Source organism: Anas acuta, chromosome 1, assembly GCF_963932015.1.
Source record: "Anas acuta chromosome 1, bAnaAcu1.1, whole genome shotgun sequence".
Classification (NCBI taxonomy): Eukaryota; Metazoa; Chordata; class Aves; order Anseriformes; family Anatidae; genus Anas; species Anas acuta.
This window is the reverse complement of record NC_088979.1, coordinates 182,308,121-182,452,299: the sequence shown is the minus strand read 5'-3', so window position 1 is coordinate 182,452,299 and position 144,179 is coordinate 182,308,121. Positions and strand designations below refer to the sequence as shown.

Here is a 144,179-nt window from a genome sequence, read left to right as displayed (position 1 = left end):
CAGAGCCAAGAAGTTCATTGTAAAGCTGGAAAGGAGAAATAAAAATAACATTGTACGTGGAATTTCAATCAACAAAGGTAAAAAACACCTCTGAATGAGCTATTTGGGTAATGTCTTGGGAACTGGCACTGCATAAATGTAAATTAAAAAGAAAAAGAAAAAAAAAAAAAACAACAATAGAAGGAGATTTTTTGATGAGTCTTCTTTGTACACTAGAGGTATAGAATCTAAGTCCAATGATGCTTTAAGCATCAAAGCTCAAATAGTTTTAATGATCAGGAGCCTCGATTACTTGTTTTTATTACCCTATTTTAATTCATAATAACTGTAACATTATTTGCATATAAAATATCAAAGGAAATAGGCCATTGTAAATTGACATGTATACTTTTTAGTAGGCAAAATTCTTCTGAACTGTGAGTTTAAAATGCAAGTAGAGCTATTTTTACATTACCTATTTTCTTATTTACTTATTTCTAGAATAGAGTGGAAAACCTCTAGAGTCAGTTATTTTAAGCAACAGTTTCTGACAGGTTGTGAATTAACTTGGATTGCAAAGTCACCTTCAAAAGCTCATCTCATGGTTTTAGGAAAGGAAATACTGAATGAAATACTCAGAAAAAAAGGAAAAAAGTGGGGGGGGGGGGGGGGGAAGTGCTTTCAGTAAGTTTTCTTCAATATGGCTGTTAGAAGCCTTTTGAGTTGATATAGCCTGTTGTATGGATATGCTGTTCCTCTACTCACCCCCTTCAAAACACTACAGAACAGTGTGTATTAATTGGCTGGGATTCGCTTGTCTAAACATCAGTGTCTAGGGAGACTTCAAATGCCCAAGAGAATCTCCATAGGGCTGGTAAATATAATATAATTCCTGCAAGACTCACATTCCACCAGTGAGCCATCTGGAACACAGGCAAGATGCTCTGGGCTGTCTAAAATGTTACTAGATACTGTGTTCAGACATCTGACTCCTGCCCATTATCTTTGTTAAATAAGTCTCTGATCCTGCATGTCTCTCACTACCTTCCAGATGTAGACTTTGGCAACATTAGCTGCTATGATTGTGACATATAGAAGATGATGTAAAACTTCTGCAGCAGTTTCCTGAGCAGATGGGAGTGTCTAGACATAACTTCCCTGCATGAAATCTTGGAGAATGGGAGAGGCAACAAAAAGACTAAAGGGTAATGAACTGAAAAAAAAAAAAAAAAGCATTTATATATACGCATATATAAATATAAATAAAATGTAATTTCCAAGTCACTTGCATAGATCATATCTTACTTGATGCATTCGGTCAATATGTAATTCCAATGAGTTATTTCTCTGTGTTCAGTACATGGAAATAAATACAACAGTGTAATATCCACTGCTTTTTAGAATACTATCTAACAGAATTAGTCTAATATGGCTGTGAAAATATTAAATCAACAGAATATTTAAGTCAAAACAAATTGAGGGATAAATGATTTGAGTTTTTAAAAATCACATTTGAAAAAAAAATCATTTATATATCAATTCAATATAAATATTAAAAAGCTGTCTCTAATGATGTATGTATTTAGAGAATGTAACGGGAATCTAGAGACTGAGATAATGAAACTAAGAATTCTGCATCTAGAGTCTCTTAAACCATGCCACCCTTGTTCTGAGAAGTACTGTTGCAACATACTTTTGGTAAAGCTTAACTATATTGCCTATTTTGTTTATAAATAAATATGCTATGTCAGCACATACTTCTTGCATTATTATTATTATTATTGTTATTGTTATTGTTATTGTTATTGTTATTGTTATTGTTATTGTTATTGTTATTGTTATTGTTATTATCAGTGTTGTTATAATTATAATTATATGTTATATGTTATATATTATTATATTATTAATTATAATCAGTGTTATTATTAACACTAGTACGACCTCAGTAGTTAAAATAATTAGATAGATTAGTAAGTTTGAATGTCTTATTAGCAATTTTTCACTGATTAAAAATTGGAGATTGATTATGAGAAAAATGAGAAAATTCAAAAATTGCAAATTTTTTTTAGAGTTTTAAAAAGAGTCACTCAACCTAGTTTTTGGGCTGAATACAGTCATATAACCAGTAGAAAAGTTTTTATTATTACTACATGCTTAATGCCACAGAAAATTTCTTTTAATAGCCTGGAATTACATGTTGCATTTTATAAAAGATCATACTCAAATGATCAAAATTGTTTGTAATAAACTGGTAAAACCATTTCAGATTTTCACAGAATAGCCCAGGAGGGTTTAAGATTTTTCTTCTGAAACTGTCCTTACCATCAACAATATAACTTTCTGAAGCTTATACTTACACAATTAATACCCACAAGTTATATTAGTCAACATCTGTGGTATGGCAATAATTCCCTATATTTAGGAAGGCAAAATAATTGCTCTCTCATACTTCTATAAGTTATAGCCCGGTATACATTGACTTTAACAGCTATTACATAATAACTGCACTTCACAATATAAGTATTTACCACAAAATGGTATATATTACCCAAATTAAACTGTCAAAAATTTTGTTGTAGGTGGTTTAGTTTTGTAACAGACAATGGCAAAGCTAATGTGAATAAACAGCTGTTGAAAACAACAGCCTTCTCAAGACAAAAATTACTTCATTATTACTATGTTCAATGGGAAAAAAAACGTAAGCTTGGACAATATGCCTTTGCTGAAATGTTGTTTCCTAGCATCGCCTTACCTTATTTTGCCACCTGTCATGAAAGACCTTATTTTAGCAAAGCAGGACATCATTACTCAGATTCTCTGTATCATGTAAATGAGATATGTTAAAACAGATGGGAAAATCCAGTTGAGGGTAACTTTTTTTGAAAATCATGTCTGTAGGGTGATTGCTTTATTTCTGGAAGTACCACCTTCAAAGCGAGAAGGACTGCCCAAAACATGCAGTGATTAGTCTAGAAACCTGCTGGCTCTAGTCTAGAAAACTCATCCTTTAAGAGGAAGACCAAAAGAGAATTCAGTGCAGACTTCCAGCTTTAATTGTTAACTCATGGATGAGTTCAGGATAAATATGCAATATATTCAGCACATCCTACAGTGATTTAAATGCTTCTGATATTATTAGGCTCATTCCAGCAAGGACAGCAATCAAATTTAACTTCAATGAGAGAAGTAGAATGCTTTTTTTTTTTTTTTTTTTTTTTGTCTTATTAATAACCATATGATATAATAAATATGAAGACTGTGTTTCTTGAATGTTCACCCAACTGAGGGGCAACACAAAGGGATCACTGTGGTTTTAACCAAGTCCTGGCAGAGGCTGTGATTCCCTTGGGCCAAAAGGAGTCCTACCTGATGGCAGAATGACAGAGCAGTGGTGTTTTCTGCTTTTGCTCAGTATGTAGATTTGTTCATTTGTGACTACGGACAGGTTGTTAAACCTCCTCCCATGGCTGTAACCCTTTGCACTCAAGGTCCTTCTGCATCTCTAGAACCACAGCTCAAAGTAGCTATGAGGTAGCTATGCTAGAGCCAGTTCAGATCTCACTTCTGATCAGGCAGGTGTTCAGAGGCTGGTGACTGCCATGTGGATAAAATGAGATTCTGAGTAGTTAAATTGCTTGTTCTACACCCTTATAGACAAGAACAGATATTCACACATCAAGGTTTTGTTCTGTTTGAGTGTTTTGTCTTTATTTTTATTATTGAAAAAGTGAATTCTTGAAAAGCAAATTCTTTGAGAGTAATCATCCAGCCCTTTGCTCGGTTTAGGATAGGATCCTAGCTTAGGTTAGGATCTTAGAAGTAAAAGCTGAGCATATGCTAACTTTGACAGAAGGAAAAATACAGATCAGTTAACAATTGATAGCAGAGTCTAGCTTTCTTCTGCATTTGAATCCTGTGAGGCATCATTCCCAGAAAGAACTCCTTGGTTTGCTTCTAAAACACCTCCTTCCCTGTGTTCCTCCTTTCTTTGAAGTAAATTTCTTTCTCCTGCCTTTACTGCTGTCACTGATAAATTACATATGTCCTTGTGTAAATCCAGTGATTTACAGTGAGTTTATTGCAATTAATGAAATTGTATAGAACAGCCCCATAGTCGTAGAAGTAGAAAAGTTATATTTTCCTGTAGTTGTGCACAGCCTAATGAAATCAATAAAATCATGAGAGTTGGAAAAATACAATGTCTGTCTATAATCATGCAAAGAAGGGGGAAGACCAAGATAAAGGAAATATATTTCCCTCTTCCTCAGGAAGATATTGAACTTAAGTCTTGTGTTGAAACCAAGTGGAACTTTTCTTTAGCAATTCTAGAAAAGATTTCTGTGTTTTTCTGCTCAAAGTTAAGCAACTAAATCTAAAGGAACCTGCACCTCACAATATAATGCAAGTCTGAAGTCTGTTAGAGGTGGATTATTGTAAACAGGGAAAGTCAAAGAGTAGTTCTTTGAAAAGAGGAGGTTAAATGAGTAGTGTCAATATCCATCTATATATCTGTTGCTAAGGACACAGAAAGCTTAGTAAGTGAGTTTTTTAGCAGATTCAAATTCCACCAAAGCCAGTAAGAGTTTTTGCATTGCCCAAAGTAGGCTCTATATCAAGTCCAAACTGAGGGAGAAGAATGCACTCAAATAGCCATCAGTACAAAATGTTTTAACTTTGGAATCAGTGTTGTTTTGGATATACAGACTATACAGTGTTAGTGTCCATGATACTGGCAAAATGGATGCTACCTTTTTCAAAATACAGCCCTAGTCTGGCTGAATAAAATGTCCTTTTTGCTGCTGACTTCCTAGAGGAAAAGAGAAGTATGTCTTTCTTTGCTTGCAAACTGTCAGTCATGCTGCAGTGAGCACAGACATCATGAATCACTCTTCTCTGAGCTCTAATCTCTGTTCATAGTGACAAATGAACCTTAAAAATCAGTACAGTCCTGACTCCTGAAATCTTTTGAGAGTTATTTTTTAGGAAAAAAAAAAAAAATAGTAGATGTTTAGGATACTAAATTAGGGGACGTAAAATTATAAGTATGTTTAAATGACATGTTAAAGAGTCTGCACGTGGAATGTTCTCACAGTCTTGTAGCAAATATGTAAGCTATTTTCAAAATGTTAGGACCATGTTTTAGGTTACCTTTGTAGTCTTATGGAAGTCTAGCTCTTGCCTTTTGTAGGCAACCACACGATGTGAAGCAACACAGTGCATATCTCTTCTGTGTGTTAACAGATGATGCCTTCTCTAGAAATGTCTTGAACTTTAATAAAAGGGTCAATAACTTAATGTGCTATACCTTCCCAAAAAGTCTGCTATCTCCTTACCTAGCTAAGTTCATATTTTGCCACTAGTTTTTGTGGTAATAACTAGCTATTTCATGATTTTTCCTGGTCTGCAGTCTTCTTCCAAAGAGTAATGAAAGGTCTACCAGAGCGACCTTCCAGAGCATACCAGAGGTAAACACTTGAGAGAAATTAGTAGTCTATTTATAGAAAATTTCCTTGCTTAATGTCAGAATAAATAATTACTCTATAACTATTTATCTCTGTCAGGGGATTCACCCTACTCTGCAACAATAATATGAATTTTGTTTTAGCTTGTATTTTCAACAGCACCTGAAAAAATCACCATGAACTTAAACAATCTCCTCTTGAAATTTTTCACTGATAACTTTAATGATGACACTGAACAATGCTGTAACAGAAGAATAGTAATACTAATTAACCTGCAGATTTGCTACTGTTGTAACCATTTTTGTTGGGGGAAAAAATGATTAAAAATAGAAATAACTAATCCACTAAAATGGCACAACTCTTGTTTGTGAACAGATAAATTGGAATAAAAACATCCCTAAAAAGTACTCCTCTTGCTGCCTTTTATAGTGATTTAACTGCATGCTCAGCAGATGGGTTACACAACTTTTGCCACTATAGTCACTGTTGTACAACTCAGGTATAGGTAAAGAAGGCATTAGAAAAATTGTTGTTTTTCTCTTCTCCTCCCAGCTTTGCTGCTTGAATTTGTTTATTTCATAGCATGTTGTCATTTCTCTTACCACATGGTCTTTCACAAAGGCAGTAAGAAAGAAAAACTAGTTCTAAAATAAGGTTAAATTGATGAATAAGCATCAGTTTCCAGCTAAAACTACCGCTGATACTAATACCAATAACAAAAAAGTGTTCTTATTTTTTTTTCTGGATTTGCCATCCATTGATTTTATAATACCTTTTCAAATAAACAAAGTGAATAAAGAATAAGCTAGTGAAATCTAGCAGATAAAATGAGTGCATGGGGGAGAGTGGATTTATTTTTATGAGATAACAGCAGTATTCATGAAGTGGGAGAGATGCATGAGAAGAATAACACGAACCTTTTAATTACAAGGCTTAATACTGGTAAACCCTGCCAAAATCTTATCTGTTAATCAACCTGCAAGATATCTCTAGATTGGACGAAGGGAAGAAAATGACTAGGAAAAATGGTAAGGTGCTGCACTGTGCTTGAATTTTAAGCATAGGACTTAAAATTCAAGAAATTGTAACTTTAACCTCCTCTGAGTAGGCTCTTGAGAAAATTACAGGAAAATTTAACTATCCAGCAGAATAAATTATATGGTTGTGCAATTGCAAGGAGATTGATATAACATTACTTAAGACACTACAAGAGGATGTGTCAGCACAAATATGAAAGCCATAAGTAATAAAAGCCTCAAATAATAATATACACACTCTCCCTGTCATCATTATGCACCATCATTTACGGATGGACAGCACCTGCTTTCCTGCTGAGTCCTCTGGCACATGTCCATTAGGCGCATTTACTGTCAAGTAACTATTCTCCTGTGTGGTAGATGTGATCCTTTCACTGCTACTCAAAGAAACCTATGGAGAAGATCCAAAGCTAATGGATGTTTCAGAAACTGACTGTAAAAATAATCCTAAAAAAGAAAGAAAATTAAAATGATGTCTTTTAAAAATTTCTCTTTACATTCATTTCAGAATTTGAAATGCAAATGTGGACTTTCTTTTCATGATATTGGAAAACAGTGACAATCAGAGCAGAGGTGAAACCCATAATAACAGTGCAGATTCACAGTGTATGGCAGAGGGTGCACCTGGAAAACACATGTGGGTGCAGGAGGGTTGTCCGAACTTCTGGCTCAAACTGAGGTGCATAACCTCCTCTAAACTCAATAGAGAGCAAGCAGTAGTTAAGCCTTTCTTTCAGTGCTCTAACTTTCTGAAAATGCCCAGCTTTAAATGTTAGGAGATATTTTTCTATTTCCAGTGACTTGAGAGGGAGCAAAGGTGCCAAAATAGCATATGTGAATCACCAGCCTTTACTCTGAGCGTATGCCAGAGCAGTGAAAAGCTTTTAAGTGCATACACGGGAACACAATACAAAGAGGAGAGGACAAAACTGGTATCACCTTCCGCTGCTAAAGGCTTTGCAAAGTGAATAATCCATGGAGTAAATAATATGGAGTAAATAAATGCTGTGTTGTGACTGTTGCCAGGCTAGAATGCAAAAGCATTTATTATCTTATTATTTTCCATTAGAAAATAAACATTTTTCTGCATCAGGAAGAATGTCAAAGACACACATGCACACACACACACACACACACACAAACACATGCACAGACTTTCAGTTTTGAAACTCAGGCAAAAAGTGACTCAGTACAATCCAGGTTGATTTACAAACTCTCTGAAAGATATTAACAGGATGATCACATAAGCAGATAATTTTTCACACAAACAAATCTTTTCTTAAAATAGAAGAAAAAGACAGTCATGTCACACCAAGCAACATGTGGAGGTCTCAATTTCTGCAAGCACTATATCAATGTAAGAATTCTTCAGTGTATTATTCATTCACTCTCAATAACACTCTATGATAAAAGATATAAAGTAACATAATCTGTATTTTATGATTCCTCCATCTAGACTTGACACTCATGGAAAGGTTACTTTAATTTTAAGTGGGAAACTGAGATACAGCATTGGATATAAAATAATAAAAATTTGTTTTTCACTTTCCAGGCTACATAGCTATTTCTCTAAAATTTGAATTTCATTCTTGTATTCTGTTCTGTTCAAAGCTTATACGAAGGAAGCATGAATCAATGCTATGAATAGAGATTCAGTCTATTTTTATTTTTTCATAAACTCTGCTTATAAGATTTCTGGATTCATTGTGACTAACTTTGTCTTAAAGTTAGATGTGTAGTCTCACCTCATTTGTCTTTTCTTCATGGCCAATACAGTAGGAGAGACAAAGGGATACCTTTTCAGGCCCGTTTATCCCATTTTCTACTGTCATCTGTCTTAGGTGGCTTATGTCAGGCAAACTGAAACCAACCCATTTTGCAGTTATTAGGGGAGTCAGTGAAATAAGTTTAGTCTGATAGCCATGTAGTTCCAGAGGGTCTAGCTAGTCTACTGAAACCCTGAGCATAGAAATAGGATTTTCGCCTTACTTTGCACATTTGCAATTCCATATATTCTATAGTAAAGGAAAAGTTCTGTCCTATTCAGGGATGTTAGAAAAAAAAATCAGAAGATGGAAGAAGAAGGTAGCTTAAAGTGTAAGATTAAAAATAATGAAATATGAAAATATAGTTAATTTAGTAAGCTGTTTTTTACTTGCTTTAAAATATATTCATTAAGTATTAGTGAAAAAAAGAAAAGAAAAGAAAAGAAAAGAAAAGAAAAGAAAAGAAAAGAAAAGAAAAGAAAAGAAAAGAAAAGAAAAGAAAAGAAAAGAAAAGAAAAGAAAAGAAAAGAAAAGAAAAGAAAAGAAAAGAAAAGAAAGAAAAGAAAAGAAGATAAAAGAAAGAAAAGAAAAGAAGATAAAAGAAAGAAGGAATAATTCCTTTTGTTTTTTTCTATGTAATCTCTTATGCTTTTTGTTTTCAAATGACAGCATCATGGTTTATTAAAAGAGCTCCATCTTCTGGCGACTGATCCTTCATAGGATCCTTCATAGATGCAGAAGAAAGGCTAAAATCATTTGCAGAATTTAATGAAAAATTGATCCTGAGAAACTCATGTCTGGAGTTGCACTCCACAGAGACTTTGTGACATTTTTATTTTAGAGTAATTTGTTACTTGTTAACTTTGATTTCTAACCTTCTGTCAGGAATCTTAGTGGTTATTGAATTAAAATAAAAGGGCAACATATTAGAACAATCCTGAAGAAAGGAACTAAATGCATAAGCTGACAGTAACAAAATCACAGAAAGAAAGACATCTTACTATCTCCCTTTGTGTCGGGTCTGGCTCCTAGTTTTGGTCCTCTTTAAAAAACAACAAGAAGAACAAAAAAAAAAAATAAATTAGTTTGCGTTTTCAGAATGAACAGACACACATCCCCAAAACAAACAAACAAACAACAACAACAAAACAGAGAGAAACATAAGAAATCATTCATATTTTGTCTGCCTGCCTTCCCAACTCTGTATTTAAAGAAGGTAGTCAATGTTACAGAAGGAAGATGGCATCTTGCATATCATTTTTTAGCACGCTTCTCACCCTTGATGTTATTACTAAGGGGCTTATTCTCACTTGTTTTGCCTTTTGTTAAAGGGGTATGTTGGAGAAAAAGTTGAATGTCAGGCTTTTCTCCTGTGTTCTGTGAATGATGGCATATCTACTTGATGTTACAGCATAAAAGATCTGAGGAGAAAGCAACTTAAGGAATTCATCACTCCTCTTCAGCACATTTCTAAACAGAATATTGAGGAGTTCATTGCATTAACAAAGTGAAATTTGGTACACTGAAAAGAAATGTCTTCACATGAAGAATAACCAAAACAGCCACTAAAATACTAATTTCCAAATTTCCATTTTTGTAATCAGCCCCAATTGAGAACAGATAACCTGAAAATGGAGAGAGGTCTGACTGTGGAATCAGTTCTTCAGAGACCTTTGAAACACTTGGAAACTACTCAAGAACTTGTAAAAGCAAGGCTAAATATGTTAAAGTTTTAAATGGAATATCTGGGATATTTCTATTTGCAGTAAAATGCAAAAACAAACAATGAAATAGGAATGTGACCTTGTTTTATAGCCATTTCATCATTAGTAATTAATTGCACATTCTGAAAAAATAGTATAAAAAATCTGTTTCAGTGAAATATTTATTGACTATTTACACTGTAATAGTATGAAAAATGAAGGGACAAAAGGTAGCTTACGTCCATCATATTTTCTTGATTCTATTTTTTTAAACTTTATATAAACTTTTCTCTGAAGCTATAATTGGTATATTCATTACAAAATAAATAAATAAAAATCATCCACTTCTCAGTGACACCTCTAAGATCATACTTAGACATATTACTTTATCAAAGATAAACTGGTCATAAACAAAACTAGTCTGGAATTCAGAGGAAGGTTTTTAAAATCAAAGCAGTAAAGTCTTTCAGCCAGTCCTGTGATTAAAGTATCTCACTGTTTCTAACTTCAGCATGATTACACTTGTAGACCCACATGCTGGTAATGAGGGTTATTTAAAATAGTCTTGCCAAAACTGCATTAGATTTGGTAAAAAGTGCACTCATTGCTACTGCTGAGAAATAGTCTAATTTACACTGATTGTAAAGGTCCATCCAAAGAATAGAAACATCTGAAACCCCATGTTCCTTCTGCAGATGTCGTCTGCTCATGGCTTGACCCAAAACACCAAAACATCAATGCAAAATTTGGTATGCTTTTACTCAAGCCTGAAGGGAACAATCATGGAAGATTACCTAAAATATAGTCTCTTGAATTATCAATAATCAGAATACATCCTTGTCACTCTTATTATCTGTAAAGAGCTTTCCTGGCTAAATATATAATATTCACGAAAAACCCTCTGAAAAAGCTCTCACCATCCTAAGTTTTACTTAGAAAACTTGAGAAATCAGAGGTAATGAAATTCTGATCTCAATTTGCTTTTTGATTGCAGCTGCCTTCAGAAGTCCCCATTTGTTCTGATCAGTTATTTTCATTTGGGGCTTCACTTAAGACCATTTCCAGAAATTGTGTGTATACTGCATAGTAGAAAAAAGTAAAAAACACTATTAAAGCTGCAAATTATTCATTGTAGCATTCTCTAGTATCTCATTATTTGTATGTTTTATAAGTTGTACTGGAAAATTTATTCTCTTTTGACCCAATGATAAGTTTCATGAAAATTTTGTGGAAAAATGATTTAGTTATTTCTAATTACATGACTGATGGAGAAAAAAAAAAAAAAAAGGGTTCTTCTATGCATTTACAGTCTTTCAGACAAGTGTGCTTAAAGAAAAAGAATATCATGTAGGGGTATTTCTGTTACATATTGGTCATGTTCATTTCCAAAAGAAATTTGTTTTTGTTTCATGAAGTTATGAAAGTCTCAAAACTGAATACTAGTGACATACATAATCATCTGGACAATATCGGTGTAATGAAGAAAAGACATATTGTTCTAATAAACCTTCACCCCAGAGTATATAAAGCATTCAAGAAAGATCACATTTAGGAAATTTAGATTCCAGTCTTGTCTCTGTTGGGTGATCACATGCCTGTATTTCATTTTCCCTAATTTAGTTTCTCACCCTGATAAATGGTGATAATGTAACTTCCCTGTTTAAAGAAAGTTCTGCTTAAAAAACATACCAGAATATATCAGTACTTCAATGGAAAACCAAGACTGCAGGAACCACATTGCAGAGTGGTAAGAACCAAATCTTAGTCTATAACTACAATATTTGACAGGTCCTCTGAAGTCTGATTATCATTCCTTAAGTGAGGCTGATCTGCAATAGGGTTTCTGTCTGCTGTCTTCTATCCTGTTTACACTGTCCTGGACATAGGCATTCTCTCTTGGAATTTGACTTCAGCCATGTCTACTACTGTGGAGCCACCTGGGTCTAGAGTGGGGTGCTCTAGATTAATTGTAATTTGAATAATGGATCATAATAAATACATCTACCATGAAGATTCAATCATATGGTTGTTTACACAGCCGGAAGAGTGGGTAGTTTAGTATTCACATGGCTGAAAATCAGGAAACATGACATCTTATAGCATACATAAAAAAGCCACATGCATTAGGAACCAAATTTCATGGAAAATGGTGTTGCCACTATACAGGCTTTTCATAAATCACATTTCATTGGTTGTGCTTTTAACTATATATACAAATATTTTCAGAGGCAGAGGGGACAGCAAGCTCTCAATTATTTTTTTTCACACAAATGGTCTCCATGAAAAATTGTGTGGTGTCCTAATACATCATATTGGTTCTAATCATCTTTGCTTCTAAATTTCAAAACTATTTTTGAAAGGTTTACCTTCCTCATTTTCTCATATTTTGCTTAATATATTTCATCTATTAATTCCTTTTTGTTGAACTCTCAAGGTGGCAGGGCAGAGCTCATGTAGAAGTCTCATGCAGGTGAAGCTCTACTACAGTGTTGTGCCCCAGCCAGAACCTGCAAACCACAGGAACGTCACACACACGTATTAAACAACCGGGATATTGTGAATTCTTCAGATATGATCAACAAGGAATAGTAAATGAAAATAATACACATGAAGTGAAAATAATACATGTGAATCCTCCTGTGACACTAAAAGTGCTTTCATAAGCCTGCTGTACCCAAGGTAAAGTGAATTTCCCTATAGAAAATATAGGTGGAATTAAAAAACAAAACAAAACAAACAAAAAAACAGTTTCACTTTTAATATTTACACACAACAGGCTTTCCCAGACTCTTCAGTGGTACTTAGGTGTAACTCATGCTTAAAACAAGCATATGATGGTTCTCTGCAGGCAGATGTGGTGTGAATGATTCAGGGAGTTTAAGAAACTGGAAAACCATTATATTTCGTTGGGCTGCAGTACTATTGCTTGCTACTAGAGACTGTGATAGATTTCTTCTAATTTGTATATCTTCATTTAAATGGGCACAAAGTCCTAGAAGGGGATTGTTTTGGATGTGTTTTACATTACTTTTTATTGTCATGGCTACCTTCTTTTCCAAAGTGCTGCCAAGAAGATGTTTAGAGATCTCGACATTAAGGATCAATGCCAGAATGTGATGAAAAAATGGTAAAAAGAATGTAAAAACTGTAAAGGGCATAATCGTCACACCAAATAAACAAATAGGATCCTCTCAGAGAAACCACACAATGTATAACACCTGCTCCAGGAAAATCATCCCAGACAAAAAGAGGAATAAACCTTTACCCTGCATAGCCTTAAAGGTCAACACCATGCCTAGCATCACACATATTCCTGCATGCACCAGAAACAATATAACAGGGCCACCTACTGAGATTCAGCATCTCTTTTCCATAATATTTATTTCATCTCTATTACTGAAGCAGCATAATAAGGGCAAATTAATCATAAAAGCTCCAGGGACTTATTTCACAGTGTATCAAGCAATTATATATTGAAGGTGATGAAATAATAGTATCTTTGATGTAACTTCCCACATAGGACATGCAAAAGAAACCACCAGAACCTAGATAATAACAAAGAGAAGAAAATTAAGGAGAAAAATAATTATAAAAGAACAGCCAAAACTACATTGCTCTAAAGTTCTTTCCTTTGCATTCTGAAAAGATTGAAACTATTTGGAAAACAAAACAAAACAAAAAAGAACAAAGACCAATCATAAAAGGAGGAATGAGGGGAAAGGCTTATCATTTTTATTAAATAGGAAAGCCATATAAAGGATTAACCCTACTATTCATTATCCCTATTATAATATACATGCATAATTTATTTCATTTTAGCTTTCTGTTCTCCTCCTATCCCCCCAAAAAGGAGCTATATAATGAAGATAAACTGATTAAAAATACTATTTGCTACTGCAAATAAAATATTGCATAACTGAACAAAATAAATGTAAAGCTGATGACAAGAGAAAATATGAATTTGTCAGTAAATGTGTAATTGTAATTGGCCACAGATTTGGCAAGGAGACAAAAAATATTCACATAGAGGAATTCTATGCCAGAAAATAAAGAAACTAAACTAAAGAAGATAAATTACACCCCATCAACAAGCTGGCCAGCTGTAGCATCGTCTTGTATTCTCTGGCTAGCAGGAACTCAGGACCAGCCTACTGATTTATTCTATTTTTGGCAATGGCACATCCCTCTGTTTTTTTCTAAAGACGAAAATGAAAGACCAGAAATTAAAGGTTTCTTTTTAAGTGTGATAAGTAATGTACCATATTAGAATATGAGATAATTTAGGTAAAGATACTGTGGAATTTTGTCTAGCAATGAAGAGTTTACATTTGTTACCATTGTATTAACAAAGCACTGCAGCAGACAGTAAAAGAGGGCTTAATTCTTGTGCTTGCTCTGTCTCCATGCAAAACTACTTTATTTTTGATTAATAGGAAGCTACAGTATTTGAGTCAGATAAGGAGTCCAACATGAAGCATCGATCCCCATGGTACTGTTTTATGTTAGCTGAGTAGGACATTGCAAATTACCACAAAGAGTAATCAGAAGCTCAATTATCAGCACTGTACCAGTAGAGAACACCTAGTTGATTTGTCTATAGGTTAAATCAAAACTGAACATATATATTTTCTCACACATTTTGCAGCTCCCTCAGACACAAGAAAAAGTAAATTTATGGTAAGTATAATATGGTGTATGACATATATTCAAGCTAAGTCAGGCTAGAGATTGAATTTGTCAGAAAAAAGTTTTTATTAAAGAAAAATATCCATAACTGAAGTTGTCGATCGCACAGTGAAACTACTGCAGCTTGCATATTTCTTTGTAGTACTGAGGCAAAGTAATAAAAAACTTTAAAGCTGTTCTAATTTTAAATTTAGGGAGTCATACACAGTTTAATTTTATCCTCATCACCAAGCTTTTAACTAGAATAATCAATTTAAAGTTACACGGCCTTCTGTAGTACCTGATAAGAAAAATGTGTCATGGTTGTTATAAGTCAAAGAATGGACCACTATTCTCCTCTATATGTTAGACTATGCTAACTTTAAATAAAGTTCTTATTAGCTTGTGAGTTAAGAGTAGGCTTTGATCTGCAGACTTCATAGTGGTTACTTTGGATCAGTTCTTTTATTTTTTTCCTCTTTAAATTACTACAGTACCTTTAGAAGGCTACAACAATATCTAACAAATAAATCAACCCAAGATGAGCAACTGTTTCTCAGATAAACTCCTTTCAGTACTAGGATGACAAAGAAAAATACAGTAAGTATAATAAAAGTATTTGTCATTTGCTAGGCTGGAAGTAGCAAACAACTTTAATGACCTCCCCCTCCACTATTAAGTCTTTATTATCTGTTACTGTGCTTCAGGTTTTTATTTTGAATAAAGATACTCTTGGAAATAATTATGCAAAATATATTTACACTGATGTTTGTGCATTAAGTGTTGTATTTGTTTCAGAACCTTCTAGCATTACCAGAGCTTCCCCTTTAACTCTGCAAGTATCAGGCAATTCTTGAGACACAGTCAAAACCAGGGATAAAAATATGGGTTAAATATGGTCTCTCTATCAATAAACATGAGATGTGGCAGTCTGCCCCACTAAAGATATTACAACAGCCTACCCGCCATACAAACTATGAAAGCAAGTTTTATACTTTGAGAGAAGCAAACTCCAGCATCCTTCTGGCCAGACACTAGCTTTCAGTTCTAACCCTGAGATGAAATGGGTGCTTAAGAGATGTGTTAAGCAAGGGTATCTTTGATCCTCTGCTAGACTGGCCCCCCTAATAGTGTGAAATATCCTCAGAACCCCTCGGCCAGTTGTTTCTTGTCACTATGTGCAATGCCCTTCTCTGTAGCACCTCTTCCTCTTCTTGCACCCACAGGGTGTCTTCTACTGTCATCAGCCTACCAGTATGTGAATCTGGGTTTCAGTTTTCTATGTTAATAATAGATGAAAATGTAACAGAACCAAGTTAAGGCCCTAAAGTATGTTGTTTTTTTTTACATAGACTTCTCATCTGCAGGTGGACAAATAGATAGAATATAGCCTTCCCTTCTAAGTGTCTCTGGTGTCCCTTGTCCTTCCCACATGATCCATCAATATTCCAGCCTACTCGTGTTTAACATTTTCATCCTGTCACGGTGAAATTTCTCTTCATATAAAATGCTTCCAGCCTTCATTCATTGGCCCACTGAATCTTGCACTGATCTTCTTTCATCCATTTAGCGTTCCCTTGTAGGACACTAATCATGTTTGTTGGTCTCAGGAGTAGTTTTTAAGCAGCCTCTGTTCTGCACTCCTCTGCTAACTGTATTGTTTGGTACTGCATTGTACAGATTGTACAGTGATCCTTTAAAATGTCACAAGTTAAACAGGGTCACCATGAAATGACAGAATCCTAGAATGGCTGAGCATTGGAGAAATACTGCTTGTATTCAGTTATTTATTGCTGAAAGTAACAACCAAGCCCTTGAGATAAAAATGGAACTGGTAGAGGAAAGGGCAGTGGTTTTGAACTGGAACAGGAAAGGGATTTTAGTGATTTGTAGTTAGCTGTAATCTACTCTTGTTTACGGTCTGTCTACCTAAATGTTTCAAACATAGATGCCATTATTCATTTCATAGTAGTCTGATTTCAGTTTTCATACTGTCTAGTCCCCCTGGTGACTGCTACTTGATATTAATTTAGAGCAAAATTACATGTCACTCTACTGCCTGTTCCTAGTTGCTCTATGTCAGTCTGAATATGGTTGTATTCCTGTGCAGGGTGAATAAATCCTATTTACCTACATCGCCATGGATTTGTGACACCTAGTTACTGCTTGAAAAGCTCCCTGAGATCACTGATTTAGGAAAAAGGAGCCCTTCAGCCATCCCAAGTATCATAAAGCAGTATCATCAATTTAAAAGTCCTATGGTACATTTTTCTGAACAGAGGTGCAAAAGCAAGATTATTATTTTTTTTTTTTTATCATCTAGATTGGTCAATTCAACTATCATAGTAACATACCAACACAAATCAGGCCAACTCAAAACACAAGGAAGGAAGAAAATAAAAAAGTTACCTTTTCACTTCCTGACGAAAAAATTACACTTGCTGGTGATTACATTATAATCAAATAATTATTAATAACAATAATCACGCTCTATATCTCTGGAACACCCTGCATGGGAAGAAGCTAATACACTGAGATGTAATTTTGTCAATATTGTCATTGTAACAGCTACAGACAACTTCACACTGAGGGAATCTTGAGCTGTTCTGTAAAAGGGTTTTCCAATATTTTTTTCTGAATCCATCAAGTCCTGAGCAGCTATTTCTTACACAATTATATAGCATACACAATTTCACTTTCTGCCTTTACAGCTCCGGCAGCAACGGATGTCTTTTATATATCTCCAGAATCATGAACAGTCATCAACCCTTCTTTATTAAAAAATCCTTTTGTTCCCATAACTTGCTGTACTGTGGTTTACTCTAGGTAATTATGATCTGTAGTTTAATGTCTCACATCAGCAGAAACAGAATGCAGATATTTGTTAGCACATCTGTCATTTGTTCCTGTATTTAACAGCACAGTCCATGAGTTATTAAAGAAATTGACTACTTACCTCCAAAAATTTTCCCTTGAAATATTCAAACAAAAAAAAATCCTTTGTCTTAAATGAAAGTTGACTTCAATCAATGGCAGCTGCAAAGAGGATATTGCTTTTTCAAAATCAATGCCCAAAACTAGTTCTTCTAACTATACAGAGTCGTAATCTCACAAATTCAATTACAAAAAAAAAAAAGTGAATTGGTTAACTGGTCTGTCACTTTACTTTCTGTTGCATTTCTTTATCAGAAGTATTAAGTAACCTTTTTTTCTCAATGACACCTCATGATGTTGGTTACTTGATTGCCACCCGTAGTTATTTCTAACACTGTCCTATTGTTCCAGCTTTTAAGGACTTTTCCTTAACATCTAACTTTAGCTTTTCCTTTCTTAGCCTCAGGCTATCACTTACTGTCATGACATCTTCTGAGACAGTATAATTCCCTTCATTCATTTTTATTGTTACCTTGATGGTATTTACAGACTGAGATTGTGTTCAGCAAGGGACAGGCCCAGCCCTGGGTATCGGCCACCTTCTGGGGATGGGTCTGGGCCCAGAAAGCTGTGTGCTTCTTACTTTCTTGCCCTAAAATTAACTCGTTTATAATTTTGACATTGAATTTCATACCACTTTTACTGTATTGATATGGTCGGGTCATTTTGTAATTAGCTTTATTTTCTTACCCAGCTGGTGATATTTTATAAATAATCTTTCAATTTTGCTGGTAACAAGGCAGGGGGTTGCCGTGGGGTCAGAAATAAAGTACTGAATTGTGCTGATCTGGGAACCCCAGTCTTTCAAAGCAAAAGAAGTATTTCCAAAAATATTAACATGAATTTTGCAAGCAGGAATGAAATATCAGATTAAAATGCATCATATTTTAATATAATTTTAAAAAATCATATAATTTTTAAAAATTGCATGCCTTTTTCAAAAGCTCCTCTTTTATCAAATTATCTTCTTCCATGGGAAAGCTGCTTCACTGAAAAAAAAATAATTTGTTCCACTTAAAAATGGTGAGTTAGTAGAAAAAAGATGCAAGGAGTGTTGTGTAACTATGAAATAAGCCCTTAACAATTATAGTTGGCTAGGTCTTCTGACTTCATTGTTGTCAGAGTCACAGCACACTACAGTAATCTAAACTAATTTGAGAAAAAAGTATCCGTATGAAGAAGCAAGCAAACACTGGAAAATTAATATCAAAGTTAAGTAAGAAGTGAGCATGATTCTAAACACTGTGCTATCTTTCCACATCACAATAGATGCTAGCTGCAAGCACAATCATGATTTAAATCACATTTATTTTACCAAAGTGAGATTCCTTTCACTTTAATAATCCTATTCCCATTTCTAATCCTGAGACATTCTTCAGTTTGTTTCTCTGATACAGAAATATATCATGCTACATATATCCATGGAAATATATCATGCTACAGTATTTATATAGTATTCATATATTACAGTATTTATATATTCATCAATATATCATACAATATGCTATTCTACAATTGATAGAATTTATTTACTGAACTCACTTTATTGGATAAATCAGATAAAACAATTAGATAAAGAGATTGAGGACAAGGGATTTCTTTCATTGGCAAAATCTCCTTAGTAAACCTACCAATCTCATTAGCTACCAAGGGCCATTTTCCAAAAGTGCTTTAGATAAGCAGTCAGTTGCAGGGCTTTAAGGCAGTGATGCAGTGTACACAGACCCGTATAGCCACATAGTGCCAGTGGCACATTCCCAGAACCTTCCCACCTCCTCACCACCTTTCCTTTTTTCTTATCCTCGTATAACCAGTTGGTAAGGGGTTAACATAGCTGACAGAGAACTTGTGGATTTGTGTAAATAAAACAGAAGATTAAGATGATCTTTCTGTATATTTCTGAGTGTGGGTGCCCTATCAATTGTGGATTTGCTGTGGGAAGGAGGAATATAGAGGTCAGCTTATACCGTGCAACCACATAACCATATTCAGAAGAGGATGAAATTCAGCAGTGTATGTGCACATTTGCTCACATCTATTTTCTTCTTAAAATTAGCCTACTGGAGTTGAATTATACTGTCCTTTCTCTATGTCCTTTCTGACTCTCCTCAGTACAAAATACATGTATATATGTAGACATATATTTCAATTAAAGTAAGAAAACTAGAAGAAAATGACTGCATTATAACTACTTAAATAATTCCATTCCATGCCTGTCATTTCAGCAATACAAACAGTACATGCCTTCCACCCCACCCTCCAACCCCACACTGGAATATGAAGCAGGATTGAGGAGAACAGATTTCCACATAGCCATCCACAGATTAGTTTGCTAGGACAGTTATTAGCCAGACCCCAGAGCTGATAGCCAGAGGCATCACAATAAGAAGTCAAATGCTGCTCTGCTACCCAAAGGAACCCTCATGATCACTGACTTTGACTTCAAAAAATAAAGGTGCTGCCACAAAATTCCAGCATACTGCTGGACAAAATGAAACCACTGAGCAGAGGATCTCTCTTTGGTAGATACATGCTTAATGTTTGTCTGGAAATGTTTGAGAAAACACTCTCGTTTTCCATCCCATTACATTGTCCCCAGTGCCTACTGAAGTCCATGATAACAGCCCTACTAGAAGCCAGCTTGGGCCCTTCCTTTTCTCTGTTATGTTACAAATAAAAGAAAGTGGTTCAGGTGAAGAAAGACACAGTCCAGTGTTCAGATCAGTCCAATGCATTGTTTTAAAACAGCAGCAAAAACAGCCTGCTATGTTATCTTGCATTTTTTTAGTGTTTGCTCTTTTACATTTATGTCCCATTTTCTTTCCATTCTGACATTTATCTACAGTAAATAGATAACTTGCACTCATTATTACATGCAAACAGCAACATCTCTGTGGGACAGTGTTGTAACAAATATCAAGTTATTATACTTAAAAGATTAGGAAGGAAGGGAAGGGGAGGCATTAACACCACATTTTATTTTTAAAGTTCCTCCTCTGTCACTCAAAGGAAATCAACCAATGTTGCTTTTTGTTCCAAAAGTGTATAATAAAAATTAACTGTAAGTAATTTTTTACAAAGGAATGCCCAATGGATTTAATTATGAGGAAAGACTGTGACACTTATGGAATAAATATGACACCATATTCATCCCTTTTATGTATCCTTCACCCACTAGAGATTGCTGAGTTGACCCCTCTGCAGCTGAGGAGTCAGCAGTTTGATTTTTAATGTCATAATCAGAGCAATTAGTACATAGTGTCTGCATTTTGACACATCAGGCAGAGCCAGAGGAGGCTGCAAAATATTGGTCCAGTGAGAGAAAACAAACAAATAAGCAAGTAAAACAAAACAAAATAAAATAAAAAACAAACAAACAAACAAAGAGAATTAGAGCAATGCAGCAGAACTGATTCTATATATGCAAATAGTTCTGTGCCTCCAAGTGGCTCATCTTCATGAACTCTATTGCAATCAGTAAACTCTGAGCATCATATCTGCACCGTTTCTTTGTGGGAGAACAATAATTAGAGCAAGCAACCAAGGGCACATCCACCAAGCACTCTTCCTTTGGATTTGAGGTGCTAATAGGGATTAAACAACTTTTTGCAGCCTCTTTTGTTTTATCCTTTCCTCTACCTGGTGAGGTCTATCTGTTTTTAGTTACAGGAAAAGGAAACTGCCCGACTGAATATGACATTTGTAATAGGATAAAAAACATTTGTAACAGGATAAAAAGACTAAAAAAGACCATCCCTTATTACCTCAGTAACTCTTAATATTCTGTGGTATATCAAGTGGGATTAGCCAATCCTACTCCATGTTGTTATTTTGAAAAAAGAAAAAACAAAAACAAAAACTTACAGAGCAAATGTGTATTGTAAATGCATTTAAAGTATTTCAGTTTATAGGAAGATGTAAAAAATGTGGATACAAAAGGCCATATTCTTCATTCTTTTTTCTCAGTATCATGCAGATACACAAATATAAAGCCATCTCCTACTTACTTTGCAGGCTACCTGCTTTATGTGTAAAGATGTTGGAAAGCTACAACAATAACATAATTCCTGTCTAGTTAACTGTCTATTGCCAACTAGAACAGGTTATTTCAGTCCCATGATTAAACAATGCTGTTTAGAGGAGAGGAAAAAAGATCCTTCAGTCTTCCATCTTTATCTCCTTCTGGATAAAAGGTTCAAGAGACCTGAAACCAAGGATTCATGATTTCTTCTCAGTTCTCATCTATTTCAAAGAACTGATCTGATGCTCTTTCATATGTTGCTTCTCACTGAGAAAGGACTGAGTATAATTTGACATCATTTAGGGACATTTCGACAGGCTTTTTTCTTCAATGGTGGAAAGTGGGGATAATGGCATGGTCTTCATGGTTAAAATGTTATCTGCTTTGAAGTTAATGGGACTGGATCTCATCATGTGGTTGTTGTAAGTGGAAGCATGCTACTCAACATGTGCTAGTGCAGAAGTTTTGCAGCCCTTCATTGCTAAGCATTTTCAGTCTTATGGATCCTGCTTTCTATTCGACAGAAAAACTGAATTTCAGTTTTTCAGTGGTCATTAAGCACATATTCATGAAATAATTTCGATAAGTGGTTGTGGTGAACTAGTATCTCAGGACAATATATATATATATTCAAAGTCATTTTGGAAGGTCAGTTAATTAAGCTAAAATTTCATCTTTACCTTTAGTTTGACCAAAAGTGAGTTTCACTCATTTGATAGCAGGATTTATTTCACTTAACTATGTGCCTAGTCTGGGCTTGTCATTGTTCTCTAACCTGTCGAGAGAAATGAGCACAGCTAGAGATAAATTAATCTCATTCTGTATTAAAAGTCTATTTCTGGCTACAGTGTCCCACACTCTGAAAATATGTCCACTGACTGGAAAGCCATCTAGACAAACACCTTAGGCTAGACATATAATTTTTAGATAAGTAAAGATAGATGAGACATATCTTATTAAAGCATCAATGAAGCTTGCTTCATACCATTTTCCATTCTAACAGCAAATACTTATCCACAAAATTCAAATGCACAAATCTGTGCTAGAAAAAATAACATGTTTTCAATTTATTTTTTCAACACTTGTCAAGGAAATATCAACCCATCTACTTGCAGGCAAGCATCCATTTTTGAAATTGCAGGACCCTCCATGAACACCATCGATTGTTTCGTGTTTATATCAAATGTAACATGTAGTAAGGAATGCTACTGAACAACATCTGGATCCTTGAGGGAGAGTAGGTGACATATTTTGTTGTTAAAAGTAGACCTTAATTACCTTATTGTATGTCCTTTTGTGCAGGTATTATCAACAAAGACTAAAATACTTGCTTTTAGAAATGTAATCCAGGCAAATTAAACTTTTAATTCTGCCTTTAGTTCACCTTAATATTTGCAGAAGTTCAAAGTGGAACACCAATCTGTTGGCTGTACATTAATCTACTTTATTCTGCCACTAAATCCTCAAAGTAACATGCAGTAATTTCTAGCTGGTAAGAAAACTGAGAGACATCTTTTTCAAGTGTCACGTATTTCTGTATGCAAGCAGTGTGGAGCGGTAGTTAAAGGTACTTTGTTCTCACTGCCAAATACAGAACAAGCTTCTTACATTTTCTCTAACCTGGTTTTATACAGAATATCCTCTTAAATGGGACTAACTACATTTATCCTGTGAGCTTAAAGATGGAGTTTATAAGCCAAAAGATTTTTTGAAATTATCTCAGTGTTTTCCAAAACCATCCCAGAGACATCATGATGCTATTTTTATGCCAGTTCCTCTGTCAAATCGTTTGTGTTGTCACTAAGATTTGCTGCCAAAAGTGAAGACAGCAGAATACAGTACTTTTTATTTCCTTTTTTTTTCTTTTTTTTTTTTTTTTAATGTACCAAACACATCACAAACCTAGCCCTTTACCTATGAAATGTGAAATGCTTGTTATGTTATTGACGTGAATGCACCAGTCAGCACAACTCAGCAATGATGATGACATGGGCTATGAATAATTTCTTTTTCTGTTATGTTTTCTTGTTACCCCATGGGCAATGTATGCTGGATATTGCTTTCTGTGCCTGATCTACATAGTATTTAGACTTGTTACAGCAGAAGTTAGGATGAAATTGTACTGATTCATGATCATGAGTCTGGAAATCCAGTTTAGCTTTTACTGCATCACATCCTGGCTCTGACAACACTGAGGGAGAAGACCAGCAACTGGGGCTCTGAAAAGCCTGGGATGATATTTTACAAAAAGAGGGTGGTGGGTTTTGTTTGTTTGTTTGTTTTATTTTTGTTTTGTTTTAAAAAGGAAATGTTTTGAAACTGCAAAAAGCACTGGTTAAAGTGTTATTGCCCCTTCTGTGCCTACATGCACACTACATGTAAGAGACCTGCTACTCTAATAGACTACAACAAGGGCTGAAAATCTTTTCTTACTCTTTTAACCTGATGTACCTGCAAAAATACTCATGATGTTCATTTGAGAAGTCTGAAGACTCTCAAAAAAGTGGTCATGCATATTTCAAGCCCAGTGCTGTCAAGAGGTGCTTCCTATCTTCTGAAATCTGCCCTAAGCTACAGTAGTGCAATTTCTGTTTAGTTCATCTGAGGTGAGTCAAAGCAGTATAATACTATATACAGTGAAACTGGCTTATACCATTTTTCATTTATTCTTCCATTTCATGGGAAAAAAAAAAAAAAAAAAAAAAAAAGTAAATGCTTCTGTGTTGACTTGGGATAGTGTGAGCAAACTAGACAGCTTAAAGACAAACAGCCTACACACTAAGCTGAAAGCAGCTTCTTTGATCAGTCATTTCTTTTTCCTTTTATTTCCTGCTCTTTATGCAAGGAGCACACATACCACAACAAAGAATGTACAAATGCTTATACTAATAGATTTTGGTTTAAAAATATATCCAAAAATATTAATTTACCAAAATTATCTGTGCAAAGAGTAAATCATTTTAACGAACTGAAATCCCAAAGAGTTTGACTTAAAATCTGATCATAGGTCAGATTCACAACAGTTTTAAAAGGAATACAGTTAACACAAGCAAAGAGATGAAAACTTCAGGTTATACCTGCTGAGTAATGAGAGGTCTTAATATTGTTCCTACTGATATCACATACCCATCTACAAACAAATAGACACCCCAATGGCAGTCCTCTATAACAGTCAAAAGAGGCTGAACAGAGTTAATGATTCCTTGTAATGGCTAAAAGGTCTTTCATTTAGAAGAAAGACACCATTTCTAACTGCTTTATCAGAGAGGACTCTACTTATTAAAATGTTCTGGCACTACTATTTTTTACATTATTGCATTGTTTATTTGCAACAATTTGATGCAGGCAACAGGGAGTTTCATACCATACAGATTATAATTTAAAGGACAGAAGCTTACTTTTTCACAGTGTTTACATGAATAAGCTTTAGTCTTCTAGACATGAGCATCTGAATATAAAAGATTTTTATCACTGTATTAGATCACATATATTTATAATGTGATGTACACTCCAGTCTTCTGTGCCTAAAAAAGAAGCTGATCATTATAATGCAACCTAAACAAAGGAGAAAGCTACTGCCTCTGGGGAAGACTGAGACATTGTCATTCTGTGCTTTAATGTTAAAACTGTTAAGTGTTAAAAAATATATTAAAAATAGATTTTTATTTTGTTTCAAGAAATTTCAATGAGCACAATCATAAATGATGATGTTAGTAATGTATGGAAAAGGTAAAATAAAAAAATAAAATTAAAAAAAAAAAAAAAAAGGTTAAAAGAAATCACTCAATAAGACAGACAAACTGAAAGTATTTACTGCTGGGTGGTCTGTAGCCAGAAAGAAATCTGGACAGGAGATCAGGAGGAACACTGACACATCACAGAAGCATATCTCTGTGAGTGAAATTTCATACTCAGAAATAACTGATCAGCTTGTCATTGCAATGTTTCTAAAATTGTTTCTTGCCTGCCATGACTGAGGACATGAGATGTAGATGAGTGGCTGGGAAGGTAACCACAGAAGCTATCCTGACTTCCCTTTACACTACCGCGAATGATTGCTAGTATCCCACTGGAAGAGTGAATGGAGGATTACAGAAATCTGCAGAAGATGGTTATGGATGTGCAGGCCAAGGAGTTTTTTTTCTTTTTTACTAGAGAAGTAAGGACAGGACAACACAAATGAAAAGATGGTTCAATCATGTGAAAAGCTGGGGATGGATTAGCATTGGGAGATTTTTTTTTTAAAGATTAATCCTCTCAGGTGATGAATTCTATGCAAGTAGCTGGGAAAATACAAGGGTAAGGCAAGCTTTCAATTACTGAATTACTGAAGAAATTAGTAAAAAATCATGTAGGGTCCCTTTCTCATTTCAGTACAAAGGAAAAGGAAAAACAGGCAATCAAAGACATGGTAAAGAGAAGGACCACAAGAGGAGGAAAATTGTAAGATTTATAGGAAAAAAGGCACCATGTAGGAACACAATCATTGATAGAAGGAAACCTAATCTATTCAGAAAATTTGGTGTGGGCAGTAAAAAGCTCAGAAAGCTTGTGCACTGTTCCAAGGAACAAAACAGGAGAATCTGAATTACTGCCATAGGACATAAAAGCTATATATTTTATATGTGGTGGACAGAAAAGAATAATAAAACAGTTTCTGAAAGATATCTATTATTAAAGATAGCTAGAAATAAAAGTGCTGAGGAAACACTAAGTAAATAATGCTACAGGGAGAAGTGATAGAGCAGATAAAACTGTCTGAGTCAAGCACTGGAAAACAGCATCGAGGAATTTGTATCAAGGTCTAGAATCTGCTTTAAATATGGAGACTGTCTCAAATCCTATGACTATTTATTTTCATTATGCAGAAGATTGAAATAGTCCTGAGAACTCAGGCTGGAATCTGGGCTTCTTATACAGCATTTGAGTGTTCATTTCTGTCTTACTCACTTTTTCTGTGGATTTGCTGTGCTCTGAGCCTTTCTGTTCACTGGTTAATCCAGGGGCTCCAGCTATGAGCTAGACACTTTTTTTCCCAGGCTGGAGTGCTTTTATGCATAAACGGGAGACTGAGCTCAAAACAACAACACCAAATTAAGTGACTAGTCCTAGGGGATAAGTTTGATGTCACATGTTCCAGCAACATATCTACATTCCATCAGAAAACAAGGTTTTTGGTTGCCAAAGAAAAGAATCTGAATCTTACTAAGCCTCAGCAAGATTTTTAAAAAATATAATTTTTGAGGACCTTCACTTTCACAAATCTCTTTTGGTGACAACACCAACATTTCTTATGGGTTTAGGTCATCTTCTCTTACTGGTAAGTACGAAGGAAGGATTTATTTTACTTTCATAAAATGTTCCCCTAAGCCAATCTGCACTGCTTGTGGAGGAAAAGTGTTTCAGGCAAAAAGAAGACAAAACAAATCAAATGAGTAGTAGCACATTTTATTATAAAAGTCAAAGACAGATTAAGAAAATGGGTCCTGTTCTCCAAATACCTTAGCTTTTTACCCCTGGCCAATTGCTAATGAAATTCTTTGATTATTTATTTTCCAAACCAGAGATAAGGAAGGTATGCATTTTTGAATGTGATGTTCATTTCTAAATTCATTTACAAGTGTGTCTATACAAATTTGCAGGTATGTAAACAACTGAATGTTTACCTGAGGTGAATCTAATAAATGCTTAATGTATTCTAAAGCAAAATAACCTTTTCAAGCCAGTGCCACAGCTGAATCTAATGCTTGCTGACAGACGCTATTTTGGCAATTATTTTTAAAGGTCTGTTTCTCTTCATTTTATTAGTGCATGATAAAGTCAAGCCCTAAGGCATCCAATTTCTGAGTTAAGTGATGAAATACAGTAGTTACTGAAGAGGACTAAATTAAAAAAATAGAAATGATATTATATTTGGAAAAAAAAAAAACTCTATGCAGAGTGAATTTTCAGGAACTTGGGATCTTACAAAGAGTAGATAAGATGACAGTATTTTATTGATAGCCCATGTGTTATAGTTAGGTTTGTATGCCTTTCACTTGTATTAGATGATAAGGTGCATGTTGTTACTAAATGCAAGAGAGAACATTAACCCCTCTGACTTTGTGCTGTTTAGAGACCATTGGTTGTTAACAGACTTTGTAGGAAAGGTATTGACAAAACCAGTGAGAAGGGCAGCAAGCTGGCAAACCACCAGCAACTATTCTGCAAGCTATTGATTAAAAACTACTTCATTTTGGAACTGCAATGACGGCAGTAAAGTGTGAACAGAAAACCTGTCTATCATTTCAAAACATGCCTCTTTGTTCAATAAAGAGACAGGTTTCACTAATTATCTAGATGTTTCTAACAGCAGGGCAAAGGGATTTAAAGTGAAACGCTGTTTCATCTTCCAAGGACAGCTTATTTACATTCTGTAGAGATGTATTAGGACTGAACAATGTTGTGAAATATATGGATGTAAAGAAAATTTGATCTATGTCTTTTTGGATATATGAAAAATATTAAAGTGTGCCTTGGCTTTGTCTGTGACAGAATTAATTTTCTTCCTAGTAGCTGGTATGTTGCTGTGTTTTGGATTTAGGATGAGAATAATACTGATAACTCAGTATTTCAGTTCTTGCAGAGCATTTCTTACACAGAACCAAGCTTCTCATGCTGCCCTGCCAGCAAGGAGGCTGGGAGTGCACAAGGAGCTGGAAGGGGACACAGCCAGGACAGCTGGCCCAGACCAGCCAAAGAGATATTCCATATCAGAAGGTGTCATGCTCAACAGTTAATATAAGGTGCTGTCCAGGGTGGAGAGGACTGCTGCTCAAGGATGAATTAGGTATTGGTCTGTGGGTGGTGAGCAACTGCATTGTGCATCACCTGCTTTGTACATTCTATCATCATCATCATTATTTCCCCTCCTTTTCTGTCCTATTAAATTGTTTCTATCTCAACCCATGAGCTTTCACTTTTTTTTTACCCGATTTTCTCCCCCATCCCACTGGGTATAGGTGGGGTGAATGAACGGCTGTGTGGTGCTTAGCTGTCTGCCGGGTTAAGCCACAGCATCTTCTAATTTCCCAGCAATTAAACTGTCCTCAGCAAAGACAGGCTGTGAATGTACTTACTCTAACAAACATTATATCTATTTGAAGAAGAAAGATGACTTGACTCACAAATCATGAAATCATAATTCACGTTTGAAAGGATTTTTGGAAGTCTTCTAGTCCAACCACCTCCTCCTAGTGGCAATTAAATGCACTAGTTGGCTTTAATTTCCCTGACCACTCCATTATTCTCTGTAACTTCTTTGCCAAGGATCTGCTGCCTTTTTCAAAGTTGGCTATGATATGGCATAGCTTTGAGACCCTGGTTCAGACTTCTGTGAAGACAACACAGAATCTTGTGAGAAAGATTGTAATGAGAAAGAGAAGTAAGAAGCTTGACCTGGCTTTTCTGACACCCTATACACATTGGCTCACAAGCTGCATTTACTTACCCACAGGCCATTGCTTTTCATCCTTGACTGAACTATAACACAGGTATGCTCTGGATGGCCTTGTACCTTGTTGATCCTGGCCTTGTTGACTTGGGCTTCTGTCTTGACCTCAAGCATGCCTTGTAACTATGGAGTTCTCTGGTGATCACTGGACTGTAGGAGTAGGCTAAGGGGTGGGGAATAAAATAAAGCCTATGCTGACATACAAAAATAAGAATTAAAACAATTTATTACTTCTCTCTGTCTTTCCTCAATTCTATAGGGCCAAGATGGGGCGGAAAGGGAAGTACATTTAAAGAACAACAGAAACAAGGAAACCAAGATTTGTTAATAAGGTTAAGGCAAAGCTGAGATGTTCCCTCTGCTCTCCTTGTTTAAATATTTGTTTTGTCTCCTCAGACTGTGAAATTCTTGTGCATCTGTTTTGTTTATTCTTTTGTTTGCAACAACCAAAAATAAAGAAATGGACATCAGTGATTTGATTTTTCAGGATGCTTTCAGTCAATGCTAGAAGGTTCTGAGTCAGAGCTTTTATTGCTTCCCAAAATAAATAAATAAATAAATAAATAAATAAATAAATAAATAAAAATATAACAGAACCTTCTTTTAACATGATCCACGTGAAAAGTTGGACTGAAAATTTTAGGCTGATTGTTCAAACTAATAGAAATGAATCAGGAACAAAATAAAGCAAAATAAAGCCAAAGGCAAACAAACAAACAAACAAACAAGAACACCTATGGCATTTAATTCTATAAAAATGAAGGATGGCATTATTGGTAATGTTCTAAAATATGACAATAAAAATCAAATGAAGTAATAAAAATCTATGTTTAAATAACATTTAAAACTTTAGCTAGCCCTCATAAGCCAGATGAAATAACATTTAAAACTTTAGCTAGCCCTCATAAGCCAGATGATGGAAGCTTTTACATGTTTTCTTTCTATGTGCTATATTTCCAAAGAGAAGCTGCAATATTTTAAGGTATAATAGATAGAGTCTATAATAAAATGGTTAAAGCAGGGATTTTAAAATGCTAATTTTGCATTCTCATGCTTTGTGTGAAGTGGGCCCCTATGTGCAATATACTTATGACAACAGAGTTTCCTGACAGCAAGAAAGATTTGCCTATTTTTTCAGAGGTAATTAAGAAACAAAACAATTGAAGAACATTAGCATCAAGTAACAATTCCAGCCCCTAGTCTGAGGAGACAAACTCTCAAAATTAAATTATTATTTATGATTAATCATTATCCTATACAATCTGGATAGGATCACTGATTTTCTATAGAACTTTTCAGCTTATTGTCTCAAAGGACAATGTTTAAGCTAATAGCAAATGAGACTGATGCTGTGAGGGAAGTGATGCTTAAGTACTTAAACAGAAAGGGCAGAAATACAAAAATAGAATCAAAGCAAAAGGACAACATGCAAAATTTACATATTTGTTCTTGCCTTTCAACAAAGAAATGCAATAAAACACCTGTCTTAAAGTCTGTTTGCTCCTTTCATTAGCTTTGCCCGTTTGATTTTATCTTTAAAAAATAGCTCTGTTGAAGGACGCTTAGCTTTCTTGCTGAACTCTTTTTTTTTTTTTTTTTTTTTTTTTTTTTTTTGTTAAAGAATACATGTGCACATTCACCCTCACACTAATTCCAACCAAATTAAGGTTCTCCTGCAGAACCAGGGCAGATTATTCAGAAAGCTCTCTGCTTCCACTGCCATTTGGTTAATCATTTAAACTAACAGATTACATGACTGCTCCAAAAGCATTAAAAATCAGCCTATGTTCCTGTTGAAACCACAGGGATTTGTCACTGATATTAGTGGGTGCTAACTTCCTCTAGATGCTTTTTTGAGGTATTTGATAATTAGGATAAATCATTTTTGAATGGTAAATCACAGGATTAATAGGCCAATGGAATAGAATTCACCAGGGTTTTCATCTTAGAATTCAGCAGGGTTTTCATCTTAAAATGAAATGACAGAAGTGGGATTTGAGAACTGTTCCAGTCCAGATCCCTAAACCCTGATGACATGGCTGAACTGTGCACTGGGAGCCCAGGTGCTCTGGGGATATGAGCAGACCTTCCAGGATGCTTCCAGGCCATGCAACCTATTAAGTTTAGATTTACGTGACAGGAACAGCCACTGGATTATCAAAGGTCTCCAAGACTAAGACTAACTAATTCGTTGCCAAAACTGCTGCCGGGGAGCAGCAAGTGGCATGCTGGTCCACGGGGAGGGCAATCCACAGCTGAGGTTAACCACAGTGAGGCATCACAGTGTCCCCACCATCGGGGCACAGACCCACAGTGTCTGAGCAGTGTGAGCAGAGCAGACAGGCACATTGAAAGAAGTCCCACCCACAGTCCATCGGACCAGACAAAGGCATAACATCAGTCCAGGAAATCTAATCAACAGCTCAGGAACAGCAGTGAACAGGAATGAATAGTCCAGCAGGGGTGAGAACTAGGGCCTGGGCCTGCGGTGAAGTGGGGCCATGGACAGGATGAGTGGGTAGGAGACCCAGGTGAGGACTGTCAGGGCAATAAGGCCTCAAAAGTGCCCTATGGGCCCTGGCAGCCATTTCACAAAGGAGTTCAGGAGCCTCAGCAGAAACGATTTTCACTGCTAGCAAGAGGAAAACACTCCCAGCAGGGCCTCTAAGTTGTCCTCCTACTTCTTTAGCAAAACATCTCAGTCTCATTAGAGTTAGAATTACTTTGGGTAACTGACTGTGAAGGAAAAGTAAATGACTGTAGATAGACCCATAAAACCAAAGAAATAATTAAATAGGTCCTTGTGGATTAGTAGCATTCCAGAAATCACAGCACTGGTTGAGCCTATTTATTATTTGGTAGATGGTGTTCTGACTTTATGGGAAGCTGCTTATTACTTCTCCCATTTTCAGTATTGATCCTGGTATTGTAAAATATAGTACTTGGATTACAATGCCAACCAGTTCCTGGAAGATATGAAGTACACAAACCATACATTTAGCGTTTCCCTCCTGATGCACCACCACTGCCGAACCTGCCTGTTTCACTCATGATTAGTGTTAGTTAAATTTAGAAAGCATAAAAACCTAGCAGTGTAGCTAAAAGAGATCTTTTTGCTTACTGATTCTAGCCCCTTGCTTTCTGTTCTATAATCCAATCCATAAATGATGAAGCTTGGCATTTGAAGTAATTGGTGGTTTTGTTATCACCGTGTCCTTTTTTTGTCTGTATGTTTCCTTGTCTGTTTTGAAGACAACTCCAGGCTATTTTTTGCATACCCTGCGTTTGGGATGTGCAATTATCAGGTCTTAGAATCAAATGTACCTGCTGGATTTTAAAAGAAAATGATTAATTTTATTGCTGGCAGTAACAAGTTATGCAATATAAATAAATAAATAAATGATAGATACTTATTCCTCACTGAATCCATGAATGGAGAATGTAAAAACATTACACAACTGTAATGTTCTGTCACTGTAAGTAAACAGTGTCACATCCCATGGGGCTGAGATGGATCATTGCAGTGTTCTCAGAAACATCATTGAGCCACTCTGAATGGTGTTAAACAAGCTAAATAAATGGCCTGATCAGGATTAACAGCTTCACTTGATATCCATATAGCACTGAAGTGTTGCAAATAGCTGTAGTAGAGCTTCAGCTGACAAAAATTCATGACAGTGAAAGCTACGTATTGAGATTTTTCTGTTTATCTGTTCTGCTTCCTTCTCTCTGCCTTCCCCCAACTTTTCTCCAGTCTGTGGCAGAAATATGCTAATCATAGAATCATAGAATATCCTGAGTTGGAAGGGAGCCATAAGGATCATCGAGTCCAAATGCTGGTACCACACAGGTCTACCCAAAAATTCACACCATATGACCAAGCACAGTCCAAACACTTCTTAAACTCCGACAGGCTTGGTGCCATGACTACATCCCTGGGGTGGCCGTTCCAGTGTGCGACAACCCTCTCAGTGAAAAGCCTCTTCCTGATACCAGCCTGAACCTCCCGTGTCATAGCTTGACACCATTCCCTTGGGTCCTATCACTGGTGACTACAGAGAACAGATCAGCGCCTGCCCCTCCACTCCCCCTCATGAGGAAGCTGTAGACTGTGATGAGGTCTCCCCTCAGCCTCCTCTTTTCCAGGAGGAACAGGCCAAGTGACCTCAGCCGCTCCTCATACATCTTCCCCTCCAGGCCCTTCACCATCTTAGTAGCAGCCCTATTAGCCCTATTTTATTAGGCTTTGTGAAAGGAATTTGATCGGAGAGTTTGGAAAAGCTCAAAGGCCATAGCCTAAAGAAACTCTAGTTTCCTGAGCTACCCAATAACAGATTAACATGTAAAATAATCCTCTTTCCTCCAACTCTACCAGTTATTTCAATCAGACAACCATTGCTACTCTGAATTTGTATTATATGTCGTTTACCTTTACAATACCACAGCTACAATAGTACCACCAACAGTGAAGCAAGGTCCCAAGAGCAATCATATTATTGTCAAAACAGGTTGAATGCTGGAGTAATGGATTTGCTGTGTAAATTTGGATAACCTCAAGCTACTCTTACTCATAAGAGAAGCTGAACTGGCTCCTGGCTTGTGAGGGTCATAGAAATATAAATTTGTCTTTGAGCATCGTTTGCCAGAACTAAAGGGAAGCTGTTTGGGTTCATATAGATACTCATTGATCTTAGTGTAGTGTCTATTTTTTAATATAGCTATATGGAGTTTTTTTTAAAAAAAACAAAACAAAAAAAAAAAAAAACAACAGTAAAATCCCAAGGATAAAGAATAGGTTCTTCCATTTCAATAGCTAGTTGTCACTCTGGATGTTTTGAGCTGGATCCATCTTTATGATGAACACCTACCAATTACTTTTTTGGGCAGGGGATCTGGTTTAGGATAAAAGAAAAAAAAAAAAAAAGAAAAAAAAAAGCTAGCCAGAAGGGTTTGTAATAATTTACTGCAGCTCCTTAATAAAATTGTGATGTTTTTCCTTGAGGAAAATCACAATTTTACAGCATGGAAGTCCATAAATTGCATTTTTTAAACCTGAGGTAAATTTGGAGGGGAAGGGTAGTTCTATTCTTTCTTAGTCCACTGGAACAGGGGAGCCCAACTCACAACTTCCTTTTAAGAGAATTGACCCTTACTTCAATTTTCATTTTCTGGTCATGATTAACTCATTGTAGTGATAGGCTGTACATTAGAATTAAGATGAACCACTCGAGAACAAACAGAGTTTGAGACTGTAATGTACACAGGAAACCACAAGAGCTGTTGCCACCTTATATGGCCATTACAGTATTTCTTTTTCATACGTTTATTTATTTTATATGTTTTATTTATATATAGTATTATATACATTTATAAATATATTTATATATTTATAAATGTATATTTCATGCAATCCTGATATTACAGACCCTGCTAACTCTTCATGCAACATGTAGTGCTTTTTCTCAGTGGTGGAACACAACTACCTATGCTAGCTAGCTTTTAGGGTGTTTTTCACATGATTTTGTCATGTGCCATCTGTAACTTACTGAAGACTTTCTGGGTATGTTTCTGGAATTAGGAAGTTCCAGTGAGGGCTGCCAATAGGTAGTTTGCATGCAGCTAGCCTATTTCCCAGGATACCACTGGTTAGGAGCAGGCTTTTCTGTGCCAGCTGGACTCAGGAACCAGGAATATTCTCAGCAAATGCAATTTACTAGCATAATTGTCAGGTATCTCATCTTCCTTTTCCCTTAGTTTTTACTTGATCTCAGTAAAACTCCCTCTGATCTCTTACGACCCAGTGGTACTAAAACAGAAAAAGAAAAAGTAAATTGGATCTTTCACACTACTCTTTCTTGGTAACAGAAAATAGAGAAGGAGAATGACATGACTCTTGTTGGCTAAAACTGGCAATGATTATTTCCTGTAGTATTTTTCAGGTGATTAACAGAGTGAACTTTGTCTCAAGGTACAAGAAATCGTTGACGGCTTTGTGAACAAACTGCTTCACAAATTGCAAGCTGGAACAAGTATCTAGGACCCAAAGAAAGTCAAAAATCATCCTCATATTTTGCAGCATTTTTCATCTCAAAGAACATCAGGCTTTGGGAATTTACAAGCCTGCCAGGTGAAACAGTCAAAATGATTTCCAGAAAAGTGTTTTGATCAAGAGTGGTTCGATTTGTCAAATTTGGTAGCTCTCTCTGCTGACAGAGAAAATGTCAGGTGTGGTAGCACAAATCAAACTACCTGCAGTAATGTTTGCATGCATGTAGCAAGAACAAAAGGATTTTGTTATTACCCTGGGCTCTCTGACATATAACTGCCGCAGCAGAGCCAAGCATGCTGGTTAGAGCCTAGGCTGTGATGCAGAAGCAATTCTATAAAAGATTGAAAGTCACATTTCTAGTCCTGTTTGTTCCATAAATCCTTCAAGGACTTTTGTGACTTTGTGAATATCAATTACACATTCCTGCCCACATGTCCAAGTAATCTAAAGCTCATACTTCTGCCAACAACTGAAAGAGTCCTGCTGCTTTGGCCAGCACTGAAAGACCACTTCTTGTTCTCTGAAGGGACACCATATATGTTGCTCTGCTAAGCAACAAATCTGCTTTGTCTTTGTTCAGTCTGTTATTGTTATTCAAAAAAAAAAAAAAAAAAAAAAGCCAATGCAATTTTCAAAAAGCTAAACTAATCTCTCCACTTCATGCAAGAGATTAAATTCATACAGAAAACAGAAAGAAAAAAAAAAAAAAAAAAGAAAAAGGAATCCCTCTAAATTTCTACATCTCATCATGCAGTGCTATTGTTAACAGGCTATATCATTTGATAAAGCTTAATTATGTCAATGAAACTTAATTCCACTTTGGAACTCCAAAATACAATCAGAATTGTTTTATGTGTTTCCATTTTTATTCTTCCTCTTCTTTTTGCCTAGTAATTTAGGTAGTTTTCTTCTTATAATTTGGCAACAGTTAAAACATTGCAAAAATCGATTTGACTAAAATAACGGATACCACATATGAATATAAAGCTGGAGAGAGAACTTTGAAGATCTAACCTACCTTTTCTTGTCTCACTGCTGTGTGTATTGCAACAGTTTAATATCGTGTTCACTGCTGTATGGAAAAAAACATAATGAAAGCTATTAAGTTGAAAACTTCTTTCACACACATCTGCAGAAGGATAACAATACTTGTGTAATGCAGGACTCAAATTGTTTATCCAGTCAGCAAAACAAGTGTTGGTGTGTATTTTGTTGTTGTTTGTTTTGTTTTGTTCTTGCATGTCCAAGTGTTTAAAGTTAAAGATTGTATTCTCTTAATTTTTCTAACACATACTCTAAGAGCTTACAAACATGGACCAAACACGTCCTCAAGGAAAGCTTCCTGAATCACTTTTCCTAGACCAGTGAGATTTTCTGAAATAAATCTTTGCTGCATGGTAACTGTTGTTAGATAATTATTAATGAAGCCCTCCTGCTACCTTCCAAGCTCCTTTCTTTTGTTAAGGCTTAAAAATAACTTGCACTATTTCTAAATTAGTCACACTTGAAGCAATCACCAGGGGTTTCCTTGAAGGTCTCTCAGAATTGGTTGCTTCACAGAAATGTTGACTTTATGAACTGTGAAAAGATGGGAGAAACTGACAAATTTGTCAAGCTTGAACTGGAACATAAAGACAGATTGTTTGATGAAGTAAATCATGTGAAAGCTATTTCCAAGGAGACATTTGACAAGCTGTCAGGACATTGGTTGGACAAGCACTGGCTAGTGCTACACAGAAAAGAAACAGCGACAATGGTGAGGAAACATGTCATTTCAGTTGTTTTCCATTTCTTGAGAACCAGTTGTCATAGGATCAACTCAAGAAATCATCCTTCCTGTCAGATTGATTTTATGTGCTAGGACTCTATAAGCTGACCACTTAAAAGATGCACATTCTTATGCCTGAAGTTGTACTTCAGGCATAAGAGCCTGAACTATGTAGGCTTCTTTCACATCCAGTGGTAAGGGACAGGCTCTCTCATGGACTAGTTCAGAGATCACAGGTGAAGCTCTTTTCGTGAATTCACTTGCTTGTCTCTTGGGTTCTTGTTGGCCCATTTCTCTAACCTGTGAAGGTGTCTCTGAAGGATAGGCAACACACAGCCACTCCTCCCAGTTTTTGTAGGATATTCAAACTTACTGAGGGTGTACTCTGTGTTGTTGTCCAAGCTATAAATGAAGGTGTTACACTGTACTGCACCCACTATCAATTCCTGGGGTACACTGCTAACAACTGTACTCCAGCAGGACTTTGTAAGATAACAATCCTTTTATTGTACTCAGGTACTCAGCTGTTCTTTAGTCCACTTACCTATCCTGTACTCAATCTATTGTCTCGGAAAATGTTATGAGAAATAGAGGTGATAGCTCTACTAAAGTCAAGATAAACTTCTCTCCACTCATTCAGCAAGCAAGCAGGTCATCCACAGCAAGTTATCAGGCTGGTTAAGTGCAATTTCCCCCTTTGGAAATCCACGCTGACTATTCTCAATGACCCTTTTGTCCTTTACCTGTATGGAAATGTTTTCCAGCAGGAGTTGGTAGGATCTCCATCCTACCTTAGTACTCATAGGTGCATCCCACCAGACACATGGAGCACATGACCAGCACTCCTCTTCCACTAAGGGCAAGTCTTCCTTGCTCCAGACTTTCTGATCTCACTGGTCTCAGGACCTGGAATTCCTAAAGGTGGTTCTCAACAATAAAGACAGGTAAAGGAGACACTGTGTACCTTAGCAATTTCTGTGTCTTTTGTCACCCCTGTCCCATGCAGCAACAGGCCTGCATTTTCCTTAGTCTTACTTTTGCTGCTCACATATCCATAGAAATCTTTCTTGATGCCCCACAAGAATCTTGCCAGGTTCAACTGCAAGTGGGCTTTAGCTTTCCCAGTTGGGCCTCTCTTTCAGTGGCCATTTTTATTTGGAGGGATTGATCACTCAATCTACACTCAATCTACACCAGATGTATGTCACCAGGGCTTCATTTTCCAGGAAATTTCCCAGGAAATACATCAGCCATTTTACTAGCTCAGCCAATAAGCCAATTCAGCTGATATTTCAGCATGGCAGGAGTAAAAGAACTGAGGTCAACATCTAAATTCATAACTCAAGTCTATATAATTCAAGTTCAAACCTAAAAGTACTTACAGCCTCCAAGTCTTCCTGGAAACAAATAAGAACAGTTAAGTATTGCTCAGCGTAATTATAAATCTCCTTAAGCACACACAGTTTAAAACCTCTGAGACAAATTTCACCTTTCTTTCCTTTCCATGTCTGCTTGGGGAAAAAAAAAAAAAGTTAGGATTCAGACCAGCATATGCAGACTTGGTAAGCTTTTCCACATGTTACATCTATGCACTTTAAAATCCTGAAGGAAAATCATGAACAGTTTTCAGCAGCATTAAAAAGAATATCATTATTTTTCCATTGATTTAAAGGAAAAACATTATGTTAGATTCATAGCCTCACTACACAAACTCTGATGTCTCACAAGACCCACCAATAGATGACATACTTTGGCTTTTATGTGAGCCTTATAAAATATTAACATCTACTGGGGGACACTTCTGCTTAAGTAATCAATAAACTTAAGACCTAATTGTTAGTCTCCCCTTTCTTCATGTTCTTAATCATCTTAGTTTATGCCCTTAGGGAGAGTAAAATGTTAAATGTCTCTTTTACTGTTTCTCATAGCCTTTTTTTTCCCCCATTCATTGTTCATATCATTTTCTATTTAATTTCTTCATATTACCTTTTCCTGGATTTCTATGTAGACTTGCATATGACAGTTAAGTAATTCATATAAGGACTGTTCATGACTTTCCATAAATATCCATTCATTTCTGAAATGTCACTTTATATAGAGGGCCTAAACCTGTTCTCAGATGCTTATGCTCAACACTGCAGCATCAGTGGAAGCTGTGCTCTGCCATAGGTCATCATCTTAGGTGGTACTGATAAAATAAACATTTCCAAAACAGTCTGATTTCTGACATCTATATGAAAGGAAGAATTTTAATATTCTGAACAGTGAGTGATACTTTGTTTTGCAAGCACATCATGTGTAAAATCACTCTATATTCTAGTGATTATTATGTTTAGAGTACAATTGTGGTAGAAAACAGACTACCAATTCATCAATGTCTGACTATCATCATGCCTATGATCTTCATGATTCTCATCTCTGCGTCTTCCCCCCCTGAGATGTGACAAAATGCAGAAAGCCCTCTCCATTGTGGCCATGGCACTGACCCACAGAATACAGAATCCCTTGTCTCAGAGTATTTTTCTTCTGATCCCAAAAGTTTCTTGAAACTAATATAAAGAGAGCTAGGTGAGTTAAAAGGAAGAGTTCATAGGCAGGGTTGGCATTTTCAGAGCCTGAAGACATTTACAGAGTAATTATCTTTAATCAGTACTGCATTCTTTTTTTTTTTTTTTTTTTTTTTCCCTGAAACGATCTCATTTTGTGATTTCCAATATCATTTAGCCAAATACACTATCTGCAGGGAATTTAAATCCTCTGGAATGGTTACTGGACATTTCTCCAATGAAATTAATGACATACACCTTTTTTTTTTTTTTTTTTTTTCTTTTTTTCAGTCTTGTCTACCACAGTTCATACCTTCTGACTTTTTTTTTTTTTTTCCACCTCCTGAATTTTTCTCAGGTGCGGAGACTGGCTTCTGTCAAACCAACAGGAAAATGGACAGATAACTCACAAAGAAATTGGACCAGCTACCTTCGCAATGCTTTATTTGCTGCTGTTTTAAAATCACATCTCATCAGGTTGATCATTTTATATCGCTAACCTTCTTCTGCCCATGTTCTTTTCTTGTCTTCTACTGGTAGAAAGCACTCACTGTCACTAGCTGTTGTTCTCTTCAGCACAATGTGATTTTAGTTCTTATTTGCTACAGTAATAAACATAATAAATAATAATAAAATTTGCCCACAGAGAGAGATCTAGAGCTGGATGTCAATACAAATGATAAATTATCTTTGTTAATGCATAGCAAGGTCTGTTGAATATCAGGTAAATCAGACTAATATAATAAACATTTAATATATTATTTATTTAAATTAAAAGCCACAGAGGCCAAAGCTGAGCCCATCAGTGAAGTTGGTGGTACCTCTGTGAAAAGATATTTAAGAAAGTGCAGAACATGAGAGAGAGATGAGGAGAGAATGAGGGAGGAGAGAGAGGAGGAGGAATCAAAGGGGAGCAGGACTAGAACGCCAAGGTCAGAGGAGCAGGAGGTGATCCTGGTGATGCAGATATTAGAAACAGAATTGTAGGGGTTGGAAGAGACCTCGAGAGATCATCAAGTCCAATCCCCCTGCCAAATCAGGTTCCCTAGAGAAAATATATTTCTGAAAGGATGGTGACCCATACTAGAGCACAAGAGAAGAACAAGAAGGAAGGAACAACACAAACCACTATACATTGAAGGATATACATCCTTCCTGTACCTTTCATTGCCTCAGTGTGGATATACTGAGCATAACCTGCAGCAACAACCAGGGGGAAAGAGAGGTCTCCGCTGTGAAGTCAAACTCCTAAGAAAAGGAAGGGTGTGTTCTCCCTATGTGTTTAAATGCATGCTTCTTGGTTTGACTTTGTTTTACAATACCCAAAACAGTAATTAAATATTTATATTAACTGGCAATAAATTAATTTCTGCAAGTCAAACCTGTGTTGCCCAGCACAGTAATCGGTACATGATCTATCTCCCTATCTTTATCTTGACCCACAAGCTGTCTTGCTCCTGTTCTTTCCATTTTCTCCACCTTTCAGGCTGAGGGTGGGGAGAGTGAGTGAATGGATGGGCGGTTGCTTGGCTGCCAGCTGTACGAACTCACCTGTCTTTTTTGGTAGTTATCTTTTTTGGTAATGTTGCTGACATCTTCAGCAGTACCTGCTCTTAAGAAGAAATTAACTTTGTTTTGAAGAATCCACCAAAGTCTCAGAGTAGCCGAAACTCCCACAATACTCACTATTTTAGGTATTTTAGAAATAGCTTAGCATTTGATAAGACATATTTAGACATGTAGTGTTTGATCAATTATAATGTTGTCCTGTGAACAGAATCACAGAAAATATTCACATGGAAAAAACAAATAAAACCTCATGTTCACCACAGTTGAGACAAATGTGACCTACATGACTCTTCCTATTGGGTGTTCCTGAAGAAATATCTCTTAAAATATGTCTAGATCAGACTGAACATAATCTCTAGAGCTATAAATTATATCAACATTAATAATTATATGCAAATAAATCAACCTTTTCCTCTAGGAAAAGAGTATTTATGTTGGCAAGGGTTGCAAGCCCCAAATTTAGTGTACTATTATGCTCCTTCAGGCTTGACTGCTTCCTTAAAGATGTAGAAATCAGTATCACGAACACTTGTCCATATTCAGTGCAAATGCAGCATCCAACTGTAATTTTTCAAAATAATTAGATGCTTGGTTGAGCACCTAGTTTTAGTCAATTCATATGAACACAGGTGTAATTATGATATATCAAAAAACACTGTTTACAGTAGTTATTTCTTTTTGCTACAAATTCAATTATCAAATAAATTTGAAAATTTATTTTTGAAACCACTTAGCATTTCTTCCTAGATTTTTATGGAATACAAAAAGACAACAATTAAACCAATAACATTTCACAAGCCGTGAAACTGAATGACACCATCAGTGTACAAAAAAAGAACAAAGAACCAATGCGGCATGAAAATGTGGCAATGAACAATCATGCAAGATTGTGTTAAATAAAGCTAAATGACAGCTTTTAAGCATTTATTAACCACATCCAAACAAATGCAATGAACACATACTAAGCCTCAACAGGCAACTAATTCTAAATATTTATTTCACAGTCTTCATAGGAAAAGACTTCTGACCTTTTCTTCTTTGGGTTCACGCAAACATCTTAGAATAAAGCTATCTGAGAAAAATACAGATTTAAAAAGTGAATAAATTTCAAAAGTTTCATATCACATCTTAGAGAACCATAAAAAAGTAGAGTTGAAGTGACCTTAAGAAAATATCTTATCCATACATCTACTCTGAGACTGATCAGCTATTCAAACTAAGTATTCTATTAACCTGGTCCAAAAAAAATCCATCATTAATGCAGATTTTGGGAAAACTATTCCATGCCTCAACACTTTTTTCTTTTTTTTTGTCAGAAAGTCTACCTGACTATTTAATATAGATCATTCGTTTTGGAATTTAAACTAATTACTTCCTCTCCTATGTACCATGGATGCACAGAAACAATTATTTCTTCTGTTTCTATTTTTTGTATACCACATAACTCCACATGAGAAAAAAACGTTCCCTTGACTAAGCTGAGCAACCCCAGGTCTTTCCATCCATCTTTGGAGGTCATGTTTTCTAAGCCTTTCATCATTCTTGCTGGGGTCCTCTAAACTTTCTCCAACTGACCTATGTTTTTCTTGAAGTTTTATGACAGAAATTGAACACATTACTTCAGCTTATCAGAGGTCTGGAACAGAAAGGTTACTTTATGTCTCTTACAGGTTGTTTATGTCATTTGTTATTTTTCAGAACAGAATGACATGGCTGACTCACTCTCAGCTTGTGATTCATTCTTTTTTTTTTCTCTAAAGACCTGCCACTTAGCTGGCTGTTTACCCACATGTATTTATGCAATTGACTATTTTTGCTTAAGTGCACTATCTTTTACTTGCCTCTGTTGACTGCATCTTATTTTTTCAAATCATTTTCTTCAATTTGACAAAATGCTTTTGTACTACAACAAGGAATCAACACCCTCAAGATATGATATTATTTGGGAGTCTTTCTTCAGCTTACCATGCTTCTCAGGTGTGTTGTATTTTGGAGAGCACAGCAACAACTCTATTGCCAAACCTGTCAGAACATACCAATGTGTTCTCAGAATTCTAGACATCCTGAATATCTGTCTGACACTGTTATGGAAATTGAGCTGATGCAGTACCTCTTAACCTTCAGTAGTCTGGTAAATAAGATCTTAACAACTGAAGAATATTTATTTCCACAAAATTCCAGGTAGATTTAAATCTTACTAAGTGCATAGTAAACACTGAGGACCACACAGGCTTACTTAAAAAAAATGTGGCCCGTTAAGCAAACTCTGGAAGTACAGATGAGTGCAAGATTATCCCTAAACTGCTATATTATGTCTATGTTATCACAGAGGTCAGAAGTCCTTCCTGTACTTCTTTATTCCATTGTTGAGGAGCATTTTTTTCATTTCAATGAAAGTCAAAGACCACAAAGACCAAAAGGCCTCAGTTTGAATACTTTGGCTATTTCATAATATATTAAAAAATAATAATAATAAAAAAATGTCTTTACCATGTTTTGGAAAATGCTGTTTCTGTTTTTCAGTAACTCAGAAGCTTCAAAAATTAGCCTAAGAAAATAATATAATTTGAGAGATAAGACAACATCTTTAAAGTTACAAAAAATGTAAAATAAGGGCCATCATTCATCATAGAACAACTTCAGTTTTCCACAGAACACTGAAAATAAAAGGGTCACCAACACTGGATGCTCTAGTTTAAGGCTGCCCATAACCACTTAAGGCTGTGTGAGTTACGTTGTCCACTTAATTAAGGATATCTTAGAAAGTATACCTAAGCAAAGGAGGTATATGTGACTAGTGATATTCTAAAATATTAAACAGATTAAACAGATATTCATTCTGTTTAAACTACAAATCTTTTTTCTCCTTTATTTACTTCATTTTGATTTTACTTTTACTTTTATTATTTTTCTTACTTAAAGCCAAAAAAAACAAATTTTTTAAAAACATGTATGCAAAGTCAAAGTAAGAATTAAACATGAAAAAAGTAGGAAAAAAAATGGGATATATATTTTGAATAATCCCAGTATAATCCATGAAGTTAGAAGATTCAGAATTGAGCCCCCAGAGCTAATGATTTTTGAAGAAAAGGTATCTTTTTGGACTTTTGGGTTATTTGATATATATGAGTTTTCTTAAATGACAATTCATTTATATTCAAGATTTTATATATATATATATTATATATATATATATATATATATTTTTTTTCTAGGCTGGAGAATGTAGTTATGTCTAGAAAATCAGCACCAGCATCACACCTGTGAAAGCTAATCTACTTAATTGGAATAGGCTTCCCAGCAACATCTCTTGCTGTCTCCTCTTCCTTCCTGTTGTATAATTTCATTTTAAAATAAGTATCTCAATACATTATAAATTAACTCCAGTTCTAATGGTCTCATTTTATTTTGACAGTAAACCTATTGAGGTGGAGACTGGCTTTTTTGTTCTCTGTTGCATTGCTAAACACGAAAGTATTCTACTTCACAGATTTTCACAGTGAAGACAATGATGCCTGCATAATAACCATAGTTAGACATTCATTCCTGAAACTGAAGAACTTGGATTTAAAAAAAAAAAAAAAAGTTCATAAAGAATTCTACTTCAGAAAATAATTCTCAGGGTTTAGTGTATATCGTAGGAAAGCAATTGCATCAGTTAATGAAAATAACAGAGCAAGAAACACTTTACTATTTTACAGGCAATACTTAAATAGCTCTTGTAGAAATAATTCTATTTATCTGTGCTCACACAACTGCACCTTTTAATAAGCTCTTTTAATGACTTTCTTGAAAATATATGCCTAGGTTCCCATCTGCTGTTGTCTACATCTGAAGCACACTTAACAAAATTCACACACAATAAACGTACACAGAAAAAATGCTGTGATATTAAGCACAAGCATGTAAAAATTTTTAACACTTCAGTTATGCCATCTTCATTCTCATTACCTTGTATGTACGAACATTGCATTTTTTGGTTTTATTCTGTTATACAGATATTCCTATCTTTATTCCTGCGTTTGTAATAAAAAAGATCCCATGCTTCTAAAATGTTGGGGTTTCCTTTCGTTATCTCAGTCCAAGGATATGTGTTATACTAATACATCAACTCAGTAGGAAAATATATAAGTTAAATTACTTTTGCAGTAGCCTTCTTAGCCAGCATAAACCTTTAAGCATCAGTGAAGAACGCACAAACCTCTAGAGCTAGTCAGACAGGTGAGATGTTAAAATAAAAAATTCCAACATTCTTTGAGCTATGGAACATTTAATTTAAAATATAGAACAACTACTATGCAAAGAGATAACAAATACCCATTACTGTTCATTTCTACAGAAAGTTGCCTCATTAGAAAATAAAATCCTATTGCTAAGCAAATTAGCTAAGAACACAGCCACAGTGCAAACATACTTAATGAGTGTATTAAATTTAGAAAAGAAAAATGCGTAATTTCAAGGCAAGAAGCAGATTTAATACTGGCAAACAAAAGTCTAATTTGCAGTATCTCTAATGATTCAATGGATAGAAAAACTTTGAAATCAATAGAAAGGCTAACATTAACTTCAAACAGCTTTGGGTCAGGTTCCAAAATTTACACCAACTACAATAACTCTTCATATGCTATTACCGTCTGTCTTCTTAATGCTCAAAACCTCCTTAAGTTTTGAAGTAGCCAGGAGGCACAAGAACCATTCCTTTCTGAGAGAGTCCATATATCATATATCATATCAACACCTTCTTTACAGGAAAACTTGGAGATTTTCAGAGTTTTTTAGAATTGCTGAACCATGGAATTGCCACAAGCAGAGATGTCTCCAGAATCACAATAACGGAGGCCTTCCTCACGCCCCTGCTCATATTCAGTCTTTTGCTGTTTCCTGGATCATCTCCCATTTCTTTCTCCTACCCTGTCAGTATAGGAGAAAACTGTCTCCTGCCCAGAATGAGTTTCTTCACCCACTACTTCATCAATGAGATATTTGAAGCTGGCTTCTTCAAGTCAGTCGTGATTCTGCACTGTGAGACAGCTGCTGAAATACCAGCTGTAATATCTGAAAGTGTTTCATTGCTATCTAATGACATATCAATCCCTACCCTATAGCATTTGGTTTAATAAAAGCAACTATCTTTTCTCTTCAAATCTTATTTCTTAAATTACCATAACATAACCATTAAATACCCATTATACGTATGTTTATTATTATTATTATTATTTCCACATAAAATACGTGAGCTTAAATTATACAGAACAGTAATATAATACAAAGAATGAAGAATTACTTATCTTAATACTTCTCATATACTTATTTCAACACACTCTCTAATTCTGGCCTTTGCATTTCAGGCTTGCCAGCAGTGATAATAAAAACTCATGGATCTGACTGGCCTTTAGACAAGGAAAATCATTAAAACACAGCACTTTGTAATGAGAATCATGATTCCTTATTGATTCATCGCACATGAACAATGTTTATAAAGACGCGATTAGTCAAAATGCTTTCTTGGAAATCACTAGAAATTATTAAATACTTATACAGTCATCAGCTTAGTCATTTTAATAAATCTGAATTTTTAACCTCTATTAGCCTATTAACTCTAACTTTTAACATATAATTTCAGATGTACTACAAATGATCTGTGGCCCATAACTGTCAGAATTTGGCTTATGTCCATAAAAATCTACTGCAAAATCAAGTGCTGCTGTCAAAAGCAAGAGTAAAAGGAGCAGAAACGGGCTCTATTTAGCTATGGAAGCATATAGAAACAGTTTTGATTATTCTGCTCTTTTACAGTAGATCTCAAACAAAATGAAAGCTGACCCTTTTTGAGAGCTGCATTATTTATAATCTGAGTATATACTTCACATTTAACATTGTATCAGCAGCCTATGAAATGTCCCATGCTTAACTTCACAAACATACAGAAACCACTTCTATGATTGCGAGAGCCTGATTGTAGCACAATCTTCCTGCTATTGTATTACAAGACATTGGAACAAAGTAAAGTTGGACAGGTAGCATTTTCAATATTGCCTATGGACTTAACTATTATTGCAACAGACGTGTTTAAAAACACATTTGAAAACATTGCCCAGCATTTTCAACTGGCTCCAAAAATTTGAAAGAAAAAAAAAAAAATAAAAATAATAATAAAAAAGCTTGAGGCCAGTTTCCTAAAGGAAAGGCGAAGTTCTGATCTTTCTGAATTGAATGGAAAGTTTTCATTATTTGTGGTTGGATTAGCATTTCAGTTGTTTTGGGGGCTTTCAAGAATTCCTGAACTTGTTATGAGCATGGGCACCAGTTACCTGTAGATTCTTAGCAATCCTACCTTTCAGTACATGAGATCAAGAATGATAAGGCTGCCATGCTGTTATTTATGAATTTTCATTTAATAGTGAAAGCTTTGAACATGATTTACTGAAAGTCATACCATGAGCAGAATTCTTACTTTACTTTTTCCTCTGCAGAGATATTTATTTGCTACTATGATACATATAAATTGCAGCACATTTCATGATTACCTCAAGTAACACAAGAACATACTGTATATACTTACTAGAACATTAAAACCACATTCTGATTTAATGTAATTAAATATAGTGTTCATCTAGCTTCTCAATTGACTGTAATATTCTACTGCAGAAACTGGATAATTTCTTGAAGACAAATGAGTAACTGAAGAGCAAGATGCTTATCACTGACAAAACAGTATTAGAAAACACATTTCAGGATAACCTTATGACAGACCCAGAAACTATTTTGTTGACACATACTGTTGGGATCTAACTTATTTCATCAAAATTCTGGTTATGTACAGCTTCATTTTTCTCTTTTGATTGTGTGCAGGACAGCACACACAAAACTCAGATTCTTCAGGTTTGAGGTGACAATTAAAAAAGTAATAGCAAATGTAGAAAAGGTAGCTAGGAACAGAAGCAGTAAAAGATGAAAGAATTAAAATAAGAAGATAAATAATGATTTAAATGACTCAGGAATACAACTCAATGCTTTCAAATTATTTTAGTTTATCTATATTATATACACTTTCGACTCTTTCACTTCACAAGGATTGTAATTGCAAAGCAGATCTTTAACAGACATGAAAACAGAAACAACAGCAATGAGAAGCACAACAGCAGGTTAAAACAGAATTCCCTCACTTTGCATTTTCTGTTTCTAGATGTTTTTTGTCTTACCAATAAGGAGCTTTAAAAATGTTCTATTCTTGATTGTATCCTTCAGTGCTTTAGCAAGTTTTTTTTTTTTTTGTTAATGAATTTTTAATTATGATCAAAAGTGTTGTTTTGAATATGTAGATTTCAAAATAAACATTTTAAGACATAAAGTATTCCACCAGAAATGCTTGCTTGACAGAACTTAATAGTCTAAAGAACAGAGTTGATTTCTCCAAAACTTTTGATAGAAACAAGAGACTTGAGCAAGTGACACTCATTTCAGCCTATCAACTCTGCTGCGACTGGCTTTTCAGATAGCCAGATCATTTATCCTCCAGGCAATCGGTCATGCTTAAATTTCTGTCTCCACCTTAGCTCTGATTGCTTTCCCCACTGTTTGCAAGGTACCAGTTTAGTTCACCAGACAAAGAGATGGAAAACCTAATGGATGGAAAACCTAAGATGGAAAATTTTGTTTGCTTTGCACCAAAACAAGTATAAAAAAGTTGGGAGTTTTTGGCTGTCCGTAAGTGAATTGGCACATCAAAAGTTATTAAGGAAATTCTTCATTCAGTCAGCTCCAATATGCCATATGTAGTCAGCAGGAAGTGTTTTCATTTTAGAAGTAACTGGATAAAATCAGAGGACTATAAGTAGCCAGGAAAGACTTAGCACCATTAAGTACACCATTCACTATTTTTTTCCATATAACAAAAATAATCAATGAAAATAATAAATCCTGTAATGGCAAGGTCCAGATAGTATTTTTGCTTATTACCAAGCGCATTATATTAATATCCAGTGGAAGGTATAGGATTAAAATTTATGGAGAACAGTGATGACCTAAAGGAAAAATGTTTCAGAAAAGGTTGTCAGCAATAAAAATTAGTATGAAACATAAACATTAGTGAATCCCCCTGCAGAAATTATTGAATATGGATGGACTTAAGCTCCAATCTTTGAATCATCTTTTAAAGTGTAACTGTAACGCTTCAGGTGACTTGACTAACGCAGATCCAAAAGGTGAGGATGTTGTGGAGGAAAAGATTCAAACGTATGGAGAGGATAAAATGGTTTATTGTGGGGCTTCCTGAGTCACTGCGTGAGGAGAAACAACCGAAGGACAGCGGGGGGAAACGCAGGCCCCCCCGGTGCGGAGGCAGAAGGGAGGGAGCCGACTCAGCTCCCTCACCATGGAGAAAGACCGAACCCCCCTCCAACCTTCCCGCCCTGCCCACCCCCTCGCGGGCAGCAGCTGAGGGCAACGCCTTCACTCCTGCACACAGCGCATGCTCGCACCGATTCGCAGCGCTACCAGCGCGCATGCGTGATGCTCTAGGCATGCGCCCAGTGCGAGCAGGCGAGAAAGCCGGGCGGAAGTGTTGCTAGCGGCGGACGGTGGCGCGCCGCGCCGGCGGGCAGGTACGGGAGGGGCGCGGAGCGGGGCTCCGCGGGAGCAAGGGGAGGGCGGCGCCAGGAGGGCTCCGCGGGGGCTCCGCTGCCCGGTGCGGCACCGGCCGGCACTGTGCGCAGCTTCCCTCCCTGCATACCCGCTCCCTGTCTCTCCTGCGGGAATTCAGCCCCCGCTTTGGCAAACCTAATGCTTTAGGGCTTCACAGTGTGTGTGTGTATATATATATGTATATATATATATATATATATACACACATGTACTGTGTATACATATATATATACACACTGTTATATATATGCCCTATATACAGTAAATATACTCTGTTTTATCTTCTCCTAGTTCTACTTTAACTTCTTACACACAAAGTACATAGAAAACAAAGTTTCACTTCGTAACACATCTAATCTAACACTAAGTTCTTGCTTTTAAACATCCTGGCTTCTTGCACTTGCTGGATCGCCTCCGGAATAGTTACAGGTCACATCAGGAATGGGCCTGCTGCCCTCTTGTCTTAAGCTCTGTTCATATTGCAGCCGGTGGCTGCTTTCTAGAGCTGCAGTGTTTTTAGGTAAATGGCAGCATAACAATCCATTTTCCTCAGGCTGCATTTGTTCGTTGCTGTTTTTAAACAATTTGATTGGTACTTTGTAATCTGAAGTGAATAAAGTAAAGGAGTTGGTGTTTGTTTATTTTTAAGAACTCTAGTTGTCTGCTAGCGATGGTAAACACCAGCTCTGTTTGAGTAAAAATGGCCTAGGACTTATTTCCAGAGACTTGCACCTGAAAACCTGTACCAGCATCAAGCTGAAGTCTGATGGTCAAGGGGATAAAGTGTGTCACACTTCTGACTTATTTTTCCTTTTGTTTTAGTTAGCTGTTGTATTTTTTTTCCCTCAAGGAATGCTTAATGACATTACAAGTTACTAGACTGTGTTAAAAAATGTCCAAGCTACATATTTTTGTCTTCTTGAGTGCTTACAGTGGCATTTTAACTGAACACCAGGATCTAATTGATGTGGTCATGGTTGTTCCTTCATTCTTTATGACATTTTGGTGAGATTTCCTCCACAGATCTGCACAACCATGTGTTTATTCTCTGATTTGGAGAATGACTTCCAAGAGCTCACTGCAAGTAGCATCTGCTTTAATAAATAACAAATCTCCTCATGCCTTTGCTGCAGCTTCCTTATCCCAAAACATTAATTCTCTTTACGGCGTTTTCATATGTCAGTGAAATATTTCTTGGTTATAGAGAAAGAAATAATCTTTCTAAGCCACCTCTTGATTCTTGGGATTTCTTTTTTTCTGCTCCAGAACTGATCTCTTACTGGTTCTGAAAGAAAAATTGTGTACTTGAGGAGGGTACACAGGAACAATCCCTAAGTTGTAGCGATAGCCAAAGTTAGGAGCCAGTAGTGCATATGTTTGGCTTTAACAAAGGTTAAATATTGGGTGTACCTGTGTAATCCAGGAAAAAAGTAATTGTGTTCTATCCGCTGCACTGTATTGATGTACTATTATGTATGGTAAAACAGATCCGGCTTCAATTTCCTCCCCCCAGAAAGTTAATTCTGGAGTCAAGGTGGAGAATACTAATGTATTTAATTTTCAGTCTTGTTCTTTTCAGGATTAATGACAACTGAATTATTAGACTTGCTGTGGTTAGAGTGTAGTTGTATCGTCTCTAGTATGTCATTTTTATTATGAATTTTGTACTTGAGGTACTTGAAAGTATGCTAAGTAAGTTTGCAGGTGACACTAAATTGGGAGGAGCTGTTGACTCCAAAGTTGAAACTGAGCCATGAGTGTGCCCTGGCAGCCAGGAGGAACAGACATACCCTGGGGTGCATCAGGCCCAGCACTGCCAGCAGGGCAAGGGAAGGGATTGTCCTGCTCTGCTCTGTGCTGGTGTGGGCTCACCTCCAGCACTGTGTGCACTTCTGGGCACCTCAATATAAGAAGAACATAAAACTATTAGAGTGCCTAAAGTAGGGCTACAAAGATGGTGAAGGGTCAGGAGGGGAAGACATATGAGGATCGGTTGAGGTCCCTGGGTTTGCTCAGCCCAGAGCAGAGCAGGCTGAGGGGAGGCCTCATGGCGGCCTGCAGCTCCCTCACGAGGGGAGCGGAGGGGCAGGCGCTGAGCTCTGCTCTCTGGGGACAGCGACAGGACCCGAGGGAACGGCATGGAGCTGGGACAGGGGAGGGTCAGGCTGGGGGTTAGGGAAAGGTTCTGCACCCAGAGGGTGGTCAGGCACTGGGACAGGCTGCCCAGGGCAGTGGTCACGGCACCAGCCTGCTGTGCTGTGCTGTTCAAGGAGCATTTGGACAATGCTGTCAGACCTGACTTTTGAGTGGTCCTGTGTGGAGCCAGGAGTTGGACTCAGTGATCCTTGGAGGTCCCTTCCAGCTCAACATATTCTATGGTTTATGACTTGTCAGTATGAAGAAAAAGTGATAAAGATTGGCTTACATCATTTTATTTATAATTTAGGATCCTGTTAGGGGCTTAGTTTTTCTGTTTGTTCGTTTTTAAGTTTGTGTTTTGATTCCCTTTTTGGAGAGAATAACAGAACTGTGATATTTCAGAGAACTAGATATGAAAGACAAATATGTTGGACCAATTCAGCAAATAAATGCAATGGGGAGAAGTCTTGCTTTGTGATCTCTTTGTCTTCTCTTCCAGGAAATGCTTGTTTCTCTTGATCTGGGGTGAAGAAAACAGGACATTAACTGTGACTGTCTTTGTGCTATTTTCTTTATATTACTTGTTACATTATGTGTTCCTTGTATTTACTTAGAGACATGAGGTCAGTGGGTCATCATTCCATTACTAGTGAACTGTTATTTCTGGCTTGTTATCATCTGTGAAAATTTAGTTGATCTTCATTGAATCCTAAGGATTCTCCTTGCTCAAAAAGAATTGTACAAAAGAATTCAGCAACTTGTATATCCAGAATGTACGTGGAATGATTCCTGCTTGTAACAGGTTGACTTGACCTGTCTGTCACTGCTAATAAGATGTTTTGCAGTGGTAGAATGTTCCCTGGGGCTTTCAACTATTAAGGCATGGTGGTACCTTTAATTTAACATTGACAGGGGATGAGAACATTTTTGTGTACTAAGCTTGTGACCTACAGCTTTTTGTGCTGAAAACTTGTAGCAACTTTCTACCCCTTTATTATCCTAATTACGGTCTAATATTTGCTATTTCATGTTGCTTAAAGAGGTGTGAAAGAAGGGGAGAAACAGTGATGAATTAACTTGATTGTAAGAACAATTTGCAGTTCTTATGTGCCTTTCTTAAAAAAAAAAAAAAATCTTAATTTTCTGTTGTTTCTGTGTCTCACTCATGTTGTGCTGGCGTTCAGGTCAGCAGTTTTGTATTGTTGGTGGTTGTATGCTAATTTGAGAGTTTTCAGTTCTGTTGCTGAATTCTTTTGTACAATTCTTTTTGAGCAAGGAGAGTCCCTAGGATTCAATGAAGATCAAGTAATTTTTTTATTATTTTTTTTTAATTTTAAGCTTGTTTTTGCAGTGTGCTGCAACTAAAAGGAAAAAATAATTAATTTGATTGCTTACTGAACCTGACAGCTTTTGTTGTACACCAATTTCTTAGCTCCATAATTCAGGTTTTAGATCTTTACAGTCTTAGGTTGCAAGTGAGAAGAATGAGTTAAAGTCCTTCTTGATATTATTATTAATCATATTAAAATATAAGAATCTCTTTCCCTTCTTTCTGGACCTCAACATAAAGGCGTGCTGTGTTTGCAGTACTTTGGTGGAATATACCCTCATTCCAGAAGAACAAATTTCTAGAATAACTGTTTATTTTTGTTGAAGGCTAACCTTTATTCAAAGCTGCTTCTAGCAGGCAATTGTTTTCTGGTGTACCATGTTATTTTTTTTATGCTTTTGGAATACGTGTTAATGTTCCCTAGATGATTAAGATGGAAGTAGTAGACTGCTCCGTCAGAAATATAAAGTCTAGAAAATTAGTAGGTAGAAAATCAATTATAGAGCAGAGCAGCACGTGAATGTTGAACCCATAGCTATCTTCAGTTACTTTTCACTTGCTTAAAAAATGATAGATAGCACTTTTTCTGGGTTTGTTTACAAGGTGTAACCTTTTGTATAGCTCTCTGATTATTAAAATTATTAAGTTTTTCAGTCGCTATATCTCTGTATTTTTGTCATTTTTAGCTATCGGAAGGCAATAGGTGTTTTCAGTTTGTGGGAATAGAAATGTTGTTTTTGCAGTTACCTTGTTTAGAGGAAAGCAATGTGGTATTGAGATATGCTTACAGTGATAAGAAAGTTTAGCAGGTGACCTTGTAAAATGCAGACAACCAGACTACTTAGAGCAATTAGGTGAAAATCGCGGTGTCAAGTCAGATAAGTGAAGAAACATTATCACTTTAAACAGTAAAAATGTCAAATGAAATTTGAAATTTTACAGGCCGGCAACTGAAGGCCATGCATTGTCCGTGAAGCATCAGATCGATTGTGAACCTGGATTGCTCACTCAATGGGGAAACAGGGGAGGGTCATGTCATAAAAAAGTATATAAACTATGTTTTGGAATTAGTAGGCGCGCTCTCTTGCTTGCGGGGCGCCCACCATTGCAATCACAATTAAATTACTACTTCACTGAGATCCTTGCCTGAGCCTAAGTTATTGGCTACGGAGTGTTTCTCACAAGTTCACTGCCTACTTTCCTGTGTGGGTATGTTTTGCAGCCATCCTGTTTTTCTGCTGTTCAAAGAGTGTCCCGTGATGCTGTCTACCTTTCTTACAGCCTCCTCGCCCCCTTCCTTATGAGAAGCTCTGTTTATGCCACTTACAGGATTCTTGAGCAGCAGATTCAAATTGGAGTGATTCTTGTCAGTGTTACGCAGACAGCCTTTTCAGAGCAACAGAGATACTCGACAGACTTATCTTCACTTAGCTGCTATTCACAACAGCTCTGAGTGCCAAGGACAACACTAAAGATATTTGCACCTAGATTTTGGAAGCCAGGGCTTGCATCACTTATGTTTTGAAAACTTGCTTTTGTAGCTCTTGGAGCTGCAGTGTGTGTGTACATACACACCCACGCCTTCATGTTTTAATTGCAGAGAACAAAAATCTGGGAACTTCGGTGTTTAGCTGTTAAAATACATGACCTTATTTTTATATGTATAGAAATTCAAGATCTGGAAAAAGGAAAAAAAAAACACAACTTGTTTTCTACTTGGATGTTATTTACATATATACTCCCACAATTAGGTAATTTGTTAAGTAGTGTAAATAATACGGGCATGTACCACTGCATCAACTTGCATATGTATCATTTTCAGAAATTTTCTTTTGTAATTTTGAAGACACGTGCAGAATATTCATTCCATTGAAATAAATGGTAAAGGATTTTTTTAAAGGAAAGTAAGGGGGCCATAGAATTTAAGGGAATTTAAATTTAGAATTTAGAATTTAAATTAAATTTAGAATTTAAATTTAAATAAGAATTTAAATTTAAATTTAAATTTAAATAAGAATTTAAATTTAAATTAGAATTTAAATTTAAATAGCCATCAGAGAGAGTCAAGTTTTTAAACCTGAATACCTTTCTTTATTTTGATTTAACAGCGGTCTTTGAATTATAACAAAATACATCTTGCTTTCATATGTCTCTGGGAAAACAACAACAGCAACAATACAGAAACATCTATGTAATTGTTCAAGTACCGTAACAGAGAGAAATTTAAGAAGTGTTAATTTGTTATGTTGTACGTCTCCCTAGCTCATTCTGATGTTGCTTGATGAAGAGCAACATCGCTGATTAACTTTGAAGTTGACTGTTTCCAGATGAAATGGATCGGCCTCTCAGGCTGCTAGAACATAGTGTGAAGTAGATACTTTTGACTGGAAAGCTTTTTAAGAGTTTTAGTTGCTGTTTTCACTAGAGGCTTGAAATCCTGGCCAGGTAATGATGACATTGTCTTGGTTCGTGTTTGAAAACACAGATAAAGGCATCAGAGGTGTTGCACAGGACATGTAAACCCTCGTAGCTCCGTAGTTAAAGCAGTCTACAGAGAGGGCAGAGCATGTGCATCTTTGCACCTGGGTTTTGCCCCTCCTTTAGCTCAAGTAGGAACTGAAACCTGAATCTGGTGCTGTACCTGGCAGCCTTGGAATGAGCTCCTGTTGTCATCTTCTGAGTGATACAAAGCCTTCTTGCTTCGTGGGCACTGGGGAGGAAGCTACAGAGGAAGAAGTTGCTGGCTGACATTTGTTGCAAAGTAGGGGAATATATATTGTGTGCCAGGGAGATGCATGGCACTGTGGCCTTGTTACTCTCTTGTTACTGAGTCTCCTGATTTCAAGTGGATGCTTAGTTATCTGAAGCAGATGTGGGACTGGTTTTCAAAGTCTAAGCTACAAATTTAGATTAGACACTGAAGTCAGGCACTAGTGTTTTTCCCATGAGATACCATAGTTACCAGACTCTCTATGATGTCTTTTGTGTTTAAATGCATACTTGGTTTCCTAGATGCAATAGGAAAGCAGACGAAACCAGAGCCTGTTTTGTTATTATTGCTTTCTTAAATGTTAGCAGAAAAGCTGATGTTGCTAGTGGAGGGTTAACTGCTGTTTTACAAATTGTCTGTTAGACAAGAATAAGGCTGCTAGAGAGTTTCCACAGGAAGAAGAAGGAGCTGTTCAGTAATAGAGAAATAGTACGTGGAATCAGGTAGCTTTGGGTACTGGCGTGACAGTAAGGTGAAGAACCTGTTTTTTGGTTGTTTGTTTGTTTTAAAAAATATCTATAGTATTTCTGAGTGTCTGCTCCTATTTTCATTGGCTTATATTTATAATTTACCATCTACTGGTCTTTCCCCTCAGGAAATGTTAGGAATGGTTTGGGCAATGGCTTCCCATTTCCATTTCATTGTAAGGGAGCACTCTGTAAGAATTCAGTCTGCTTAGCATTGAATAAGCACTTCTGAACTGAAATGAGAACGTATTTTAAGCTTTTATTTAGTAGCACACCAGGTTTTGTGTTCCTTCCAGAGTAGAAAATACTTAATATTTTTTTTGTGTGTTTTTCACTGTCATATAGAGATTGCTAAAACTGTCTGAAATAAGGACTATGGCTATAATCTTGCCAAATGGGTTTTTTAGAAATAGAAAGTATTGTTACGTAGTTTATTAAAACTTATTGAAAATTGAAGATTGAAAGTGCTGTGACTTTTCTGCAGATAACACTTTAAACAGAAAATTTACAAGAGGAAAAAAACAACAACAAAACCAACAAATACACTAAGTCAAAAAGAATGAGATGACCAAATAATGAGCAACAAAAAGTAGCAAAAACTACTTACTGCTATATCATTTTTGTAAGGTTTTTTTTTATGTGTAACTTTGCTACAATAGACTCTTCTCCCTCTCTCCTGTTCTTATTATCATAACAATAACATCACCAATAATTTGTTTCATCGACTTCAGGCACAGTGAGGACAAACAATAGAAGCTGAAGTCATACATTTCCCAGCTTTTTTTTAGCGGTGCAGTGTTTAGCATTTGTAGAGGCCCATCTTATTTTCTTACTATTTTTTTCTTTAGAAAATGTTGTTCAATGTATCAAGTAAAGTCTACATAAGCGTATCACATTTACCTTAGGTTGAACAGATACCTCATTTTGAAGCAGTCAACGTGTATTATACAGAATGTAGTGACTGTTTAGCTACAACCTTTGCTGAGGAAAGGGTCTCTTTATAAAGAAGATTAATATATGATAAGCCACATACAAGGTAGAAGTTTTTAATGTGAGTCTTAGTTCAGAAGGTGTGGAAGTTGGCTTACATGACTGCTTTGACTATATTCTTCCCTTAGGAAGTGTTATCCCACGTGTTGCTGGTGCCTTCCAAGAGCACCAGGTGTGATTTTGGAGACCTGAGGAGGCTGATACAATTAATGCCACTGATCATTGCTCCACATGTTGGAGTCAGCGTCGGTAATAGCTGTCGAGGCAGCCTATCTGTGATTTAGGCAGCAACATAGATAGGAGCCATCCGCTCAGGGATCTGCTGTGTGTGTGGCTGTCATGAACAGCTCCCCATTTTTATAAGGACCTTTTGTTTCTTTTGGTGGTCTTCTGTGCTTACTATAAAGAGCTTGGTAAGCATAGTCAGTTAACATGCGATGACTTAGCTATTTTCTGATCTTAAATCTTCTGGGGTGTTTGTTCATTTGTTTGTTTTAATTTTGGGAGGGGGTTGAGGGACAAGGAAATCTTGCCAGTTGCACAAACTGCTTTGAAAATCAGTCATGCAAACATAATGCGTCTCCTGTGCATCTTCTTCTCCAAATTGCTGATGTACTGTTGCTGATCCAGCTGTAGTTGCACTTCTGCTTTTCACTTGGCAACAAGATTCTGCTTTGGTGTTGCCATTCAAACTCCATCTTTGTTTTCTAATGTGTATTTCTGTGCATAAAGCATTCATACTGTTTATCTTTTACATTCACCGGTTGTTTTTAATCATGTATAAAGAATTATTTTGTTGCCATTTCCAGCACAATGAAATGTTTTCCAAATAAAAAAGTTACAGTGGAGGTCTATCACCAAGCAAATGTTATGTTCTTTCCTCCTGATGTTCATGGTACTGAGAGATGGGGCCAGTCCCTCTGAAGATTTTTAGTCTTGTACAATAAAACTCTTGTGTTATGAAACAGATTTTCCAATTCAGAATAAATTGCATCTTCTAGTAATTCGTAGTTTGAACAAGCTGAGTAGCTTCAGGAGTCTGTTTCTCATTTTTGTTTAGATAAAGCAACCATGCCTGTTCAGCTGCTGAAGATCATTAAAGGAAAATCTGAGCCTCCATTACCAAGCCACTTGCAGAGGGAGGATTTAAAACATTTGCACGCAGGCTTGGATTATACCAACAAATACTTCCAGGTAACTTACTGACAAACAAATTTTGCTTTGAAATAATTCCTGCTTTATTGACAAGGGGTCAACGTATTTTGACTCAGTTTGTGACTTACTGCTGTGATACATTTATGTACATTTGTCGCATAGCTTTAAGTAACGTGGAATTATGACACTATTGGAGTTAGTTGCATTGTTGCTATTGAGTCCATTGGTCTACAGTTCTGCCCTTTCCTCTTGCATGGGCAGGTTTAAATTTTATAAGAGGTTTTCTTATATCAAAGAAATATATTTTTCATTTTTTATGTACCCATATAAAAATACTTTATGCAGAAGACTGTGCTGAAAATTAAAGGTTTGAGGAAGGTTGTTTATTTTTTAAATAGTAATAAGCACCACCATCCTGTTAAAGATCAGATTTCTCAGTGATGTATGTTGAAACAGTTTTTTTTTCTTGCATGAAGCAATTCAGTAGCCAGTTTTATGAAAAGAGATCTCTGGCAACTATATGCATCAAGATGTTCAGTTTTTTTAATCATTATCAACTGCACATTATATATTCTCCAGGACTCCCAAATATATTTCGGTATATATTCAAAATACAGTCCTAGTGTACTAGTGTAATGCAGCAATATATTTTTTAATTCCTAAACCACATATGCTCTGTAAAATACAGTGCCAATTCTTGAGGGTTTTCTTTTTTAACCTGTTTAATTTTTTGTGTGCATGGTGCTGAAAATCCTGTTTACCATCCCTGGCATTTAAGAGGCTAGGAATCGGCATCATCCCAGGCTTGTTTTCTGACTATTAAAAATAAAAGAAATTCTGGAGAAAACCTTAGGTGGCTTGCATCCTTAAAAAATGATGCAAATGTTTTAGAAGTATGAACAGAAGTGATTTCTACATCCAAGAAGAACATTTTGCTTCCCCACCTGTATATTCCCAGTTCCAGTGTTAGTGCTTAACTCTGTGATGACTCAGTTGAGAGAAATAAACTGGCAGGAAACTATCTGTATTACCAGGGTAGTTTTCAGCTGCTCTTCTTCTCTGGACTGGTTCATTCTGGTGTCAAGGAGATGCCAGAAGTAAAGCAGAAAGGAGCAAATCTGCCCTTTTTGGAAGTAGACTGCTAGAGTGTTATAGGAGGTGATTTGATGACATAAATGAGGGAGAATGACCCCTTAGGTCTTGTAAATGAACAAATGGAATTATCAAAATCCAGTGGTGCTTATAAGCAGGGTTTTTATTCCTCAGGGTGTAGCTTTCTGTCCCATGCACCTGCAGGGCATATAGGCTTTTCTGCTTTTAAAGAGCTATTTCTGCAAGTACCCTCTGACACTGAAGAACAGGGATTCTTGTTCACAAAGGAAATGCTGAAGCAAACGGAAGCAGATTCTGAATTAGAAAAAGTTTCTGCCAGAGCAAATGTTTCCAGTAGGAAAGCAGGATGATTATTAACATACTATGATTTAAAGCATACATGTGGTTTTATAGCTAATTGCTGAAAAATAAAGTGTACAGAATCTTTCTCAGAATTTTGCCTTATATTAAGAAAACTTCATGTTGCCGCCAACATGGATTAGTAGGTGACTAAACCAGCTTGGCATAAAACCAGTACAACTGGAGAGCTGATAAAGCTTGTGCTAATGCACCATTAAATATGTTGGAGAATCCAGTTCCACAAACCAAGCTTGAAGGAAATGTTAGACTGCACTAATGTTAGGTTATCTTAGTGGTGGCATGCTGTTACTCCAGAGCTGCCAAAAGTCAGGCCATGCGTTGAGAAAGAAGACAGGGCACAGGATAGTTTTCTGAAGTGTTTTCCTTTTGTTCTTCTGAAAGTTCTTTTGTTTCTAGCATCCCTCTGAAGAATATAAAGTTTAATTTAAATTTATGTTCCCCATTAAATGTGGGAACACAGCACAACAAAAGTCCATGCATCCTCAGTCAGGCTGTGCCATGACAGAACCTGATGCCACCTCCTGTTATTTCGTTATGCTTTGGACTGTATTCATGTAGTCATAGATTTTTGACCTTTGTTTTAGTCTAAGTGAAGTTTTGCTGTTTTCTTGGAAGTGTAAAAAAAAAAAAAAAAAAAGGTAAATATTAAATACAATTCAACATAGTTTTTTGGTGTAATAAAATTAAATTATGCTTCAGGTTAGAAAAGGAGGATAGGAGGATTTATGGATGTTAAGTAATTCTTTATAAAACAATAAAATAAATTGTTCAATTTTATTTGTATTCCTTCTCAGTTAATATGTTGTTGTAGGACTAATTTTGCTCTGAAAAACATCTACAATAGCAGTTCAGTGCTGTATATTTTATCCTAATTTGGTTTAAGAGGTGTTTACTAACATTTAAATCAAGTTTCCTAAAGAACGTGTGTGTTATAACATCGCGGTGATTTACCCGACTGTCCTCTTAATGTTGCTTTTGTGCATTTATAGATGATTGCCCCTGCTGTGTCTTTAGAAGAGCCCTTTTATTTATTTATTTATTTATTTTTACTGTGCTGTTTTATAGTTCTCCTCTTAAGTGGCTCATAGACTCAGTTTTCAAATTCCTGTGTTTTTCTTTATTGAACCAATTTCTGTTTTTATCTGTGAAAATGACTTTTTTTTTTACCTGCCTTACTAGGTAGGAATACATTAGACTAACATTTTTGTTAACATTGAAGAAGCTTTACTGATGAGATGCCACATTTCTGAAAACAAGCAAATAAACAAAAATTGTTCCAAGGAGATGTCAACCTACGTAAAATTGCAGTGATTTTGTTTCAGTGTAACTTGGAACTTTATTATAATAATACACTAATATGTATCATACGTATAATAAAAGATATTTTATGTGTTTAATAGAAACTTAGACTCTTTTAGAGCATGCTATTGATGAATTTTTATATTGCTGCAGTTTCCAGGCTTTGTGATGCTGTTTTATAATCCCAGCTGTACATTTTTTATTTCCACATATTATTTATCTTCATATGTGTCTTTTATCTCTCGACTATGTTTTTATATTTATGTTGTAATTTTTGGCCAGTAATTTTTGAGGAATTGCTTTATCTTTTAAGATTTTGATTGCCCTACCCGTTTTAGCCTTTGTTGTGTTAGTGTAAGTAGTAGAAGGTACCTCCATATCTATTATTTCATTGTGCAGTCTAAGCTTACCACCTAGTTTGTAGCAAGTAGTTTTGACATATACTATGTAATGCATGGAATTTCCTTTATACCCCAAGTTTTATTTATTTTTTTTAAGAATTCAGATGGTATTTTGCTCTTACTTTCTTTCTATCTTTTCTTCTTTTAGCTCGTAGAGATTTCAGCTGTTATCAGTGTTTCAGTAACATATAGGTATATGGTCCTAGTTCATATATATCTGTGTATATACATTTATTTTTATTTTTTAGGGAGTTGTTATTCTTTCCTACCCACAAACAAAGCTTGGAGATGGGACAGACTTTTTCAAGATTGTTCTTCAAGGTACTTGTTTGCCTTTTTTTTTTTCCTGACCTTCTCAACACTTTTTTTGACATCATGCTATCACACCACTAGTACCTGCTTTGTGTTCAGAAAATGTTTAGACTTGAAATAATGTCTAGAAATGTTAATTCCCCTCACAAGTGGATTATTTTAAAATTATACCAGTTAAGTTATCTGTGAGCAATATGGTCTCTGTATTTTTCAGTAGACTTCTTGTTGCAGAATCTTTTAAAATACTGTTTTGGAAATTCATTAGCTATGTGTACAGCTTTAATAGAGTATTTTTAAGCTTCTTATCATAAAGAAGGACTAGGAAACATATACAATGACAGCGTACACTTAATATAGATCTGTATGTCGGTTAGCAGTAAGATATATGTATTGTATTGTTTTAAACTAAGTGGTTCAAAGAAAGATTTTCTGCTCATTACTCAAATATCAGTAGACACATTGCTGTGTTGGAGGACTTAAGTTGTTCATCATATAATAAATAGTAGTTTAAAAAAAAACTCTCCTTAAGTGCAAAGCTTATCTTTCCTTCCTATCAGGAAATAGAAGGATGTCATTAGTCAGGAGTCCAAATTAATGCCGGACTTCCCATTTCTTTTAACTTCCTTCTCAGCTCCTTCCTTACACTTGTTAGGGAATTATCACTTGTTGCTTTTGAACCTTCCTGATTCTACAAATTCTGTGATTATGACCAAAGTGCAGGTTAGGGGGCGCAGATCCTACCTGGTGGTGCTGCTTGTGATTAGTGTCACCAGAGGTGAATGAAGTTGATGGGACTGGAAGCATTTTCCCTGCTTCAGAGTTCCCAAGGATAGAAGGAAAATTTCATGAGTCTCATTAATTTCAAATGACTGTTCAAGGAGGCTGAGAGCTTCTGCATGTTCTCCAGAGCATCAAAAAAATAAATTTGCACATCTAAATCATTAGTGTCAATTCTGTAACAATAACAGCTAGGAAAATCTTCTAAAATAACAACTTGATTTCTGCTTTGGTCCTCCTGGAAGACTATTTACTTGATATGCATATGTCCTGCAGAATCATCTCTATTTAATCTAGTTCTATAGTTCTGTGTTAATGCAAAAAAATCAAATGTGACTAGTTAATATTTCCTTTCTAATATTATGCACTGAATTGTTCAAGTGGAAATTTGTGTCATTTCTGCTTAATGTACACTGATGCAGAATACGTACTCATATAAAATAGTCATCTAATAAAGAATATTTTACTGATTTACCTATAGTTAGCACACAAAAACAGTTTAACAGCTATTTTAAATGATTTTCTGCTTGTAAATAAATTGGAATGGGGTGTTAGGCTCTGAAGATGAATTTATTTGGAAACATCTTCCTGTTACAATTTTGCTTTGAAGAATTTATGGTAATTGGATTTTTTTTCTTTTTTTTTTTCCCTATAGATAACTCATGTGCAAGGATCGACAGTATCAATATTCTAATATATGGAAAAATGGCAAATGATTGTGCAAAAGTTATACGTAATGGGGTAAAATGTATTTATTTTTTCTTATTTTAGGGGTTGTTTTCCACAGATCTATGTTGCTTTCTTATTTTCTCTTTGTATAGCTATCACCAAAATTAGAAATACTCTGTTTAGTCAGTTCAAATCTATAAATACAAACTAGAAAAAAGTATTTGCTTCTGTAAATTCCTTTGGACAATAACATTCAAATAAAGCAGTTTTTTGTTTTTTCAGTGTTGTTTCCTTTACTTAACAAGTAAAGGATCATGAATGTTGATGATAGAGAAGCTATCTTTCTATGTTCATAAGTTAAAAGTCTATGGCAATTTGATAAGGTAGACCTTAAAATTATATTGATTTAACACATAACTTTTAGTGTAATTATGTTTGTTTTTTTTTTTCAATAACTCAAAACGGCATAGTCTTTATTGTCTGTGTGCTGGCATCTTGCTTCATTAGAGATGCATCTTGGTTTGATAGCTCCAGGGTAAAGGACATTGGCAAGTCTGCCTCTGAGTTTCAGTGAGAGTGCTGCAACGAAAGAGGGAAAACAAGCTGAAAACAATTACCTCAAGTTAATAATTTTGATTAGATTGCCTGTCAGTTTGCTGATGTTTCAATATTAGCCAGATATCGACTTAAAGTATACAGTACATTATAAACTCGCTTTATTGTTTGTGATACAAATTCACACTGAAAATTGAGAATTATTTAGTGAAGAAAATTGAGCTTTCTTTTCAGATTTTTAGAAATATTTTTTATGAGCAAAATTTAAAGACCTTCTCAAATGTGGAAATAGAAATGGCTTAGTTAAAATATCTGTCTAGGCTTTTCAGATCATAGAATGATGATATCCTGAGTTGGAAGGGACCCACAAGGACCATCGAGTCCAACTCCTGACTTCATGCAGAATCACTCAAAAATCAGACTGTATGTCTGAGAGTGTTGTCCAGGTGCTGCTCAAATGGCATACCTGGTGTCAAGACCACTTCCCTGGGCAGCCTGTTCTAGTGCCTGACCACCCTCTCCGTGCAGAGCTTTTTTCCTAATATCCAGTCAAGTATACCTGAATTCTGTTGATCTGTATGCCGAAACATAAAACATTCAGATGTTAGGTACCTACATCAAAATATCATTGAAAGTCCAAATTTATCGGATATTTTAATTTCAGTTCAGAGGAAAGCCTGCTCTTTTCATGTAAGTCTACCCAAAGATAAATAATGATTTTTGCTTGTTTCTCAGCTCTTTTTTTCTTTTTTCTTTTCTTTTTTTTTGAGAAGGGAAGATCGATTTGTATTCCTTGGGAGTGATATTGCTGTTTCTGGATAGTAGCTTGCATTCTGAATTGTATTGGCTTCAAAGATGCATGTGTCAGCTCTGGAGACATATGGGACTGATGGTGCAAATTTCACAAACTACACCTATAATTAGAGCTGATGCGTTTATATACTATGTAGTGATCTATAGTATGTTTTTATTTCTATGATTAGATGCTTACACACTTTCAGACAGTGAAAACTTCTGAATCCTTGTTTTTTCAGCTGTGTTAATCTAAATTAATATAGCTTAATAATAATAAGGATTTTTTTAGTTGTTTTCCTATAAATACATATAGTTCAGAGAGAAGGAACTAAGCATTTAGTTTTTGCTTAGATGACCCTCAAATATAGGCAGTTATACATTGACTACTTTTTCAAATACTAAAAAAAAACAAAAACAAAAACAAAAACACAAAAGTACCTTACCCAAGAAAAGATTTAATATCGCTCTTTTTTTCAAAAGAGTCTTTTTGAGACTTTTTAAACTTTTGATAAATGAGCTGAAGTCACTAAGGAGGTTTGGAAGTTACAGAATGTATAAGAGAGACTGACATAGTCTATGAAAAGGCTGGCCCCAAAAAATACTGGTATTATGAATGTTTAGTAAGTAGTTGTGAAATATAGGTGAAATGTTCCCATAGAAATGAAAGATGCTGGCATACATATTTTTCAATCCTTCTTTTTCTCTGTCATTCTGACCTTGTCATGTTTTCAGTCAAATAATGTGTGAGTTAAAATATTCAAAAATGCTTATTGTATTTTTAATGAATCTGTAAAATTCTTCATAAGTTTTAATCAACAATGCAATTCCTTGCACTTCAAGGATTTTTTTCTGGCATAATTTACCATGTGGTTTCCATCAGCAGATAATTGATCTTGTCATGAACTGAATGGGATAAAGCTTTGTTTTTAAGAAATTGCTGAGTCTAAGAAAAGTTTTCCACCACAAGGTGCTTGCTCTGACAGATAGCATGGTGGTAGGTCTTGGGAAGTAGTACATGTCATCTGTACTTTGTAATCTATTAAATAGAAAGTCTGGAGAAAAGCAAATAATAAATACATCTGCAGGACATCTTCCTCTGTTTGCAGCTAGTATCTCTCCAGTCAGGTTATATGAAGGAAAAGTCAGGAACACAGTGGTCATGGTCATGAATGAGAGATTTCACAAATAGAATTCTTTCAAATGAATTTAACAGTAAGGAATAAAAATTACCTAGATTCTTTTAGTGGAACCTGTACAGGTATTGTGCTATTAATTTGACCTTGAGATTGATGCATGGCCAATTTCAGACTTGTGTGAGTTTGAGGAAACAACACCAGGGGGCTTGGGTAATGTGTGCAGGTCAGAGAGCGTTCAATTCTAAATCAGATTCCGCTGTGAATCAAAGCCTTGTTATACTGTTTGTCATATGCCATGCAGAAGAGAGAAATGTGCCTTGAATATCAGCACAATCAGTTCAGTTGCTTTGAGACAGAAAGTCCTTTTACAAATCTCGGATATGTATGAAATAAGAAGCATCAGTCTTTATACCAGTTTCTGGATTCCACAGAATTTTGGCTGTGATTCATAGATGAGAAGTTCTTGAATTAATTTGTTAAATATACAATCTGCAGAATGATTTTAAATATAAAGAACTAATGATTTTTATTGTCCTGATAAAAATACAAATCATGAGCAAAGCCTTGAGCAACAATTAGATCAGTCCCAGAGAGATGAACAGGAAACCACAACCTACAAGCAGCAACCCTTAGAAAGCCAACACTAAAATCAGTGTTCTTCCCCAATAACCTGAACCTTCGCACTGCATACAGTCCTAAATTTCAAAACACTTTCAAAGCTCATGTAAATTTTGTTCATGTTTAGAAATTGCAACTCACAACCTGTCAAAGCTGACCAAGAATTAATGATAAATCTGAGAATACATCTGCTCTTTTTATCTTTTAAAACTAGATTTTGAGGATAGAGCTGTCTTACTACTTCTTTGAAATTACAGACCTTTCATAGGTATTTATTGAATGTCATGTTTTGCATTGCATGTTATGTAAGAATTGCCATCACCAGTAATTTGTTATTCACAAAAAAAATAATCTATTATCAACCTGCGTAACCACTTGAGTCTGTGTAATTCTAAAGTTCCTTCTGAGAAGTACAAGACAAGTAAAGTCAGCTCTCCAGTCCTGACTCAGCACCTAAGTTCCCAAATCTGATGCAGCCTGTAATCTAATAAAATGCTGAAGCAGGAATAATGGATAGCTTTTTATTTGAAGGTTGATTCTACTGTTAAAGGAACACCATGAATAGCATCAGCAGTAGAGAGCGGAAAGACATGTACTGCACCTGTTTTCTGCAAAGTAGCCGAGTTGAAGGTTGTGTTTCTATGTTTTTATCTGTATCTGAAAAGAATGAAACAATTTTAATGTATGTATGCAGGGTGGTATGTTTCAGGTGCAGGGAATATTAAGTCATCCAATTGTTTTGACCCATTTAGTTGGACCTGGTGCTTAGGGACATGGTTTAGTGGGTGACATTGGTAGTAGGGTGATGGTTGGACCAGGTGATCTTGAAGGTCTCTTCCAAACTTAATGATTCTATGATTCCAAGCTATGAGTACACATTACAGTTAGGTGACTTGCGTATTATCTTCTAGTCAAAATATACATTCTGTTCCCATTTAAGACACTACCAAAAAATCACCATGCCCTATGTAGTTTTGCTATATATTAGCAAATTAGCTCTGTTCGAGCTTATTTTTCTTTTATTTTTTTTCCAAATCCTTTAATAACTAAATATATTAGTATCACTTAAACCAGCAGCCTTTATTTTTCTTGCACAAAATATTAATGCTTTGGATCTTAAATTGTTCAGAGTAGCATTATCAGATTGCTGAAATAGCAAAAAGAGACATCGTAGTGCAATATTTGGCAAAAACTGTCAGCTTTAATCAGAAAACTCTTTTATTTGTTATAATCAAATAAACACACAAAAGTCAATCATTAAAAACTGCTGAAAGTGCTTTTGGTAGAAGGTCAAATAGGAAAAGGGCTTCAGGTCTAATATGATTGTTCTCAGGTGTGAGCGTGGAAGGATTTATGGGAATGGATCACATAACAGCAACCCTTCCATCCTGTTTTGGTACATAAGCAGCTGACTTTAAAAGAGCTTTACATTGTGTAAGAGTTCCCAGCACTGTATTTTTGCTTGCTTAACTACCTTTCTTAGCACGTCTACTTCCTAAATGTGTTTTATGTCATCCTCCTTCTCCCTTTTATTTTTTGGGGTGAAGTTACTACTAAAAGTGATCTGCTACAGGTGCTTAAATCCTCCTGTTCTTCTTCACTTAGTGGTATCTAAGTTATTGTATACCCACGCAGCAACAAATGGAACTGCTGCTTGTGCTGGAAGCTCAAGAGTGACACCAGAGCAGTTTGTGTCTCTTTTCCTACCAGAAATCTAGTGATTTACTTACTTAGTTGACCCTTAAGAAGTAAATTGGAAGATGTCAATTCAACCAAATTGAAATTATTTTTAAGGATAATCTCTTCAAAGTGTAGCTGTAATGCAGTAACAACAACCAAGAAAGGAATGCCTTACCAGTATTAGTCAGAAATGTGACTACTTTTTTAGTTTAGTTAATTTTGTACAAGGAGTCAGACTTCAGTATATTTAAAGGGTAACCATTTTCTTGCTTTACTCGATGTGACTTCCCCTCTAGGTTTTGCCAGTAATAGTAGCATGAACAATTCAAATATTTTAAAAGAATTCAAAAAAAAAAAAAAGCTGGCTGAGGTTGGTTAGAAATATGAATTTCATGGGTAAAAGAACAGAAGAACTTAATAGAGAAACGTAAAGGCAACATTTGGAATTTGTTTAAAGCTTATTATTGTAAGTCTTGAGACTTTAGAGTAAAATTAGATACCATATCCTCCTTTAAAAGAGGATGTACAGCACTTAACATCTGTTAATCACCCTGTCTCCATAGGACACCTGTATAGTTTCTGGATTTAAGTTGGCAAAATCACCTACAGCAAGAGAAGATGGTAGACATGGTTGCCACCTGGAGGTGTCAGAAGAAGCTGGTTCAGCCATTTATGTACGTGGGTGCCCATTTTTTTATTTTTTAATAAATAGCTTAATTAGAATTTTGGTTTACAATAGAGAATTTGAGGTACTATTAGAATTTGAAGTACTGTAGATTATTGTAGTATGTCCATCAGGCACCAGTCAGGACACATCCATGTTTGCACAATTTTATAATACCTGACTCCACCCATTTTGTGAAAGTGGTGCAGCTGAAAAAAAACACCTGTATTTATCTTGCTGATGTGTGGGGACGAGTGTTCTCCTTTCTGCCCAAGATTCTGAAAGGCCTTGATGAGAGTTGTGTCCCTCCTGATAATACTCTGCAGAACAGCCTGCAGTAGAGAAGAATGTTTTGCAGTAGATAACACTGAGATTACAGAGTATGTCTGCGAAGTGCACTCTGTCAAAATATGATGCTGAAGTGATCCAGTGTGGTGCCAGACCCAAATCATCTCTGGCCTCTGAGGTAAAATACTACTTTTTGAGTGCAGAAATTTGTCCTTCTTAGAGCTGTTTAAACCATTCTTGCCCATAATAGAATTCAATGATGCGCACAAGGTAAAGAGTGCAAGAATGGTTTCTACTTGAGAAACTGTGTGTATTATTTAAAGTAGGTGTTGTCTAAGTGTAATCAGAACAGATTTTTTTGTTTGTAGGATCAAAATTTGCTAGTTTCAGCAGTGATTCCAATAGGAAAAGCAGTTTTAGTATTGTTTTTTAAGTCTTTACTATAGCAATATCAAATCTTGTTAAAATATTTGTGCTCTCTTCACTTCTGTAATCAGCGAGTTTGCCATTTTTTCTCCTCAGATTTATGCTCAGCCAAGCACAACTGCTTCAGAAACTGCATCTGTGGTGAGTTTATATTTGGGATTTTTTTTAACCCACGTAAGACAAACTGCATGTGGATAAGAATGTGTAGAATTATTTTTCTTTCCTGTTTTTTTGGCATCCATACTACTGTCCCATCAGTCATTTGTTTAGCATTAATTTTGCAAATATTATGCGTGGAAAAAGAGATCAAATATGATAAAGTAGTCTGCGGTATAGTTTCTATCTAGATCTAAAAATAGGCTGCATGTTGGCTTAGGAAATATGAGTTAGAAAGGTACCTTCCTTTCCAAAGCAGTTTGTATGCTGCTTTTTTTTTCCTTTTTTTTTTTTTAAAGTATCTTCCTTTGCTTTAAAATCACACTTTGTGTTTTTAGCACTTATTTTTATTACTATTCGGAACAAGTCTTTGCCTATCTAAATTAAAATTCTTCAGAAAGTAGTATATTAAAGGCATGAATTTTGGTATGTGAAATCCAATTGTCCTTTACCATAAGGTTAAAGATTTAGTGCTGAAGATAACACAGCTTGGCTTTGTCTTAATTGTCTGAGAATTTTTTTCCACAATACAATGAATGAAAAACACAGTTTTCAGTCAGTTTGGGAGAATTTGTTTTTTAAATGAGGCTAATCATTGTATTCTGTAATCTTAAAATGAGAGGAGAGTTAAATAGTAAAAAGTAGTCCTTAATTTCTGTAATCCTCCAAGAAATGGGCTGTTAGAAACTTACGCAATTGCTGTGAGAGATGAGATCCCCAAATCAGTGATTCTGTGCAGAGACACTGCTACTAAAAATTAAAAAGAGATTTATGTGCATGCTTTAAAATGTCCTTTGGATGGATGCGTTAAGATCAATCAATAAAAATTGCTTTCCAAAGTTCTTTATTGTAATGACTTTCATTTACCTATTCACTTATTTCATATGTTGGAGCTTACTTGAACTGACTGACTGGCTAGTTTACTGTGAGAAAGATGCAATTGCAAAAGAAATGGAAATATAGGTCTTGTATGCTTCGTTGCCTGTGAATGAATAAATAAAATTTAGAAGGTCTAAAGTGAGTAAGGTAGAAAAAAAACTTTATTAAGACAAGTTAAAAACATACCTAAGGCTAGATGGTGTTAGAAGACAGAATTCTGGGTGAATGTTTGAATAATGTTTTTTCTTCTGTCCCTTAATTTTATCATGCCTTTCTAGTCTGTTGCACCAAAATATGTGTATACTCCTCTGAATCATCTTAAAGATGGAACTATAGTGAATTTGTATGGTGTTGTGAAATTCTTCAAGACTCCATATGTAAGCAAAGGAACAGGTATGTACTACATTCAAAAGACATAAAATTTCTTCCTTCAAACAGAACTGTTTTCTCATACAATAGTAATTTCTGTTAAAATGGAACTGGAACAACAAATTCTGGTGATCCTTTAATCAGGGTTCTTGATGACATTGAGGGAATGGAATAACAAATAGGTAAGGGTCAGTTTAGGCAGACTGGTGCGGATAGCAAATGAAGAAAATACTAATCAAGCTCATTGTAACAGTACAAAACAGTGAAAAGGACCTGAAAATACAAAAGCCTTGTACCTCTTTTTGTGCCAAAGGATTGTTGTGTAACTGTACAATTTTTCCTCTAGATTTTGATAGTTATGATATGCTATGAATATGTTGACACCGTATTTGTTACTAGTAGAGGCTGTGCAACAAATGAATCATTATTCCTCTTTGCAAGGTGAACACTTAACTGATTGTTCTAGTAGATTGTACCATTTTGCTAGGTGCTCAGTAAATACAGAGCTAGGTGATATTGTTGTTGAATTTGATTAAGCAATGGAATTTGTTAATTGATTCAGAATGGATCTAATTGTTTTCCGCTTATTAAAATTTTACTATGCACTTTAAAGATTCTTTTTCTTCTAAATATTTCTAATTGAACAAAAAAGAGCTGTTTATGATCACGACTGCTCATTTTCATTGTCTTAATTTTGCATGCAAAATTTCTTGAATCATGTCAATAGCCGTGAATTTGGCTCCTAAATACAGAAATCTAAGAAGTAAGCAGAAAATCATAAACAAGAGTTGGTGGCCTGTCTGCAAAACCTTTTGCAAAGAGTGTGATCTTCCTTGCTCAATAACTGCCTGCAGCACTCAAGCTAAGGCACTAAATCCCTTTTTGGGATTACAATGCTATACCAGCAGTACCATGGCTTCCAGAATGAGGTTTGCTTACAGTTAGGTTGCTTGAAATGTAAGTAATTACTGAAGGCTATGCAAGCGTGGTCACACACCTAAAAAAAAAACAAAAAAACAAAAAAAACAGGTCCAAGTCCAGCTGAGGTTCAACTAACGACCACACTTCTTGAAAGCTAAATAATTTGCAGCCTTTGTTTGGTTTGTTTTTCAGTGTATCAGTGGGAGTAATAACTGGGAGATCTGTGCCAGTGTATCTGCTGTTCTCAGTATGTTCAACTTATCTACACTGATAGTCTGTATTGTTGACTTGCTTAATTATTTCCATGTGGTGCATTTAGTATTCTTCTAAGTAAACATATACTGGTATGAATGACCCTATTGACAGGAAATTTGCACTCTCAGTGTGCTTGTAGCTGAAGCCTAATGCTTGCCCATAGAATGGATAGGAGATGTGTGTGCTGCTCTTTGGGCTATCTTACAGAGTGTCGGCTGTATTAAAGGCAGCCACTGAACCAGTCAGCAGTCATAATTAAGTTATGCAGAGTAGCACAGTTTTTCTTTTTTCTTTTTCTTTTTTTTTTTTTTTTTTTTTTTTGTTTGAGAATATGCTGGATTGTCTGGGTCTACAAGCTAATGAATATTATTTGGGAATGGAGCTGCATTTTTACATTCCATTGACCATGTCGGGAGAAGCAATAACATTTGTAGCATTTGTCTCAAAGCTCTGGTATCTGCATAAGGGCAACGCTTTGCTTCGGATACATTTATTTTTTGAAATGTATTCCCATTGCTTGTTATAGCAGATGACAAGATTTACTCCTAGAAAACAGCTCTACTCGGCATTCTTACTAAATGTTAAGAAGGTACTAGTATTTCCCAAAATAACTGTGAAACAAACAAAAAATAAATCCAAAGAACATAGGGCAATCTAATTTAAACATTAACATTTAAAAATAGATGTAGTCATTAAGTTGGGAGCTGAACAAAAACGGTCCATCTGTTTTATAGCAAATATACTGCATGTATTTTTTTCCTCCTGAGACTGAATAAAAATGAAGATTATCATACTATACATAGTCATTGATACACTAAAGTTAGTATACTAAGCAAGGCATTGCAAATCTTTCAGATGAAAGTTGAGTTTTGATTTGTACAGGAAGAAGCAAATGCTTTCATGTTTTGCTATTTTATCACTTTTAAAATCATCCCTTGTAGTGCCTATGAGAAAAAATATTCTACCATGTTGTCTTCTGATGACTCTTTCTATTTCAACCGGGGGGGCGGGGAGGGTGGGGAGAGAAGTGGTATGTAGCAGGGAAGGAGGAAAGCATTTGGAGACTAATCTGTCAATGGTGGTTTGCACAACATTAAGGAGTATTAATTCAGATCTGTATAATTTTTTTTTATATTATATATCTAGAAAACAGGAATCTCTGTTCAATCTAAACTATGTTTAAACATCTTAATGTTCATTTTGATTCAATGGTTACTTTTTCACATTTATGACCCATATGTAGGTAGTTCTCATTTGCTGAGTGGTAGATGGGTGCAGCCTAACCTTACAAAATAGACTTTCCTTCTTGCCCCCCAGTCTGATTAAATTCAGCTGTTTGAGCTGTGAGCTATGTGCTTGCACTGTTTAAGAAAGTGTTATGTACATCTTGGATTTTTTTCATAATTATGTTTTATTTACAGTATCATCTGTGGCAGGTTCCCTCCCCTCTTCTCTTAAACCTTCTAATTTTTCTTTTCTAATGTCTACATCAAAGTAATTGTTCAGCTCAGCAAACCAACTGCAAGGCCAGCTTTTTTTTTTTTTTTTTGTAGTATCTCTTAGTTGTTGCTGAACAAAATTATTGTGAAGCAGTGCCTCTGTAAAATGAGCACAGTAGATTTACTTAAAAACAGAGCTGAAATATTGTTTTACAGGGACTTTGTAGGACATTATGCTGTTCTTTGAAAGCATAGCTCTCTAAGGCGAATGAAATAAAATAACTTCAAATAATAAATTCAGGCTGCTATCTTCCCACACAAAGGATCTCATGTTACTGATTTTGTTTTATATGTATACTTCAATTTGAGACGAATTATTGGGGCAGGAGGAATACACTTGTAGCATTGAAACCCAAACTGATTTTCCAAGTATATGTGAGCCAAAAGGGGAAAAGCATGTGTGCTGTTGGGGGAAGTCCTTTGTCTAGGAGCATTGTGTTCCAGCTTGCCCTTGAGGTGCTGGTTCCTGTTGTAGTCCATGAGAAATCTTCACCTTTTAAGTTACTCCATATTCAAGGTAAAAAGCAGTTGAAGCGTTCCACCCTGCTGTCAGAGATATCCCATCAGCTACTGGTAGTTGGGAGAATTAAAACAAGACTGTCAGTCTTCCTTTATGGAACAGAGAGCAATTACATTGCCTGTTTTGTCAAGAGGAAGACTTAGTTCAGTTATCACTGGAAAGTACATGGCTGTCTTTTTCCAGTGAACCTTTAACTATGCTTAGTGATTTGTTTGACAATAGAAAGATTCCTCTGAGGAATTGTTCCGTCAGACCACCTGGAAGGTGTGGGTGTTTTTGAAGTGCTGATACAGGGTTTTTAAATATGATTTAGTGATAGGTTAGATTCAAGGGATTAAACATACTTTGCTGTTGCTAAACTTCCAGAAACCAAGATAGAGAACTACCAAGAGAAAAAAAAATAGCTGATATATAGAGAGGCTGCTATATAAAATTATGAATTTTTCATAATCTTTCTGGAATACTTTCACATTCTCATAAAGTGTAGAAACTTAAATTCCATACCATCTGGGAATGGGTGTTACTGGGCAGTAAAAGCTAGGAGGAGAGGGGAATGGCATTGCACACAGTCTCACCAATAGTTACAACTACCACTGAGTGGAGTAGGTCTAACAGCGGTAGCTACCAGTGTGCCATGAACAGGAGGAACATCTCAGGGCTTCTGCTCGGCGTTGACTCTGGTTCTCAGTGAGTTGTAATAGCAGATATTTTATATGCATTGCCACGTAGCTTAGAGTGCTGGTGAATTTTTTTCATTCATCAACAGGAATTTTTAATGAACTTCTGTCTTTAAGGTTCTTCCCTAGTGTAAACAGCTTTTACACTAGGGAACAGCCTTTTTTTTTTTTTTTTTTGTAAACAGCTTTTCTTGCTGTCTTTATAGTTGTGATTCATTTGCTACTTTGTCATGAAAATCTTTAAAAACAGTTTGTGTAAAAATATTCACTACTCAGCTAAGTATTTCATTTTTTTTCTTTTTTTTTTCTTTTTTTTTCTTTTTCTTTTTTACACAGCCCAGGGTTGTGCCTACTTGAGAGGGTACAGAATGCTTGATGATTACTCTGAGTTGCCAGGGCATGAAATGGCTCTCGTCAGAAAATTCTCTAGTTGCATTAGATCTGGCACAGTCCTGCACTAATACCTTCTATTTCTGACACAGTGTTAATGGAATTATATAGCTTTAAGCTGGTCCTGGCTGGAAGTATGGGTAGTGGAGCCACTGTGCTTTATTCATATGGATCTTTATTCACTACATAGATATTCCCCTAGATATGAGATATTTCTTTTTACATGTATTAAAGCCTAAGGCTGAAGCTTTGCTTTTTGTTCTTGTCATTTTATATGACTGTAATTAAATGTTCGTCATATTGATTGCTGTTATTGCAAACAAATTAGAGACTGTTATGGTATCTGATGGTCAATTTGTGGGGAAAGAGATTCAGAGTTAAATCTGCAATAATTTTGTTATTTAAAGTATTGTGGTGTTTGTTTTCCAAATCAATATTTTCAGGATGTATATATTTTTTTCAGAACAGAATGAAAACTGTTGTAAAGATAAATTAATTTCACTTTTGGAGTCCAAATTGAGAGTAATAGCCTTTTCCTTTCTGTTCACATCATTTCGTAAGCGTTTCTTTTTTAATAATCACTATTTCTTATCATCTGAAATTAAAAGTTAAAAAAAATAGTGGTAAAAATGAAGTGAAAAACTAAACAGTTGAAAAATAGTTAATAGAAAGAAATCTCAAGGTAGTTATTTTGATCTACAATTTGCAAATGCTGTCATTAAAGCATCTGCTTAGCCAGATGTATCTCATAGTTGCTAAATGTTTGTGAATAACCCTTAAGTGCATTGCCATGTTAGAAATAACAAGCTGCATTAGAACATCTTCGGTTTGATTATTATTATTCAGAGTTTGTTTGGACTTCTGTAATATGTGTGTGTGTGTATAGGTATACATTGTACACACACATGTACCTACACGAACCCAGGTGTGTGTTACTTTCCTCCTTGTGTTTTGTTGAACATATTTGGTAAATTAGCTGGTTCAGCTACTTAGTTTTAGTAAAAAGACTTCTGTGTATTGATTGGCCTCAGTAATACTTGAAAACAGTATTAATGATTGGTGTACTTTTGAAGAGAGTAGTTTGCTACTAAAATCTTTAAGTATTGCAATGTAAGAAGCAGAAGGCAATCTCTGAAGTCCTTCCTTGCCAACAATTTTTTTTTTTTTTTATCTCTTTGTGGGAGGAAGTTATTGATCCAGGATAGTGGCTTTTTTTTAACTTAAAAGATAGTGAATGCATATGTGATTGCCCAAGATGGGATTTGTAATTTAGTCAGTGCTTCCTATGTTAAAAATTGTTTCTACAAGCATATTTGTTGTGAACTGCTGAAGTCCTAAATAAAACCAAAATAAGAGTATTTAATCAATAAGTACTGAATGCTTTCCTATCATGTAAGTAGCTATTAATCTGCAAAGCTTTTGCAGCAATTCTGGTTTTCTTATGATGACTGAAAAAACTGCAAGTGAAGCTTCATTTTTTTCTGATATGTATACTCTGTCCAGAGGTGCTGACTTTCTGAGCATTCTCATGACTAATGCAGCAGTCCACAGGAGAGTGCAAATGCTCAGGCATTTTCTAAAAAGAAAACTAGAATCTGAAGAGCGACCCTGAGTTGTCATTACAGTTGAGGAGATTTTGGCTTTTCAATGATTCTTATAATTGCAGAGAGAAAGCATTTATGTTTAATCCTATATAAAGTTGATGTATCTGATCTTAGGTATCTGTGGCTTTTTTTCATTAAGGACTTCAGTCAGAAATACCAGAATGTTTTGCTTTTATCATGAAACTCCAAGCCAGTTAGCACTTAATCATACTAAATAAATTAACTGAATTGTTCAATATTCCCTTTCATGCTCAAGAGAGTTCTTCAAGAACCCCAGAACGGCAGGGGTGGAAAGGGACCTCTGGAGTTTATCTTGTCCAACACAAGATAAAGCTCAAGCAGGACTACCTAAAGCTGATGGCCCAGGACCATCTCCGGATGGCTTTTAAATATCTCCAAATAGGGAGGTGTTTAATCAAGCAAGATAAAGCATTTTAAAGTGTAAAAACTTCCCTTTATAGTAGATAAATGTGCTGAACTTTACATCTATTGTGTCTGTAAGGGTATTTATAAGGAGTGTCTGCTTCTTTAAGGGTCTTTAGGGCCTTTTTGCAAAGCAGGAAGGGATAATAAGGAAAGGAGGCAGTGCAGTTTGGTCAGTCACATTAATTTATGAAAGTATGTGAGAATACAGGAATATTTATTTATATTTATACTATATTCTGATTGAGGATTTCTAAGCTTGGACAAAACCACAGGAAACAAATATCCCAGTCACAGTAATTGGCAGGCTTACAAACTACAGGTGTCACTTCCAGGAAGGATGAACCTTGCAGCTGGTAAGATTGTGAACCAAGGAGCCCTGGACTAGGAGGGTGCAGAAACGTCAGAGCTCTGCAAAGCCATGGGGGAAAAAAGGGAAAGGGAGGGCAGAAGGAATAAAGAGGTGTGTGGGTAGGTAGAAAAGGGCTGGTATAAAAGGGTCTGTGCCAGTACTCAGGGATCCGCAAATGTGCGTGTGGTTGTGAACCTGCAGAGTGCTGTGTGTGAACCTTCACTAGTGAGCTTCTGTCTTTACCAGCTGGAGGGAAGGAAGGGGTCTCTGCTGTCTACGTCTGTTTTACGTGAGTCCTGTGTGGAGGTGGTGTTGAAGCGTGGATGGTCATGTCAGTGTCCTGTGTCTGTGTGCCTCTGGGCACACAGTTTTGCTACAGGCCAGACCCTCAAAGGGGAAAGTAGTCGCTGTGGCTGGGCTGGGCCCCAGCATTTGGACAGGATGATCCAGCCTGAGTGGCTGGAGGATGTTGCCATGCTCTTTGCTTTTCACCTTCCTTAAGTGTCATGCTTTTAAACCAAATTATTATGAATAAAAGATTCTGATGGATAATTTCCCTCTTAAGAGAAATTATCAGAAGAGTGCATTTGCCTAATAAAAGAAAATTGTCCCCACTATGTAAACTTCCATTAACATTTTTTTGTAGTTTGGTAACTGAGGGATTTTTCTTCGTTAGAAGGTATATTGTAACGAGAAAAAAAAAAAGTTTAAAGAATGACATTTCTTATATTGTTTCCTCTGACACTGGGACGTGATTTAAATTCAGCAGTTCTGTTTCGAGTTTGACTTACCATTTGTGCAGAAAAGTGAATTCAATCACTGAACTATAATTCTGCTTTGGAAAGCAGAAAGTAATTTTCACCTTCCTCCTGGAAAAGGAAAGACAGGTGACTTTTTATTTTTTCACCTTCAAAAAGGACTTGCTGGATGAGGATTTCCTTCAAAGAAAATCTGTCTTATGCTTTGTTTTTGAAGACCTTTATTTTAATAAGGTTTATTGTAGAAGTGATGTTTTGAGGTCATAGTTAAGAATGGAATTGTGTAATCACAGAAGTAAGAGAGCCTGTACTGTGTAGAAGGTGTGAAGTATAATATTTTATAATACTTTGGGTAGGAGGAATATTGGTGTTTGAGTACGCGAATTGCACAGAAAATACAAGTGTGTTGATTTTTTTCCTCCTTAAATTGGCAGCTGCACATGTATGAAGCTGACTAGATTATATAATCACAGCAGCAAAGAGCAACAACGATTTTAATGTGGTTTTAGGTTACTCCAAATTTCTATGTTGGGTTATATCAATGCACTGTAATGTGTTATCCCATGTCTTGGTGGAGTTGTAAATCTGTGAATGATATGTTTTTCTTCTTTATTTTGCCCCTATCACTGTGTATCTGAACAGTTATTACCCAGAGAAATAAAACAATCCCTCTTTGGATTGCAGTAGTATATGCTTGCAGTTTCATGTCAGCTGTTGACTATACTTTATTCATATCTGCTTATCCTAGCACAGAATGTCAGATTAGGTGATACATGAAACTGACCTCGTGTCTTCTGTGGTAGTGTGAAAAAGAATGATGTTTAGCATCTTTGAAATGCAAGAGATTAGAATTTATCAAGTGTGTAATAATATTTCAGAGGATGAAACATTTTTTTTGGAAATATTGCAGTTTTTATTTCTGTAGGAAAAATATTTTGTATTTTCTTAGTAACCCTTCACTGTATTTCTTTTTTTTTTTTTTTTGAACACTTCTGCCATTCAAATCATTAGAGAATTTAAGCTTTTAAGTTTAAATGGTAGTAAGATTTAGTGATATATTTGCTAGAAACAGCAGTATTTCTTTTAAAGGTGTAGTCAGTGTACATACAAGCATGTATTCTAATCTAGTCTAACACATCCATCATCTTCAGCTTTGGGGAATCTTTCACTGTGAGTTTACGTATGACAATTTTGCCTTGCTATACTTTTTAGATGATACAAATCTGTCAGTTTTAGTAGACTGATAGTATTCTCTTTCTCAAAGCTGTCTAGTAGCAATTATTTATGTTTCTGTGCTTGTACAAAGTGAAAAATTGAGATTTTATCAACTTTCTTTTAGTGTTACAACATCTTTGTTCAGTTCCTGAACAAGCAAACTCTGGTGTCATAATTGCTAACTGCCTTGTAGTATTATAGCTAAGGGGAGTTTGTTTGTTTGCCTTTTTTTCCCTGTTCTAGAGTTGTGGGCAAAACAAACTTCATTTGGGGAATTTAATTCATTAGCAATGAACATAAACATTTAATTATTAATTCAGGTGTTGAAGAAGAAAGAAGACAAGCGTTTAAGTGTTTATGGAAAACATCTCTCTTCCACCTTTCCCAGGCTCAATTTCACTCCAGACACATCTCCTTTTCCCTTCCTTTTCTCCACTCCCCTTTCATCTCAAAATTTAGAGTTCAAACTGTAGAAGTTTTTGTAAATGACTGAGTAGTGTTAATTTAATGCCTAAAAATTGTGATTTTTACTTGAGTATCTGTGCTAACTTTCTTCAAGCCAAAATTATGTGTACCTAAATGTGTAGTTGTTAATAGTTGATATCAAGTCAAAAAATAATAGGCTATGACGTCATTACTCTGTTTATCTGCTTAAAAAGTTGTGTTTTAGCTCTGAACTGTTAAGTTTCAGTAAATGCTAGTATAATAAGTATCCAAAAGAAAAACACTCTGTTGTCTTGATTAACTGTGACCAGATTTATAGATGTTTGGGGTTCTGAACATACACCTGAGTTGATATTGGTTGTTCGAAAAGTTCTCAGGAAGATTAACCAGCTACTGTACCATGAAAAATCAATTGCACTCTCACTTCATTTTACATTTGTGAAATATCAAAACACACATGCTTCTGTAACCTGAAATGGAGTTTTGTTTTATGACACCTGCAAATTCTGACCTATTCTGGGCAGTTTTGCTCTGATATATTTTGTCATACCTTGTTTTGAATTTGATTTTTTAGATCATTAATAAAAGTTAAATTCTGTTACAAAAGTTTACATTTAAAAGGACACATTTCAGTTTCTTACTATACTTCCTAACAATCACTGTGTGACTGTATCCTTGGAGAATATATCTTGCTTGTGTATTTTGGGTGAAGTGAAAGATGAGTAACTTACACTTTAATTTCCTCTTAGAACTTGTAGAACTCATTGCCTCTTCAGAAGACAACGTGTATAAAAATCTTTAGAAAGGATTGGACAAGTAGGCATTAACACGTCTTCCTTTTTCTAAAGAAGTTGAAATCTGAAAATATAGCATGTTTTTTGAAGACAGAGAAAAAGCTTTGTGTCTTCCTGGCCCCTGTCCTTAATCACCCATTTTGTTTTCAGATATTTGAGCTAATTATTTGCAAGATGGGCCACACTTCAGTTGTTACACGGCTTTAACTGTATTGTCTTCAGAACAGTTACACAGATTATAGCGGAAAAAAAATTGTCCATATGTTTGCTCATCCCAACTTTAACATGAGTGTACTAATAACTTCCATCATGTTTGTTACTCATTCAAACACATCTGTATTTTACAGATTATTGCTCAGTGGTAACACTTGTGGACCAATCAAATGCGAAGTTAACATGCACTCTTTTTAATGGAAATCTGGATTTTCTACCAAAAATCTACAAAATCGGAGATATTGTTCGATTTCATAGAATAAAGGTAGGTACTATTTTGTTTTGTTTTGTTTCTAATGTGCTTGTTTTTGGATAGTTATGGGGCTCCAGGGATATTTTAGTTCTTCATATACTGATATTCACATATGGAGATACTGGATGAAACAGTCAAATGGTAAAAACTGAGCTGTGGTTGTGGTAGGGACCAAAACTGGAAATCTGTCAAATTTTAGAACAACAGCAGCGACAAAGAAGCACTAATCTGGTATCCCTCTTTAAAAAAATAAAAATAAATGCGCTAGAGGTGGCTATGTGGTTATGTCAACTCCAAAATAATAATCTTTTTATTTGAATATTTGTTTAGCTAGTTTAGCTCCAGTACTTAGAGATGAACAGAATTTAACTGACATAAACATGTACAATTCACTTCTCTTCAAATTATGGAATTATTTGAGAGATTACTTCAGAGCTTCTGTCATGGACTGTCATGGAACAGTTTTTAGATCAGCTGTGGAGTTAAGTGTAATATAAGTGAGTGGGATGTAGTGTCCCCTTTCCAGCTGCTCCTTTGATGTTTGTTTGCTTTACCTAGTATTTAACTGTATCAATGTCCCTGAAGAAAACTGTGTCAATAGCCCTTGTACTTGCTTCTGGTGGATATTTTTCTTATGTCTATAAAGAGGAACAGCAGTACAGAGACACTGACCGCTAATCTTGTAATGCTGGACCATATGTAGTAAAAAAAATTAAGAGTTTTTTTTTTTTTTTGCAAAGATAGCAAATTTTATCATGTTACATACTAAAGTACAAGATAACCATACATAATTATATTTTTTTGCTGTACTTAAAATAAATCTATCAGAAAGGAGTAAATGTCCTTAAAAAGATCTTTTTTTACAACAAACAAACAAAACATGTTCAAACACTCTAGAGGCAATTTAGGACTGTACAAAATAGTGATGAAGGGGATAAAGATCAATAGTACCTGTATGTGAGTTTTGATGTGCTGTAGCAGACCAAAGGAAAAAAAACATAGCAATAAACTTAAAAAGTGGCAAGGTTTATCCAGTGATAGAGATTTGTACCACTGAGATTATTAGAAAGACCTTGCTAAGTAACAGTCTTCAATTTTGAGACTTCGTTATTTAATGTATATCATAAATACTTACAATTGAGAGAGAAACTAGCTAACCCCTTCTGGCTTAATATTAATCTTCCTTAAAGTCATGTTTGTATATAATTAGAGTGGAATTAAGCTATATTTAGATTTTGAACCTTGTGTTGCTTATCCAGTACTTGAGGTATGTTGCCGGTCTTGGAAGTTCATTGATTTTGACTACAGACAGAAAAGTGTTACAGTTAATTTCAAATTCGTTCTGAATCTCATAGGATGAGCATTACAAAGACACGTTTCTACCTCCACCAGTACGTTTCTTGCTTCTGAAGCCAAGATACACTTTTATATATATATTTATATATGTATATATATTTATACATATGGAAAAAAGGAGAAAGTATAAAGGAGGCTGCTTAAAAGAATTGAAAAGTTGAACCTGTGTGCTAGGTTAATAATGGATTATTTTTGAGATGTGGGGACTACAGGTTAAAAGCTTCCACCTTCAGGGAAGTTATGAATGCATCTCTGTTATGGAAGGCTAATAGTGTCTCAGTTCCGCTATTTATCTTTCATGTAAGCTTGCTAATACAAGCTATTGATAAAGCAGATATAAGAGAGAGCCTCAAATTTTTGAGGATCATTCTAAAATGCTTCTAAACCTGTACTTCATCATTGTTCAAGACTGTTTTAGTATTTAAAGATATGTTCCAAAGTCAGTTAATGTTCCCCCTGCATTTCTTTTCCATTGTAGCTGAGATGTTTAAGTGATTTCCAGCCCTAACACTTCCAGCTGCCTACAATGTATATCCCCTCAGATGTGTAAGCTAACAGATTGTCTGACTACTTTCTAACTTAAAATGATCTTAATCAACAGTCACTTAGTTTAAATAGGTGTCTTTTTCTGGAGGGGGCTGACTACGCCAGCCTAACAAAGAGTTACTTTGCAAGTTCTGTTACCTGATCTGAGCAGATAAAAAGCTGGCGCAGAAGCTTGGTGCCTGGTGTTGGGAGTGAAGTGGAAGAGGTTAATGTAACTGGATGTGTGATTACTGTGCAACACAGTTTTCAATTAAAATAAATAAATAAATAAATTAACTCTAATTAGACCTCTAAGTACAATGTCTGCAATTCCTCATTCACTCTCTTCTCCATTTGTCTTCAAGCCTTATCACCCTCTCTTAGTTTGCTGAAAGAAAAGCAATCGAGGATACCAGAGGCCATAGCCTGTCAGAACTGTGCTTACCAGTGAGGACAGATACATATAATATATACACACACACATATATATAAGGAATATATACATATATATATGTTTATATATAGTCCTTACAGTGTGTGTTCACATTTCCGTGTCCCAGATATGCTTTGAGAGTCTCCCAAGCAGTTGACATGGATAGCAAACACGTTTTATAAATGACTGCTCCCTGCTACACTCTCAGCTGCTAATGAATAACTTCTTTTCATAGTAACGCAGGTGTTGGCAAAGTCCTATGGTTCAGAGCTAATAATAACTTAAAGGAGAATATTCTGTTAGGATTATTGTGGTAAGAGTGGTTAGAGTCATTTTATTTGCTCGGTATTTGTTCCATACAATGAAAATTTTAAAGTGTCTTGGTAACAGGACTAATTTTCCAGTTTTAATTACATTTCTGTTAATATTTCTTGAAATGCATTTTTAAGACCTCTTACGATGATGTCTTGTGAATTGTAATACTTACTGAATTACAGTACTGTATTTGGGCCTTCAACCACAGTCAATGCTCTGCAGAGATGACAGTCCAGGGATTTCTTTTGCCATCTACCGTAAAACTGAGGCCTGTGAACTAATTGTCTAGTTCCTCTTTAATTTTTGACAAGGAAGGAATTGTCTCAAGTGGATTTCTTTCTTTTTTTTTTTTCTGTTTCACTATGGATGCTTTTAATACCTTAGACTTAATGCCTAATACTTAAGTTGTTAGAGGGAAGAGGCATCCAGCTGTTAACTGACTAAATCTGCAATATTTTATTTATCCTCACTTGACTTGGAGTTTTAGCTTGTGTTCTGCCTTCTTTGTGTTAGACAAACCCTGCCACGATGATAGAAGTGTTCATTTCCTCTTTGACTTTTCTCTAGTATTGCTTATTACCTCTGAGTGATTCTCAAATAAGAATTTATTTCCACACTCCGAGTGAAGTGAATTGATACTTTACTTCTAATTTAATGTTTGTGGATTGGACAAAAGTGAGATTGAAATGAAGCACACTCACACACACTTAGGTGTTCATCTTGTTCAGTTTGCTGTGCTTCAGTTGTCCCACGGAGTTGCTGTCTGGGATGTGTTCTGCTGACTCTTTCCAGAATACAGACCATTGTCGAGCATTTCACGTTTTCGAAATATCGTATTTGTTGACATCTAATTCAGCAATCAGTGCACAGTGCTTCCACTACTCAGAGTCTGTGTGATTCAAGTTGAAAGCTTGGAAGATGAACACCAAACAAGTGACCTTTCATTATAAACTTTGCTTATGTGACTTCCTTAGCATTATGCAATGACAAGGATCAAAGTCTCAATTCTCCACTTTTTGTCATAGTATTACTACTATTATCTTCCTTTACTTTAGTTCCTTGGCTTGTTTTGTACTTAGGCTCCAGTTGCTGCAACAAATGAAGCAGGATTCTTAAGGATGGCAGCTTCTTCATTACACAGCACTAATTCATCACCACTGCACCTATCAAGTCATGCACTGCATAGGAAAATGTTCTATAAAAAATAGGCTAACAGAATGTGGTATCATCATCCCTACTGGTTCTGTCCTGTCTGTTATTTGCCCTGTTTTTTAAACCAGTCTGCCATTATTTCCAGGAGCAGTCTTACCTCTGCGCTTAGCTAGAGGTTTCCATGTCTCAAAGCACTCCTTCCTTTAGTTTAATTCAGTTTGCCCCATTAAAGTTAGTTCTTTCTCTTGCTGTCTGGTACAATATGGAAAGCACTGACAGAGGGGCACGGTTACATGCTTGCTCCTTGTTCCTAGATGGCTCTGGCCATAGCTGCCAGGTTGATAAGTGTAGTGATAGAGGGGAAAATCTGAAGCTATGTTAAACTCAGGGAGAATTTTGCTGCCAGACTCTTAATGCCTTCTGAGGAAATACTGTTCAAATATAGCAATTTTGACAAATGAGACTTTTTGCTAAAATGGATGTGTTAAAGAACACATTGCTTGAGACATTGACATCCAGGTATCAAATTCTTGCTCTGAGGAGTGGAAATAATTTAAATTTTTAGTAAGCGATTGTGAATTTCTTTTTAATGCTGGAAAATGAACATTTTCTCGGAAATATCAGTATTATTCTTGCTTTTGGCTTCCTTTCAAAAATTATGTAATGCATTCAATTCACTTTGAAGTTTTGTTGAAGGTTAAATTAAAAAACAAGTATTTGTCCTATAGTAAGTAACATCAAGAAGTATTAACTGTAGACAGTGATAGAGTTCTTCAACAATTAGATGTCTTAGAATTTTGCATGTTTTCTAAAATTTTTTCAAGTTACCTAATCATATATTAAATATGTTGGAAAATTTCCAAAATACATTAATTTATTGCTTTACCAGAGTTTTCTCAAATATGCTGTGCCACCTTCTCTGAGGAATATTTCTAAAGCAGTATCACAATGCCTGCTGTTTTTTAAAGTGATTATCAAAACAGAAAATATTTCAGCTAGTTTAAATATTTAATTTATTATTTGTGTATACAATTTTTGTTCACAAAAATTATTATGTGTACATGTGAAACGGTAAATGAAACACACAAAGTATTGTTAATTGTTTTCTTTAATTTGTGTTTCGTTACTGCAGAAATTTCTGATAATCATATTTTGAGCACATGAGTTCTCTGGAACAGTAGAAGATAATTATATTTATATAATTAGGATATTAGGATTATAATTATGTATCTTCATTAAAATTTATTTTGCTTCCTTAGGACTTTCCTTACTTCTCATAAAATGGTGCCTGCAGTTTTTGTAACTCATTTTCTTGTTGTTATATTTAAACATGTTCAAGCTGGTTTAATTTAAATGAGCATACAGGTTATTTATTGAGTTATTTCAAATTGTTTCTGTTCTATTGCTACCTCTCTCTCAATACAACTGGAGGTACATGTGTACTAGAGTTACGTTATTAAATTATGAGAAAATGTAATCAACACACCATATTATCCAAACTTGCTTAGACTGTGATGACTACACTTAATGTGAGAAAACCATTACAAACTTTAAGGAAATACTCAAAATTCACTTGGGTGCCTCTCTGACAGGACACGGTTTTTCGTATAAATGGTATCAGTAACAACTTGAAAATTTTTATGAAGAAATTAACATCTGGATCTGATTTGGTGTTAAGGTGCAGGTTCAGTTGTCTAGTATATTCTTGAGTAATAAGTTATTAAATTAGTAACAAGTTTAAGGAATTGTTATTTTTTTGGTTTTGTAGTACGTGCCTATTTGCATGTTCCAGTGTGGGATTTATATATCATTCAAATACTCAATCAGCAACTTCATTGGAGCTTGGATGTGTGTCTTCCATGGGTGTGCTCTTGTTCTTCCTACTCCATCCCATCCCGTTGTTATACACTGTATGAGTCTCAGAATGGAAAGCAAATATTTCATGCTTCCATGCTTTAAGCTTAAGTTTACAGATTAGTTTTAAAAATTGTAGGACTGAAGTCATTCTGATGTTCCCAAGTCTGAAGTAGGCTAGTGAGAAACGTGTCCAAAGGTCATATGCTAAATTTTTAGACTCTTCTTGCCCTTTGCAATTCCTAATAAAGCTCAAAAAAATCATAAGTTTTAGAACAGGAACAAAGTGATGGGATTAGTTATCAATATCCTTGTAGGTGATGCTGGACATATGATGTCCTGTACTCTGTGGTTACAGTCCTGAGATTGACAGATCATCATAGATCTAAGACTTTGATTTTTGTCTAAGAAGTCCATAGTACAAGGGAGTAACTCCCATTTAATAGAAAGCCAATTTTGGAATTAAATTGTTGAGGCTTTTCATACCCTAAAAGACTTTAAGAAAATTCTTTTGGGATTTAGAACTACAGATAAGATAATAACATTTAACAGGAGAAAGCAACCTTTGTTTATAACCCATCACTGGTCACCTGGGAAGCAGTACTCATCGGGTGAACTCCGTAGTTGAATTCAAACAGGTCTTGGGCTTTTCTCCCAAGCACCAAGTGATAAGATGAGGGCAAATGGCCTCAAGTTACATCAGGGGACGTTTAGGTTGGGAATTGGGAGAAATTTCTTTACTGAAAGGGTTATGCAGCATTACAGTAGGCTGCCCAGGGAAGTGGTTGAGTCACCATCCCTGGAGGCCTTCAAGAAAGGTGTAAATTTGAAAGTTAGTAGCATGGGTTAGTGGTACACTTCAGTACTGGGTTAAAGGCTGCATTAGATGATCTTAGAGGTCTTTTCCAACATGAGTTATTCTGTAGTTCTATAAATAGGCTAAATACATAAGTGGAATAACTTTTTTGTTGTGGCACAATGGAAGCTATATATTTTTCTTGTTTGCTTTTCCATCAAGTCTCTGCTCCAGCTATTCTAAACCATTTTTTGAGTTTAAGTGCAGTGATCTCAAACTTTATGTAAAGTGTTGAGTGGATGGGGGAAATTGAAGTGTGTCATCCATTTGGGACTTGGCACCTTCAGTACCTGGCATAAGGTAAAATTTGTATCCATGCCTAGCAACAAATCCTTTTTCATAGCCATCATTTATTAAGAACAAATCGTGACTTTGTGGTTCTCCTTGTGTACATATGCCAAGGTCCTGTCTTTCTTTTTTTTGTATGGAGTTTCACTTGAAATGTAATTCATGTGCAGGTGTTTTTTCCCAAATTCCTACAGATCTTTTTTAACATTCAATACAGTCAAAATATATCATAATCCATGCTGGGAAACTTTACAGATCTTGAGTTGTCAAGTCCTAGGATGGCAAAGGGAGTGTTTTGAAGGATGATTGCTGACTAAAAGAGTGATCTAGGGAGGCTAGAGTGATCTAGGGAGGCCTAGGTGTCCTAGGGAGGCTGTGGAGTCTCCATGCCTGAAATTTTTCAAGACTCAATTAGCCAAATCCTGACTCAACACAGTGCTGAGAACGGTCTTGACCTGGGAAAAAGGTGGGACTTGACCTCCTGAGGTCCTTTCCAATCAAAATTTCTGTTTCTATGACTGGAGTGTACTTGCACGGTGTCTGTGGTCTTTTTAGTACAGCTGCCTGTAGTCCTGTCTAGACCTTCATAAAGCTTTTGCTGCTGAAGATTTGTGATTTGACTCTGAGAAGGTGTCATGTTTTCTTTTATCAGCACTTATTTGTGTAAGTTATCTTCCTTATATGTCAGCAGGCTCCTGCTTGCATCACAGGATGGCATGTGCATATAAACATGTGTTTAACTGAGGGCAATAAGTTGCTTACCACAGAAATGTAATTCTTGCAGGTATATTATGCAAGTGACGTTGCTCACTTTCACTAGGATCTCATATAAACTGTGCAGCTGAGAGGAGATACGTATTTGACAGGGCTGTTTATAACCTGTATCAGCTCTGTTACTGTCTCAGACAAAGACACTTTCGTTTAGCAAACTTTATTTATTGCTGCCATCAATCTCATGCAATTTTTTAAGTGATATCTTTCTGCTCCATCCCATCTTTGAAAAAATAAAACAAATTCTAAAGGCCTCTAGAAACGACACAGTACCTACTGGGGGTAAGGGGGAGGTTGTCATTTTATACAAAAGTCTCAGATTATTTCTGTTCCTTAAGTTAAATTTGTTTGAAAATTGTGTGTGGAAAATATAACTTACTAACAGTATCACTGTTTTAACTTAATCTGAAATTTACTTGGGGTGCCATAATGAATCAATATTTGTCTACGAATTTTGTTCATCTGCACTCCAGTGATGTCTCCTCGCTTTCACAATGATTAATTTTTAAAGGACAAGTTCAGAGAATTTCTGTTGACAATCAACTGTACTATGGGTCTGACAATGTGCTAGCTTTGAAGTACTTTCTAACACATTTGACATTTACTTTTTTGTTTTTTTTTTTTCTGTTGTTCACTAAGTAATGTTGTTGAATGCTCTTTATCTTTGAGGCCACTCAGTGGCTTCTCCATGTACACATACCTAAGTACATTTGGTTTTGCTTTAAATCATTGGTAATTTTCTCATTGTGGCACTTGGCGTTTGCCTTCTTAAATATTTTATTTCCTTTCTTGTTTTATAACTTCCTTAACATTACAGCTGATATCAAAGCCATTAAATGAAGGCACTAGGAGATATCAGTACGGTATGTGCAAACACAGCCCCAGCAATGCTTAAAACATGAGCTAAAAGATTTGGAAAATGGGGAAAACAGTGTATGTAAAGTAGTATGGAAGCCAAGGGAGACTAAGTAGTTTCTTGAGCTGTTTTCCTGGAAGGTTGAGAACCTTCATAAATGTATAGGCTAGTGGTCCTGGACAGAATTTTTTCAAAGAAAAAAAGTCAAGATATTTTTATGATGACTGAAATGAATTAATGATGAAATTAAATAAATTAATGAAGTAGGTAAATTGGAAATAAAAACACTTTGAGAAACATTTGACATGTCAGACGAGATACTTAATGATATGCTTGAAGTATTGTTTGATAACGGATGAATGAGTAAAATTGATGAAAGAGAGTTTTCTTCCCCTCTGGATATTACCTATTTTGAGAAGCTATGGAATATAATGCAGTGGCTGCAACTAAAGTAGATCTATGAATTTGCCACAGATAATGTCTTTGTGTTATAGTGGAACTTTTTTTTTTCCAGATCTTGGGTAATTCCTTGAAAGGAACTGGTTATGAAACTGTGTGCTTTCCTAATTTGTCCTGACTTCTGTCCTAATTCCTGATCTGTCTTGTATTTTCAGTATTTAAGCCTAAAGGTTAAAAGACTAATCTTTACAAAGTTACAGTTAAGGAGAAGCTGTGAATTGATGTGCTCTATTGGTCAGGCCTGAGATTCTTAATGCATTTATGCCTCTAGATAGAGTTTAGGTCAAAGCAGCAGAGATTAGAGTTCCAGTTACCAAGCTTGAACTTCTTTCCTTATGGATTCCCAATGTTTGTTTTCTTTGCATGTTTTTTAAATCTCAGTGTGTTATAAAATTTAGTCTTAAATCATTGGCAGCGTTTAGAACTTTCGTTACCTTTCACGTTCTGCATTTTTAAATCTGTAGGATTTTTCAAACATTTGAAAATTGAGTGGTAGAGACAAAGTAGTTCATCTCATAAAAGCTACATTTAAAAAAAAAAAACTTGCTGTTTTTTGTTCTTTTTTTGTCAGCTAATTTTAATTAAAAAAGTGGGTTAAAACAGCTGGTTGAAAATCAAGGTTTGAGATTTCTTGATACTAAATCATGCAGTGCTGTGATATGTAGATTTTTTTAATATATATTTATATTTTTTTAAGTGCAGGGAACAATAATACTGGACTAGATCCTTAAAGAAATGCTTCAGACTTTGAATGCCATGTTTTATATGGCAGCAGATACACAGCTAAATCAACAGGATACAAGAGACCTGCCACGTGCAAAGCAGTATACATCAGAGCAATTGTGAAAGCTATACGCATAATTAAAGGGATGAAAACTGGTCTCTGCTTACTTCGTTTAAAAAAAAGAAAAAAAAAAAGCTTCTGGAACTGGGAAAAATGTACCTATTTTTTAGTATCAGGAAACTGGATCTATTGTGAGAGGCAGATTTCCCTGACTGTAAAAGCAATACTAATGTTTTCCTTACACAAAGATTTTGAGATTTATGAATAAAACACTTTGCACTGATGCTTTATATTTACAGGTAGAGGTATTAGTCTGTCTCTTAAAGAATTATTGCTGTTAGATTTTATTTTTGGTTTATACGCTGTTTTCTTGTTCGTGTTTATTTGCTTTTTTGTTTTTATTTTAACTTCTTACTGGCATCAGGAACAAAAATAATCACTAATCTTTATACACATGATAAAATGTGAATAAGAATATTACATAAGAATATTGCAGTGAATTATGACCATTTTTTTCTTTGTTTTGTTCTAGATCAGAGAATACAATGGACAGATGCAGGGAATTACCAGTTCAGGATTTGCATCCTTGACATTCGATGGAACTGTAGGAACACCAGTAGTTCCTCGAACCTCTAGTAAAGCGTACACTTTCATGGATGAAGAAGAAAAAACAATCGAAGAATTACGTATTTGGGCAGCCAGTAATCTTTCTATCTCTGGACCAGCAGCAAAACTGTCTGGTGTTCGACCAATGCTGTTCTTTGATCTCACTTGCCAGCTGGTGGGGAAGGCAAAAGTGGATGGATCTTCTTTTCTTCTAAAGGTAAATTTATTTTCCCGAATTTGTTATAATGTTATGTGGATAAATATGTAGAGGCTAACAAAATGTATGATCCTTTACCTTTCTATTTCTATAAAAACAAAACAGAAATCCCAGTTCTTTTTAAAGTTGCTCATAAAATTTATTTCTTTAGAGAGTGTTTTAATATGTATGGTAGTTTCCACAAACGTAGGTAAATATTGCAGGATTTCTTAAAGCTTAATAATATTGTTAGTTTTTAATCTGAACCTTGTTTCTATTCAGTAGCAATTATTGCTTGTTTTTCTAGGTCTACAGGATATAATTAATGTAGTATGTAGCATACCCTAGAGCTCTAGGTAACTTCTTTTAGTTATGTATATGCACTTTGGGGATCAGAGCCTAATGAAAGTACAAAATGTTGAAATGCCACACAACCAGAAAGTACCTTCCATGGAGTGATCCTTAACATCAGCTAAATATAAACTAGATCTCCGTATTTTTCCTGGTTTAGCTCCCTATGCATCAGCCTAATGTTATTCTGAAACACCTCTGTATTTCTTCTCAGTATTTTAAGTTGATTGTTAAAATGTGAGTGATGAATAGCCTGTTATAAAGTCATAAAATGGAAAATAACATTATTTCTTGGTACTGCTGCATTAAATGTTGCTACAATATTTTTAGAAACAGCACATTGCATTTTTCTTTTACCAAAGCAGGAAAGTTTTTTTCTCATGCAGAGCAATGAATGCACTACACAGAAAGAAATATTAAGTGTCATCCTATAACATGTTTTGCAGCTGTTAAAAGTATTTCCATTTAACTGTCTCTTGTGAAATGGTTGTCATGACACTCAGTAAAATTTCAGAACTTTGTGAACTCATTGTCATTCATTAATAAGTATATATTCAGCAATGAAGGACCCTTTGCAAGGATAGAGGCAAGTGCTTTCTTAAGTTATTAATATTTATTTACCCTCTTTTGTGTGTTGTAAGCTCTAAAGTCTATTTTGTCAATTTTGTATAGTAATGAGAATAACTTGGGAGCTGGGGATTGTCTAGACAGGACAGTAAAAGCTTAATGAAATCCAATAGCACTAGTTCAATTTCTCTCATACTGATTCCTTGTCAGTGTGTTTTTATTTAGCACATGAAAATGTTGAATACTTAAATCTGCATTAAAATACATCACAAAAACGTAAGTAGATGAACAATGATATGCTATTGCTCCCCTCCCTTCAAGAAGGCCAGAGTCCTTTCCTTATATGTCAAATGTTGGTCATGCTGTAAGAGAAGCCTTTTATAAAACTTGTAGACAGAAGTCTGATTATTTTGTTGATTCACTAAACAAAGAAACAAAAGACCACTGGCTCAAGTGGTTTGATCATTAAATATTATTTACTATTAAATTTCTGTTCTTAGATTTTATAACTGATTTAAATTTGCAACATTATTTTAGTGGTTGGTAATACAGTGAAGCGTAATGAGGATTTTAATCATTGAGCTCAAGTAAGTAGTGTTCTATTGTTTCAAACATAACTAAAATGACTTCCAGTGATTTTGTGCATCACCCATAGCATAACCTCTAATATTCCACTTGGTAAGTGACATAGTACAGCACCTCAGTCTTATGTAGCATGAAGACTGAATAACTTAACTTACAAAGGTAGGAAGGAGTTGCTTACCTGTTTCTGAGAATTTTGTTTTCAAACCAATGGAGACCTCGTTCTGGAAATGCTGCTGTCATTTATACATTTTATAAGAGCTTTACTATTATGCTTTCCTTCTGTCTGCCAGTTGTCTGTGTTAAGCTAAGTCACACAATTAGCATATTCTGCTGAAGAAACTTAATGAATCAGGACAGCAGGCTTCATTGTGTGTCTCCGATTTCAGCATCTTGTATGGTGATCAAAGGTCATCACTAACTATTCTGTAATACTAGTCTGTTAATGGCTAGTAATGGAACTATGTGCTGTTTCTTATCCAGAATTCATTTGATTATTGTTGGAAAGAATGAAGGCACAGGGATAGCTGTTCATAACTGTGGCATTAGCAGATACAGAGAAATTAACAGGAAGTCATAGCTACTGTGTTTTCATCCACAATTTAAATAGAGTGAAGCTGGTAAGCTCCTGACGTATCTGTGTTCTTATTTGTGTAATTAAAAAGACAAAACCACATACCTGTCTAAGGACTTTTTTTGTCAAGAGAGTCTACAGGCTTAGAAATTCTTCCAAAAAATGCCCTGACACCAGCCGCATTAGTTCCTCTTGCAAAGGGCTAAAACTAAATAAGTCGACCTTGGACCTGACGAGGCGCATTGAAGTTATTTCAATCATTTTGTAAGATCCCATCTGTTAAGTGTAGAAGGACAAGTAAGTCAAAGCCAGTTGAAAAATAATAGGAAACTTGACAAACTTAAAGTTCTTCATTCTGTCAAAGTGATTTTCATAAATACCAAATTTCATAAACACTAAATCTGTATTTCTATAGCTCAGCTCTAGGAAAGCTTGCCTAATTCAAGCAACGGGTAGCATCTCATTCAAAGGTGGTTTTAAATATTTCATGGTACAGGATCAGAAAATAATAGGCTTTTTTTTTTCTCCCTTTTAAATCTGCTGCAGCATGTACCACCTCATTATCAGGATCCTTCAGAATACACTCTTATTTCAGAACGTTAATTTGATGTTATGGGTCATTTTTGCTGTAAACAGTTTTTCCTTTTATCTCTTGATTTGGGATGAGTGTTTCAGCCATGAGTTATTCTCGGTGCGTTTACATATGGCTTTGCTGCTGCTTAGATCTTTTCCTGTGGGTCCTTTGATCCACAGAAGTTAAGCATTCAGAAAAGGGTAGAAACCCTTTAAAAATTAACCTTTGGTGTATTCCCCTTACCCCTCCTTCTCCCCCACAGTGCTTTTTTCATGATACCAAAGAGGTGGTATCATGAACTGTCTTAAAATTAGCTTCTGTTGGACCAATATGCATGAGTACCTACAAAATGCATTTTGGTCTCTCAATCTCAAATGCTTCTAGATTTATTCTTTTTTTCTGTACTAATATTTCAGAACATTATTTCTGTTGTTGCCTTTGTATCTTTGTATTCGTAGAGTGTATCTTTACGAATTCCCAACTTGGTAAACTATAGCTTACAGAATATATCGTAAGGAGCCAGCACCCAAAGTTTAATGTTAGGTAGTAAGGTAATGGTTACGACGTGCTAAGTCTGTTATTACCTGTTTGTTGGTAATCTTTCTTTTTCATAATTTTGGTAGATCAAATATAATTCTATTGATATTTCACTAAAGTGTTTGTCATAAACATAGCTTTAGGGCACCAATTTTTAGAATCCTAGTTATTAAGTGTATGTTAAACACTGATGCTTTTCTGATCTGTTCTGCATAACTAGCAGTGTAGACTGATGTAGGAAATCATTAGTAATTAATGGAGCATGTGCCGTGTACTGAGGTTTCACATTCTGGAGCTGGAGTGTTCAAAAAAACCCAGCAATGATTAAAATATTAAATATAGGCAGTTATGCATGCAGGAAATTCTAATGGTTGTATCTGCTGGATAAACAGTTGAGGTTTTGCTAACACTTTTTTGTTTTTAATTTTACGAAAACCAGGTGTTTAACATTTGTGTTCTGTGTGGAGGTTATTTTATACTTTGTAAAGGAAAAAATAAGTCCCATAAAATTTAATTTCAGTCATTTAAGAACTTTAGAACATACACGCGAGTTAAGATTTCATATTGTTAGACTCTTTTTATTCAAACAACAGAGGAAAAAAAAAACGTAAACCATTATTTTAAATGCTCAATCTAAAGTCTTCTGAGCATATTGAAATGGTTGACTTTCATTGCAGGTATGGGATGGCACAAAATGTCCCTACCCAACATGGAGGATACCTGTAGAAGCAAGAGACCTGGAAGGAGAAAAAATTCTTCTTCATCGGCTGCGAAATCTCACAGTGGATATTCTAGTTTATGACAACCACGTACATCTGGCAAAATCACTGGAGGTAATGTAGTTTGGTGTTTCTAGCTGTCGTTTTGTGGCCTATTTTCTGCTTAAACTCACTTCAGAGAATGTATCAATTCCGTTCTGCTCTAAATTAGTTTCAAATATTATTCTTTATCTTTCAGTGTATTTCCCATACCTTTGATTTGAATGCAAAAATTCCTTCGTGTGTAAAATAGCCTCATTACCCTAAAATTTCCATGAAAAAAAAAATCTCCCAATTAAGCAGTTCTTTACGGACATTGTAGTATCATATATTATCCTGTGGACATAATGCATTCAGAAAATGTATTCTGTGCTTCAGAAGTATTTTTTAAATGATATAAAGTGGGGTTAAACTTGTAGTCCCATTAAAGGCCTGTAATTCTGAAGTCAATAAAGGATTTTATCTGTTCTATAAACTTCTGCAATTCGCAATGCTATCTTCATTTAGTGGGTCAGTAATGTTGATTATGCTTAGAGAAAACAACGTAATTAAACATTTGATCTTCAGCAATACTGCCATCTTGCTTCTAAATACAGTAAATTAGCAAAAATTACATCTTTCATCTAATGTCTTTACTTCTGTATCCAAGCATTGTTTTTAAGGTAGTGCTTACCAGAAAATAAATGCAAATGGTAGACATTCGTTGTCTGGAGCTATCAGCAGATATGACATCAATTTAATGCATAGTGCCCAGTCATAAGTAAATGACAGAAAGCAAAGTAACTTTCCTTCAAGTAAGAATTCATAACAGAACATACAGGATTATTTCATTACTTACAGGTTATCTTCCAGAATTTTTCTTTTGCTAATTGGTCTCATCTATCAATAAGCATAAATGCTGATGTTTCAATGAAGCATTATGTTTTTAAAATTAAGGGAGGGAAATGATGAATATTCATTAAAAATGATGAAATTAATTAAAAAATCATGAATCCCATATATATTCAGGAATTCCTGTTGAATATGTGCTACATGGGATGTCTTCATCAGTTCTTTCCATTTCTTTCCTTTCTGTATGCCCTTTCTTACTTACTGTAAAGCATCTGTGCATTTGTTGGATATTGTGTTGCATAGCAGAGGTTCTAATGTCAAAGGAAACTGTTTAGAAACCTGTCTTGACCTACCAAGCATCACAGGCTGTGTTTTTCTCCTTCTGGCTATGTTCAAAGTTGTGATACTTTTAGCCATGTAAACAGTAGAGGTTTTATTTTTTTTTCTCTCTCTCTTTTTAGTGAATTGTCTTAGAGTTATTGAAGAAAAAATACTGATACACTACCAATTAGACTTCAGAAAGATTTATTGAGTTTACATTGCATTTTGTGCAATTAATTTTGTTTCACAGAAAAATCTAAAGTTAATTAGATTTTTAGGACTCCTTATAAAATTGAAGCTTTAATAAAAGGTTTATTTTTAAATACTAGTGGAGGTCATGTCACACTAAGAATTAATTAAAATACTGCTTATTAATCTGCATATTTTTATTATTTCATGCAGGGTCTTGTTATGCAAATAAAAAAAAAAAAATCGTTTATGTGGAAGTATTAAACTGGAGGGAATTGAGTGTGTATGCACGTGCACCTTCCTGAGCGTAAACACCATGAGAATGTGGACAAACTGTGTACTAAATGATCTGCCAGTTTATGGTTTCAGAAACAATAAAAGCACGCTGGTTTTGAGCCATCTCTTCTACATTTGAAAGGAGCTTGGAATTGCCTTTTTATTGTAAATTGTTGAGGAGCTGTTAGGTTACACTCCCACGTTGTCATGTATTATCTGCAGTGACAGTTGCAACTCTGAAATGATATTTTATGTAGGAACAATCTGCTTTATGCAGCCTTGATACCAAGAAAGGCAGACTTAAATCTTATTTTAAAATTGTGTTTTGTTTTTTTATTTTTCCATAGGTAAATGGTCACACAGGGAAGCTCTGAGTAACCACTACACAGTCTAGAGAAACTGGGTGACTTATTACAGTCAATTGATAGCAAATCCTAGCCTGTGCTGCAGGCATTTGTTAAAAGCTTCTTGTTTGTGTTGTCTGTCCAGAGAATATTGAAGATGTGAGCATTTTATCCCTTTTCACCAGTCAAATAATATTTACAAATCTCTATGAAGAGAACTTAGTAATTTCAAAGGTATGCTGTAGCTGATAACTGTAAGTAGACTTTTTGCAACCTATATTTGCTGGCCTTCTTTCCCTGGTAAAAACTGTGGCTTTTCAGCATTTGCTGCCTTAGCAGAAAACAGAATTTTCAGAAATCTCATTTCTGAAATAGATTATTTCCTGAGGCATAAAAACATAAACAGAAGTACAACTAAGCAGAGACAATGGTGTTCACTTCATTTTTGCAGAATTTCCCTCTTCCTGTCACTACCCTTGGTGCATGAGGCTTTCCTGTTTTTGTAGGAACCCCAGCCTGTAGCTAGCTCTCCAGAGTACAGTTGCTCCCTGTAGGTTGCAGTTTGTTGTTATTCAGACTTTCTTCTAGATTTCCCAGAGGTTCTCAGGATTCGTTAAAACCTTGCCATGCAACTCAAAAAAATATAAAAAAATAAAAATTAAAAAAAAAGAAGAGGTCTGTGACATGGATTTCTTCATCTGGGGTATTTTGCTAGATGCTGAATGCCACAATGAGCATCACAGGTCCATCAGTGCACTGTAGGAGTCCAGCTGTCCACATCTGGTCAGAGATTTCCTTCATGTACAGTTATTCAGTGGGTATGTGGTACTGTGCATTCCCCTCATGGGTTAATATAATGTGTTGTTTTTTTTTTACTGTGTATTTTCTAGTTAGTATAATCAAAATAGTTAACCCTGAGCATGCTCAAGGTCCTAGTCTTTAGTGTTTCAACGTTTACTATTCTTATATGTCTTCAGGTGCAAAATTTGAATATTTCCTTTTGTTATTCCAGCTGTACACAATCTCAAGTCTTTTTTTGATGGCACTAATGTCTGTCTGAGTCATGTTTCTAACCTGTAACTTCAAGTTGCTTGGCTGTATTATCTAGTTTCATACTTTTCAGGCTGAGATGCAGGATTTCTTTGACCTGTGTATATTTTCTTCACTTGTATTAATTAAAAAGAACAAAAAACAAACCCTCCAAAAATCCCCCAACCTGTTAAATGGATTTATGTTGCACTTTTTTTTTTATTCCTTGTGCAGCCTGAGGTCCTTGGGACCATACCTAAATACTGTGTAAATGCTTCTTGTCATTTGCAAAAAGTTGTGCACAATTTACTTAGTAAAATTTGAGTGCTGATATGGAAATGACCACAAATAAATCACTTTGAATATTATCGTCAGACATAAAATAGGCATAAAAGTCAGCATAGACTGTTTTGGTTAAGTGATTCCTGTAGATAAAGGCAAGCTCTTGTCACAGGTGTCTTTGTGTCCAAACATAAATATTTAACTACCTTGACAGTGTATTAAATATGAATACAACCCTCTATGTTTTGAAGTAATTATAAGAATTTGCTATGCTAAAAAGTGTTGTTGTTTTTATTTTGAAGTTGTCAAATTACAGGAAACTGTGACATCTTAAAAGAAACTGTGACATCTTAAAATTTTCTTTGGTTTTGTTATCTGTTTTTAAAATAGGCGTATTTGAATTGTACTGCAATTAGGATGTTAGTGTATTTTAAGGTGTTGCCAGAAATGTGTCGTTATTGTTTTAATTTCATTTTAAATAAATTTGCTTTGAATGAGGCAGGTAGGTAGTTCATAAATAAAATTCAGTCAAGAGTTGCTTTTGTACTAAATTTGAATAATGGCTCTGTAAATCATGTTGTTGTTTTTTTTTTTTGCTTTAATGTAGATTTTAATTTTGTCTCAGTCAAGTATATAATGTATATACTTGATCTGCAGGCATTCAGTAAACAACAGAAATACAGTAGCATATTTAGCCTTAACACCCACACCAGTAGTTTAGCATTGTAAAGAGTAAGCAATGCTGCCTCCCAAAGGAATTTATGGAAATTGCAAGTCTGTCTTGCACAGTCAGATCTGTTATGTTGACATTTATACCTTCCTGACGTTTTCAGTATATGGCAATGCTGATTATAATGCATCTCTGTATTACAGTTATGAGTGATATTAAAATATATAAAAATAATAACGTTTTCAGAAGTGATCTAATAAAACGCATATGGAGAAAGCAATGTTTTTGTAGTGATCGTAAATTTGGGGAAGTTGAGCGTTGCACTAAAACATGTAATTCATTGGACTTTTTGCATGAATTTCAGCACACAATTTTAGAAGGCAAAATCAACATTTTACATTCTTGCCTTCTTGGCTCTCCTCTACCACGTGTTAGCAACATGAAATACTTATTTTTTTCACACAGTGTTTTTGAAAGAAAAAAAAAAAACACTTCTAATGGAATTTTTCCTCCTCATTGCTCTTGGAAAAAAAAAAAGTAGGTTAACAATAATATATTGACATAAGGTTATTTGATAAGGCAGAACATAGTTAAGAACTTAAAAGGCTGTTTGTCCAAAAGCACTTGTCATAGTTATGTTTAGTTTTATAATGTCTGTCCCTTGCATTTTTGTTTATTCAACATACTTAATTGAAATTTAGCATCTGAAAAGAGAATAAATAAATACACAAATAAAAATGCTACAGTTTAGCCTCTTAACCACCATCTAAATGTGCAAGTTGACCTGTTGATATCAGTGGGCCTTCTTGCATGCTTTGTTGGAGATGGGCAATAGAAAGGAAAGGAGGACCCAAAAAATTCAAGGAATTTTTCCTAAAGTTCCATTTTGGCATATAGACAGAGATGCTGTACGTTATTGTATTGATAAAGCTGTAAGGAATGCTCCTCTTCTGGGGGTGGGGGGAAAAAAAAGCTGCAAAGGATGTTCATTATCATAACTGAGTCATATTCCAGAAAGTATTTTGTTGCTGTGAATTTATGGTTAGATATGGATTCAGTTAATGCAAGTGGTGATACTATGATATATACATATTATCCAGTATCATATATACGTTATGTTCTTAAATGGATTTAGAGCAGATGAGTGGATCTCCTTAAGGGGGGTTATCTCTTTCCAGATCTAAAAAGTGAATTATCTCTTATAGAAGGTAAAGATGGGAAGACCGACGTAACCTAGGTGTAATGTTTTTGAAGCATTTAGAGGAAACATATGAAAAAAGTGCAGCAAACTGATGTTGTGCTGCGTGCTTTATAATCTGAATGTTAGCTGGTTTTGTCTGTCGAGTGGGAGATAACATGAGGCCTTTAGAAGCACCTCATTTCTAGCCTGCTAGTGACTGACAGTCCATCAGAAGTAATTTCAGTGGTTGTGCAAATATAGAGTGATGATACAAGATATTGCCAGTAACCACGTATGGTAAGTTGTGTAAAATGAGTGAGATGCTTTCAATGGACAAAATGAGCAGCCCCTAACATACAGATAATTAAAACTCTGGTAGGAGCTATTTGGCAGAAGCAAAATAGGCGCTGGCTGAAGTGCAATTTTATGTCCCAAGTGCCTGAATTTGAAAATATGCTGCCTTTTTCATACATTATTATTGTTTAAAGAAGCAGTTTGATACCAGCATTATAGCATTATATAGTCATAGGCTGTTCCTTGATACAGATTCCAGAAGGATTCCATGCTGCTCTGTGTCCTTTTGTGCATCCAGGTGTTTATCTACATATAGTCTTAAGACCTGGCCAATCCAGTCTAATACGTACACTTTCTTTACACGGGCAGGTAGTGATAAGGACAAAGGAGAAAGGTTTTAAACTAAAAGATAGGAGATGTAGATTAGATATTAGGAGGAAATTCTTCACACAGAGGGTGGTGAGGCACTGGCACAGGTTGCCCAGAGAAGCTGTGGATGCCCCATCCCTGGAGGTGTTCAAGGCCAGGTTAGATGGGGCTTTGAGCAACCTGGTACACTGGGAGGTGTCCTTGCTTATGGTAGGGGGATTGGAGCTAGATGGTCTAAGGTCCCTTCCAACAGAAGCGATTCTGTGATTTTTTGAGTTTCTACAGTTTAAAGTTACTCTGTCACTGGCTATTAGTATATCTAAAATTAGAGCTAAAGCTGAAATAAGTCTTAACAGACTGGCTGCTGTAATATTAATGTTAATGGAATTCCATTTAAAATAATTTATCATTTATATAGTGCTATTTAAAAGATACTTACGGTGAATATAAATCCAGGTTATTGAATATATGTAGCATACCATCTATCAGCTGAATCTTAGGTTAGACTTTAAAAAAATTATTTAGGTGCTAGTAAATTTGATTCAAAGGCTTTTAAGACACATCATAGGGAAATTAACAATATAATGAAGTCTCCAGATTATCTACCTCTAGAACATTGGTTTGGGGTTTTTTGGACAGAGTTTGTGATAGAGAGGGATAAAGGGAGTGAAATTCAGAAATAAAAACAAGGTTGTAAATATATGTTCAGTGGTCACCACTCTTTAACTTCTTTCTGAATAGGGACTTGTGTAAGTCCATTTGTGTAACTTGACCAAACCTTCAGAGAACACAAAATAAGCAAAACAGGAAGTACACACTCCGTGTACTCCCTGGAAATCTGTGAGACTGGAATCCGTGTCTCAAAATCTTTGAATTTCTGATGCGTTTCCTTTTGTTCTGGCATAGAAAAAATGTTACCTAATGTAAAAGTGAGATACAGTAGAGAAGTCTGTGTAAGCAGATGTATTTGTATACATAAAGAGATAACATGTCATGCTGGACATGATGGACATGATGTGAATTGCTGAGGATGATCATACATGGCAAAGTTGCAGCACGTTAGTCTCTTGAGGGTTGCATAGAGAATATAGAAGACAAACTGTGCCCTCGGGAAAGGAATACATTGGCTCCCTTGATCTGTATTCTTAAGACTGCTTGAGAATCAGATTTTGTAAGAAGACTTATGCTTATTCTGAATGTAGCCTTTGCTGTAAAAGGAAAACACACAGGTCACTTCAAGAGGTTTTGAAGTATCCATCTTGGAAAATATTCAAAACTCAGCTGTACAAGGCCCTGAGCAATCTGCTCTGCTTTGAGGAGGGTGGTTGGTGAGACGATGTCCAGAGGTCCCTGCCAAGCTTATAGCTATTCTGTGATTCTCTAAAAACAGGAAGCGAGCTTTATGAGGCCTAAATTTTTCCAAGTAAATAGCTAACTTTGTGTTACAAAGTCTTTTTTTTTTTTTTTTTTTTTTTTTTTTTAAAGATTGGAAGTTTTCTGAGAATTTACAGTATTCATACAAAACAAGCAAGTGCTGAAAATGAAGATGTTCCACATGTAGAATTCCATCTTCATGGTGGCACCTGTTACGGTCGAGGAATAGGAGTGTTACCAGAAAATCACCCAGATGTTAAAGAACTAAAAACGTAAGTTCTACTTTTTTTTTTTTCCTAGATGATTCTGGAAAACAGCATTCCAACTGTACCAGTTTAGAATTGTAAATGGATGTAAGAACCAGAAACTCGGGAACAGAATATGCCTTTAGCACTGCTAATGTGAAGAATAGGTAATAGGTATTTGGGAGGATAAGTAAATGAAAGGTAATTTTTTTTCAACTGGAAAATTAAGATTTCTATTTTATAGTGCTGTAATGAATCGGTAACTCTAACATACTTACTCTGCTTTATAGTGACATTTTTTTGGAGATAAAAGCCATGGTTAAGCAACTGGCTTTAGTATGCTAAGCATATACATATATGTTAGTTGCAAATAGTGAGTCTTAAAAGATGTTTAAAATGAAGCATGTAATATAAAACTTTTCTGAACCAAGTTTATACACAAGGAAAAGAAGGTAAGTCCCTGCTCCTTTATCAGGAATATAGAATTTCTTTTGGCATTATGTTGTGTTTAAAGTTCCAGAAGTGCTTTGGAAAGGAGTGTCACTTGCATCATTAATATGCAGTCCTGCAATTTATGATTCAATTGAGTTTTATATCTCTGCTGGAGAACTTATGTCTGAACATTATACCTGTGTATTGATAAACAGTAAATTTCATATATATAGTCTCTCATTCATACATCTATATCAATATCTATATACACATGAAAGACTATTAGATTATAATATATGTAGCCATCTATTTTTAGATTCTTAGAATCTGTGGAACTGGCAGACAGTCAGAGTATGGATAGCATGTCTTCGCTGGAATTAGATAGCACTTATAACAGTATTGCAGGTAAGAATAATTGAAAACTGATTTCCTCTTTCTTCTAATATATATATATGTGATCAAGATAAGGTTACAGTTATTGCTTCTCTAAATGTGTGATATTACTTTCACATACAAAGTGTTAGAGAATTCTTTAGATTTATTAGACTGAAAATTGACTTTACGCTGTCCTATCCCATAGTAGAAGCCTTTCACATACATTGAAAAATATTTTCATAGAAGGTGGTGAATAAATTATTAAATGCAGACTGTTAGGTCATACTCATACTATGTTAGGTCATAAAGTTGAGTGTCATAATAAATCCCTCTCTCTAATGGAAGGTTTGTTAAAGACAGACACTGGAAATGCCACTACACAGCTGCTTGCTGAGGAGACTTTCCAAATCCATCGTGTGGAAAAGTTGTGTTAGTGGGAGAGTTGTAAAGTATGGTGCCATGGAAAAGTAGTGTCTTATGTTCTCCAGATCCTATGTTAATTCTTTTAATGGTGTTTTTATCTTAGAATAAAAATAACTAATCTCTAAAGCTGGTTGGACACAGTCTGCATCTTTGCTTCCAGCTTTTAAAATCCTCCATTACTTAGCCATCAGTACAATACTTAGAAAGAATTTTGAACAGATTTACTGCACTGTGTACGTGTAGTAGAGGCTGTTCAGAGGAGGGACCAGGCAGTCCATATATTTTTTTAGAATAATGCCTGGATTCTTGTCCAGAAAGATTGCAGAGGGATAAATACAGTTTATATGAGCAGTTATCATTCATCTTATACACTATGAAAAATCAGAAAGAGTTCATTTTAATGAGCATTGCTATTTAATATATACACTAATTTCTGCTCAAATATGCTAGTTTTTGACATCTAATATTTGTCTCCCATTTGCTTTTCTTTGTTTTTGTTATATTGTTTTCCTAGGTTATTAGGATTTCCGTTTTCCTGTGTTCAACTTTTTGTTGTGTGTTTGTCTGTCTATCTGGTTTTGTATGTCCACATGGTAAAAAAGAAAAGGAAGGAAAATAATTAGGAAATTTTTCCTGATTTCAGATCTTGAATCACAGAGATGTCAGCAATTATCTGTTACAGGTAAGGAACATTTTGATGATAAAATAAAATTCATTTCTACTAAAGAACAAGAACTGTTTTTGAGACATCAGCTCAAATGTTGAAGTAACGTCCATTACATATTACAGTAAGAATTATTATAAGATTCTAAGTTTATGAATTGTTTTTATTTATAAAGGAATACAACATGTAGGTATCTTATTTCCAAATGTTATGTTTCTACACCGTGGTTCCACAGCCTTATCTTAAAGGCTGCAGTAGCATGTTGTATGAATAAAACTGAGGCTGCAACTTTGAGGGGCAGGAGAAGGAGAGAATTAAGAGAAAATGCATACTTGCAGTGGCTGTTCTGCATATTCCAAATATGTTGTTTAATAGGTATGTGTGGCTTTTTTTTGTTGTTTTGCAGTATTGACAGATCATCAGGATTTGAGTAACACAGAACTGAAAACTATTCGGAACAGCAGAGCTCCTCAACAATATCGCATTAGAGCAAAGCTGAGAACTTTTAAACCCCAGAAGCTCTATCAATCTGTTAAACTTCATTGTTCCAAATGCAATTCTTTGTAAGTGCTTTATGCAGTAAAAGTAATTTAGAAATTGTTCCATGTGTTTTAGGATGTCTAAATTTTCAGTGTATTTTTATCTTCTTTTTGTGTAAAATGAGCTGAAGTTAAATGTATTTCATTTTGAGCAAAGATTTGAAGCTCACTGGTAATAAGAAAATTTGAAATCATCAGATGGATTGCAGTTACAGGATCCTTTTTGCACTTTCAAAACAATTTTTCTTTATGTTCAAGTTTGACAGTGAGCATTTCTTACACTGACATTGTATTTAAGTACTTGGTTCTGTCTTGCGGATTTAAAACAGGATGTGCAAAAGGGTGTGATAGTCATAGAATCATAGTCTCTAAATTATGGTCAGCATTATTATGTCTTTGGATAAGAAGTGAATCTTCCAGAGGAGGCATCTTTTCTTGATCCAAAAATACCAGGGAAATAACATTCATCTCACTATTTTTGTCTTTTTTCTGACTCGAGTCAGTTTGCTCACCAATTTTATGGTTGTTGTTTCCCTTGTAATGTGGTTTCTCATTGTATCAATAATGTTTGATTAAACGATCTCACCTAAAAACAGCCATTTCTACTGTAATCTCTCCAAAATGGGGGAAAGTTTGTTTGACACAGTCTATTTTCAATTAAAATATAAAGTGACATGCATTTTAGTGCTATTCATGATCATCCGAATCCTGTATCACTTTTTTTTTGTGTGTAGGTTAGCCTCACATAGTCCTGAGCAAACAGCTTTATATTAAACTGGTGTAAACTATTGCCTTCTTTAAGTGATGGCATGTTAGCATTCTCCTAGTCTTTTGGATTTTTTTGTATAATCAAAATTTATTACAAATGAAAGTCACTGAGACAAGAAAATGCCCATACTAGCTTTTCCTGGTGCTTTTGGGTACAAAGTAATATGCTTACTCCTTTAACAGTATTTCTTGTCAGATGTTGTTATAACATTATCTTGGTTGCTAATGTAAGAAGTAGTGCTTCATCATCTTCAAAACATAGAAGTACTTGATCTTTATTACCAAGTATAAAAAGGAGATAATTACCAACTCTCTGCTACTTTTTTATATATACTTGCCAACTCTGTATAAGCCTGTAGAATTGGTAGGATTTTGTTTGTTCCTTTTGAGCTTTATCCTTATCCCACAATTTTACTTGACTTTTATATAAATTCTTGACTTGTTAGAATCTCCATTCCTGTTCAAGTCTCCTGCTGTTTCACGTATTGCTGCCATCTTTTTGCCTTATAATTAGGGCAGACTTTCAACCAGAAAGATTTGCAAGGCTTCAGTTAGAGTATTTCTTACTGCTGCTACTGCTACCATCCTGCAGCAGTGATGAGACTACTTGCAGTGATTTTCCAGAAATTTAGCTTCTCTGTTCTCAACGTTGTGTGTCAGGTGAAAGGAATCAGTGAAATGTAATACTGCAGCTTGAGTTCATAAGTTAAAAGGCCAGAGAAGGAAATGTGATTCTTATATATTCTGTTGTGGCAAAGAAGTTGTTTCCTGTTTTTGGCATATACTAGAGAGCTTGACTGAACAAAGTTCAATGTGAGTTTGAACCTTTAACTTTCTGCAGTAAGATGCTTATAATTCTTCATACATAAAGCCCTTGTGAGAGGTGTGGTTTTTTTTTTTCAGACTTTGAAAGATTGCCTCTAAATAGCAAAATATTCTCAGAATGATTGAGATTGGAAGGATCTTCTGGAGGTCATCTGGAGGTCATCTGGTCCAACCTCCCTGCTCAGGCATGACCACCTAGACTATGTCCATGTGGCTGGTGAATATTTCCAAGGAGACTCTGTAGGGAAGGGAGGGAGACTCTGCAGCCTTTCTAGGCAACCTGTTCCATCACTCAGCCACCAAAGTGTTTCGTGATGTTCAGACAGAACCTATTGTGTTTCAGTTTGAGCGCTTTACCTCTTGTCCTGCTGCTGGACACCACTGAAGAGAGTCTGGCTTTGTCCCCTCTGCCCCTTATATGCATTGATTAGATCTCCCCTGAGCCTTCTGTTCTCCAGGATAAACAACAAACAAAAAAAACCTCTCTCAGCCTTTCCTGTAAGAGAGATACTCCAGTCCCTTAATCATTTTTGTGGTCCTTTGTTGGACTATGTTATGTACAAGTCTTTCTGATTTACTGGGGAGCCCAGAACTGGACACGGTATTCCAGCTCTGGCCTCACCACTACCGAGTAGACGGTAAGGATCACTTCCCTTGACCTGCTGGCAATACTTTGCCTAATGCAGCCCAGGCTGCTATTAGTCCTCTTTATGGTGAGGGTGCACTGCTGACTTATTTTCAGCTTAGTGACCACTGGGACCCCCAGATCCTTTTCTGCAGAGTTGCTTTTGAGCTGGGTGTAGTCCCCAGCATGTACTGGTGCATGGGTTTATTCTTCCCCCTGTGCAAGGCTTTATACTTCCCCAAGGTCCCGGTGAACTTCCCTGTCAGACCATTTCTCTAGCCTGTTGAGGTTCTCTTGGATGGCAGTATGACCCTCTGGTGTATCTTCCACCCCCTCCAGTCATCAGCAAACTTGCTGGGGCTGCACTTATCATTCAGATAACTAATGGAGGTGTTAAACAGGACTGGATCCTGTATTGACCCCTGGGGTACTCGGCTAGTTACTGGCCTCCAGTTACACTTTGCACTGTGTGCACCACAATCACCATCCTCTGGGCCCAGCTGTTTCCAAGTCACTTCACTGTCTGCCCATTCAGCCTACTCATCAACAGCTTGTCTATGAAGATATTACGGGACTTATTGTCAAAAGCATTACTAAAGTTCAGGTGGACAATGTCTGCATCTCTCCCCTCATCTACCAGACTGCTCATTTCATCATAGAAACTTACAAAGTAGGTCAAGCATGGTTTCCCGTTGGTGAATCCCTGCTGACTACCAGTGATGATTTTCTTGACCTTCATGTACATGGAAATGGTTTCTGGGATTATCTGCTCCATCTTCTTCCCAGGGACAGAGATGAGGCAGCACAGCCTTTAGTTCCCCATGTCCTCCTTGCCCTTTTTTGTAGATGGGAGTAATATTTGCTTTTCTCTGTTATTGATATAAATGGAAATAGTTTTATTTGTATACACACACGAAAGAGATTACAACCCTCAGGTTTTATTTTGCTGAAAACCAATTTGTTCCATTCCTGCCTGTGCAGGAAATCTACAGGCTGTAGAGGCCAGAAGTTTAACTTTTCCATTTAAAATAGTTATCCAGGAACACAAATGGAAAGAGTTCACATGAACAGCAGCAGTGTGCTCATGAAATGAAAGTTCAGGTTCAACAAGACTTTTGTGTATCAATTTTATAGCAGAAGAATATCAAAGTTTGGGCTTTATAGGCACGAATAGTTCTATTCACTGGTTAAAGCTAGCTGCTCTTGGGTTTGAAAGATAAATCATCAAAGTAAACTGTAGGATTTGTTGGTATATTCTCTTTAACTCTACTCTGAAGATTGCTATCTACTTTCTTCCAGTATTTTATGAAATAGCCCATGCGCTGCCCAGGCAGGTCTGTCTTGCTTAGGAAAAAACATCCTAATGTGTTTTTTTTTCTTTCTGTACCACCTGTTGGCTCTTTTCCTGTTGGCAATGCTGTTAAAATTTGAATTCCTTGCATTATTTCCCTGTGGGTGACAACTGGAAATGTATGAATGGTGCTCTAATACAAAAAAAAAAAAAAAAAAAAAAAAGTCTGTGATGCAGAGTTGCAGATTTTGCTTTTACAGTGCATATGTGAAGCAATTCTTCTTTTGCACTTTTTTTTTCTTTCTCCAAAATACATAAAGTAAAATAGGCTGGAGCATAAAACTGGAATATGTATGAGCTTGTAAAGTCTTTTAATTCCTCTAAAGCAGTATGCAATTGTGTGGCTTTTTTAAGGCCTAACTGAAATCTCTTAAATCTCTTATTTGTTTTTCCATGGATTTACATGTGTGAACAAAGCCACTAGGCTGCCTTTGCTCATAGGTAAACTTACATTACTCCATACATTTGTTAAAATGGAATTGATTTTTCTTAATATAATTTGCTATATAGCTCTTAATGTCTAAATTGATGTAAAAATATATTTTTTTTTCCTTTATATACTTTGTCTTATGACTTAATATTTATTCAGAGTTCTGTCTTCCTTGTTGCTAGATTTAGCATTTACATATTAATTTTGGAAATGGTTTTAGGCAAGAAGTTCCAAATGGAGATGCCTTTGACTTAATTTTGCAAGAGTGTGCAGTTATTCCTTCAAACCCAGAATTACACAGTACGTCCTGGTATGAATCTGTAACGTGGACTACACAAGACCAGAAACAAAGGAAAATAACTATTCATTTTGTAAAGCACGATGAAATGCTTCTATACCCTGAAGATACCTTGCTTATGATAGAAGGTAAGATAAATAAAATACAAATACATCACTTCTTATGGCACAGTGTCCACTCTGGGTGTGTATATATATAAATAATTAAACAAAGTTAAGATATGTTCAATTTACATTCAGTGTAAATAGTAATAATCATAAAGGCATTTCCTTAAAGAAGGAAAACTCAGCTGGAACTTTGTTAATGTTGTACACATGGAGGAAAATGTAATCTTTGAAGGCTCATAAGATTGGTCAGGTTCTTCTTCTACCTATCTTAAGCTATCTTAAGCTAAGTGGTTCTCCTGAAATTAACATCTGGCTATGTTTTTTTCCAGCTGTGCTTGCTGTTTTTTGGTTCACATTTGAAGTCTGGTTGAGCCTTCTAAAAATAATTTTTAGTCTTAATACTGTAAAGGTTTGGAAGTCATATGAGTCAAGCTTACATTTAACTTTGTCAGCCTCTGGATGTCAGTGTTGTTTCAGACAAATAGAGCTTCTCGCAGCATGTTTCTTTTTTAAAATCAGATTTGCTTCAGGGGAGAGAAATATCCACTAAAGTTAAAATAAAGTAATTTAGCAAGAATCCAAATAAGGAATATTTTTCATGGAATAAGAGTAATAAATTCTCAGTACAAAACAAAGTCCTTAATTGTGCTGAAATATTGGTGTGAATAAGTAAATGTGAGTCAGGTGGTCTTTTGCATTGGGGTCAATAGCAAACCACTTCTGTTTCCTGTTATCTTTTATGTTTGACTAGTTCTAATAGCAGGCTTATGCCTCTGACATGTTCGAAAAGGGGTTTGTGTGTGTAATCCAACCTTATCTTTGCGGGGAAAAAAAAGAAATAAGAAAATATTTTTAATGTGTTCTTTTAAAATAATTAAAACATAACTTGTTCTTTTTCAGATACTAAAATGCCAGCAACTAAGTATCTGTGCATATGGAAATATGTGCTTCATGTTGGAGCATAATCAGTGTTTTAGCTCCTTTTTTTCCCAGGACATTGATCATGAACCCTTTCCAAGCCACATGCAAGCCACTTCCATTTTACAAGTTTTTGGAGGTTAAGATTTTGAAGTCTCCCTAGAAATCTTCCTAGTACTTTTCCAAATATAGACCAAACTCCAAGGCCAAATGCATTATGACAATTAATAGGCACGGTCAAGTTTCTGTTTGCTTGTTAAACACAAGCAAATTTCTCTTGTCTAACATGAGACTCTATTCTTCCATACAATCATTATACTGAAGCAAGAACTTCTTGCCTTGTGTTTGGCACCTATTGCACTGGAATTGAGGAAATAGTTGGATAATGGACAGAACTTTTAGGTGAGCCTTCATAGGGAGTGAGGGAAATCTATAACCATTGGTGCAGATCAGTTGAACTGAAGAGTGAAGTGTTAGTTAACACATAGATTATTGCTGCTTGCATATTCTCGTTATTTCTAATGATATGAATCACAGTGATTTCACATAACCCCTGGTAATTCTGTATGTTTTATGCTAGTCTCTTAGGAGCCAGAACACATTCACTTGATGCAACTTCATATTAGAGCAAAGTTGAAAGTCTAGAGGACTTTTAGCAATGCCATAGTTGAAACTACCCTGAATTCAGTATATTTATTCCTTTTTCAGTATATTTATTCCTTTGATGAGAGTTAGCATATGAGAGTCTTTAACTACATCACTAGACTTGGAGGACCTTTGGAGAAGCTATTTCAAATATATCTGTCTGTTTTCCTTAAACTTTTTTGATCAGATGTTCACTGAGGATGTTTTATGTTATTGTGCATTTTTGTATCACCAGTGAACCTTTATTGATATACACCTGTATTGATTTCTTCTCTAGTTACATCTGCAATACAAGTTACAAATATATACATTAAATATTTTGCATTCCAGTGCCATAATTGCTTGTAATGAAATCTTTGAAAGGTCTTAATTATAGTTAGTGATAAACAATAGTTGTAGAAAACATTTATTTTGTTTACTTTTTTATTATGTGTTGTTCATTAGTTGATTAAATAATATATTTTTATTGAACTACTATTTCCAGATAAATAAGGAGGAACTGCTGACTGCCTCAAGTGTAGAGAGGCCTCGCAGAGAGATCTTGACAGACTAGAGGGCTGGGCAGTCACTAACCAAATGAAGTTTAAAAAGAGCGAGTGTTAGATTCTACACCTGGGGTGGAGGAGTCTTGACAATGTCTTTACACAGACTGGGGCACAAGAGGCTGGAGAGATCCCTTTCTTAGATTCTACGGATAGAGATCTAGGGTTTTTGGTTGACAACAAGTAAGCTAGCAGCATGCCCTGGCAGCCAAAAGGGCCAACCATACCCTGGGGTGCATCAGGCATGGCATTGCTAGACAGTCAAAGGAAGGGTTTGTCACTGTTCTGTGCTGGTCAGGCCTCCTGTCAAATGTGATGTGTTTAAATTGATACTTTTTCATAACCTAATGATTGAAAATTAATAGATTCTTGCGACTTAGAAGCTGGAAAAGCAGTTACTAAGATGAAGTTGCACACTTTATTTATTTTTTTTTAAGACAATTGCTAGTAAAATCATAGTAGAAATTATAGGGAAGTGATTTTAACTAAATAGAGCTTCATGGTTAGCATGATAACTCTAAGGAAGATATTAAGACATCTGCTCTAATAAATTTCCATCATTGATTTTTCTTTAATTGAGTTTGATGTTGAGGTAGTGAGAAGACCTTTTTTCCTTTTTTTCCCATAATGGATTTCAGTTTTTAGTGAAAGTCCTGAAATGAGCATCCAGTCAGCCAAGCAACACAACTTGTTCAATTTATGCTTGATTACAGTTTAAGAAAACATTTTTCTGTTTTTAATAGGTGGAACATCAAAAGAAATCTGGAAACTTACAAGAAGATTTAAATGTGTTATTCCTGTGAGATCTACAAAGAATGATCTTGAATTATTAGATCTTTCAGCTCCTTTTCTTTTACAAGGAAAAGTAAAATATTATGGGTAGGTTAAAGGTATTTATTAATATTTAAAGAGTTTCAATATTAAACAGAGATCATTTACTTCATTAATTCAAATGACAGCGATCAAGGAATAATGTGTCCAAAGAATCTTTGATACAAAGGATGTATAAAAGCATCCTTTTGACTGAACTGTAGTTGGGTATCTTGCTCACTTGCAGTATAAAATAAACACCTTTAATTACACAGCAAACCAGCTTCAGTCTTGCCTTTGGTCTGTGTTTACAGCATTAACTACATAGACAAATGTGCATATGAGCCTCTTCAGGCTGCAGAATGCCTAAATCTTCATTTTGAGTCCAAATCTCCTATTTTCTGGACAGTCAAATACCATTTTCTGGTCTTAGTCAGTAGACCAGTAGACTAAGATCAAAACATATGTTGCTTTAAAATTGTAAGCTGTTTTTTTTTCACACATAGATAACGCAGACCCCAGAAAATGAATTCAGGCTGTCGATCCAAGTCTTGTTCTCTCTCTAATTCCTAGTGTTGGGAAAGCCTGATTTTGGACAACCTTTTCTCACCATTTGTTGTATATTGAGATCCACAACACTGCAAAATACCTTGCCTGTTTGTGGATGCCAGTAGCTGTAGGAACATCTTCAACAGATGTCTGAATTCCACAGTTCCCAGAGCTGCGGAATATAGTACGCTCATCTAGGTCTGCCGTCAGTGCTGTGACTTGGAATACTTTTTTCCTGTTCAATGAATGCTAGCAGCAGTATGTTTTCCCAGTACTGCACAGCAGCATACAGGTCAGTAAACTCAAATACCAGTTTACCTCATGCAAGCTACTAAGTCCTACTTCTTGGCAGTCCTAATAACTTCAAGCAGAGCTCTCTAGTGTGTTGCACTGCTTCAGGCCTGTAGGCAGTAATAAATAAATAAAATCTATGCAGAAATACTGCGTATTTTATGTGAACCCTAGTGCCCTCCCGTAAGAGCCTGATAAAATGAATACAAATGCCATTTACTGTATATTGTTTTGACCTTTCCAAATGTGGCTGTTCACAACTTTCTGAAATAAATAAAATTAACTTCATTGAGCTTGGCTTCGTATCCCTTGGATGGAATTAGGCCTGTTGACTTTTGACACGTAGCTCAAATAGATAGAAACCAAATTAAACATGTACTAACTGTAATATGCTAGCACAGAAGCTTAATTTGGAAAAAATAGCTGTTCTGTTATATGTTCTGCTTCTTGAGGAAAATGAGAACAACTTCAGAAATTTTTCAATATTTTCATCCACTTGCAGCATTTACGTACTATGTCACACTGTGTCAAATTCATAATTATATGTAAATATGTCAGCAGTAAAAGAATTAATAGCTTTAATAGCTCAATTAATGTTTAAACATGGGTAAAGCCAAATTTCTCTTCTAAACCTGTTGTGTTTTTAGAAGATGCTGTAAGTTCTGATTAATTCTTGCTATTACAAAATAAGATGTTGTTTGTATTGCTGAATAACTCAGTGGTGATATTTCTTCTCAGGGATGACTCAAAACCAGCAGTAAGGATTTTGCTATAGTCTAAAGCCTGCGTGTCCAGTGAAATAGTTGTTTAAAGCATCAATAGAAATACTTTATGCTCCCATTGAGTAAGGAAATTTGAATGATTTATTTTCTGTGCAGAAAGCCTCTAGTATTAACCTTTCTGTGTTTGGTTGGTCTTACAATCTTGTTTTAAATGCTAGGTGCAAGCAGTGTTCAACTCCAAAGCCTATTAAGCATCTAAGTTCCTTGGCAGCAGAACCACGACCATCATGGGAACCAACCGAAATAGCACAAGGTCAGCTGATGTGATACTGTCCTAAAAGTGTTTTGTGTTCTGATTCTTAAGTGTGTATACAAAACAGCTTGGTTTGCGGGTTGCAGTTTTGTACAGATGGCATGTAAATTGTGGCTACCTTTGAGTACAAAGCTGTAAAATTTATTCACCTTATACAAACTGAAATTAAATATTTACTTTTTTTCATAGTATGAATTAAATATCCTATACGTTGAATAGTTTATTCTACCATAGGTGTCACTAGTAAAGCTTGTCATAGTACAGATGTAATTAATCTTTGTTTGCATCAGTTCAGATGTCTTTTTTGAGCTGTGTACATGCTTGCAGTATTAGAAATTAGTAATGCTTTTCCTTTTGAACATGTAGTTTTTATGACCTGACTAAAGCAAGTCTTATTTAATGATTAATGAAGTTAAACTTTTCATCTGCAAGCCATATCATGCTAAGCATATTGCAGAGTCTGAAAGAAGTACAAGATAAGAGGAAATATACAATAATCTGTGTGTTCTTGCTGTGTGTTTTCCCTCTGTTACTTCATGTAGTCAACACACTAAAATGGTGGAGGGAAAACGGAGCTTAAAACTTCATAACATGTGAAGGAAAAATAAAAGCATGTTTTCATGCTTATTAATTCATGTTCTTATATATTAAGTTGGAATGTCTAGCAATATCTAAGCTTGATAAAGATTTCATAAAAGAAAAAAGTATTTGAGCAATACAGTGGTTATATGAAATTGTCATTCTGTTAAGTAAATGTAAATACATATCTGTGTTGCAGCAGCTATGACTGACATGTAATCCTCAAAATGAAAGCATTGTTAATTAAATGCTTTTCAGCATTTACATTATTTTATGTATATTATTCTTTCATCATCTGTATTTTCAGATTAAATGATAACCAACAAGTATATCAGATAAAACATAAAATGGCTAGCCAATTATGTGCCCAGAAGAGATTGATGCTGACTTGCAGTAACTTTGTAAGTTTAAGATGTTTGGAGGATAATGGTTGCTGTTACCAGCGAGATAATGAATATAGTCACCTATAATGGATTATTTTCAGAACTGCCAGTAAAATTCTTCTGAGTAAGGGTTTACCTGGTAGCTTTTATTACGTCATATTAAAAAAAAGTGTTTTCTTCAGAAGATATGTTTTCAGGTGGAATACTGTTTTACCACTGAATTAAGAGCAAGTCTCTTTAACTTCTATGAATAAGAGTAGGAGGACCCTACCAAAAGATAGGATCCCCGATCTAAGCAAATATTATCTTTTCTTTTACTGAGGTAAGGATATTCTAAAATGTCTCTGTATTTGTAGAGCTTCACTTATTAAAGTGTTTCCAGGCAAAGTGCAATGTGCTCTCAAAGTATGAACAGAGAGCCTGACTTATGCTTTTAATTACAGTATTCAAAGTAAGTTACCAGTAAAGGAGGGATAGTGTCAGTTTCAGTTGTTATGGTCTTGTGTATTCACTACATAAAAACAAGTCCATTTTTTTCTTCAGTTTTAGGTATTGAACCACTTCAGTATGTTTTTATTATGAAGTTTACACTGGTTGATGGAACAGGAGCACTAAATGCATACCTTTTTGATTATGTAAGTAAACCTTGGTAAAGGCAGACTATATGGATTCTGTTCATTTGGAGTTTATTTGTTACTAGAATAGCAATTGCGTATATGTAGAAGTATTTGTTCTAAGTTACCTGCATTGTTTTATGGTGACCACTACAAGTGTTATAATGTTATTGGTACTGTGCGTCAGTGAAGATGCACAGAAAGTGATTTTTATTAATTTTTCAATAAAATATCAGAGTATAGAATATCAAAGAATAACGTCAAAGCTGAAGCTAATAGATAATTTTATCTTTCCATAGACTTTTATACATGGTGTGATTTCACTTTTTTGGCAGTGTTATATTCTGGAGCCTGAAAGCTGTGTGAATGAGTTTAAAGATTTACACAGGTAGCTTCTCAGTTAGTTCAAAATCTCATGACTGCTTTTTTTTAACTCCTAGCAGAATCTAATATTAGTTGTCCATTTAGTAATTCCTGGTTTGTTTGGTTTTCCATATGAAGTAAAAGAGGCCTTGCTTCCCTTGATCCCAGGCTGTAGCTATAGCCAGACAGATTAGTCTCTGATTCCTGAAGCAGTTTATTCCACTGCTCTGCTAACCTTATGTAACCTTTGCTAACCTAATTAATCTTTCAGTCTTCTCTGAAGCAACCAAAGGCCACTGAGACACTGAAGAACACATACTTTTCCTGTCACTACACACTGAATGAGTTTTCCTTCTGAAGACTGAAAAAATGTATATGATAGTATTATGTACATATAAAACACAACCGTATGAGTTTTTATCTTTTTTTTCCATATCAGAGTTCTTTGTAAACTCTGATCATTCTCAGTGTTGTTCTGGGTTCTTTTCAGCTGGCCCACATTTTCCTTGAAGTGCTAACCCAGTACCCTAGCATGAGTTATTGCCGGATAATGCTTCTGTCCGTAACTATAATGGTGATCATTGAATTTCTTGCTTCCTGATTCATGCTTGGTATAATCCCTTCATTTCTGAGCAGAACCTCAGCTTTAAGAAATTATTTTACATTCTTTGTGCAAAAAGTGATGCAAAGTTGATTTGACTTGCTGAAATCCATTATTTTATATAAGTATCTAGTGGAAAGTGTTGTTGTTTTGTTTGTTTCTGTCTTAATGCCCTTCCAGTTTGTGAAAATATAATTTTATTCTTCCCTCCTGTATACTTGCAGTTCCCTCAGCTTTGTTTTGCTTGTAAACATAGTGTAAGTATTTGTTATTCCATAAAGCATGTCACATGAAAAATCCTCAAAAGCACCAGATTTAGGACAGCCCACTGCATAATCCACCTCGGATGATCTCACATTTTGACAGTAAACTGCCAATAACTACTCTTCAGGATTTTTTTTTGTTGTTGCTCACCTTTTTACTCTAATTCATAAGCTTTATTATTAGATTACCAGTTTGATGCACAAAGATGGTTTGAGGAAGAATTTTATGTAGAACTGAAGGTGAATGATTTCTGACTGAAAAGAGATTGTCATTGCTTCTTACATCTCCAGTCCAGGGCAGAAGTTGATATTGGTCTAGCTATCTGCCTTAGTGAGTTTGCTCCTTCAAATATATTGTTCTGTGCAACAAAAATGTGTCATTCTATACTTTTTTTTAAAACATATGCATGCACACACATTTTAGGTATTGGCATAGATTTTGAGATGGTAGATGGACCATTTTGAAAGGGGAAAGCAATCAAAAAAGTGAGAAGAACTTGGTATTAAATTGTAACTTTGTCTTTATATAAGTTCGTCTATGTGTTTTCTTATTCCAGTAATTCATAGGTGGGAATATTAGGATCTCAGAATAAACTACTGGAGTAATACATCTGCCCAAGTGGAAATGAGTCAGTGTAGTGGCACTTAGGACTTATAATTTTCTTCAAATTGTGTCAGAGAAACAATTTTATGGGATTTTTTTCCCTGCAGTAATACACTTTAATACATAGTACTATTAAATGCTATTAAATATCAATCGTACTATATTTATATATTGTTTTACTAAACAATGTTGAATGTGACTTTGAAAAGAATGATTTTCCTTGTCTAATTTCAAGACTAAGTAAAAATAATAATGGAGAAAAATGTGTTTTCTTAAATACCACAGTGTATTAGCAGCAAAGGATGTCAAAGACTGCAAACCTTATTTGAACTAGTAGTCTTCTTCTACTGTCTGTTGTCATTTTGTGTAAAGAAATTAAACTGCAAAAGGGAGATGGGGAAAAAGATTTTAAACCACCTCTTGATTCAGAATTCCAGAAATCTTTAATTCAGAGTAGCCTGGATTCTTACCAGATATTGCTCAGTACTGTAGCTCAGCTGCAGGAAAGAGAAACAACAGTTCTTTCTGAAGTGCCAGCTGCCATTCCTGCAAGTGGTAACTTCAAAGGCAACCAAGCCCGAACTCTGGTCCTTTAGCATCACCTGAGATGGAACTGAGCTACTTTGAAGTACAACTTTCCTATAAAAGTGTGACTGGAAGCTGGTGTAATGCTCTCAGTTCTTTTCTTTCTTTATGTAATCATTGAAGGAAAATATCGAAAAGGTGAATAGTCAGAAGAACTTGGAGTGAGAGGAAAAAGTAGTTCTGTGTGTCAGTTTTGCTACAAGATTACCTGCTAACTACCGATTAGTTCTGTTAAATGTCTTATACACAAAAGGTAGATTATTCTGTGTTTATTTTTTTAAAAAGGAGCAGTTGCCATCAAAAATTTGAACTCACTTTGGAAGCTATAAGGTGAATAGCCCTGAGAGATACAAGATTAGGTAACAAGCTTGGAAAGAATAAGTGGGAGTTTTGTCAGCGATGTTACTGTATATAGTTTAAAAAAAATAATACAAAGAAGAGGTTTATCTAACATTTCCTTGCTCCATTTGTGTTTTATTCTTCCGTGCAGAAATGCATCCTGCATCATGAGCCCTTCTCCATTGTTTTTAAACTTTCAAAAAGTGGAACTCAAAGAGAATTCCACTTGAACTCCCTTTAAAGTGTGAAAGTATGAAGCCAAATTGCAGTGCCCCCTTGTCTTCAAAGGACTGACTGTCCTCTCTCACCTTAACATTGTCTCGTAATGGAGATTTATGAGAAATACTTGCCAATTGCATGTACACACTTATGTATGCAGGTGAGTTAGTAATATATAGAGAGTTGGGTGGCTGTAGTCCCTAAATACTAAGGAATACTGAAATACAGGCTACTGTTTTTTTCTGACAGTTTGTTGTCTTCCTGTTAAAAATCATATTTTTCTTCTGTTAACTCTGGATAATTTAAGTTCTTTAAAAGGACAGTCAGGATTCTGGCTAATGATTTCTTACCCTTCTTCCAACACTTTATGCTTTCTGTTCTCTTTCAGGAGAAGTTCTTCCAAATTCCCGCCTCTGAAATCTTAAGTAATAATTTTCTTCAGCAAAAGATGCAGATGACCATGAATACGCTTTGTCCTCCAGGAAGAAAATTAGGTTAGATTGATGTTATTTTAAAGAGGGTGAGAAGGGAAGGGGTCTTTTTGTCTGTTGTTACATATGCAAAGTCTTAAAATTGAACTTATGTATGGATAAAACACAGAATTAATAAATTCAGGGAGTCCAAGCGTTCCAATTAATATGCTTTTATGTATTTCTTCTATATAACTCTATATAAAGGGATCTAGAAGACCCTTTTGAGAAAGAAAAGTAATGGTTCAGTAAATCTTCATGTAGCATGCAGGGGTGTTTGAATACAGTTATGTTTAGGTAGGCACTAACATGTTGATTGTATTCATACAGAAGTTTCCCAGAACTGTACTGAATGTACACATTAGGGTAAACTGAAAGGGAATTCAGTGTATTGCTCATGCTGCGGGTGTGATTCTTCTTCTGAATGCACATACTGATTTAGAGCATCCCGTGCTACAGGAAACGTGGAAATAAAGCAAAAAAGCTTCAGTCCAGATTCATTCAAAGAGAGTTACATACAGTATTTCTGCTATGGCAGAAATTATTTATGCCCAAACCACACACATCCAAGGTAGCCACAGCTCCAACCACAGGAGCATATTCCACAAAGTACATGGATATCGATGACAACCATACCAGAGTCTTTACTTTTAAAAATTAACCCTGGTGTAAAAGATTCCATTTGAGACCAATTTCATTAGTGTTAGTATCACTGAGATGAGTTTTTATTATTAAGAGGTCTTCATGCTACACTGTTGTACAACTACAACCAAGTGGTGTGGGGGCGGGACTGGTCTGGGAGGCTGATTGTCTGTGAATACCATGTCAGATGGTGCAGGAAATTTTAACATACAAACCGGAATAATAGTTATGAATTTTAATTTCAAATTAGTAATTCATTTTTATTCTCTTTAAATATTTTACATATTGAGATCCTAGTTAAGATCCTGCTCAAGTTCTACTTCTATAAAAGTTAGAAATGAATATTAAATCATAATTTGGTTTTGATTTGTAGATGACTTGCCATGGCTGGAATGCTTCATCAAGTCCTATAACATCACAGATGGGAACAAACAGCAAGTTTATTACCAAATTTTTGACACTACAGTTGCTGAAGATGTTGTATAGTAATGCGTTACAAGTAGAAAGTAATTCAGTGAGAATCTTTTTTTTTTTTTTGGGGGGGGGGGGGGGGGGGGGGGGATTGGAGACTGTATAATAAAACCTATGTTCCTTTCTTAGGAATTCAGTCTGTGTGCATTAAGTTTTAGTTTCTGTATTGAGTTAAAGATAATGGGAATGTTGATTTGATGTATTTACTACATTCCTGGCACACAGCCTTGTGATCTGAGTGCAGTCGGAGGTGGTAAGCAATTAGGTGTCTGATGGAAGCAATCTAGTATCCTGCTATCCTTCAAAAAGGCAGTGATGAGGTTACTTTAAACTGGTGAATTTTACTTAGAAAATTCAGTCAGAATGATGCTGCATTTATATATTAAAATAAGCATTGTCAGAGATATGGAAAAGGAGCTGTTCAGTAAACTTCAAAACTTTTCTGCAAGCATTTTGATGGTGTAAAAATATGACCATGTAATGATTATTACTATTTGGCCCTGTTGGAGACCAAAGTTGTTATCATGTTTATTGTATTGTTGTATCATGTATATTGTTTATATGTTATCATGTTTATTACCTGACTGTGTTTTCAAAGGCTCGCACATAGTGGGGTAAACTTTGTCAGATCACACTGCCCGTGTCTGCTTCTATCTTTCATAATTAGATAGTATGACTAAATTTAGAGAAGCCAAACCAATATAGTGATGTCATGGCTTGAAAATACTGCTCCACTAGGAAAATTACTTTATGGTATTACTTTGCATTCAGAAGTATATAGGACAAATTCAGGACATATTTGTCCAGTGATAATTAATGTAGAAATCCCTGTCGAATCAAATGCTTCCCATCAGAGAAAAATCACTTAATATTTACAACAGCTGTTTTTTAAGAGAGTTCAGAAGCAAGATGCAATACTTGTAGGTAGATTATTATTTTGATAGTAGATGACACTTTTTTAATTTTTATGGGATGCTTACTAGACTATACAATTTGTCAATTTAAAATTTAATCTACATATTTTCTGATACTTCTGATACTCTAAAAATTTATAGTGAGTTTACGTGCCATAAAACTGGAGAACGTGTTCTTTATTGATCAGTGTATGGGGAGAACGAATATTAAAGGGTGGTTATTGCATATTTACTTTAAAAGCTAGGGAGAAACTCAAGTTTGGAATGGGGCTAGCAGTTTACCAAAGAGCAGTACTGACTTATCAAACATTGCCCGAGTCTGTGAACAGACACATAAAAAGAAAAAATAATTATAAAGGATATTATAAAAGTTCAGATACTGGCAGGATCCCAGTGATTTGAGAAGTTAGGATTTAAATTGAAGGCAATATTTTTTACTTGTATATAGTGCATGAAAACTTTTGAAGATACTTTGATTTTTAGTTTTTTCTTAACAACTGATAACAGATATTGATATTGTACATTTTATTGTAAATAAGTCTTTTCATCACATCCTGTTGTCTGAGATGCCTGTCAGAAAAGTGGCACTTTTCTGCTGTTGAATATTGTATTAAAATGTTTATTAAAGATTTTTCCAAATACTGTGTCTTTTGTATTCAAATTCTAGTTCCTAGTTCATAAGACAGTGAAAACTTAAATCATGAATAGCCTTCCTCCAACAAAATGCATCAAATGAGTGTTTATATAGTTGATGGAAACATGCACATTTAATTCTCTTTCCAAATATAATTTGTAGAAATAATTTTAATTAGTAGTGAAACATTGTGTTTTACAATACTAGAGATCATTGTATAGAAAAAGGAATACTGTATAGAAAAAGGAATTCGTGCACGGAGTTGAAAATATTTTGTTTCATTGGTAGCCTTAATATGGAGCAATGGAAGCCATTGAGATGGGACACTGACCTTTGATTTACTTGTTCTCATCACCTGTGAATGGCTGAATGATGGTTGAAAATCTTCAGATTGCTGTATCCTGGACCTCAACATAGGGAGGTTTCTGGAAGCTGTGCATTTTAGAGAGCAGCTACTGTTAGCCATTATTAGCAACCTTCTATAACAGAAGTAAAAGTCACATTTCCCATGGTTGATTTCTTAACTATGTATGTGATTTAAGTTTCTAAAACATTACTAAAATACCATATGTCTGTTTTTAATGGTTTCTGACCTGTTTCAATGTTCTTTTTATATATATATATATATATATTCAAAAACACTCCAGAATTGAAACAACAGACATCAGGAAGATGTCGTCTGGACATCAGGAAGAGGTTCTTCACCGAGAGGGTGGTTGCACACTGGAACAGGCTCCCCAGGGACGTAGTCACTGCACCAAGCCTGTCTGAATTTAAGAAGTGATTGGATTGTGCACTTAGTCACATGGTCTAAACTTTTGGGCAGACCTGTGCAGTGCCAGGAGATGGACTTGATGATCCTTATGGGTCCCTTCCAACTCGGGATATTCTATGATTCTATGACTGACAGATCAGGTTAGTATCTGTGCACTCAGAACCAGTGAAACAGTCCGGGCTTATCTTTCTCATGTCTCATCTTCCTTCATCCATACACATCACAGGGTAACTGCATCAAAACATTAGTTTTTCTTGCCACAAGTGTGGAGTAAATAGCAAGTATGCATGGAAAGTAAAGTATACATCACATAGCAACATCACCACTGGGAAGTGCAAAGAATGTCTTTGGAGGAAGTATGAAGCAAATTAAAAAAAAAAAAAAAAAAGCACTAAGGAAACATAAACTCATCACCCCTCACCATCACCAATTGCACAGGTAAGTGTGAAGAAATGATAAAATTGCAATTAAAGAGAGATTTCAGGAGAAAAAAAAAAAGCAAGAAAGCATGTGGAACAGTTTTTTCAGGGATTCCCATATGCTTGACTTCTGAAAGCCTTGTTTTAAGGTGGTTTAAACACATGGTTGGAAGTCTTTCCAGTCAGTTCAATTTAATTAATTTAGTTAATTTTGAAACTCCTACTAAAAAGGATGTACAATAGCAACATACATTACAGAAAGAAGAAGGCATTTCTGGTAAAGTGATCCTGCTGCTCAGTGGTGATTGAACTTTCTCCTCAGCTTCTGCTGCTATGGGATACAGAGATTCACAGACAAGACTTTGAAATGCCTTGCTTAATGCTAATCCTTTGGCTACAGAGCAGCAGGAAGTGGGATTGAAAAAAAACAACAAACAAAGGCAGTGGAGCCGAAGCTAAGAGCCTTAGGTTTGCAACAGAAGGAAGAGAGTTTGTTTTAGTAGAGATGAGTGCTTAGCTCTTCAGTGAACCGCAGTGTTTTACATTACAGTAGATTTATCGTGTTAAAATATGTGAGGCCAGCATGAACTGTGATACTTCAACAAGGAGCATAGAGTAGTTAAATAAAAACGTATTTTTTAAAATATGTTTAAGTTTAGGTCAAGGTAGAATGGGAGGAGCATTGAAGTTAATGCTTGCTTGAAATTTTCTTCAAATAAGCATTGTTGCTAGTGTACTGAACAGTAAATTGGAAATATTATAAGGATTGGAAACATTCAGCAGCAATGGGGAAGAAAAAGAAATAGTTTCACAGGACAGCAGCAAAGGCAAGAAGCAATGGTAAGGAGGCTTTATGAGACTGATTGCTACAGACCCTGTTCACATCATTTCTTACATATGGAATCTCCAGAAAGAAATGCAGTTTGTGGAAACATCCACCTGATGAAGGATTACCAGGTCTTAAGTGCTTTATAAAAGTAGGGCAGAATTATGTTATAATTAACAAGCCTATCTACAGCAAAGACATGATTGGAATACAGAACTTCCTGCATCCCAGAAAGACAATGTATTTTTCCTTTTTTTCCTGATACAACTTCAATATATAGCAATTCCATAACACTGCTGCCCTGTCTGCAGTTGTCTGCATAAACCCAGCAAAGTAAAAGTCTAGGAATAAATCTCTATTTAGTAGGTAGTTGCTTTAATTTGCATTTTTCGTAGTAAACTAAGGGGGAAATATGGTTAATATGGAAATAGACACATGGAGGGGGGGGGAATATTTTATCTCATAACTGTTATATTAGATATGCAAAGTTTTGAGCAGAAATTTGTTCCATACCTTCTGTGTGTGTACAGCACCTGAACTACCACTGATTAAAATACAGTTTTGTGAGGCACCAGCTACATCTTCACAATTCAGTCCACATTTCTGAAGACTGGCTTGAAGACTAGCAGGTGGACTTGAATTATGGAGTTATGAATCTGAATTATGGTGTTACTTCACCGAAATGAATTCTCTAAACGACAGCAGGTTAGAAATGTTGCTTGAGTTTTGTAACTAGAAGAGCAGCAGAAATGAACAATAAAATCTGCTGATTAAACAGACATACATACAGTCTTTATTTCTTCCTTCTCTCTGCAAATGGCCCCTTAAGCAACTCAGAGCCCCTCTGAATCAAAGTTTCAAATGACAAATGTGATTAGTCACAGGCAGGATGTGTGTTAGTTGGGGGGGGGGGAGTATTGCTTTTGATAGGGAGGGATAAAGGGTACACACCAGGGAGCAGCATCTAGTGCTATTACCCTGGCATAACTGTATGTTAATATGATACCCCATCTTGAAGGAAACTTCTGTCAACATTTACTGTGCTAAAGGTGCAAAACCCCATAAAAAGTTGGAGGAGTTGCAGTGATTGAGTTTGACATAAGTGCACAACTTAAAGAGATGTCAAAGATCATCTTGACATGCTGCCTGTGGTCTCACTGTGCTCAGGCGCCCTAGCACATACGTGTAGTGATGTGCTTAAGGTCATGCTGCTCATAAAGCTACAGTTGTCTTAAAGGTAAGGCGTTTGGCTTCAATTACTCTTCCACTGTGTGCTGTGTTTTGTCAAGGTGGGCAACAGAAGGTTGCTCACCAACTAGTGATACGCTAGTAAAGGAGAAGGCTGCAGCATGATTTTCCACTAGGGTCATTCATTTATTAGCATTGTGCTGCTGCTTGGGCCCTTGCTTGGGAAAATAAATAAATAAATAAATAAGGAATCTTGAAAAGTTTTGTTTGAGGGTGTGGGAAAAGTCAGCTGTTGCGTGTGAAAAAACCTTGAAGGACAGTTAAGATCAAGGAGTGTCCATTAATTATCTAATAATGCACTTAAAAAATACTGCAACTTGAAAATCTTGATGCAGCTGTTGCCTGCCATGAGCTTTATGATTTTGGTAATGATTAACTTTTGGATTATTATTCCAATCTGCATGCAAGTGATTAACTAGACTACTATTTCACTGTCTTATTTGCAAACTTGTTCAACGCCTCTGGATCCAGTTCCTGGAAATTGTTTTTATTTGACCCAGGAGAGATCAGTGTGTTTTTCTTTTAAAAAACGAATAGGAGAAAAGATCTTGCAAAAATACCATATCCCTTATTAACTAGATACATTCTTGTACTTCTCCAAGCGCAGGGGCCTGCTCAAATCAGATCATTTTTTCTGGCAATTACACAATGATACCTCACAAAGTGTACCTTGTCACAGCAAGCTTACCAAAGCATTGTAAAAATAGCAATAGTTTTCAAAGCTCATTTATCTGTTCTTTAAGACCTGGAAAAACGGGAGTGTCTTTGGCCTACTTTTCAATTTAGGTAAAGAGGTGGCTGATCTGATGTGATAGGGCAGGGAATTCTTAACTCATTTCTTAGTGGCTACAGCAAAACTACTCATAACCTCATTTTAAATAGAGGTCATTGGCTAATATGTGTCAGGAAAGCATAGAGCTGTACCTAATACTCCTGTCAAGAGCAAATGCAGCAGAGCAAATCAGAATTGGAAATCAATTCCAATTGAAACTGACACAAGGAAAACTAAAGCAGAGGGAGATGTGACAGTGATATATTCTGCTTTCAGTAATTCGGCTTTGGTAGAGAATTCTGGTCTGAAACTTAAACCAAATAATAAATAAAAATTCACTATGACAAAGCATAATGAAACTACTTAGATTAGAGAGCCCACAAGAGACACTGCACTGGAAATTGCTGTATTCTTATTGAAAATTGACTTGTCTTCCCTGAGTGTTTCATTCTTTAGGCATTTCTTCTGACAGTCAGTTTATTTAGGTTGCCAATCCAGTCAAACCAACCTTTGGATTTTCCAGCTTAGTCTATCCAGCAAGGCTGACAGCTGATTATTTTATAGGAACTGAAGTCTAGCTATCTGTATCAGCAAGGAACTGGACACTGTGATCACTTTGGGATTCTGACCAAATCAGATGATAAGAAAAGCCACCAATGTTCATTAACAACTACTCCATGCAGTTTTTCCTGTCTGTAGTGATGCAGCTGGAAGACTGTTGTACAAGGAGTTAATGATATGCATGCTTGCTCCCTTCCCATGTATGTAGGTGCACCCCAAATAGCCTGTGAGTGATTATCAGCAGTGTGATCCATGATTACTCTGGTGTATGCCTCTGTACCATGGATGCCTTGCAACTTGCTCTATACAACAGTATTAATCAGGGTATGCTTAATTAATGCATAAGTAACCAAGTTGCATGTACTCAGTAGGTATCCAATAAATGCATGTATAGTGCATTGCCTTGTGTACTTCGTTTGGGAACTATGCCTTTACTGGTCTTTGCCCAGGACTGCCCAAACGGGATGTCTTCCATCAGGAATATTTTCAGGCCAGGGTGCTGAACCAGGGGGTCATCCAGTTCCATGCCTTGGTCCCATGCCACTGTCTGTTTGATTTTCATGCATGGGTCCGACGCTGACATCTGGTTTATGGCCATTACTGGGTCCTGCACTGTGTCCCAGGCTATAGGCACACCTCTGCTCCATGCAGCTTTCTGCCTGATGCTCCCGCCTTTGCCCCACATCTCCGTTGCTCCTATGGTAAGGCCCAGGCCCCCTATTACTGGGTGTTTGAGGGGCCAGCCTGTTCCTCACGTCATTGCGGTGCCAATGGTGCCGCCTGTATCTGTCTGTGGGCTGGGCGGCAGAGGTCCCTCGGGCATTGGTGTCTCTTGTGCCACCGGCGCTATCCCTCTGCCCACGACATCTCCTTCTGGTCAGGTGCATTCCTTCTTGGTACTTCACTGGACTGCATCGCTGTCCTCACACACCAAGGAAGCCTGCCTCTCCCCTTGCTCTCCTAGTCTTCTTCCTGCCACACAAGCTGGCAGTCACAGGGCCTAGATGCTCAGCGAATGGTGGGCCAGCTGCAGGGGGCCTGTTTTATCCTGGGGCCATGGTGGTCACTGTGACCTCAGCAAACCTCTGTGATAGGGTGGCACACACATGGCCAAAGGTGGTTGTGTTGGGAGCAGCCTGGAAGATGCCCTCATGTGGACAAGGAGGAGGGTTGGAGGGCTGAGGGCCCCTTTTCTAGGTCTGGCTCCCCTGGGTCATTTGTCTTGCCAGAGAGAAAGGCTGCCCCTCGGCCACAGGGACTGCTCTGCACTTCCCATCCTGTGCCCTGGGTTTATTTTTAACACTGTTTTTAGGTAATTTCATTCTATTCGTTATGGAAAAGAACAGAGCAAGCTGCATCTTGTGAGCAAGACTGAAGAACAGTTGATGAACCTCACCAAGGACACGATCTCTGCAGCATGCCATGGTCCACGAGGAGGGGCTTGTCTGATTCTGTAGTTCTGGGCTTGCCAGTTTCAGGAGGGACTTCAGATTGCTGTAATCTTTTCTGTAATTTCCATTCTTATATCAACAAACCATCTATCCAGCTTTGAGTGTTGGTGCCCTTCTTACTGAGATCCTGAAAGCAGAGGCACTTCTTTGGTGCAAAACACCATTGCTCTTAGAACATACCAGTATTTCTCTGTTTTTCCTTAAATCCATTCATCAAGGTGAAATATTAGGAAAAAAAAAAAAAAAAAAAAAAAGCAACTGTTGGTCAGGATCTAAAGAAGAGCACTTGAAAAGTTCAAAATAAAGGCAGCATATTGAATCTTGGTTTACAATAGCAGTCTCTGCACAGTTCCAAAACATGCATTGGCAAATATGCATAATGCCCGGTGGTAATGTGGCAATATAGCCCCCTAAGCTCTTCCTTTATGATTTGTGCTTAGCTCCAGGAATTAATTCGATTGTAAAATAAATTTATTCTCAGTTAAATAAAAACAAAAAAAAATTATCTTGATTTAAAAATTATATTTCTGATCTTTGCATAGGGAGTAGAGGAAAACAATTGCCACCTGGCACTGTTTGAGTGTAAATAAGCTAATTTTTTTTAGACAACAGTAGAGAATGAGGTGCTGTAATGGATGGGATCAAAGATAGTAGAATTACTTTCCAGAAGCATACCCAGTATCCCATTTTATTTCATTGCAGACTACAGCAGGGGGACAGTGTATATGCAGGAGAGGAGGTGTATCCTCACCGAGGAGCCTGGCAGCCCACTGCCAGCACCTGGGCACACACACACAGCACAGCATGCTGTCTAAACTCTGTAGCCATAGGAGCAAGCTCACAGGCAGTCTGTGAAGCCTATTTACTCATCCTTAGGGATGCAGGTGACCAAGGGTATTAAAGGCTGATGGATGTAATTTTCTTTTTCATCCATATGTTCCCTTCTGTACCTCTGGCAGTGTAGAAAGGGTTTGATACAGGCAGAGCCCAGACTCCCAAGCTGATAAGATACTGACATCTTGCTGTTGCTGGCTCAGATGTTCTGATTTTAGTTAAAGAGGACTGCATGAAAACTGACAGTGTAATAAATAATGTTAGAAAGCTGTTAATTCAAAAATTCTAGTCTGTTCACTGATGGAGCAGAGCCAGACTCTTAACGAGAAGTGAGGTTTCAGTAAACAGAAATATATTTGGTCATGATCCATAAAGGGCTTGATTTCTCAAATTAAGAGCAGAAATAACATGGGACAGAAATGTGCAATTTTCTACCCTGTTCTTTTTTTATCAGCTGAAAAACACATTATTAAATACTTAAAAGTTTATTCTTCCCTGTAATAGATGCATACAACTTAAATGGTAGTTGGCAATGAAGGACTTGGACATTTTAATCAAGAGAAGAACTTAACACTTAAGGCCTAATTGTGCAAATAACCCATCTGTCTTGTACACTGCAGAATCAGAGTGATATTTTTAAGGCTAAATCAAGCCCTTAGAAATTAGACAATCTGTTGCCACTTCTACCCAGCTGTACTTTGCACAGTGGCACTATTATCTGCTAACTCATCTACTACTAGGCAACGTGCTAGTGGAAGGAAAGGGCTTCAAATAATTGAGCAAATGATTATCACATTTCTTTTAGTGGTACTGAAACTATCACAGCCCCAAAGGTATACATACTCACTGAAATAAAATATTACATTTATAAATGTACTAAAGAATTCATTAGAAATGTCTCCACAGCTTTATCTTAACCTGGATTTTGTCATTATTTGCAGATATTATGTAATAAGTGCTTTTCTTGTAAGATCTTCATGACAAACCCTCTAGCATGAGCCTTCGACTCTTCCCTTTATTCTGCAATGGGGATCTCTCTGTCAAATATCTGCGGGATATTTAAGCTTTTCTTGTTTACCTTTGTTGTTCAAGTCGTATAAAGATGTTTTCAAAGGGAAACATACTTTAAAAATAGATACACCAGTGAAGGGTGATGACTGAAAATTAGTTCAAGTGAAAAGAAGAGACATAGATACCATTAAGACTTCATGGAATTCTTCTGCGTAATTGTCCAACAAGACTACAACATATATTTTAAGTTTTGCCATAGGCTCATTCATTTGGTTAGCCATCTGTCCACCGAGGTAAAATCCAAAGTCAAAACCTATATTTCTTGAGGCAGTGTCTAACATCTGGACAGTCCAGTCCTTTTTATTTAGTTATTATCTTTTGCAGCCACTTGAGATAGAGCTTTGTGAACCAGTGAGCTTAGCTTCAAGATGTGTCAGTAAATTCAGATATTTGTTTAGAACAGATGAAATAAATGAGCGGTCAGGTTTCAGATACTGTTTCTCAGTATCTGAAGAAATTGCTATGATCTGAAATAGACATTCACAGCTGTTTGTTTGTTTTTGTTTTGTTTTGTTTTGTTTTTACTAGCATCACAGTGATAGAAGAGCACTTTAATTCACCATGTTCATACTTCAGACTTAGCTGAGAAGATCACACACAGAATAATAATAAAAAAATAAATTCTGACTCAACGAGCTGTAAGGGATCAAGGCTTGGTCATAAAAATCCCCTTTAAACAATAAGTACATATTTCATTGTAATTTACTTAAAAGAATAAGACGTCAGCCTAAACAATCATTTTATCTTGTTGGAAGTGCATCTAAAATATTTGCTATCTGATTGCCGTGGACAGAAAACATCTAATACACATTATTTTTTAAGGCAGTCAAGCCAGGGACCACAGCCACAGTTGTGAATCCTTTGTGTTATGCCCCTCACAGACAGCCATATGGAGACGATCCTTGTCATAGATAGTGCGTGTTTATGATGAGATGCAACACATAAATGAAACAGATGAAAGGGAGGGATGTGAAAGAAAGGATGTCAAGATAACAGTATAATTAACAAACTTGCATTGCTACAGGCCAGCTCACTGTGCTCGTTTTCCCTGAAGGGGCAGCGTTCCAAGTCCACTGACTGCAAGAGATCTATTTTCTGTTCTTAGTTTTGCTAAAGGTAGATAGTCAAGATTTCAAATATTGCTCATCTGCCACTTAAGAAAGTAACTATATTCTTGAAGCACTTTTTGGAGAGCTGCTCAGCTTGTCTTCTGGAAAGCTGGCTAGGGTGTTACGTCATTAATTTTTTTGAAGCTTTCATTCAGCACTCCAAAGCATTACTGTGTTATTCCTTTTCCTAAGAAAACAGGCTCAAAGCAATGGGCCATCATACACACCATATGAAATAGATCTTTCTGTTGTGTTAAAACTATAACAGGAAAGCTCATGTGTGTGGAGAAAAACAAGTCTAATTTATGTTCATTACTTTACACTTCTGAGAGAAATTGAAAAAAATCATGGCTATGACATATGTTAAATATAATTTTAAAAACACTATATGTACATACTTTTTAATTTCAAAAACATTTCCAAATTGTGTTAAGCTACTAGATATTGCTTTAAGTTTGCACTAGGTAGCTTTTTGCATGAGAATTACCCTGTAATACTTATGCAAAAATGCAATGTAAAAAATGCAGTGTTAAAATACGTAATAAAAAAAGATGTGTTGATTTAAAACTTCATATATAAGTACATAAAAAGGTGGTCAGCTTCGGATTTAACAAAGTCAGACATCGTACCTAGTTCAAGAAAGACGTTAAGCATATTCTTTCTTTTCTGAGTCAAATTGATTTTGCTTACCTTGAAGAATCAAGCTTTTATTGCTTATGTCCGAGTGCCACACAAATTTGAGTTTTATGGGATCAGATACAACAGCAATGTATACTAAGTCTTGCATGCTATTATTGGGCTAAGTCTATTAAGATGGCAGGTGGTATACAAATGTTAACAATCTGTTTAACCTCAGCACTTAAGCTTCTGAAGATAAACCACTGCAGGTCTTTCTCCTGGCTTCTTTTTTTTCTTTTTTTTTTTTTTTCTTCCTGCTTGTTTGTTTAAATGTATGTGAATATGTACTTGCGTCTTTGGTGTTACTGCAATTCATGGATTCAAGTAACTATACATATGCACTTAATACCTATAAGGATCCAGATTTCTGAATATGATACATTGTGCTTCTGTCAGAATTTGTTCAAATTCAGGAAAAATATTACTGTTCAACAAATTCAGCACACTGACTCAAACTATCATGAATAGTGTGTTGCTGGTAGCTGCTGTGAGAAACATCTCAAATAATTTTCTTTAGACAGGATCTTCTGTGAAGCTATTTTATTTGTGACTGCAATGGCAGGCATCCTGTCAATCAGGAGTGCATTTTAGTAAACAAATCATAACCTTTTATTCCCTATTACCCAACGCCTGATCACCTTCTCTGTTTCCTCATTGGCTGAGTACTACAGGTTCACAAGCTACTCGACACTGCTCTATACCATATATGTACATTTTTTCATTTTTTTCAGCACTTTAATTTATCCTTTCTTATGTTTTGAGAACTTGTGATCTTTGTTTTACTGTTCTCACACTGCTCATCCTGCTTTTCTCAAGCTTCTACCTTATTTTGGAACAGTGAGACCTTCTACTGTCCACTTATCCACTTAACATTTCTCCTTGTTATGACTACACAACTACCTTTGAATACAGAAAATTATTTCTCTACTGCAAAAACACAACTTTGTTTCTCACAATTCCCCCCTCTTCTTTTCTTACTCCTATTGTTGGTTTTGCAGCTCTTCTCATACTGCTTTTTTGAGTTTTTCCAACATTAATGTGCAATATTCATCTTTGGATGTCACGGGGAATGACAGATATTCAATATCATTATTATTACAATACCAACAAATAGTTGTTTGAGCCAATTCTATTCAAGTTATCATGAAATTAGTTTCTTACAAATGTTTCTAAATCCCCAGGAAGTGTCATCTTGAGCTACTTTATGTAGGATCTTGTGTTTTGTTTTTTTGTTTTTCCAGAATATTTTTTTTAGATCAGTCAAATTCATCCCATTTGATCTACATATGTACAGCAACTAGTATTAATTACAGTGCACATTCCTCCTTATAAGGTTATTAATAAATCTAATACTATTTGATTCTAGAGTACTATTTTTGCAAACTTATCAAATTTATTTTCTAGTTCTTCAATATATTTACAAGAACTTTTTCTAATTCACTCACCCTTAACCAAGGTAAAAATCACCTTGCAAAACTGTTAAAAAGCTAGAGAATTTTACTAAAGGATTATCTGGAGTCCACTTAATTCTGCGTGTGGTCTCAAGGGGGCTTTGGCTTTGTGGGTTTTCAGTAATAGTTACATTTGGAATTATTGCCTCCAGGGTGCAAGCTCCCTTCCACCCTAGGGGCAATACCTTCCTGGATTTATTGCCACATAACCAGTACCACTCCTTGCCATTCAGGACAGGCCATCTGGTTACAGGATTCTCATGTTGTATCCGGTGTGCATTATGTATATTAGCATTCCCGTGGCTACCATATTCAGTACAGTATAGATTATTCCCTATTTCATGGATATTTCCACACCCAGGGTCAGTACTATTGCCCCCTGAGTTTTCTATCAATGTTGTTTAAAAGACACCTTTGATAACACAGTAAGTTGTAGCCAGGATTATGTGTAGGGAACTCAACTTCAAAATCTATTCCTTCCTGGGACTGTGTATGATCCATCATTTTTAGAAATCTAGAGAATCCAGACACAGTTGCTGCTGGAAATAGCAATCGGGGACAAGGCCTCTTCAGTCTTTCTAGGCATCTGGGTGCAAATCCAACAATTATTTCGAGCTCGAACTCAAGAGATGTTCTGGATTAATTGGAAATTCTGATTTTCCTTCCATCCTATCACTAATCCATTGAGAATAGGCATTACTAAAATAAACTTAAAATACATAATTTCTGTGTATATATACACACCCCTCTAATCATTAAGAAATAATAATTAAGATAAACAATAAAAATCACGAACAAATAAGGATTCTTCTAGTGGGGATTGAATACCCTCCTTTCTTTTTCTCCCACTTCCAGAGAGCGTTCCCTGGAAACACTCCAATTCTGTTTAATTCAATCCCCTTTTACTCATTAATTTGTTAAGCATTCTTCTAAGGAGAAGTTAAAGGTTTACAATAGATAATTTTAACAGTTTTAACCATAAAAGTCTATGTTAATGCAGTCTCTCTGGTATTCTCTCAGGGTTAACTGAAGGTTTTACCCACGTATGAGTCCACCTTTTTTCAGATGCTCTTACTGTCGTCTCAGTAGTCAGGAGCACATGGAACAATCTATCCCACTAAGGTTGTAGTTTCAGTTTTCTCCATGTTTGCATCAGATCCCAATCTCTTACTCGGAATGGATGGATCAAGACTTCCAAGGGTGGGGTTTGAGCTAACAGTCTATGGGTCCTGAGAGATGACAAAGACGACAGCCCAAGTATATAGTTCTTAAGAAAAGCATCTTTTGTCTCAAACTGAGGTAATTCATTCCCTTTGTCCGTGTACAGCAATCCAAATAATATTTCATATGGTGAAACTCCCACATCTTTTCTTGGTGCAGTTTGAATTTGGAAAAGTGCCAAACGTAAGCACTTTGTTTGGGGAAGATGAGTTTCCAGAACTTTAGTCAATTGCTGCTTATTGTCTGATCCTCTCCACCCTTCCAGAAGAGGAAGGATGCCAAGGAGTGTGAAATTTCCACTTACTTTATAGAGTCCACATTAGCCCTTCCAATATTTCTGGCATAAAGTGATTTCTTTGATCAGAGTTAATATTTTCAACAATTCCATACCTGAGAGTTATTTGTTCTAGAATTACTTCAGTTACTATGTTCGCAGTAGCAGATACTGAGGGGAAAGATTCCACTCACCCTGACAAAAGATCCACTAAGACTAATAAGTATTTAAATATACCTACTCTAAGGAGTTCTGGAAAATCTACCTGTACATTTTGGAAGTGTTGAATTTCTGGTTCTTTGCCCCTTTGGGCTAACTGATGATAATTTTACTATTTACCTTTTGACATACTACACAACTCCTGTGTACTTGTTCAGCTAGAGTATGTATTCCTACACATACATATTTCCATAGCACAGCGTCACATGTTGCTTGAATTCCCCAATGACCCTCTTGGTGTAAAACAGTTAATATTTGCCTCATTAGTACTTTATTCAGCATTTCTCTCCCATCAGGGAGTATCTGTTTTCCTTTGGACTACATGACTCCTAATTCCTTAAAAACCTCTTTCTATTAAAACTTTTAAGTTCTTTTTAGCTTTGGGTAGGGGTAGCTCAAGAGTTCCCTGAACCCTCTCTGGATTTATTCTTCATTCCCCCTCAGACATTAGATGCCCTAAATATTTGACTTCTCTGTCTACGAATTTTAATTTATTTTCCAATAATTTCAAGCCCTGTTTTCCCAGAAATTTGAATAGCTTGTTAGTGGCTTCCTTCACAGCTGTTTTCTCCTGTCCTAACAATAAAAGATCATCCACATATTGTAACAGTAACACCCCCTTTGGAGGTTGGAATTACTCCAAAATTTGTTCTAGAACTTGCCCAAATAAATTGGTGGCCCTGTAAACCACTGAGGTAAAATTATCCATCTGTATTGCTGCTTCTGCCCCATTTCAGGGTCTTTCCACTCAAAGGCAAATATGTCTTTGCTCTTAGGGTCTGAGAGCACCCCATTAATAATACTGTTATTCCAGCCTAACAATTTACTATTTGAATGCCCAATTTCATTATCAAACCCTTTCCCAACAAGTTAGTCCCTGCTTTGGGTACATACAAATTCAGCACACTGACTCAAACTATCATGAATAGTTTATTGGTGTAGCTGCTATCTGTGATCACCTTTTACATTGACATGATCATATGAATACATTAGTCTGAGACCTTAGCCTATTATTTAATAAGAAAATGTAACATAAACTCACTACCTGCAAAGTCTTCCGACTTTCTTAGACGTTGAAGGTGATCCTTGAGCTCTTTTGTTCTGGGGTTATATACCAGAGCCTTGATATTGTGCATAATGCTCTCTAGGTTTGAAAAATAACTAAGAACTGAATTTTTACAACTTTTTGATCGTGCTTTGTGTACATCCAAGTCAAGCAGGAATCAATTTTTGGAAGTTTCCCCAAGGTTTCCAGTGCTGTTCTTCATTTTCAAGCAAGATAAAGATGTTTTTATGCCAGCACTCATAGCGTTCGAGTTGAGATTGACATAGCCCTTCTTTGAATCCTGATGAATGATCACTGTCTTGAACATTTTATCTCTGGAAATACAGAAATCAGACTTCTTGTTGCTTCTTAAAACTCAATGGACCTTATTCATCCCCTGTAGAATTATGATGATTACAAAGCAATTAGGTCAAAGCAAAACAAATAGGTCATATAACTCATGAATAAGTTCACCATGTATGGCTCTTTCTATATAATAGAATGAAGACTTAAAACTATTGCACTTAATAGTGAAGATTTAGTGTTGACTTCGGAATGTTCTAGACGATTGCTGATTAGACATTTGTCCTTAGCAACAAAATTTCTTGTGAACACAGAGAAAAACTCGAATGATTATGATATTAATATTTTTAAAGTGTCACAGTCACCAAAACCATCATGGGAATGCAAGTAAGGATATTATGTGAGTACAGACAAAATACCTTTCAAACTTATTTAATTGGCAAGAGGCTAGAGCTCAGTTCTTTCCAGTATGGAAAAGCAATTTTTATATATCAAACTCAAATTTATTGTGCATTGGTTTGGTACACAGGAAAGAATTCCTCTAAATCCTCTTCCAGACTTTACCCTTAGCAAATAAGCTATCCATTACATTCTACCTTTTTGGGAAAAAGGTGTTTGTGTATATATTTTTAATAGGTTTAGTGCTCCTCCTGAAATTCATTTGAAATTGCTTCATCTGTACCAAAGAACGTAGATGGAATTGGTGCACCTGAATGCAAGGGGAGCTGACAACTCTAGTTTGATACTAAGTTCTGTGGAGCTGCCTCTGTTTATCTCACTGCATTCTGAAATGCTGCCCTACCCTGAGAACTGATTTTGTGGAAGTGTAGCAGACTTCCTGGTCTGTGAAGTGGGTTCAAGGATCCCACACATACAGTGCTTAGTTGATGCTTAGTGTTAGATGGTAGCTGCTCCAAATTTCCTCTGGGTTCTGTGAACCCAGTTTGCTTCTGTGCTCACTGCTCACATCACTGCTGATATCCTGAATTGTCATCACTAGACCCTAAAAGCAGTTGATGCTCTCTCTAACCCCTCCCTGGAAGGCCTAAGCATTAGGCTTTGCACAGATACAATTCTTTTTAAAGGTGCAATTTCATAAATCATTTAAGCCCAAGGAAGTTCATGCTGCCACCAAAATCAGTGCTGGTCATAAGTTCCCAAGCCCTCTGTCATGTTGGTAGCTGTAGTGTTGCATGATCTGGCTGACCAGCTCCCTGATGTAGCTCAGAAATAAGCTTTGTAGATTATTTCTTGCTTCCAGAAGCCAAGTGCCCTACAGTTCTTACTTGCTGTCCTGTTCTGCGAATTCTTTTTGATTTTTAAGAATTTGCCCATTAAAAGAAAAAACTGATAAAAAGAGAGTTTAAGTGCAATATTTCAATTTTTAAATTTCAGTGGATTGCTATGTGTGTGGGGGGGAAACAACCCTCTCTCCACACAAAAAGATATTTCTGTGGCAGAAAATTCACTTCCATAGTTATGTTTGTACCCCACTGTGTTCCTCTACATTCCCTCTCAAAAAAATTGTCTCTTCTGGTTTTGATCATGATTATTCTTAAAAAAAAAAATAAAAATTAAAAAAGCTTGGCTTAAAACAAAATTTCCTTAAAAAGAAATAAAATGTGATCACTTTAGTCTGTGTTCCCACAAATGCAGCTGTGGGAACAGTCACACAAAACATTGCTTTACCAGGACTAAGAAGGAGTAACAGGAATAAATAACTGGTGGAAATGGTGGAGGCCACCTCTTAAACTGGATTCACTGATGAACATGTAGTGACAGTTAGCCATGGCTAGAAAGACCAAATAGGCAGAGCAAGCCTTGGATAAGGTACCACAAATATTTGTACTTTCTGTTTCAACTCATGACTAGTTCTTCAAATCTGTTGTATTAGAGGAAGTTTAGAGATCTGCTTAAGTTTCAAAATTGTCTTTGTTAATTTCAGAGTGGTTTTCAAAAATAATATTCTTAGATAATATCAGTCCTTCCCTTCAGGTTAAAAAAACAGCTTTTTTCAATGCTTCACAGGCTTTATACCACCTATTCTCTGAGTGGAACAAAAGCTTCAGGGCTATATTAGCACAGTGAATCACCATACCAAGCAAGCCCCAAACTGTACTGATCACACTAACATGGATGTTCAGCATTGAGCGCTAGCAGGACAAGCTTACCTTTTCCTATGAAACAACCCCAGTGAAAGACTGATTCCTCTGCTGAGTAGTTGCAGCACCTAGTGCAGAGAGCTTCATCCTTTTAAAGATGTGGGTAGCCCTTTGCCCTGTGAAAAGACCCTTGTTATACTTACTGTACGCTGAAGAAGGCAGAGTGAGATTTCACCCAGATGAGTCCCTGATGAGGGAGGAAAGAAAAGCAACTTTCTTAAGAAGCATTAAGAAGTGCACTAGAATAATCCAATAGGATTGCATTGACTAATCCTCAGTGAAGCTCACTGAAAGTTGTACACAATAGAGAAATGAGAGGAGATAGAAGAAAAGAGAACAACATTACAAGTGGATACAACTTGTTTGTGCTTTAGCTTCCAAAATAACCAATGAGTTTAGATTGGCTATGTCCTTTCATATATATATCTGAATTAATATATCTGTATTTTCCTCCAGAGCAACTTAAAACATTTTCTACATCACAAATTTTAGCCCTGTCTGAACTGTTAAGTCCTCACAATTACAAGTTTATTTTTAGTTGATGGATAGGAAAATAAATGTGCCTACTTCCTAACAGAGTTGGATGACTTCTGAACATGGAAGAGCACAGGTGAGGTGAGTTCCAGTCTAAACTGTTCAGATGGTTCCAAAAACGAGTGTAGTGGCTTCAAAAATCCATATGGCAAAGCCGTTACTCAAAGGGCACCTTTGGCTATTTCTGAAACACACAGACACATCTAACAACTAGAGGCTAGAGCAGCACGTTACAGGCAGCCCCACCCACAGAGACAGAGAAATGGGCAGAAGAAATGCTGCTGTGGACTGTTGACCCAGTACAAAAAATGGGCTCTGATGTGGCAAGGGCAGGCTAAAAATTCCTTAGTGAAATGAAAATGCCAATTATATCTAAGCACAAATATTTTGCAGAAACTCATGCCATTGAAGGCTGCCTGCTGGAGCGCAGACAGTGTTCAGCTGGAGACTTGCCAGCTGGCTGTAGTACCAGATGCTGAAGTGCCTGAGGTTTCAGGGTTTAAAGCTCTAGGGCTGCATCACCATGTGGGTGGCTCTGGGCCTCCAGGGCTCCCAGGTTATTTGCTTCCCATCATGGAGTCTGGAAATAAAGAGATCACTGATGATGAATGTCTCTGGACTTAGCTTCCCACTCCTTATCAAGAAGTCCTCCACCCATGACATCTGCATTAGGGATGCAATGTTTCTTTTTTGTAAGTAACAATTTTGAAATTTTCAGCACCTCTGAAAAGTTTAATTTGCTTACAATAAATAAATGGCTACTTTGAATCCAATGGCAAATCAGATTTTAAAAGGCCGTCTAGTCCTTCTCCTACCCCAGGCAGGACCAGCCGACACTATGTCTAGACCATTCATACAAATGTTTGTTTAGACTGCCTATAAATGACCTTAGTGCCCATGGCAAGGTTAAGAAAAGGATTTAGACACTGAATACTGTGAGGTTAAGTTATGCAGAATAATGGTAATTATCATGTACACATTGTTGTGGAAGGCACAGCATTCATAGTTTCTTTCATTCATAAAGTCTGTACAACTTCATAGCCAGGATCACCTACAGCTAATCAATACAATTTCATTATTTCTGTCAGGAAACACTGTGAGAGCCACTTCACAATGCATTTATGTCCATGAAATCTGCAACTCTGATTTAAGTTCATAATTGAAATAATCCACACTGAATTTTGTGTAAACAATAAGTACTAATTAGCTAATTAAAGAAGTCAGAAGGATGAGGGGAACAAGACAGAGGGAAGCACATTATAAAAAAAAAAATGATATGATGAAGAGTATTTTAATAATCAGTGCATATTCCATGACTTGCATGTCTTATTTTTTCTTCCTTTTTTTTTTCTTTCCTAATTAGTCAAGAGGAATTTATATATATAAGTAGATTTCATTCACATGTTATAAAACTTGGCCTACTAAAAGAAGTTGTTTAGAAAAAAAGAAAAAAAAAAAAAAAGGCGCAGCCTTAATATCTCTTCCAAACTGTCACTAATGAAAAAAGCTAAATCACTAAACAAACAAATATTTTGCTTGGGGAAATTTTCTCTCTGTCTAACCAACAGCATTGCTGATTGCCTCACATTTTAATTCTTTGTGAGACTAAAACTATGCATCTGGAAGTTAAAATAAGAAAAATATGTTTGCTAACTATTTTCAAAAATCCTGATTTCAGATGAGAAAGTACAAATTTGTCATGTAAAAAAAAAAACAGATTTGAGCAGATAGTTTGGGGAAATAGTAAAAATCAGAAACATGAACAGCTAAACACTTACCAAGAATTTGTATTTACTTTAATTGTGTCAAACCTTTAGTCAAGTTAGTAATAAGCATCCAGGTCATGAAACAGCTTAATTGAATATGAGTGACATCTGCTTTTGAACAATTAGATGGCATAGCATATTTTCATAATGAAAGAATTGACTTAATTTCCCTCTTCTCTCACTGAAAGTTTATTAAGTGGTTCAGCCATTAAAGTGCTTATTTATTAGTGAAGCCCAGATGGCCAACCACCATAAGCATAAAGAATAGCTGAGCGATGTCAGGCCTTAATTAAGTGATTGCAAATTAGAGGAACATCAGTCAGAGCACAGAGGCTGAAATTATACCCTTTTCTACTATTATAAATCCATAATGCTTTTTGGAAAGAAAAAAAATAAAATAAATGAGACTAATTCAGAAAGTAAATGTTACCACAACAGTGTAAGGAAAATGTGATGCACCTTTATCCAAATTCTGTCACTGCTTCTGTTGAACACACAACTCCTGAATATTTCCTTAGATGCATGTCTGAGGAGATTTTATTCCTGTTTTGTGTGCCTTCAGTGGGAATTTGAGGTACTCAGAAGCTGAAGGATTAGGTGAGAAGTCTGCCACACATAGTTATATCTATTTTTCCTCACTCTGAAAGGAAGTAAGCATATAGTAACCAAGCACATTTTTTCCTAAACATAAGTATTAGCCAAACAACTCTCAGGATAGCAAGGGAGTGCTATCCAGGGTGACACAGACACCTTTCTTCTCTGGTTTGACCAATGTTTTAATAGGTGGGTCTGTTTTCTTGCATGAAAATTTCTTCCATAGCCCTCCCAGGCTTCATCTGAGCAAATTTTTTGTCCCCAAATATTTTCTGTACAAAGGATGGAGAATGGTGTTGTGATTTAGACTGTAGTGGATTTGCATTTCCTGGTGGGCCTCAGTTTAGGTTAGTTTCCAGGCTGTTTTGTGTAAAGCTAGATAAAAGGCAACCAAAGACCAGGTTTATTAACAGAAGATGACGACAAGTTTAAGCTCTTTATGAACAAGGATTTAGGTTCCTATTAGAAGTGGTTATCAGCAATGGATTTCTCTATGGTTCAGCCTCTGTTTTTCTCTCTTGTTTCTAAGCTGGGTATGCAGGCAAAACTATCACAGCTTAAACAACAAAAGTGAATTTTCTTGGATGTTTGCAGTTCCCCAGTAATTTTATCTCTCAGAAGTGCAAGAAGAGTTTCCATCACAAAACATAATTCTAAACGAAGATGGGAACTGTTACAACCCATGAATAACATTCAATATTGTTATTTAAGTAATTGCAGATACTAATTAGGCCCACTATCCAGGCTAGTGCTCAAACACCAAAAATCAATTTAAGCTTAATGTTGCACATAACTCTTTCTAGTGTAAAGACTGCAAATCCATAACATATTTCCCTTTAAACATTTAGAGATATTCTGGATGTTGTCATCAACGAAACAACTAAAATATGACTTTTAGTTGAATGTGGTCATGATACAAGCCCACTAGTCCTTCTATTCCCAGCACAGGGTCCTTAGTTTTCAGTGTCACTGAGAAGGATTTATCAAGCAGTGCACCAGAGGTGTATTGTTCATCCTGTTGCTTTTGGTTTTGACATTTTTCATTTCCAAAGACCACAAGGAATGAAGGTTGCTTTGCAGCCAAGACTGGTGTTACCTCACTGCAATCACCCCACTTCACTACAGGAAACACTAGACAGATCAAACCAGGGTTGTAAGCCATCAGATGAAACTCTTAACATTTTGCTCTTCTGAATTGAAACAGCCTCTTTTCACATCTCTTTCTATCATGAAATGGGAAGCAAGCTTCATAGCAGATACATTCAGGATGAAAAAAGCAACAGATCAGGGAAAAAATAGTTGATGAACTGGTGAATGATACAGTGAACACATTCCTGCACCTGCTGAAATCACGAGGTATGTTTTGCTATTAATTTCAAGAAGTGCTGGATTTCACTAAAAGTTTGCCTGTGCTTCACTCCTGGTGGGATTTATGCCTACAGTAACTTGCTTAGCAGTTTCTACTTCCAGGCTATTCTTGACAAATTGTAAATATGAACTCTCCAGCACAGGACCACTAAGGAACATCAAATGAGATTTTTCATCACTGCTGTCTTTTATACTCCTCAACTTTCGTCAGATGGAAGAGACAAGGATATATCTGGAGGAAAACTTAAAAAAAAAATAAAGAAAATACTATTTAAAATTCCCTTTGAAATTTGTGATGACTGAACTATTATTTTAGCTCACATTGCTTACAATGTCTCCACATATACCATTAGTTTACTATGGGGTCTTATAATGCAAAAGAAGATAATATTCTTAAGACATTATCTAATTGTTTTACAAGACCGTATTCATCTATTAATTACCCAAATGGTCATCCATCTTTTCTATCTTCCTAATAAATCCTGCCTTTGTATTATAAAATGGGTTTGGCTTCTTGTATCAATAGCTATTCTCATTATTTTGCTAAAATTTTGCTAAATTTTGCTAAAAATCAAATATGCAGCACTGGAAGCTATACATATACATTGTGCCCTCAGCCAGTTCATCATTTGAAAGAAACTGAGACAGCATAATCAGTCTCAGTAAGGCTACACCCCTTATTGTGGCTGACAATTTAGACTCCATAAATATGATGTGCAACCCACCAGTTGTACAGGGACACCAAAAAGTAATTAAAATATTTGCTGGATGAAAAAAGAAAAGGGAAGGAAGAAAAGTGCATCAACAATTCCATGTTACTAATTCTGCCATTAGAATTGGCAGAGGAAAGGGTACGTCTCTTATGGCAGTGACAATTTGGTAATGATTGTAGCCAGATCTTAACTTCTGGTGCCTTTTTTTCATCTGGAAAAGTTCTTTGGGAAGCAAAGAGAAGTATCAGCAAATATTATGTACCAGCAGTGACAGATGGAGACCTAAACTGCTTTATATCTTGCGCCCTGCCTAGTGTCCATTTCTCAGGAAAATGATAATAGAGATGAAACCTGTTCATCATCAACATTTTATATTTTG

The 144,179-nt window shown here is 35.8% G+C and overlaps 1 protein-coding gene across 1 annotated transcript; it reads left to right on the top strand.

The window, feature by feature from the left end:
* The first annotated feature begins 49,449 nt into the window (after positions 1-49,449).
* Positions 49,450-122,415, top strand: POT1 (protection of telomeres 1). Its single transcript, XM_068669621.1, has 20 exons — positions 49,450-49,594; positions 58,391-58,524; positions 61,907-61,979; positions 63,403-63,488; positions 68,764-68,874; positions 69,675-69,719; positions 70,892-71,006; positions 81,182-81,312; positions 91,482-91,772; positions 95,614-95,769; positions 102,965-103,125; positions 103,847-103,935; positions 104,972-105,010; positions 105,399-105,555; positions 109,751-109,956; positions 112,784-112,919; positions 114,631-114,725; positions 116,231-116,322; positions 119,664-119,769; positions 120,761-122,415. The coding sequence occupies exons 2-20, from the start codon at positions 58,402-58,404 to the stop codon at positions 120,871-120,873; spliced, it is 2,325 nt and encodes a 774-aa protein (XP_068525722.1). The 5' UTR covers positions 49,450-49,594; positions 58,391-58,401; the 3' UTR covers positions 120,874-122,415.
* Positions 122,416-144,179: the final 21,764 nt, after the last annotated feature.

What these genes read in the sequence shown, in the direction of transcription:
- POT1 (XM_068669621.1), top strand. Translation starts at nt 58,402, where the DNA reads ATGCCTGTTCAGCTGCTGAAGATCATTAAAGGAAAATCTGAGCCTCCA. An exon ending in CAAAAGTTATACGTAATGGG is followed by an intron (nt 63,489 to 68,763) that starts GTAAAATGTATT and finishes CTGTCTCCATAG; the next exon opens with GACACCTGTATAGTTTCTGG. An exon ending in TCAGCAATTATCTGTTACAG is followed by an intron (nt 105,011 to 105,398) that starts GTAAGGAACATT and finishes GTTGTTTTGCAG; the next exon opens with TATTGACAGATCATCAGGAT.